Raw genomic sequence first — 144,179 nt, forward strand, 5'->3', positions numbered from 1 at the left:
CGGAGCTAGCCACGTCTGTCGAGGGTGGAGGCAGAGCCTAGCATGCTGCATCACGTGCGTGCATGCAGCCATGAACCCAAGGAGCTTCATGCCCGACCTGGCTGTGGTCATGGGAGAGGTCCGCAAATGAAGGATGGATTCTTTGATGGTTAGGAACCAATCTTTAGGCAAGAAAGCTGTCGAGTCCAGCAGAGCGCTCACAAACTATTATCTGTGTGGGGACCAGGGTGGATTTGGCCTTGTTCTAAAGGAGGCCCTGGTTGAACTATAACCCCCAAACTGGGAGATGGCACGGAAGGCAGTGGTGTCCTCTAGTGAGGCCTGGGTGCCAATTCCAATGTCCCCAGTGCCGAGAGTTCGGTGCGGGGAGTACAAGAGCCCCGGGTTCTCCCGGTGCCAGCCGGGGATGACGAGCTCAAAGATCTCCCTCGCAGCCTCAAATGTGTCTGGAGTCGAAGGGCCCACCTCCACAAGGTCCTCATCTGGGCTGGGGTCACGGCATGGGCTCAGCCGGTGACCTACACGCTGTGGCTGCAGAGGCCGGGTGCCCCGACTGCGGGCGCCCTTTTGGCGCATGCCTTGACGGAGATGTGCCCCTGCTAGGTCTCCGCTTCTTCTGCAGCACAGGGGCCTGGGAGCAGCGCCACGCAGCACGCTGCGGTGCCGGAGAGGTGTGTGTGAACGTCTCAGTGCCTCCTACAGCAAAGCCTGGGTGCTTTGAGTGGCTGGCGCTGGATGAAGAGCCACCTCCGTAAGAAGTAACTTCAAGCGGGACTCTCCCGCTTTGTTCAGGGTTTGAAGCTCCAGCAAATCTTGCAATTATCCATAAGATGGGCCTCACCCAAGCACTTGAGGCAAGCTCCGTGGGGGTCCCCCCAGGGCATCGGCTTCAAGCTCTTCATGCAGGGCTTGAAGCCGTGGGACCCAGGCATGCCCCGCATAGAGTGTTCAGGGACGCAAACATGAACCCCTAACTATCTACAGCAGAACTATTTCTAACAACTGTAACAACACTAAAATAAGCTAAGTTTGAACAAGGAAAAAACTGGAAGAAACAACTTGCTGAGCAAGCAGAGCACGTTCCAAGACCATCACGGGTGGTAAGGAGGAACTGAGGGGGTGGAGAGCCAGTGACAGTGCCAAGAGGCCCCCTTTTCCGGTGCCGTTCCCAGAATCAAAGGAGGTGAGCTCCACACAGAAGCACTTGGTGCCAGATCTTGTATCTAAGGTCACAGAGCGGATTCCATGAGGGTTTGCTTCAAGTGAAAGTCCCACTCCTTTCTAGTACATGGTTTGAAAACCTTACAGATTTTGCACTTGTCAATCTGGTGGCTTCCCCCCAAGCACAGGACGAGCCAGAGAGGTCACCGATAGGCACAGTCTTAAGACAAGACCTGCGGGGTTGGGAGTCCTGGGACTTTGGCATGCCCCACGCCCCAAAGGGAACATGGGCAGGAAGGGGAAAACCCCCTTCACATAAGAACGGCCGTACTGGGTCAGACCAAAGGTCCATCTAGCCCAGTAATCTGTCTGCTGTCAGTGGCCAATGCCAGGTGCCACAGAGGGGGTGGTCCGAAGACAATGATCAAGCAATTTGTCTCCTGCCATCCCTCTCCAGCCTCTGACTAACAGAGGCCAAGGACACCATTTCTATCCCCTGGCTAATAGCCTTTTATGGACCTAACCTCCATGAAATTATCTAGCTTTGCCTCCCACTACTAACTCTAACACTAACTACTAATCTAGTTACACAACAAAGAGCCGGATATGAGACACAAGGTGGGTGAAGAAATATTTTTATTGGATTTCTGATGGTGCCACTGATGAGCTTTCAAACTTCACGGAGCAAATATGAAGTTTCCACTCACAATTTGCCTATAATGCACCTCTACATCAGTGTTTCTGAAAGTGCGCCGCAAAACCACTTTGGGAAACACATTCTTTGCTGCCAAGCAGAGCCGCGGGAAGCAGTGGCCCAGCCCACGCAGCTTCCCGCGGCTCCCCTTCGCTGTAAAGGACGAAACGGAGCCAATGGGAGCTATGAGGCTCCATGGCCGCGGCGCCAGTAAATAAACAAATCAGGGTGGCCCATTAATGTTTTTCAAAGTGGTTTCGCGGAGCACTTTCAGAAACAGTGCTCTACATTAACTTACCTGCAAAAGTCCTCTAGTGTTAAGAGGAGAAAAAGACACTGCCACTAAGAGCAATTTCGCACAGCCCACGTGTCAAACCATACCAGAGCTTTGGCGCAGGGACCATCTCTTTGTCCTCTGTTTGAAAAGCACCAAACACAATGGGAGCCTGATAAATAATGATCATAAAGAACACCTGAGGAAATATCCCACCCCAAAAGGAGCCGCCGTGGGTATGATGCAAGGATCGGGAAGGAGGCTATGGAGACTTGGCTTTCTCTTGCCTATTACATACTGGAAGATCTGTGTGGGGTAAGAAAACAGCAAATGTAAAATGAATTCAAATTAAACCAGCTAGTGTTATGTTACCAGCTGATTACACAGTATAAAAATTCTAATTTGAAAACAAATGTAAGATATTACAGCAAATCTGTTTGCACCAAAGATTATAACTATTCTTCCCCTAAAAGCAGCAATCTTCTGTAAACATTCATCTAAATACAAGATCAAGCCTCTGATTAAAGTAAGCTAAAATAGTAGTTGTGTCCCTGCATTTCTTTGCTCACTTACTTTGTGGCATTATAATCCTGGAATCAATAATGTGATTTATACACTGGACAGTTACTGGGCAACACACATCATGAAATGTTCAATTGAACATCCTCTGTCATTCACGTCCAATTGAATCTAGCATCAAGTGGCTCTTTTCAGTCTTGGTGGCTATTAGCTTTGCATGGCTTTGGTGAACCAGCTTAAGTTTTTCCTGTTTGCTACAGATGTTTTCTGCAAAACAAGTGTTAAGAAGTAGTAGTGTGTTTACATTATGGCAGTTTATTCTTGCAGAGGAAAAATATTATTTTAAATGAAACCTTAGTGTTTGCATAATTTAGAATGCAACAAAAAATGTGGAGACCTTAACATTGTGGGATACGCACTTCCTTCTTTCATTTCTGCAGTTTTTTCCCCCATCTCTTAAGGTGTCAGATTGAGGGGATGATTTTGCTGCATGCATTCCCGTAGCTTTATTCTTCCGTGTATGAATTGCAAGACCTGTCTTGTCCCTGTCTGGCCTCTTGGCCTGGATTAGACTTGCCTGAGAAAATATGGAGTGATTTTATAAATGGGCCGAGGCCTTCATTAAAGGAACACTTTCAAAATCATAAGCCATGTCTTCCATTTCCACCAATTCAGGATGAGCCCCTATGAACAGTTAACAAGCCAGATCTTTACTAATAATGTTCTTGATTATTTAAAATACTTAAAAAGAAAGATTCATTTGTACTAGGTAAATATGGTGTCAGGGTGTACAGCACTTTTGCAATATGTGGGTGCTTGCAAACCCTTTAAGATCGGATTTTCAAAAGCACTTGTCATTCATCTATTTTAGTTGAAGTCAGCAGGAATTTTACCATTGGTATTTACCAAAGCCAATGCTAAGCATTTTTGAAAAGTCACTCAATTTAGAAATAATGTTTCTAATGTGGTTTTGCAGTAGGCAGGAAGGAAGCTGATTAGTCTGTCTCACTCAAATTTCTACCAGTCCAGTTCAATGTCCCACATTTTGCATCATTCCACTTACTCCTTAGTAGGCTGCCAACCAGTGTTGGTACCTGGCATGCTAGGAATTAATACGTATCAAGCTAGTGATATGCATCAATATACAGCAGTAATGCTCCTGAGCTTGTTGTTTATTTCATCCTGGGGCCTCAAAATGCTTTACCAGCGGCACACAACTGAACTGAAGTGGGAGAAATAAAATGCAGCTACCTTTGAAATGTGTTGTCACTTCCATATACATACCAGCACAAACCACAGAACAGCAGCTATTTTTATCCTCCTCCCCTTTACTTATTTTTTCCCCAAGAGGATTCATCTGGTAGGAGATAGGTGAAAAAAGTTTTATTGTTCTCAGTCTAATCGTTCAAGGCCAGAACTGAGTCTGGTGCCTTAGAAATACTATAGATAGGTTAGATGAGAGGATTTTTTTTTTTTTGGGACACATTTCATTAGAAAAGTTTCAAACTGTGATGGATAGGAAGAGTGCTGGCCTTTTCTGAACATCCCAGCATTCAGTAACCAAAGGATTAAACTCAAGTAGCAAGGAAGTGTTTGCAGGGAGCCAGGAGAGCCAATAGGGAAGGTGTTGAGATTGGAAATGAAAGAAACCCTGTTTGCTTTTTCTTCTTTTGTGTGAGTTTTAAGCCAGGAGTTGGGGGAACAAGATGAATTACACTAGGCAGAATTACCATGCCTACAAAGAATACTGGGCATTAAAGTGGACTGGACCTTGAAGCACGAATCTGAGAGTAGATAGGGGATGTCCATTTAGATGCAACCAGGTTATTTTCTTTGTTTTATTGTTTGGTTAAGCTTCTCTGTGCTAAGTCCATGTCCCTCCCATACACTGTACTTTAAACTATATCCCAGGGATGGAATTTTGTTCTTTTCTCAGTTGCTTTAAAACACCTAGTAACCAAGTATGTTTTATCGAGTATATCTTTTTGTTTTGTTAATAAAAATCATTTTTTTTAAGGTGATGATTTGATTTTTGTGTCCTGGAAGTCTGTGTATGCATGCCTAAGACTGAGAGGTCAGCTATTAAAGATTGCAGTTTGGTTTCTCTCTCTTTTTTTTTAATGTTCTCTTATATTAAAAGAGCTTGGGGTATCCCTCTGGAAGAAGTTCCAAGTGTTTCTTCCTGGAATCAAAAAGAAATAGGTTTTTTACGTGGTGGTGGCAGGAAGCTTTTAAACAGAAGCCCATAGTGGCAAGGTATTTTAAGGTCTCTTGCAGCCCCCCACCTTCTGCACTTGGGAGTGCCAGTTGGGGGAATAGCCTTGACACATTATTCTTGAAGTGTATTTTATAACACAGAGATGATATGGCCTAATGTGAAATAGCTCTAACTAAGCAAACAAGTGCGCTGCTGAGCCATCTCACAATGGGACACATCACACTCCTTTTAGGACATGCTAGTTTGGTGCTATAATCTACGTGTACAGGAGGGGACATGTTCTTTGAGACTGGGTTTGGGGCACATTTGACACTGGAAAAAAGATTCAGCAAGAAACATCATGTCAGACTTTGCTGTCTCAATGCTCCAAATCCATCAACAACCAATGGACTGACAGGAGTTACGCAGCCCACAACAGCTTTAAGCGACAAATCCGGACATTTTATTTAAATATCCACTCTGCTTCTGGTAATAAGAACACATCCCAAATTAGTTAACCAAGCTGCCAAAGCCCAAGTATGTTGTTACAGGTTATTGAAATGCTGACGTTGGCAATGCCAAAGCACCCACTTTTTGGAAACCACTTACAGCTGTAAGTTGAACGTACATCCCAGTCACATTGCACTACTCGTTTTTGCAACAAGAAAAAAGGGAAGGGAAGAATTACCCAATAGTTATTTTTTCTAATCTGTAAACAGAAATGCAAAAGAAATGATGAGTGTGACGGGAAGAAGCATGTGGCTTATTGGAGTGTCCTCATAATACCTCTTGCAGCAGACACGATGAAGAACTGACGGATTTACTGAAACCCAATTTAGGGAGAGTCTATTTTACTTAAGACAGCGTTTAAATGCACAGAACCAAGTTAATCTTTGGTGTCAGTTCATGTATAATACTAGGGAACAGAGATAGGACCACCCCTGAGCATTCCAAACTACAGGAGTGGGTTTTGCCCACAAAAAACTCACGATACTGTATCTACATGTATTTGTTAGTCTTTAACCTCTAGTCTACCCTACAGGATAAGTTTGAATTAAGATACGCAACTTCTGCTACATTAATTGCGTACTTAAGTCAAAGAATCTTAACTCGAATTTTGATGCCATCCACATTGCAGGAAGTCAAAGGGAGCACACTCTCTCTTTGACTGCCCTTGCTTCTCATAGAAGCAGGACTATAGGCATCGATGGGAACACAATCTCAGTTTGAATTAGCATGTCTTCACTAGACCCGATAATTTGAACCCTGGAGGACTGACTGTTGCTGCTTTGATCTTATCTGTAGTGCAGACATGGCCTAAGGTGATACAGGACTACTCGTTTTTAAAGTTACAGACTAGCATGGCTAGTCCCTCTGAGGCAATGGAGACACATTTTTCTTCACCTAATGGAGGTCTATTAAAATTTTCATTGCTAATTCACTGAGACTAAATATGATAAACTTCAGTCAAATGTTATTCCACAAAAGAACCTTCTTATTTGAACACCTTTGTAATTTGGGGCATAAATAAACTCTACAGTATTTTTTTTTTACTACATCTTGTTTAAAGATCGTGGCTATTTCACACCCTAGACATAGGGTTGATTATTACTGGTATGTAAAGGACAGTGAAAGAAAACAATGTGGACAATTCCAATATTCTGAGGAACACAGATGCTATTTTATGGGCAGGAATGTTCAAATTAAAAAAAAAAATCATTACAGACTAACGAAAGAAGTGGCTAAAAACTGGAGAGGGGAGAAATACCAGGCTTAATTTTTGCAGTACCCTTGGCAATAAAGGACAGAGAAAATAAGACAGGGCAAGCTTTGCAAAGTACATTTCAGTAAGCCCAAGCATCATCTTCAGTGTCCTATAGTGGCCCATCTATATGGTCATTAAACAGATCTATGAACCAAGCACGGAGGCTAGGAGTGTGTGGCCAACATGAATTTGTGCCAATGGGGGAGAGCACATTTTTCCTCACTCAAAAGACAATACACAGACCTCCCAAGTCTCACTTCTCTGAATTGGAAGCTGTCTCGGTGAAGGGTTTTGCTCTGTGTTTGAATGAGGCATGTAAAATGTCACCTTTTAAAAACATTAAAAATCCCTCAATCTGAATGGCATAGATTGACAGACTTGTATAATTGTTTTATTTTGGATTGAAATGTTATGATAGAGCACGAACTTGGAAGGCCTAAGAAAATATTCCTTAGTAGGATGATCAGGGTATGTTATTTATAGCACAAATATTTTGCTGGCGTACATGTTTTGAAATGCAATAATATGCCCGGTATTCAGATATATTTTTGACGGTGTTCAATTTAATCTGATCTTTAGGATGACTTAGTACTATAACTCCCATTTGAAGTAAATGGCTCTCAGCCTGTCGTAGGCTCAAACCTCAGGTGTTGCACTTCTAAAACATTTCTTTAAGATGGAACTTCAAAGTAAGTAAGTAGGTGACTAGATATGCACCTATTAAAACACATCAGCCATTAAAAGCCACCAAACAATTTTGATTTTGCGATCACTTCAGCATGATGTTTGCATTCTTACAGACTAATATAGGGTTTTTTAAGATTACTGCATAAAAATTGCAGCAGTCGTAGCTTTTCAGCAAGAAGCATCTCTGACCAAGCCATTGAGGGCACAAGACAGATATATGTTCTAATTGCAATGATTTGCCTTTGCAGAAAATTGCCGTACTGAGTCACAAACAACACTTTTCAATGCCATCAACTGTGAAATTTGATGGCGATCTTGCTACAAGTTACTGTGGCAACCAAAATAACCGCAAAAGCAGATGCCAAATAAACAAACACTCAAGGGTTCAGCAAAGATGGGTAAAGCTATACTTTAATTGTGAAAACTATAGTAACTATTACCCATTTTGTCAATACTTCATTTTGTACAGCATCTTTCTGACATAATGCATGAGAAAACAACTTTCAGGGTCACATGCAATGGGATGGTTGAGCAAAGAAAAGCAAAAAAACCTCTCTCAGAAATAAAAGCTCAATTGACCAAAGAGATATTTTCTTCAGCTGGGATTTGAAGAGGGGTGGAAGAGAGGCAGAGGTAGATCACTTCAAATGACAGAAGTCACAGCAAAGATTCTCACACCAATACCAAGAAGAAGATAGTCACCCTTTTTTAACCCAATATTAGCCAATAATCAGAGCCATGCTGGGATGTTCCCGTTAGGAAGAGAAATTAATCATATGAAACAGGAATTTCCTTGGTGCAATCCTGTTAAGAATGTACACAAAGTCCTGTTTCCCTGAACACTAATTGAACAAACAGCAGACAGTTTTCTTGGTCTTAATTTCCAAAGCTGCTTTTTCAGACAGTTAACTATTCCCCCAGGACTTTGTCTCTGCTCTCTCATACAGGCTGACAAATACTACTCTGGCTTTCTGCCTCTAACACCAGCATTTGCAATCAATGACAGGGAAAAAGAGTTTATCTGTTCCGTACCTGCTGTTTTTCGAGAGGTGTTGATCATGTCCATTCCAAGTTAGTGCATGTGGCGAGCACACATTCCTGGTGCAGGAAGTTTTTCCCTTATCAGGATCCATAGAGGACCAGCTCCAGTGCCCTTCCGGTGCAATATATAGGGTGCTGCAGACTCCCTCCACCCTCAATTCCTTCTTGATGGAAACTCCGACAGTGCCTCTTTCCCTCCCCCAATATTTATTCCACCCCAGGCCACACCTCTTCCTGCCCTTATTCTACCCCTCCATGCTTCCCCACTATTCCTCTTCCCCAAAGCAACATTGCCTGGAGGACTAGCAAGGAGCCTGCTGCCAGCAGCAGGGTCACACCCCCCTGCACACAGCAGTGTGTGTGTGGGGGGGAGGGAAGCAGAGTGACCCAGCTGCAGCCTCCTTCGCTTCAATGGTTCCCCACCATGTTGCTCTGCTTCCTACCAGCAATGAACGAGGGGGAGCAATCCCTGTTGCTAGCACCAGGCCCCCTCTAGTCCCTACTGCCTTGGACAGTGGCTTCTAGTATTTCAGCCACCTCATTCCATCAAGAAACTCAATTACTTCTTCCATTAAACCCAAGAGAAGGACGACTAGCTCAAGATCTATGCTTGCCAGCATGACAAAGCCATGCTTATTTGTAGCCATAAACACCTTCTAGCATTCAGGGGGTAGCCAAGTTAGTCTGTAACAGGATAAACTTAAAAAACAAACAACAGTCTGGTAGCAATTTAAAGCCTAACAAAACATGTAGATGGTATTCTGAGCTTTTGTGGGCACAGCCCACTTCTTCAGATGACCAGAGTGTTGGATGTCCAGAGCTAAAATAAATAGGGGAGAAGGGAGGGGGATGGAGGAAAGAAGGAAAAAAATGGGAAAGAGGGACGACGACAAGAAGAGGTAGTGGGTATAAAAATATCAAGGGGAAAGCTGAGCTGGAATATAACAGGAAAAACAAAATCTATAAGCACCTAAAGACTGGACAGTCGAAAGAGGCAGAAAAGAACCATTAGTAGGCAAGAGAAGAGCATACACAGGGAAAGCACCAGAGAGGCAGACTGAGGCTACGTCTAGACTACATCCCTTTTTCGCAAAAGGGATGTAAATTAGACGTATTGCAATTGCTAATGAAGTGGGGATTTAAATCTCCCCCGCTTCATTTGCATAAAAATGGCTGCTGCTTTTTTTCGGCATGGAGCTTTGCCGGAGAAAAGCACCAGTCAGAAGCCAGTTACCTACTATGAATTGCAAGTCTACTTTCTAATGCAAAAATTGAAAAGGAGACTTCCACCAACATAAACACAGAGATGGTCATATTTTATTTTGAACAAATATTACATACAAAACCCACAAATTCTAAAGTTAAGAATGTTTTAGAGGCCATATCCCGGGAGAGAACCAGGGTCAGGGGGAGGAACGAACGTGAACACACACGCACACACAATGACTTAAACCTGTCCTCTGTATGCCCACTGTTCCCCATACAGTTTTGGTACATAGCTTGACCCCCTGAACTAAATTTGGCTGCTGGAGCTCAATGACTGGAAAAGGTCGTACGTTTTGAAACTGCATCCAAAGATCAGTATGGTACAGCAGCATGTTTGTCTCTACCTCTGGCCATAGTTTCTTTTCCTTGCTATGTTGACAGGAGGAAGAACAAGTGACATAAAAGCCCCTACTTTGGCTTTATACCATCACAAAATCATCCTTAAACTCTGCAGATCCTCCCCAGGCTGTCTAACTGCCAATAGGGTCAAATATCTCATGAGGTTTGGCACACTATGGCCACGTGGTACCATAAAATCTGGCCCCATATCAGGAAAATAATCAATGAATTATGACTATTTCTATCTACTGTACATACTTTGTATAAAAACTTATTTGCACTGAAGTTCTCAGAGGTGCTGCATCATTTCCACAAAGAACACTTTGTAAAGGAATGTTTAGGACAAAACACTCACTCCTTTAGCAAGTGCACTTTGAGAAATTTGCCCACATACTGAATACAGGAGAAACTAGGGTCTCTGACAAGAAAACAGTGGGAAGTTACCAATTTTGTTTTAGCTCTGCTTGAATGCAAAGGCTGACAATTTGATATTTGTAGAGGGCTCTAACAACTTCTGTTTTTTGGACAAACTGGAGTCCTTTGATTTTTCTTCCTGTCTCTCTGTCCCTTCATTCTTTGCATCAGCCAGGCGCTTCCGCTTCTTTGCTTCAGCTGAATTACCAGCCGCTCCTCCTTTGGCTTTCTCTGTCCAGACCTTAAAAAAACAGGTTCATGTTACAAACTAAAATCAAAACGTAATATAGTGAATTCCACTGCCCTACACACAGGTGCCCACTTTGAAAAATGCCGGGGGGTGTTTGACCCCCCAGATCTGCCCCAGGATCCTCCCCCACTCCACCCCTTCTCTCAAAGCCCTATTCCCATCCTGATTCTTCCTGCCCCTGACCCGCCCCCACCCCGCCTCTTCCTGCCCAGTTTTGCCCCCTTCCTGAACATGCTGTATCATCAATCCTCCCCTGTCCCCACCCCAGTCCCAAATGCCACAAAATAGCTCATTGGGGTAGGCAGGAGGATCACTGAGGGAGACAATGATTCAGAAGAAGAAATAAACAATTTATAAAGATCTGGCTGATAATTAAAGCATACATTTTGGGGTTTGGCATGGTATAGTATTTTGAATACAGATGGAAAACACCAGTGTTTAAGGAAATTTCAAAACAGGAGTTTCCACAGGATTCAGTGGTAAAAGAGAAACAATTCTATAAAAGATAATGTAACAGAGCTTTCTTACCATCCTTTCATCAGCTGTCAGCACTCTAAATCGACTCATGCCTTCTTTTATTATGTCTGCTTCCTCCAAATCAGGATTATCTGCCAAAATGCTCTCTCTGTTTTCTTCTAGCCACATTTGGAATCCTGTCTTTGGTCTAAAATAGTTACAAAAATAATATCCAGTGTATGAAGCCTATAGAACAATTTTACAAAAATAGCATTTGCAACAAGAACCGATTGGAGTGTTTTTCATTGTTACAAAGTTCCTTTCTAGAAAAGCAAGTCTGCAGTTCCCATTATCTATTCAGCCCCGTGCACCAGCATGCTGCAGCAACAGGTCAAGTCAGTACGCTTTCAAAAATAGAAGTCTTTACTTAAAAATGACTGATGGTTCTCTGCTATAAAGTTCTCTTTTCAAATTGAACACTTCCATGTAAGTTGCCTATGAATCTGGAACCTCTGATGAAGCTTTTAGGTTTTGATTTTAGATGCCAGGGAATGTATCAAATATAAATACTTCTAATATTTTGATCTAGCATAGCCACATGGCTTAATCTATTGTTCAACAATCCATATAAGATGCATAAAGAATAACTACACAGAAATCATGACTTAGGGCCTAAAACTTACATTACACACCGTACAGACTATTGCCACCTAGGAATGCACCTATCTCAGAATAACACAATATTTGAGTTGAATGAATTTTCTATAACTATTGGGAGACATGCAATATTCTGTGCTTTCATTGTAATTTCCTAACAATCAAGACACATTTTATGTAGAGACAATTTTGACAACACACTTAATATACATAGTAACCAGCTAAGATCCGGAAGGTGACTTCACAACTATAAAAACTTAATTCCAGTGTATGAAGTCTATAGAAAAGCTTCTTATTGTGATTTTATAGAGCTTTGCCTCATTCCAATGCCAGGAGAAATCACTCATTCCTACAAACTTTATATGTAAAGACTCTCTCTAGAGGTGAGGCCACTAAGAAGATGAATACAATGGATATGGTGACACATCAGTTGTATTCCGCATGTTCCAGAAATGTTCAAACCAAATTTTAGAAAAAGATGACATTTCTAGGGTATGCCAACATTGTATCATGGGGTATGAATGGCAGCTCATGCAGGGATACCTGTGCTAGCTTTCATCTAGCTAACTCGTTAAAAAGAGAAACAAGGACATTGCAGCACAGGCTTGAGTATGGGCGAAAAGTCACCAGGCTTTGCCTGGTATGTCCTCACTTGTGCTGCTGAAGCCCATTGCCACAGCATCTTCACTCTTCTTTTCAGCAAACTACCTAGAGTACAGCTAGCATGGGTACAGGTCTACTTTCACACCGCCAGTTGTAATGAGGACATACCCACCGATGAGCCAGAGAGCTAAAGCATTAAAAACACTATTGCACAGGTGATGAAAATGAAGTAGAGACAGTTAATGAGTCAGATATTAGAAATGCAGACATTTCTGAAACTATGTCAAATGTATACATCAAAATTAAAATTGATTTAAGTGAAAAACAAAATCCCTTGTATTCCCCCACCTTCTGTTTTCAGTGTTTTCAGCAGCAGCAGCTTGGCTTTCAGGCAACACATTTTCAGCTTTTTCTTCTTTCTCTTCTACTGTTTTGTCACCAGAGTTGGGTGGACGGGCCTGGAAAAATGTGGCTGCTAAAGCCTATAAAAATTATAAAGATTTAGAAAAATCCATTACTGATATTTACACATCGTGAATACATGTCTACATCTGACAATACAAACCACATCATCCCAAAGAAAAGCATTTTACAGAGGGTTTATATTGTTAAACTGACAGTTTAAAATCTTGAGAGTGTTATGTATATTTTATTAATAATCTTATTAAACAGAAAATAAAAATATTAAATACATACTGAAGTCACTGCATGAATATGCTTTCTATAGATTTTTAGTCTGCACATAGCATAATTCAGGAGTTGGTAACCTGCAGTTCTTTGTCTGCCTCCTATAGCTCTTTGGGGATTCTCCCAGTTGATCACCATCTCCTACCCCAGCTCCACACTGCTCCCTGAAGCGGCCCACACAGTTCCATATGGCAGGAGGTGTTCTCCGCATGTTGGTCCTACCTGCCAGCACTCCCCCCGCAGCTCCAGTTGGGCAGGAACGAGGAACTGAGGGAGTGGTACTGGCAGACAGGGGAAGTGCAAGGAGACACATGCCCTCCGCTACTCTACCGAGCCACAGCGGCGCAGTGGCCCCTTCTGGGAGCAGCATGGGGCCAGGGGAGGCTGGAAGCCTTGCTGCCAAATGGTAGCCACGGCTGGTAAGTGGCACCTGATGGGACTCTGCACCCTAACCCCCAGCTCCTTCCTGGAGCAACACCTCATGCCCCCTCCTGCACCTCAAGTCCCAGCCCTGAACCCCCCCTCAGAGCCAGCACCCCATGCTCCTCCTGAACCCCAACTCCCAGCCCTGAACCCACCCCCTCAGAGCCAGCACCCCATGCTCCTCCTGAACCCCAACTCCCAGCCCTGAACCCACCCCCTCAGAGCCAGCACCCCATGCTCCTCCTGCACCCCAAATCCCAGCCCTGAACCCACCCTCTCAGAGCCAGCACCCCATGCTCCTCCTGCACCCCAGTACTCTGCCCCATCGACGAGGCCCACTCCTGCCCCCAAACTCCATCTCAGAGCCTGCACCCTCACCACCTCTTGCACTCTAACTCCTTGTCTTGAACCCCCTTCCCAGAGCAACCTTCTAAAGATGTCCCACAGCAGAAGTCACATTAAAAGTATGGGGAGTAGTCGTAACTTTAATATAGTCAACTATTAATGGTTGATACGTTTTAACTTTATTCAAACCAGTTTTAAGCATAATTTAACACAGAAAACAAGCAATTACAGATGTGAAATCCTAATATCGAGCTAGGCTGGAGCACACCTGCCACCTCCCCCCCCACACACCCAGCCACCATGGGCAGTGGCTGCTCTGGCTGGGATAGAGTGTATCTGCCCACGGTGCTTCTGGACCAGGCCTGCTGAAGATGGGAGCTGCTCCAGCCAGGCTGGAGTGCCTCCCACTGACAGTGGGTCCCATGGGGCTGAAGCAATTTTTTGTTCATAGGGGGCTGCTCCAGCCCCCATTGATTAACCATAATCAGTAAGCCTCACTCATTAAAGGGGTGGTTAACCATTCACCATCCTATAAGCAATCCATTAAATATGACCATGTCTTATGCTTATAAGAAGCACATGGGATCTTTTTAAAGTAAAAGGCAATATGTGCAGCATTTATTACAAATGGGTCACAATATAATGTCTTGGCAGCAACAAATGTACAATCAAACTATACTGTTAATGAATAACCTAGGGCAAAACTCCCTCTAAACAGTGTAGCTGCATGACTGTGCAGCTATTTTCGGAGCCCCGCTCAGAGGTTCAAAAGGTCCCTGTGGAGGCAGGGAGCTCAGATGACCAGCAGGGGGCAGGGCACCTGTAAATAGCAGCGGAATGCTGTCACATGCTGAACTGAAGAGCTCCCAGAGCAGAAAAGCAGCCCAGATAAGCAGCCAAGGTAAGGAAACAATAAGTGTTGTGGGGGAAAGTCAGAGGGGAGGGGAGTTTGGAGAGTCCTGTCTGCTGGAAGAGAGAGAGGCAGAAACCCAGCAACCCCCTATGGACAAGAAGCTGCTTCAGCCCCATGGGACCCACCACTGGTGGGAGGCACTCCAGCCTGGCTAGAGCAACCCCCATCCACAGCAGGCCTGGCCCAGAAGTACCGTGGGCGGGTACAGCCACTGCCCATGGTGAGTGGGGCAGGGGAGGTATGTGTGTGGGGGGGTGCTCCAGTCTGGATAGAGTTTAGGATTTCCCTAATTGCTTGAGAAGGGGGAAGTAAGGGGATGACTGCATGGAATAGATGGGGGGAAAAAAAAGGGGTGGGGGGCTGGTATCTGTGCAGTGGGGTGGAGGTAGGGGGCAGTTTGTTTGGGGTGTCCTGACTCACTTGCTACAGTCGTCTCTGTTAGGCTGGGGGGGAGAGAAGGCTGGAGTGGGTGAGGTGTGTGTGTGCATGTGCGCGCAACACTAGGAGGACATTTGCATTTCATTTCAAACAGCGTTTACATAGGTGTTAATGGCTTAAGACAAGAAGAAAAAAGATTCTTTTAGCAGAATATTTTTTGGAGTGTTGCAGATATTAAACTCTCAGGTTCTTGATGTTTTTTTTTAATCCTGTGTTACTAATACATACATAGTAAATTGTATTGCATTAAGGCCAGATCTTTGCTATGGGGTAGAGTTCTGGCTCTTAAGAGTCAGAAGTAGCAAGTACTAGGTAGGATGCTAGTTTTGTAGGATGGAACACTGAACAAGAGGGAAAAAACTTAATAGACACAGTTTATACCATCAGCTCTTTTGTTTATTTAAATCAAAATTCATTTGTCATCTGCTATCTTTGTGTATGTGGACAAGTTGTTTTGCATGTGATGGTCCTCAAAATATTTAAGTCAAAGACAAAAAACAAACAAACAAACAAAAAGGCTTTTCTACTTTGAAAGGCTGCTAACCTCTGATATAGTTTTACACATTTTTGTACTTTGCTTGGACAGAGTTTATTGTTTCGGTTCTTTAAGTCATTCAACATTGTTTTATATACATAATAAGAACAGGTAAAATTCAATATTACATTTGGCTCACTGAACTAGTTGAAATATTACCTGCTTAGACTTGGGCTTGGAGATCAGAGGCTTTATAACTGGAGACTTCTGTTTATTTGCAACCCGGCTGTTTGGTGCTGGGGTGTTCTTGGAGAACTTGCTCATATTATCTAGAATGTTACCCGAGTGAGCTGGTGAGTCTCTTTGGTTAGCGGATACCTAAAGTAACAAAAAGTTAGGAGCATTTTATTTTTTTCCACAATAGGGGGTCTTTTTTTCCCCAAAGAATTTATGTTGTATGACAATCTGACAAAAAAAAAAAAATCAGATGAAGCAAAATTCTTACCTTGAAGGGATTGACTCGTCCTTGGCTGCTACATGTAATTACAGCTTTTGTTATGGGAAAGGGAAAAATATAACATATGAAAATCTGTAAAATATTGTATATGGTAAGATTAAATTGAACATTTTTCATTTTATATCTTTATTTCAAAAAATTAAAGTATTCCAGCCTGTTAAATCAAAACTGAAAATTCTGCACTTTTAATTGAATGTTAGGAAAGAGGAGGAGAGACACATGAATAGATTCTGACAACAAACAACAATACTTTCTCGTTGGAATAAAATGAGATTTACTCACCAGATTTAGGAGTAGACATTTCAGATGATGATGCTACAATTTTGCTGAATGGATTTTGTCCTTCAAAATAAAAAAAAAATGCATTTTAAACTCAGAACAAAATCCTATTGAACTCATTTGTAACTTTCATCATTACTTTATATTTTAGTATTGATATAAGTGCTTTAACAGACACATTTAATTTGTCTTATCCCTGCCTGGGATTCTCTTTTTTAAGAAAAAGGAAAGAGCTGTATATTACATTTACTTTGCTAAGCTAAGTTTTACTTTGCCAGTTTTATGGATAACCCTCACTTAGACCATCTTTTTGATCAGAAGCAACAGTATTTAAAAGAAGTCCCAAGAAGAAGTGTGCAACCGGACTTCCCTTTTCTGGGGGGGGGAGGGTGGAAGAGTCCCCAGAGGAGGCACGTGCTGGGACTCCCTGTCCCCTGACCGTTGTCCCCACTGGCACCCCGGCCCCTGGCGCAGAATCCTGTCCCCTGCCACAGAACCCACTGGCACCCTGTCCCCTCCCCAAGCACCCAACCCCAGTACCATGTCCTCTGCTCCCACCACCACAGTTGGGGCCACATTAGTGAGGTTGGGGGAGGCAGGGATGGAGGAGTATTTTTTTGCATCTCACTTGTGTGGCCCCAACTGACTTTTCTGTGGGTCAGTGACCCAACTCAAAATAGGTTCCCCGCCCTTCTCATAAATAAAGACAATGTTGAAACTTTTTGTGTTTGACATAATATTTTATTTAAAAATGAAGCCTAGCCAACAAACCCCTGATTGGGGCTAAGCCCCCATCTGGCCGCAGCATTATAACGCTCCTGTACCCCCCCACCTCCTGAGCCTTAGATCTGAGCCTATCATAAACTGGAACCCCCTGTCCTAAACCTCTCACATCCCCAAACTCCTGCAGCCCCTCAGTCTTCTGCCACAACACTCCTGCACCATCCACACACTGTCCATCTTACTCCCAACCTCCCTGCCTTGAACCCCTCGCATACTCCAACCCAAACTCCTGCACCTTCACATCCACAAGCATGTGGCTTGCTCAGTACCCCAACACTTCCATCCTGGAGCCCTCTCCCCGAGCCAGAATTCCCTTCTCCACCTCCTCCTGCATCCAAATACCCTCCCAGACCTTGCACCTCTCATCCCTTCCCACACCCAAATCCCTCATTCCCATCCCAGAGCCCACATCCTGTCTCAACCCAGTGAGGGTATGGCTAGACTGCAGGAGTTTTTCCGGGATTCCAGACGTATTCCAGAAAAACTCTTGTGTCCGGGGATGCGTTTGTTCTTCCACTTTTTTTAGCAGAACAGTAAATATGCTCTTTCGGTATCCCCTGTATTCCTCATTCCATGAAGAATAAGGGGGCTACCGAAAGAAGGATTTTTTCTGACATTTGGCCCTGTCTAGACAGAATTTTTAAAAAAAGCGGCAGTGTAGCCATATCCTGAGAGTGTATAAGGGTTGGGGATAGCAAGTGATGGAGATGAGGAGAACAGAGCATGGGGCTTCAAGGAGGGGGTGGGGTTTTGGGGGAAGGATGCGGTGGTAGATCTTGGCTGGCTTGTTCTGACATTTAAAAAGTGATCTTGGATGTAAAAAGGTTGGAGACCACTGTGCTAGACTGTAATTCAGTGATTATTTTCCCTCCATCGTAGAGTCCAAAACATTTATATTACTAAATATGTACTAAACACACAGAAGGCAGGACATAGAAACATCAGAAGGAGATATGGGCTAGAAAGTCTGCCTGTAGGTAACAGCAAAATTACAAGCTATCACAAGCTCCCTATAAACTTTTTTTTCTTTGGGTGACCCAGAAATTGGACATTATCATCCAGAGAGAAGGCACAGCAGAGTATGCCTGCACTCTGTTAATTCACAACGAATAGTTCTGCAGCACTTTAGAGATTAACAAATAATGTAGCTTTATTTATTTATTTATTTGATTAATGTATAAATGTATTTATTTAATGTATAAATAGTTTCATTTACAAATTTGACACGTGTAATCAAGGTTTGAACAAAGATCTGGCACGGAGGGCTTTTACATCCCCAATCCTAACATAAAACGCTAAGCACTAATAAGCACTAAGTACTAATAGAATACTTACAGCCCACTCTATTAGTCTCGTATAGCACGGATACTCTAATTGACAATATTTTTTCCTTCTCTTTCCCTCCCCATTCCTTCTCTTTCTCTGCTCTTTATTTGTACCCTGGACCCCTTACTCCATTTATCTGAAGTGGGTTGTGCCTCATGATACCCTCTACATTTTTTGTTAGTCTCTAAAGTGCTGCAAAACTGTCAATTGTTTTTTAGGTTTTTTTCAGTTACAAACATGGCTCCCCCTCTGAGTCTGTCAATTAAGTAAAAGCTGAATTGAAAACAACAAACAACAACAAAACATTTATCAGATGAGCCAGAAGTCAGTGAGTGCCATTGTTAAAAATGAAACTATAAAAAAAAAAGCAAGTATGCTCTAAATATCCATGCCACTAGCCATAACCTACAGCCCCTAGCGAAAATCTCTTCTACACATCATCAAGGATCCTATCATAGACAATGGCCGCTCCGACCTTAGGAGGCAGGCCAGTCCTTTCTTATAGACAGTCCCCCAACTTGAGATAAATACTGACCAACAAGTTCACACCCCATAAGAGAAACACTAATCCAGGAATCTATTCCTGCAACAAACCCCATGGTCAGCACTGTCCTCACATCTACCCTAGTGACACCATCAAAGGACTTAACTTCATCAGCTATACCATCAAAGGCTCATTCACGTGCACATCTATACTGCAATATATGACACCATGTGTCAACAATACCCTTCTGCAATGTACACTGGACAAAACGGACAGTCTCTAATAAATGGACACAAATCAGACTAAGAACGGCAACATATAAAAACCCGCGGAAGAGCGCTTTAAACTCCATGGACACACAATTTCAGACTTGCAAGATGCCATTCTCTAGCAAAAAAACTTCCAAAACAGACTGCAACAGGAAGCTGCTGAGCTGGAATTCATATGCAAATTTGACACCCTAAACCAAGATTTAAATTGAGTGGTTCTGCCATTACAATAGGTAATTTTCTAATCAGGTACTCTCACCTTCTCATTGCTGTTGGAGATAAATCCACTCTGAGTTAATTAGCAATGTCATCACACTGCCTTCTTTGTTATCCTTTTTTTTACCTTTTTTTCTTCACCATCTGATGAAGTGAGTTGTAACTCACAGACGCTTATTCTCTAATACCTTAATAAATTCATTAAAGTGCCACCAGATTCCTTGTTCCTTTTGCTGAAACTGAGTAACTCTGCTACCTCTCTGAAGCATTTTAATATTTGCATCTGTTGGATGCAGATATCCATGGACCATCTTTGTGGATCGCAAACGGATGAAGATTCAAATTATATATCTAAAGCCCTTCAAATCTGATATCTGCAGATCATTTTAGGGGATTGCAGCTCAGATGCGTATCTATGCAGGGCTTTTCTATGTCTGACCTGCCGTGTCACACAACATCTGTGCCTAATTTTCCCTAAGATGGAGATGATGCTTACCTGGCTCACATTGGTGTCATGAAAATCAATGTTTTGAAAACACTAAATCAACAGTTTATGTATTGTTTATCATCCAATCCATTTTATAAGCTGAGGGGAATTTCCACCATAACAATTAATTCTAATTGAATCTGTAAAATAAAGATTTATGTCAACTTCCCAACCTGCCCCAAGTGTTTCTTACTAAATTTTTGCATTTCTTCCACTTCCTCAACTGCATCTGCTTCCTTGCTGTCTTCCATATCTTGTTCATGCAGAAGATTTCTCACTCGAGGCTGGCTCCACTCTGTGGCAGAACTGCTATAACTATGTGGAAATAATTAATCTTAATGAGGATACGCATGACATTGCAGCTCATCCAAAAGGGAAAAGAGCAGAAAGGAATAAAATGAGACTTATTTACATTTCTGAATTTATTTTATAACACAAAAGCAATCTGGACTTTTTAAAATATGCTGTTGATTATTCTGTGATATGACAGTCAAAACAAATCAAGGGTTTAATAAGGTAAAATAGCTATTGCAGTGCAACTAACACAAAAAGTACACTTACCACCGCCACCACTACTACAGTACTCGCATAGCACTAAGAAGGATCACATAAGCCTGTGTGTTCTCTTGAAGTCTACAACACTGAATTAGAACAACTACACTGACCTCCAATGAACAAAGAAATCAAAGCATCTAAGACAGATCATATGACTTTGATTTATTCCCCAAGATGGGCGAACATAAGGTGGACTCTGAATAAGAAGCTTGCAGCCATTTTTGGAGGAAGTGTTAAGGAAAAAGATGCTAACTATTGATAAAAGGGATAAAACATTTGCAATCTCCTGCTACATAGTCTTGACAATCCACAAAAATATAAATAAGCCAAGTTCAAGACTAATCATTTAAATATGCACACGTCAATTATTGCACTAACTACTCATTTGGTTACACAGCCAAGATGCATATATTTTCAAAACGTAATTTGGGCAGCAAGCTTTGAAAATATGATCTGGTATTTTATTGAAATCCTATTAAACTATCAAATACATTGTCTATATTTTTCTCTTAATCTTTGCTGATTACTAAAATGTGTGGCTATAAACAAAAAAAAACTCTTTTTCCAACCAGACTCTCACAGCAATGAATGAATCTGGCAATAAAAACAATCTAGTTTACTTGATATAATCCAATCCTCAAAGAGACGGAAGTCACCAGCATTGGATTGTGGCTTCCATTCGTGAACCAGGAAAGTGGAGCAGGCTACTTGGAAGCTATCATTCTGACTGCAGCGCATATTCAGAAGTAAACCTGCGGACATTTTTACTATGGGCCTTGAACTTTTTGCAAAATTAAACATCTTAGTTTTTCTATCACTGATACCATTTAATACCAGCTCTAATTCTCTATCTACTCCTAGGGGACAAGTGCTATGAAGAACCTCCACTTTGGCAGAAAATCTCAACTAAGCACTATTCGACCATCTTCTTGCACTGTAATAACTAAGTTGGTCTTAAGTCACAATTTGTATTATTTTGGTGCAAGTCTGTATGTGGACACTAATAACAAAATGTGTGCGTTAAAACTAGCCTAGTTGTTTCAGGATCAGTTTGTGTGTAAACCTGCTTTAAGCCCCTGCGCTGCCAACTCAGACTAGGATCTCAAGAAATTCATTTGAGTTCCTTCAGCCTCTTGTGTCACCAACAATAGTCAGAACTTAGTTTTATTCTATTCTGCATAGGTTTATATATCACCCTCATTACCGTGGTATCTGAGCGACTTAAAAATTCAGCCAATAGTGCATAAGCAGGAAATGAACCAAACCACTCTCTCTAGCTGCGTTGGCTCTCGGGGCTTAATACAATTAGCTATTGGACAACACAGCTCTACTATTATATAGACCATTTGTAAAGTAGCATCACACGGGTACTAGAGCCAATTGTCATACACTGACAAATGTATTGCAAATTATAGCACTGGACAACACAATTATATTGACTGCACCATGATTTTGAATAGATCAGTATTAGACCTTGCATTGATTCCTGGAGGATCCCACTAACTACACCTTTACTGTTTGACAGAGGACTGTTGAGAACTACTCTTTGAATACGGTCTTTCAACTAGTTGTGTACACACCTTATAGTAATTTCATCTAGAGCACGTTTCCTTAGTTTGCTTATGATACAGTCCCACATGACATTCTCACAAGTCTTACTGAAATCAAGATCTCTCATGTCTACTGCTTCCCTCCATTCAGGAAACCAGTAAGATTGTCAAAGAAATTAGGTTGGTTTAGAATGATTTGTTTTTGATAAATCCACGATGGCTATGCTTTATAGCTCTCCTAGAAAATTTACCCGGCATTGCTCGGGTCCTTCAGACCAGGGGGCTGGTGGTGTGGACAGTGCAGAAGTCAGGACAGGGCAGTGGGGGTGGAGGCTCAGGGTAGAGGTGCAGGAGTCAGGACAGGGGGCTAGGAAGTATGGGGGGCTCAGAGTAGGAGGTGGCCACTCCGCAATGTAACTGTCCCCTGCACTTGCTGCCCCATTAGTCATTTTGGAGCACAGATGTTCCTGCTCTCAGCTTCCTTTCTTTCTGTGTTATGGAAACAATCAAGTTCCAAGCACATCGCATTTTTCCTGGGTCAACCAACCCCTGACCTAGCTTAAAGTTAGGATAAGAGGAAGCTGCATATCAAATCTGGTGGTCCTAGCCCTGACCATTTAGGAGAGTTCTCGATCAAACAAACTCAAACGGACAGACACTCAAACTCTCTAAAAATATATATTGACTTTAAAAAACCATCCATGTTTCCTTATCATATATAAATTCTTTTTACCCAGCGTTCAGGTGGTTTCGGAAATCCTCTTCCTCCTCCTCCTCTTCCTCAGGTACTGCCAACTCTGTGGCTCTCTCTACTGCCATCTCACTAAGCCGCTGGGCTAATATTAGTCTTCGAGAGCGAGACGCATACTTGATAGCTAAATTGACCGCATTTTGGCTCATGAGGTCAGCAAGTTCCACACAACGGAATTCACGTTCCAGTTTACAAGAAAGCTAACAAAAGAAAAATAATCCTTTAGTTATATACTCCACAGGCAAGCTTCCAAGAATAGCCCAAATAGAATAATTAATCACAGCAAAGGCACTAGTCACCACCAATTTAATATTTCATACAGGACACACCAGACACCCATATATACATACACCTTATAGCATTTGCAAAAATAGTAACCTTTTTTTAGCACATACAGGGTTCCTCTCTTAGTCAATGAAGACCTATTAGTCAATAATTTTTTATATATAGATATACTAGAAGACTTACCTGGCGTTGCCTAGGTCCTTCTGGGCAGGGGGCTGGTGGCGTGTGGGTGCAGAACTCAGGGCAGGGCTTTGGGATGTGGAGGGTGGGGGGGTCAAGGCAGGAGCCTGAGGGTGTGGAGGGGGTATGAGAGAGTGTTGGAGGTAAGGAGAGGCTCAGGGCAGGGGGTAACATCCAGTGGAGCCATATCTCCTTGCCCCTTGCCCCCAATCAGCAGGGCCTTCTCTCCCTCCCAGCCTACAGGGACCTTGTGTCATCCCCCCAGGCTCTCCCGGACACTAGGGGCCTTTTCTCCCCTGCCCAAGCACTGTGGTCAAGGGCCAGGGGGGAAGGTGGTGTGGTAGGGGGCTACTTACCCACTCTGGTTGCAAACAAGATGGAGGAGTTCCAGACTTGCTGGCTGCTCTCTTGGTGGCATGACTATCCCCAGTGGTCACTCTGCACTCTAGCTCTTTCCTGTGGACTTGCTGCCCCTAGTGGTCACGCTCAATAATCGCATCTCTCCTCTCTGTGCCCCTCCCTTTCCATGTTATGGAAAACAGTCCCATTCCCAGCACTTCCCATTTTCCTGGCACCACCAAACCCTGACCTTGCTTTAAGTTAGGATAAGAGGAAGCTGCCTACCAAATTTGGCGGTCCTAGCTCTTGCAATTTAGGAGGCGCTTTTAAGCAAATGAACTCTCAGACAGGCAGATGCACAAATTTCTTACCTCCAATACTCTCTCATAACCCCTAAAAACGAAGCCTGGAAATTCGAAACTGACTTTAATACAAAGCATGCATGGATATGCAAGCCCATCAATGATTATTAAAATAATGCTGGAAATTTAGTAATCGTGACAGTAAAAATTTAACAACACTGCCTAGAATAGCGTTCCTCAAAGTGGACCACGGGCCTGCTTTGGGAAAGCTGCAAGCTGGCCACTCCACTTTGTTTACCTAAAGGCTCTGTAGCCACAGAGCCTTGTGGCTGCTTTTGACTACAGTTCACTGTTTCCAACCAAGGGGTGCCGCAGAGCGTCTGTGGTGGGCCTGGCCTGCTCCCCTGCTGCAGGTTACATGGTGGCTCCCAGGGAAGCAGCTGCAGAGCCCACAGAGAAGTCTCCCTGGGAGCAGAGCCAGCAGCCCTTGCCAACTTCACTCCCTGGGTGGCCCACTCCCCAGGAGTGACCATCACTGTGTCAGCGAAGCCTCACAGAGTGGAGCTGGCAGCCCTTGCTAGCCCTGCTCCCAGGAGTGGCCCAAGGCCAGCTGCAGCAGCTGGCGTCCTAGGCGGGGCGGCGCAATCAGCGCCCCTGCCTGCACGGCCGTCAATGGCCGTGACATCATCAAGGGGTGCCGGGGCGCCCCGTGACGTCATCATCAGGCGCCCGGGCCAGCGGCGCCCTAGGCAGCTGCCTAGCTCGCCTAGGCTCACGGGCCGCCCCTGCCTGCTCCTGAGCAGGCAGCTTCACTGCAGCAGCAAAGTCTCCTGCCAGGGAAGCAGCTTCACTAAGGCAGTGAAACCTCCTCTCCTCAAAAATGGGGCCCCAGGGAGGTGGCTTTGCTGCAGCAGCAAAGCCTTCTCCCAAGGAGCAGGGCCGGCAGCCCTTACCAGCTGCGCTCCTGGGGAAGAGGCTTTGCTGAAGGCTCTGCAGTATACAGCTTGCTTAAGCTCTATACTGCAGAACCTAGAGCATGTAACTGTGTAACCACTAAGACTTCTAGTGGTTACATGGTACATTTTTAAATGACTTTTTACATCCCAATTTCTAACTCTGCAACATTTATGGTAGTCTGGTGCCAGGCTTCTTATGCAGAGACTGCCAATTACACCTAATGGTACAGCAAAAAAAGCAGTTGTCTCTGTACGATATCTATTCCACAACTGAGAAAGCTAAATGCACACCGAGTCTTACATGAATAACTGTACACACAGAAGAAATTGACAACATAGCTATCCATAATTAAAGTGAAACCGACATCAAATACTATCTACTGAAAATGAATGCTAAACAGTAAGCTTTAATTGCTTTCACATTTAAATTTTACTTACAGCAAACAATTTCATTAAAAGTTCCTGCTGTTCTTTTGCAGCCTCATTTTTAGCATTTTCATCATATTCATATCCATTTTTTGATAAATAATCCACATGGTTGTGAAACAAAATTGAACGCCAAAACTGTTCCTGAATAAGAGTAAAAAAGCATAAAGAAGGCCAGAATAAAAGGTATTTAGTACTTTCCACCAACTCGTATCAAATTATTTTCTAATGTTCCTAATGTCCCACATCCTATTTGGGCAAGTGATACATAGAAGAGTGTTCTTTATCTCAGGACCTTTACTTAAGCCTCTATCTGAAAAAAAGAAATATACCACACAAAGAACTTTGTGGCATGCTTGTAAAACACATCATGGCCACACACATACGTACTCCATATAGTGTTGCTGATTTTGGTTGTATGTATGTATTTCTGGAGGTTTCATTGCATGACATAATCTTTAACTGAAAATTAAATTCCAGGAGATTCCCAGATAATCCTGGAGCTCCAAACATCTTATATGCAAGGTTAACACCATTTGTATTATACTTGTTCTCAGCTGGACTGAATACTGGTCTAATCTGAACCATCTGAGCCTGCACCAATTTATTGTAGTGAAATGGTATGAAACAGCACTAGCTGGATCTTGGCCAAAACTAGTGTTTTGCAACACAAACAAACAGGGCTAGCAAACTAAACTAAACTATTTGTGTTTAAACTAGTCCACGTTCATTGCCTCGACTGGGAATGATTCTGTTCTGTAGTGTAGAGACTACTTAAATACAAGCTCTCTCTGTCTAAATTAACATTTCATGAAGTCCTTCAATTGTTTGGCAAGGACAACGTTGTTAGTACTTTTGCAAAATGGAGGAAAACCAATCATAGAATCATAGAATAATAGGACTGGAAGGGACCTCAAGAGGTCATCGAGTCCAGCCCCCCGCCCTCAAGGCAGGATCAAGCTCCGTCTACACCATCCCTGACAGATGTCTATCTAACCTGTTCTTAAATATCTCCAGAGAGGGAGATTCCACCACCTCCCTTGGCAATTTATTCCAATATTTGACCACCCTGACAGTTAGGAATTTTTTCCTAATGTCCAATCTAAACCTCCCCTGCTGCACTTTAAGCCCATTACTCCTTGTCCTGTCCTCAGAAACCAAGAGGAACAAATTTTCGCCTTCCTCCTTGTGACACCCTTTTAGATATTTGAAAACCGCTATCATGTCCCCCCTTAATCTTCTTTTTTCCAAACTAAACAAGCCCAGTTCATGAAGCCTGGCTTCATAGGTCATGTTCTCTAAACCTTTAATCATTCTTGTCGCTCTTCTCTGTACCCTTTCCAATTTCTCCACATCTTTCTTGAAATGTGGCGCCCAGAACTGGACACAGTACTCCAGCTGAGGCCTAACTAGTGCAGAGTAGAGCGGCAGAATGACTTCACGAGTTTTGCTTACAACACACCTGTTGATACAACCTAGAATCATATTTGCTTTTTTTGCAACAGCATCACACTGTTGACTCATATTCAACTTGTGGTCCACTATGACCCCTAGATCCCTTTCCGCCATGCTCCTTCCTAGACAGTCGCTTCCCATCTTGTATGTATGGAACTGATTGTTCCTTCCTAAGTGGAGCACTTTGCATTTCTCTTTATTAAACCTCATCCTGTTTACCTCTGACCATTTATCTAACTTGCTAAGGTCATTTTGAATTATGTCCCTATCCTCCAAAGAAGTTGCAACCCCACCCAGTTTGGTATCATCTGCAAACTTAATAAGCGTACTCTCTATCCCAATATCTACATCATTGATGAAGATATTGAACAGTACGGGTCCCAAAACAGACCCTTGAGGAACTCCACTTGCTATCCCTTTCCAGCAGGATTTAGAACCGTTAACAACAACGGTGAATAGTTCATAAAAGAATAGGCTTTTTTTTTAACTGAAGCTTCTTCTGTATACATAGATCAGTGAGCATGGATTTCAAAACACATGAAATTGCCATATGAAATGGTGGTTAAAAATCAATGCCACTTTACATAATGTGAATGCCAAATGAAAACAGGTGTAAATGAGGTTTAAATGAAAACAGAATATGGAGCAAAGTAGACCTTTTGCAGAAATACTGAAGAATCTTCTGCATGTACATCTTTTTAACTAGTCTATTTTAAGAGACAAATTAAACCTGAAGACCAATATTTTCAGAATGGCTACTAATTTTGGGTATTTAAGAATATACTTAAAGGAGTCAGATTTTCAAAATTTGTATGGATCAGCATTGCCTCAAAATCAAGCCCTTTTAAGGGCTTTTAAGTTGGGTCCCAAACACTAAGGCAGCCAAAAATATTAATTATTTTTGAAAAGCAGACAGATTAGATTTTGTTGGTAAGTTAGCATTTCTTAATACTTAGACTCTATCAACTGTATTTATTTATTTTCCTTGGTACATACAATTATTTCAAACAAACAAACAAAAAACCTGTGTAAGCTACCAACCCTGAATAAACTCCACATATCTTTCACAGATTCTACAATGCTTCTCTGTATTACAGTTCCCAAAATGTTTACTGGGGTTAAATATTTTACAATAAATTTAGTGATGCCAGACTGACAGCCCTGGTAACTGAAGACCCCTATTCATGTACAGATGGACAGAATGGGTTGCAGCTTCCCTATACTACCCTACTAATGTGTCTCAAACTTGACGCAAGAGCAAAAACACTAGAAGAGTACTATCATGGATTCAATAATTTGACTCTCTGATGCTCACTGCAGTTGTAGTTTTAAAGATGTGGACCCCATTCATTAGAACACTTAAGATTACCAACAAATTGGGATGCGATTAAGTCTACATACCTCCATCTGTCCTTTTTCTGTGGTAATTTGACAGTAAGGAAGTTTAAAAGATAAAATTGCTACAGCAGGACGTGGGAGTGTAGGAGGGAATCGAGCTCCTTTACAAGGAATGCATCTGTACCAGGGAAACAAAACACATACAAATCATTCAAAATCTACAATAAAGCCAGTTCACCTAACTGCAAGCCAGGTCTCCCAATTATCTAGTTGGAACAAGATATTTTAACAGGATTTATTATTTACAAAAGTAATATATTCCTAACACTTAAATCAATATTGCAGTGATGGGATTGCATATATTTTTACATCTGAAACAAATAAAAGCTTATGAAAAGGCAAGACTATTTTCTCCACAATGTCAGTTACACCAAAGTTCCTATTCCATTCTCTTGTTTACTCCAGATATGTTAAATACAGCAATAAAACATCATAAATTTCTAACACACGATTTAACATATACTAGAAACCATACATCCAAATGTATTCAAATTATGGGCCACTGAAAAATGGAAGATAATTGCAAAATTTGAGCTTATCACTTGTTTTATTTCTGAAAAGCAGAGTGTGTGATGGAAAGGGCTACACACTCACTCACTCACTCTCTTAAGACAGTTTAATACCACTTTATGCTTTTTGACATCACAGATACAGTCCTGAATTAAGTTACTCAAATATTACTGTGGTATTATAATGGCATTGAAGCCAGTAAACTCTTAGAAGGTTCAGCTGTCTGTAGAGCAGTCTCACTCAAGTAATAACATTTCTGTTTAAGAGTTTGGGATGGTGTTTCAAGCAGTGCATAAAAAAAAAGGAAACATTACTGATCTGGCTATGTGTTTTAATTACTGCATAAGGTTTGATAAATGAAACACCAAACAATGGCCTTCCCCTGATTTCTTATCTTTAGCAGTTCTTGTGGCTTTGATTAAAACATTCTTTATAATTCATAGAAGATCACCCTTTTTATTAGAGGAAAAGGAGGAAAAAACTCATGATGACTCGGACTCAGTCATCCCACTAGTTTGATATACGTTTTAATGAGTTTCCTGTAAACCAGGGTTATTTAAAGATCTGGAAGTGGAAGTGGGCAATGCCGTGACGTTTGCAAATGACACAAAATACTTTCAATTTAAAAAAAACTATGGAGGAGTGTAAGAAGCTCTACTTTGAATTAAATTTTTTTCTAAATTCTTCTGCCACCAGCCTTTAGGATGGTGTACCATTGACAAAAGATAATCTCAATTTCCCATGTGAGCTGATGGGTTCTGAACTGCGGGATCCTCTCGGGGGGGGGGGGGGGAAGGATATAGGAGTCACAGATGGATGAATAAAAGACCAACCTAGTGTGGATCAGCAATTAAACAGATAGGATGCTTGGGTGCATTAAAAAGGGATTTAAAAAAATATCAATTACTTAAACCATGTTATTGTCATACACCGTTCTATACAATGGTGGCTCATTCTCAGCTTCTTACAGTCATAGATTAAGTATTTTTGCAAAAGTAAACTGTTATGACTGAATCCACACAGGACAATATCCACCCATGTGGATTTCATTACACGATCTGGCCATTACTAAAGGCATACGAGGGGGAAAGATATACCAAATGATCAAGGCATTTATAAAAAGCAATGTACGATTGGACCAAATGGAATTGGGAGCTTATGATACTGTTTTAGGAACTCCATAATCAGAAGAAATCTTATGAGCTTATTGGCTTTAGAAAATTGTAATTTTAGTAAGGTTTGTAATTCAGTACCAAGAGGTCATGAATTTACGATGCACGATAAAATGCAAGATGCCTACTAGCCAAGTTAGAAATGTAAAATTAGTCAGTCACACGCTAGAAATGTGTTAATCAAATTGTTAATGATAATTTTATTCAAGGTGAACTTAGTAATTAAAAGTATATTTTAAAACTTTATATATATAAAATTAGATCACTTTGGGGGCACGTGTATTAGCTACTTAATCTTTTAAAAAAATCACACTTGTAAAAGTTTTTTTTCTAGTTTATATTATAATAAAGGGGAAATGTGACATATATACCATGATCAAGATAAATCAAGAAAGTAATTCCCTTTGCAATATCCCACCTCAGCTGCTGGGGGTTTTCATGGATACCAACTACCCAATAATGATCTGATTTTCCTTTGCAGTGCTCTCTTGTGTCACACACAGGAATCCATGTGTTCCCAAGTCCTCTATTCAACATCTTCACGATTCCCTCAGAATCCACATAACATGGGGTACCTATTTGTAACAAACACACGCATTGTTCTGTAAGACAACTTGGTTTAAGGTTGCAATATGACTAAGGATTTATGGGAAGATGCTGCTAGGCAGCAGTACATGATTAGGATACCCAAATATTAAGTAATGCCCTCCTGCCAAAGAGTACAAACTGTTTGGGAGAAGCTACTATTTGCTTAGAAAGCTGCACCACCTGCTGGTCAGATTATTCAAACTGAAATGTAAATGTGGAAATACATAATAGATTGGAATTCCTGAAAGATTTGCTAGAAAGTAAGTTACTTGAGGGAAAACACCAGCTTTGGTAACACGCACTTTTTCCTGCTATAAGTTTCAGAAGTAACCAAGTCAACCGAAAGGAAATTTCTCTTTTCAGTCATGGGCCCAGCAGTATTTGCAATTTATTCTTCTACTCAAGGCAGGTAGTTCCCAAATTAAACTACTTAGCAGCTGTAATTGTCTTTGACATTTGATTCAGATGGTGTAGTCTTTCTACTTTCTCACTATGCAGCTAAAATTCGGGCCTGCATGAAGGTTGGATGGTGGAGTACCAAACCACAAAAGAAAGAGGTCATACTTGTGAATACAGAAAACATTCAGAAGAGGTGCAAGTGCTGATATCTGTCTTTAGACTAGCGAGTGTTTGCTAGATCCCCAGTATTTATTAGCCCTCCAATTGCATTAATAGCCAAGAAAAGTTATTCTCGTCCATGTATGACTAGCAGATTGGAACCTCTCCTTTTGGAAGCAGAACTGCCCATTTATCTGGTCTTTGTCACCTCAAACTGCAATTATTATTGGACACAAAGCTGCCAGTGGAGACCACTAACATTTCAGCTAGTGCAGAATGCAGTTCCTGAAGTGGTGCTTCTCACAGGAAGAATGACGCATGTAGTTCACAGCATGCTCTGGTTTCTAATTTGTGTCCAGGTACAAGTCAAGGTATTGGCTGCAACTTAAATATTTTTTAATAATATTGTTCCTGATTATTGCAGAGAACACTTCTCATGCTGTAACACAGCATTTGAGATCAGCTGAAGAACATGACTTAAAAGACCTCACAAGGACTCACAAGGGGGAGTAGGGTTTGGGGGCATGTTCCCAGCTGTGGGACCTCAGTTCTAGAACTCACTCCAAATATAGATCTGACAGAGGAGACATTGCTGATCTTCACAGAATGCAACATGGCTCATCTATTTTTCTCACAGGCTTTTCCCTAAGTGGAAGTTTGGGATAGAATTCAAGCTTTTTCTGTTTTGGTAGAATGGCAGAGATGTGGCTGGGGGGCGGGGGGGAGGGCAGGAGGAGGAAATGCAAAACGGGAAGCTGACTGGCTCAAGGTTTTTTAGTAAGATTTTTATGTGTTTTGGTTAATATCATAAATGCACTAAGATTTCTGATTACCACATTTTAAATCAGAGAACGAAGGACTGGTCAGTGTTCAAGACCGTTTAAAAACAAACTGGAGTTACAGGAAAATCTCATTTTTTGAAGGTTAGGTGTACTCTCTGCAAAATTCTCCATCTAAAAGGGAACTAACATTTCTAATTGGAATGTCAATCATATAACTGCATTAGCTTACCTTCTGCTGAAAATCCTACCCACATCAGGTAGGATTTCCTCGTAAGAGGAAGTGGATCTCCATGCAAAACCAGCCTCTTTTTTTTCCCTAACTCTATTAGCTGCACTCCAAGGCACTGGTCCCCATCAAAGCCAGTACCTAGTAAGAAAAGAAAGTCAAAACAATGACTATATAGCATAACAATGTAATTGCATACTTTCTTTGACAGCATCCGATATAGGTTGCACCTCCCTAAACCGTGATTCTATGGTCTGGCAAGATCCAGATCATGGATGTTCCTGGACCTGAGCCGCAGGGGGGGGAGCCAAGTGGCAGGAGAGCCTGGTGGCAAGGGGGCTGGTGTCTTGCAGCCCAGGTGGGGCCACATCAGGGAGCAGGGCCAGGTCTGGCATCTGGTAGGAGGGCCAGAGCTGCTGTCGATGGTAGCGGGCTGAGACCTGAAGCGGTGCCAGTGGTGGGGAAGGAAACGGGCTGGCCGGGAGGGGAGGGGGGGTCTGGCATGGTACCTCCCCTGGTTCAGCAAATTCCCAAAGATGCCAAACCAGGGAGGTCTAACCTGTAGTAAAATGCATATTCTTCTCTGAGCTAATTTTTAATATGTTTTTAATTGAACAGTTACCTCAGTAATTCTAATTCAGGTTATCAAACTCCTCAGTCAAATAACTGAGAGACCAATTCTGATCTCAGATATGCGGGTACATATTGTGTGTATCTTGTAAGCTCTTACAAACACATACGTAATAACTGTTTTTACAAACTACAGTGGCAGTTTGCTCCTGTGTTTCAAATCTAAGCAGGATAATGGCTCTCTTACAGTTACAATCCTCTCCCCCAAACTTAGCCAATTATCAAAGCATTTTCTTTATTCCTGCCAAGCAATTAAATGTCTATAGTATATTATAATCTAATATAAGGTCTATAGTTTATTCAGAATTCACGTCGTCATAAGTGACAGATATGCATCAATATACAACAAAGGCAACATTTGCAAACTTGAGTGTTTAAAAATTTAAGCAAAAAATTGTTGCTGTTTCTCAAGTGTTGAACACATACAATTCCTACATAAGTCAGTGGATGCTGCGCATCCTTGGCCCCTCTCACAATCAGGTTACTTATTTTTAAGTGACTAATTTAAGGCACTTGAGTTTGAATATGTAGGTTTTATTATTCAATGACAGTTGTGGGGTTGCTGCAATAAAAGGAATAACGAGTGGAGGAAAAGAGGGAAAGCACAGAGTGAGGAAAAGAATTGGTAACAATGTACAACAGACCATTACCTGAAACCACTAACAAAAGGTAATAGGAATGGATGGGAAGTTGTGGAATCTCCAACACTGGAGATATTTAAGAGAAGGCTGGATATACATCTATCAGAGATGATATATATGGTGCTTAGTCCTGCTGTGAGGTCAGGGGAATGAACTTGAGGACCTCTTGAGGTCCCTTCCAGTTCTAGTATTCTATGATTTAAAACAAACCAAAAAAAAGAGCACACAAAGAAGAATACCTCTGTGATAAATAACCACAAGCTGTTCTCCATGTCCTGCCATTGACACCACTGGACCAGGGAGACTGAAGATCTCTTTCTGAACTCCACCAATTGTAAATACACGAATTAGCATGGCACCAGTGGCACATGCAGCCCAGCCCTGACCCAGACAAATAGCTTCAATATCTTCATCCTTTGGCATATCTACTGTCCATTCCTTGTTTGAATCCCAAGAGCTAAAATGGATGCAATGAAGCTTGCTAAAAAAATTAGAATAAAAGAAAAACTTTTAAATTTGAAATACACAGCATGATTTAAAATATACTGTCCACTTACCTCTTCTTTGTAAACTTTTACAGACTGGATACTGCCTACAATCTGCAACTATCAGAGAAGTGAAATGACACGATAATTACAAATTATAAATTGTAATTCTATTGCTCAGTGATTGATCATCCAATTCAATTTGCAGCTTTGGAGAAATAGAGATTCTTCAAAAGCATGATGTGGAATCTGGTTAGGTGCCCATGGGTGGGATTCTTAAGATGAGCTGAGCAACTCCAATTCTAATTAAAATTAATGGGAGCTGAGGGTGCTAAACATTCCTGATAATCAGGCCCTTACAAAACTTGTCACACTTTCCTGATAAATTATTTTGGTTATTTTTTATTAAAAATTTTAAGTTTTTTAAATTTAAGCTTTGAGAGACAAACAAATTGATTAAAAATTCAATTTGACAAGAGTCTATTTGCATGAATAGTTCTATTAAGTGCTGCAAGGATTTAAAAAATAAAAAAGGACAGACAACTCTCACAGATATCTGTCAGCGGTAAATAAGATCCAGGAAGAGAGCTACATGTTTAGAGCTTAATCCCTGTGTCCATTGATCATTACTGTCTATTACATTCCCATTTGTCATTTAATAGTGGAACTCCAATGCAACATCTTTCACATGGCAAACTTAAAAATACAACTACTATAGAGTCTTGTTACATTACATTGAAACACTAGAAGGCCAAAAAGGCTGACTCTTAAATACCCCAAGTGTCTGACATACTTTTGAAAAGCTTTCAAAAGCCTACAAGTGTTTCAGCACTCCTCTAACTAGTAGATGCTGGTCACATTTTATAAATTAAGGGCTACATTTTGGCTAGTTGTACAGAGATGAGCTGGGTGAGGAAATTAGTGGAAGATCCTTCTATCTTCAGAATCCTCACTGAAGAATCAGGCAGGATGCTACTGTAAAAGGGAACATTCTGCTGTTGGAGAGCATGTATTTCACCCTTCATCAGCAGATATAAGGAGCACGATGCAATACACAACTTAAGTCATTCTGTCAGTGTGTGCCCTGCAGCCAAAATGCATCTATACACCTAAGCTCAGACAAAATATCTTGTCTATTGTCACTCCCAGTACTGAAGAGAGAAGTAAGGGGACACACTGGCCAACATTATGGACTTGAGGGGACTGAAATTCTGTCACTCGTACGTACAGTTTCTCTTACAACATCAATGCATTAAAACCAAACAGAAGAACTTTAAACAAGAAACAAAGAAAAGTTACCTGCACAACATAAAGTATTAGGATACTCTTTAAATCTATATAGTGGAAGGATGTGAAAATCTATCACCAAAATTGCTTGGGTTTTTTTTTTAATTAAGGTCAAGAAGCATAAAACAAAGAGCTCCATGTTATCAAACGTGCTGACTTTAATTCCACAATACAGGTCTCATGCAGAAGTGCTACAGTTTACCTTGCAAGTTCCTCTGTGCTCTCACATGCCAACAAGATAGCTTCACTAGAGAGATCAGCCATTGTGTAATTTAGAGAATTCGGTAAGTGTGTTGCATGATGTATAGAGGTATCATGAAATTCCACATCTATAGCATTGTCTTGCTCATCATTATAACACCGGATAATACCAATAGAGTTCCATACCTATAAGAAAAAGGTGAATATTAGCAATTCCAAATAAGCCAGTTAAATTATTTACACCTATGAACAGTTACAAAGGGTTTAAAAAAAAAATCAAATTCATAGCTCCTGAATAAATTCAGCAGTATAAATTTAACCAGATTTCATCTGTAGACACCATAATGGATTACAAAAGCAAGTTATAATCACTGTGTGTGTATTGTTTAATCTCTCTCCTTGTGAAATGAAGGATAGGTTAGTCACGGATGTAAACTATAGGGATGTAAAATCCCAGTTAACCAATTAAATGTTATGTGTAACCAGTTAACCGATTAAACAGGGCCAGACAAGGACTACTCTGACTGTGGCAGAGCACCCACGCCCGCGGAAGGACCCACTGGGCTGAACAGGCCCAGCGGGCTGCTTCAGCCCCCACTGGGTAACCATCACTCGATAAGGGTGATGCTTACTGATTAATCAGTTACCTATTCACATCCCTAATAAAGAAAGAAATAATGGAAGAAGTTTACAGAAGATCATAAAATAAAAATTAGTCTTAAAAGTACAAAACTGGTGAATAAAACTCATAGTTAAGGACAGCATTTAGTCACAGAGGTAAAGGATTCTGTGAATCTAGCAGACCTTAATGACTTCTTCATCTTCAGCCCCTGCCTCAGCGACTGCAATGGATGGATCAGCAAGTGGGGCCATGGCTGTCAGCAGCCAGAGTTTTCAGCCCCCAGGGCTGGAGCTGTCAGTGACTAGAGTAGTCACCTTCCTTCCAAACCCCTCAGTCACATCCCCCAGCAGCCATGGCCAGAGCTGCCAGCCGCAAGGGCCAGTGCTGTGCTGGCCCCAGAGCTGTCCTCCTTGCTCGTAGTGGACACAGCCAGGTCTGTCAGCTGCCATGACCAGAACTGTTCCACTTCCCTACTCTAACCACCCCTGCAGCACAAGGTGTCTCTTGACATCAGCCACAGGGGCCAGAGCTATCCCCCCAACACCATGCAGATGTAGCAATCCCCTCCCACACCCTCTCCCCCCACAACTGGAGCTGTCAGTGGCTAGGATTAGAGCTGGAGCTATACCCACTCTAGTAAGATGAAGGCCTAAAACAAAAGCCTATGTAGCACAGGCCTGATTTGAGGCCTGAGGCCTAGCTAGCAAAGGACAACACTTGGCTAATATAAAGCAAAACTAAGCTGTGAGCAAGAGGCAGGCCCCTTGCTCACAGAACTTAGCATGAACAGGGCTAAGAGTGAAAAACGCTACTTGGTAATAGGCCCTGGTGTAGAACAGTAATTGGTATTGGTCATAAGGTGAAAGCACATTCCAAAAGGATGGTAACACCATCTCATTAAAAAGATCTTAGTACCCACTCCCCCCACAGATACCAACACAGGTTCAAGAAAGGGTCTAAAACAACAGCATGATGGATACAGCTGATCTAATTACACCACGAGGTACAGGGTGATATCTAAGTAGCGTCAGAGGGTGGCAACCTGATGTGTCAGGAGTGATGTATAACTTGTTTGTACCTGTATATAAAGTGGTGTCTTGGGGGGATGGTCTTTGACTGACCAGGAAGACAGTGGAGGTCTCCCACTGATTTAGTCAGTCCACTGTTCGGTGGTCTACTAACAACTATTACTGTACTTTGCTTAACAATAAACCAGACTGGGCGCCTTTGATCCTCATCTGATTTGTGATCTTTGGGGGCTCTCTTGAAGTCTGCTGTGTTAACTAACTGTGCAAGTCAACATGGCAAACATCATTGAGACACAGGCAAGCAGCCTTCTGGTTATTAACACTGACAGAGCAGGAACCCATCAGGACGACCCTGCCAAACCGACAACAGTCCCACCCCTTCACAGCAGCAGTGGGGACTGTCAATCCCTACTTCCTCCCCCGCTCCCTATGATGGGACTTGGGCTGTCAGAATGTAATCACACAGGTACAAAATGTCATTTTAATTTTTCCTTAAATATTCTATATCAAATAAAAAATAGAAACTTCAAATTTGTGTGTGATTTAGGCAAGTTACTTAATTTCTCTGCAGCCAAGTTTCTTCATGTGTAAATGAGGCTACGTATACAATGCTTAGCAATCCTTGTAAAAGTACTTTCAGATTTAGACCCAAAAGGTGCTAAGTATACCATTAAGAGTTCTTGGTATTAACAGAATACTACTTTTATTATTTAGCTTCACAGTTATGTCAAACTTTAAAATTTTCCAAGATAACAGTCTAAAAAATTTGATCTTAGTCTTAGACAACTCAAACCAGAAGAAGTGTCAGTAATTATGGAAGATATTATAATACCCGCATCCATAGATAAAATTAGACTTACCATGAAGCGGTGCATGAGATGCAAAGGGGTAGAACCAGACTGGAATGGCTTTTGCTGTGGGGTTGGCATTGGTCCATCATAGAAAGGTCTTTGGGTGGTTGACGCTGGTAGAACCGGTATGCTGCCATCTTGGTCATCATCATCATCTTTTTCAAGATTGGAATTAACTTTCATTAGCGCAGTATCTAGAAAGTAAAACTTCAATATCAGAGAATTACTGTGGCATATGAGAGAGAAAACAATTAAAGAAACACCAAAGAGCTGTGCAATGTGGTAAGACATAGGACATATTTGACCAGAGGATGTAGGAAAGACACAATAAGACATTATTAAACCCCCCCAAAATACTATAAGAGTTGTAGAACCCAGTTCATACTGTACCTAGTGAGTTATCATCCTCTATTATTGCCCCTCGGTGCCTAGGATGGCCTGAAGCTAGCATGAGGTCATCATCATCATCTTCTTCCTCATTAGATATGACCTTTGGAGACGACCGTGGCTCAGTCAGGTTTGCGTTTAAAAAGTCATCATCTTCATCAAAAAGATCATCATAGTCCTTTGTCACTGCCCTGGAAATCTGAAGTGAAGTAAAAGTCCTCAGAGAGCATTTTTCTGATCCTTGCATTCATAAGGTGAATTAACTAATAACCAGACCAACCCATACAGGGGCTCAGTTGGCTAGATCTTTGAGTTTTTAAATAAGCATGACTGCATAACACACACATAAGGATTCATATTTTTATTACCTTGCCACTTGATTTATTTCCAGCTCTATTACAAACATTCTCAAGGAGTCCCAGATTTCCTTCGGTGTCTGTATAAGCTATTTGCCCTCCTTTGGGGTGCCATGCCAGCCCACAAATTGTGTAACTTTTCTCATGTTTCATCCTAAATACACAAAAATGGTTTTTAAGATTCTTAAGGCTAGTCCTTTCATAAGTGCATTCTGCAATGTTCTCATGCTCCTTGGTGCTATAAAGCAACATATAGATAAATGTAGCAAAAAAATTAAGAGGTACAGAAAAGGGCTACTTTGATAATCAGAGAAATGGAGAAACTGCCTTATGACTAGAGACTTAAGGAGTTTGGTTTGTTTAGCCTAAAAACCAAAGGCTGAGGAAAGACATGATTGTTCTCTACAAATACAGGAAGGGAAAAGAGTTATTTAATATAAGGGCCACTGTTGGCATAAGAATATATAAAATCATACTATCACAGAATACTAGAATTGGAAGGGATCCAGAGAGGTTATCAAGTCCAACCCCCTGCCCTCAGGACCAAGCACAACCTAGATCATCCATGATAGGCATCTCTCTCAACCAGTGGTTGTAACTGGTTTTTCTCAACCAGCGGTACAGTACCCTTAGGGGTACCCGAGAGAAGTCTGGGGGGGTATGTCAACATAACTGAAATTTGGAGAAAACTGAATTTTGGTTATAAGTTTTACAGTGCTTTATTATTTTTGTATTTTTTACACCCAAAAATTTCATCGCCTGCCTGGCTACGATTAAGTTGTTTAAATAAATGTGTTGCAATGGTAGAAATAAAATTGTGTCTGAAAACTGTAGGTACTGGGGGTACTTATAATTTTTAAAAGGGGTACTTTATACAAAAAGGTTGAGAAACACTGGCCTATCTAACCAGCTCTTAAATATATCTAGTGATGGAGATTCCACAACCACCCAAGGCAATTTATTCCAGTGTTTAACCACCTTGACAGTTAGGAAGTTTTTCCTAAATGTCCAACCTAAACCTCCCTTGCAGCAATTTAAGCCCACTGCTTCTTGCCCTATTATCAGAGGTCAAGGAGAACAATTTTTTCCCCTCCTCCTTGTGACACCCTCTTAGGTACTTGAAAACTACAATTATGTCCCTTCTCGGTCTTCTCTTTTCCAAACTAAACAAACCAAATTCTTTCAGTCTTCCTTCATAGCTCCAAACAATTTACCACTTAAGACAGTCTGGTGAATAATTCAGTGAAATGTATAAAAGAAAGGCCAAACATGAAGTAAAGCCCTTCTTTTTCCCAGTCAAGGATCATTTCTGGAGATCTTTTATCTTCTAAAAAATGACCTCTCTTGTGGAGTAGGGTTGTATTGGTATCAAGCACAAAAATTATTCCTAGAAAATTTCATCAACTTAATAGCTAACAAACAGCATTTTGTCCACTACAAGAGACATATATTTGGCATTTTTTAAATCAGGAAGGAGTGCTCCTCATAAATTACCTCCAACTTTTACGCTGCTGTGGAATCAAACAAGGAATTTGCTTCTCATGATTTACATTGTCATCTTTGTTTTTATCTCTGGCAAAAAGCTCCTCCAGCATTTCCAACAGCACTCCTTCACAAGCTTAGCATATAGGAAAAGACCATTTCTTTTTAGCTACAGCCCAGCACTATCTGAAGAGGCAGCTATTGCTTTTTCCTGTAAAGTTGCTGATGTTGAGAGAATGACAGCTGAAGTGTGATATGCCTTTTTCAGGTTTTCAATTTTGTCACAACTTGCAATGCTGCCAGGAGACGAAGCTGCACTGAAGTTACTGTGCTTTGCTTCAAAGTGGCGCCTCACACTGACAACCTTACAGATGGATACAGGGGTTTGGCATCTTAAAATGAAAACGAGGCAGCATAATAAAAAGAAAATCTGCTCTTCAGTTTTGGTTAAAAGCTGTTTTTCCTGCTAATTTTGCCAATTCACATTCATTTTTCCATCATTCATGAAAAAATGGACATGCTAAATTGCAAGAACTTAAAATCCAATAAGTCATACTTAATTTGTGCGAGCATCTCTTGGCTGTCAGCCAGCAACTGCCATTCTCCAACCACCCAGCTTTGAAGGCAGTGCCACCATCAGCAGCAGCACAGACATAAGAGTGGCATTACCATACCATGCAACTCTTACCACTGCCCGGCTGCAGGTGGCAGCGCTGCCATCAGTGCCGGGTATCCAACAACTCTTCAGCCACCCAGGCAATGTTTATTTTGTGCTGGGACTTGCTGGAACTGAGTCCTGGCACCTTTTTCATTTACAAATTAAGCACTGCCAGTGAATGACTTACTAAGTCAGTCAAAAGCTTCAGAGGGGTAGCCGAGTTAGTCTGTAACTTGAAAAACTAGAAATAATAGGCAGAATAATATTTTTTTAAGGTGAGCTAGCAGGTCATATGGAAGTCTTGTTGGGCTCACAGGCTCCCACCCATTGTGGGGCCATATAAAGGCCATGAGTGGACTGCCACTCTATTGCTCTCAGCTGAGAGAGCAGGAGAGTGGGATTTTTTTTTAAATCTAAGTATATCTTTTTCTGAGTTTTCTAAAAGCAAATTATGTATCTATTTATATGGTGAAAGTCTAAAAATAAATGATAGGATAAAACTCCTCTTTGTCAAAACAATAGACAAACATTTATGTATTGTATGGGAAAGCAATGAATACCTTTCCATGCACTCCTGAGTTTTCACATTCCAAATGACTATGCATCCATCAACACTTCCAGCTGCTACATACTGTCCGCAAGGAGACCAGGTAACAATATTCAGAGTCTAGGGTAAGTAGAATAGACATTGCTATTAGGTGAGCATTGACAATATTCTTGGCTCTGTATAGTAAAAATCACATATATGAAAATTTTGAAAACTTCTAGGAAACTTTCTTATAAGAGACACATTAAAAATAAGGATGTTTTTTATTACTTTTCATTCAGAGTGCTTATTTTCAGTCACTGCATGCTGTAGAGAAATGCAACAAAATCCGAGGTTTTCAAATATCCTGCAACATGTGGACAGCAGCACAATGCATTTTGCAAGTATAGAAAGCAACTATTTTAGGTGGAGTTATGTACAGTGTAAATGACTATGTTTTATATTTTAATATTTGAAAGACTATTAATATCTGTTCCACTGGCAATATACCCAGTGATTACACACATACCGAATACACATATCTAAATTACTACACAGGTAAATTTGCATTCTCCTACACAGCAATCTCCAAAGACATATTATAAGACAGGGAACAGCAAAGTTGCTAATTCCCTGCTATGTAAGCAGATTTCAGTTAATCAAAATATAGAGTAGATAAATGAAATCTCTACTACACAAAATCAAGAAATATTCCTCTTTATATGATTCAATATAGGATTATAACAAGATTACAAAAGAGAGGGAAGATCACCTAGAAGGCATATGGTCACTAAACAATTTCTAAGAGCCTCCTTATGGAAAAGTTTGCCAATCTGGGTTTTAGGGCACTCACCTGAGTGATGAAATTATCTGAAAGATCATATTGATTATCCCAAGTTTCTCTTCTGTACAGTTTAACAATTCTCTCAACTGGAACTGCTAGTAACTATTCAGCAGGACAAATCAAAAATTTTCTTAAACAATTTAATTTTTATTTCAAACTTCCCTTCCCTTTCAAATAACATTAATTATAGCAGCAAACAAGCAGTATAGTTCCGTTATTCAGAACTGATATTATAGTTGCGACTACCACAATGTGTCACAGTATTTAATGAACACTTTTAATAGCATTCCAATTTAATTGGTTGATAAAGACATAGAACATTGCAAATTACACTGGAAATCGCAAGAAACACAAAGCAAGCACATTTGAGCACACCAATTTCTATTTTAAATCTGCATTTATTTCTGGGAGAAGGGTGAAGAAGCTAACAGCTGCCCCTGAAAATTACAGAAATTCTTTGGAACAACTAGCAAAATTTATAAATAGATTTCAGCTGCTTATAAATAAGACTTCCCCCAATGGATGCCCCAAAGTAGATGTCTATTAAACTGCTTGATTAGATTTATTAATATGTATATATTATCTAATAATATAAGTATACATCTTTGAATATTTAATTCTTAAAAAAGATCATTTCACCTAATTCAAAGTGTAGAAAAAAACCATGAAAAAAGTTGTCAGACACCCTAGAAACCACTACACTTCAAAGCACTTCTTATATGAGGGCTAAATAAGAAAAATAATAAAAAGAAAAAGAAAAAAATACATGTTTAAATTTCAGAATGTGTGTGCAATAGTGATTTTAGAACATAACTGTATACTTGAAAAACAAAATGCAAATCTAATGGACTGCAGGTGACATTCAGCCTGGCACAAAAGGATGATACATGGTCTTCTACACCACTTAACCCTCCTGGTATCAGCACTAGGTGGAGATGGGCAGAGAGACTCGACATAAAGCCTCAGAACAAGATGGCCTGAAGTGGATTATTTAAGGCAAGCTTTGGGAGAGGACAATGAAAATGCACGTATGCAGTTCCAGGGGACGAGAACCTCACATAGGGTGTAAAAGTTGTAACCATTGTTTCAGATCATAAACTGAAAGAGGGGTTTTTCCAGTTTCCCACTTAGTTTCCAGTCCAAAGCCTCTTTACTATGGCTGCATATATGGCAGGGCAGAATTTCACTTTACTGACCATGTAACTATCAGCATGTCTTCACTGACACTAAAATTAATTTTATTCTCTGTTGAAAATGCAATAATTAATTATTTAAATGCATATTTATTTATTTATACAGTAGAAATTATTCACAGGACAAAATTTACTCACATTAAAGAAAGACTGAATCACTTTGATACCTAGTAATGAACAAAGAACCCCAACAGGATTCCTTCCTGTTGAGCATACCTTGAACGTATACTACTCTATCAGGCAGAGACCTAGAGTACATTCAGCCTCATTTTGGTACTCATGCTACAGTTTTTAACAAGTATCCATTTCCAAGGTTTGTTTATTTTTAAAAGGAATTTCATCAAAATATTTTTCTTATTTTTTCATGCTGGGATATGAATTGACCTGGCTTAAATTCAATTGTTAGCAATCAGTGTGCCAAGTACTCCCCCAGAGAGAAGACTAAAATACAGACTGAAAAACAATGTGTCACTTACCTTCCCATTTTTAGGCTGCCAGGCAAGCCTACACATGGATTTAGCATTTATCACATCGTTACACTTCTGAAGCAGTGGCCAACTTGTCACGCATGTCTGAAAACAGAATACTTAGATACTAGGTTCTCTAGAATTGCAAAAATCTCTCTGTATTGCGAATAAAAAAGATTTAAAAGTGAAGCGTAGTGAAAAGACGTAATTAGACTAGAATTGTGGAAATGATGTAATATCTCTCACCCAATATTATACAGAGTCTATCTTATTATTACAGGCAGTCCCCGGGTTACGTACAAGATAGGGACTGTAGGTTTGTTCTTAAGTTGAATTTGTATGTAAGTCGGAACTGGTACATATTGTAGGGGAAACTCTAGACAAACATTTCTCCAGAGCTCAGTTCTATTCTCCCACACCTCACTTCCCTCAGTCCTTTATTCTCAAGCTGAGGTGTCTGCTGAGAAAAGCTGCTCCGCGTCTCCCTGGTCTGCTATGGGGGGCGCTAGCTTCGCATCTCCCTGGTCTGCTGGGGGGAAGCAGCTAGTGCGGGGTTGTCTCACCCCGTTTGTAAGTAGGAATCCGATGTAAGTCGGATCCATGTAACCCGGGGACTGCCTGTATAAAAAATCATTTCCAGGTTTTATAACTTAGTGAAAATTAGGGATGTAATTTGCTGGCTCTACATTATAAAGCCTAAAATAAGCTTTATACTGCAGAACCCATAGCGAAGCCTCAGCAAGCCACCTCCCCAGGATCACAAGATTCCAAAGTGGGAATGCTTTATGCTCAGTTCAGACTTTTCTCACCTTGAGTGGAAAAGTACAAGCTCCAAAATGGTTTCAGAATCCGGTGGCTTGGTCACATGTCTTTCTACAACCAGCCAGTTTGGGTTTACAAAAGACAAACAAGACTATTCACAGGTCATTGACTTGATCACCAAGTCATTACATGTCAGGAGCATCAGTAATGGCCCTCATTAGCACATTTAGAATTATAAACAGCTCCACACTTCATATTTCTAACTTCAAATACAAGAATGATACATGCACAAAAATAGGATATACACATTTAGCAGATTGTAACTTAAAAATTGATATGTTACATGAGGCATTTTGTCTAAAGAAGCTTCAGTTACACATATTTGTAAGTTTCAGCGGGGTAGCCAAGTTAGTTTGTAACTGGAAAAACGTAAAGAACAATGAATAGTCTTGCAGCACCTTAGAGACTAACAATCTGAAGTAGATCATGCCCACGAAAGCTCATGATACCATCTACAATTCTACATGTTTCGCTAGTCTCTAAGGTGCTGCAAGACTATTTATTGTTTTTTAAGTTTCTACATATTCATAAGACAATTTTCATAAAGCATGGGAAGGCATGACACAGCCCATGTATAGTAATTCCTATTTGGAGTCCCATCCTAGAGTTAACAGGACTCAAGCAGGGTTTTAGACACAACTATGCAAGAATGAGCTCTACCGTGTAAAATTAAATTATGAGCTTTTGTTAGCAGTAAACCTGCAAATTATTTATTTCATCTGAATTAGGATTTTTAAAATGTTCATCTTTTCCATGCATTGCCAATAAACCAATCATAACACATCAAAACAAAAAGTGCATTTTAGTTAAGAACTTTCTTTTGTAAAATACACACAGTAAAATCTAAGGTTTAACACCAAAAATTGGCATTTTACCTGATCTGAGATTTTCCATATTCTGACAGACCCATCACAGCTTGCTGATGTCTGTATACGATAGAGTATTTTTTAAAATGTCATTAACAATTCATAGTAGAAGTAGAAAAAGTCATGCTGCAATTAGAAGTATAAAAGGTGTGCAGCCAGCAATAGACATATATTATCTGAAAAGTCTTTATACTCACAATAAATGCTATGATTTATATTTTATATTAAATAATATATATATCATCGTTTGAAAATATATGAAACCCTGACTTTTTCCAAAGCTGCTGTATTTACATCTTCTTCACAATGACATACTTGAAATGAGATATAATTCTTTTAAATCAATATTTTGTTTTAAATTATGTTAGTGGATCATCTTCTTCCCTGAGTAGTAAGCACAATATTAAAAAATTCACATTGAGGATGCACACGTAGGGAAGTACAGCTAAGCTTACTGGACACAGTTTGATATTCACTTGACACTTTTGATAAGCTGTACTCAGTAGAGACAACTGAAATAAAAACAATGTCCTCTGTGCCTGTGGATCATTCTATGATTTTTAAGATCCCAAAAGAAACAAAATATAAATGGCTGGAGGAAAAAGTAATACAAAGTAGAAAGTGACAGAAAAATGTTTTACCAGAAAAGCATCTTGGGGATCAAAAGACAGACTTAAGACAGGGGCATCATGTCCTCGGAATGTTTTCTGTTGGCTGCTATCAGTCACCTCCACAACTTTGATCATAAAATCACTGCACATAAAAGCAATGTACTTAATTAACCAGATTACATTAACACTGACAGGCAGGCCTTTGTTCTCCTTTAATTGAAGTAAATGTGAGTTCTCCGTTATTGATTGGTTGGAGGATAGGTGTGATTAAAAAACACCCTATCACTGAAGATTTTATGTGAAAAGCGAAGTCTTGCCATTTACTGCAATGGGAACAGGAACAGGCCATCAAAATCAGAATGCAACAATTCCACCTCCCAAATTAAAGAGGAAATGGGATGCTTTAATAAGAAATCATATAATACATGACACATATATAATATGTTATTTTAGGCTGATATCACATAAATCTATATTTTGGCTCTTAAAAAGTAGATATTTATATGGATAGATATTTAGGTTTGGATATAGATATACTTTTTTTTAATCAGTACCACAATTAACTTATCTTGCTAAATAGCTGCTACATATGCATACTAAGCTTGTTTGATAAAAAATCTTTATGAAAACTTTAATATTTAATGTAAACAATGCATTGGCTAATTTTCAAATATTTGATTTTTTGTAATACTGTGACTCAACCTACTCCATTATTAAGAATATTATAAACTTTTAAGCCATATTAGGCCCTACAATAGGATCTTGACCCAGCACTCTCCCGTACACTTGTAAAATGTAAATAATACTTCAACTGATGTTTCAGATGTAAGAAAAAAACATAACACTAGTTATAGACATTTGAGTCTCAAATTCAGTTTGGAATACATTTTTATGGTATGAACCACTTGAAACAGGATTAGAATGCACTTCCCTAACCCACCTCAGTCCCTGGAAAAATCATGGAGCAGGTCCTCAAGGAATCCATTTTGACATACCTGGAGGCTAAGAAGGTGATCAGCAACAATGAACATGGATTCACCAAGGGCAAATCATGCCTGACCAATCTAATCAACATTTATGAGAAGATAACTGGCTCTGTGGCTATGGGGAAAGTCAAGGAAGTGATATAGCTTAACTTTAGCAAAGCTTCTTATATGGTCTCCCACAGTATTCTTGCCAGCAAATTAAAGAAATATGGCTTTAATTAATGTATTATATGGTGGACAGAAAGCTGACTTGATTGTCAAGCTCAACGGATAGTGATACATGGCTTGAGGACTATTTGGCTGGACTGTAAAGGTTTTATTCAACATAAAACCATAAAATACTTGAACTAGAAGGGAACTCCAGAGATTATCAAATCCAGTCTCCTGCCATTGCGGCAAGACCTAGCACCAACTCAGTCATCCCTGATAGATGTCTATCCAACCTGCTTTTAAATATCACCAGTGATGGAGATTCCACAACCTCCCTAGGCAATTTATTCCAGTATTTAACCACCTTGACAGTGAGGAAATTTTTTCCTGATGTCCAACCTAAACCTCCCTTGCAACAATTTAAGCCCATTGCTTCTTGTCCTATCAGAGGCCAAGGAAAATAATGTTTCTCCCTCCTCCTTGTAGATGCTTAAAACTGCTATCATGTCCCCTCTCAGTCTTCTCTCTTCTAAGTTAAACAAGCCCATTTCTTTCAGTCTTCCCTCCTGGCTCATATTTTCTAGGCCTTGAATCATTTTCATTGCTCCTCATTTTTGTTGTTCTCTTTAACATCTTCATTAATGATCTGGATGATAAGATAGACTGCGCCCCCAGCAAGTTCGTGAGTGACATTAAACTGGGAGAAGGAGGTAGATATGGAGAGTAGGAACTACGTCCATAGTGACCTAAACAAATTGGAGGACTAAGCCAAAAGATATCTGATGAGGTTCAACAAAGACAAGTGCAGATTCCTACACTTAGGGTTGAAGAATCTCATGCACTGCTATAAGCTAAGGACTGACTGGCTAAGCAGTTCTGCAGAAAAGGACCTAGTGATTCCAGTGTACAAGAAGCTGGATGTAGTCAACAGTGTGCCCTTGCAGCCAAAAAGGCTAATGGCATATTGGGCTGCATTAGTAGGTTTACTGCCAGCAGATCAAGGGAAGTGATTATTCTGTTCTATTCAGCACCGAAGAGGCCACATCTGGAGTACTGCATACAGTTTCTCTCCACCCCACCCCCACCACATAAAGGATGTGGACTAATTAGAGAGTCCAGTGGAGGGTTACAAAAATGATTAGGGGTCAGAGGTACATGAGTTATGAAAAGAGGCTTAGGGAATTGGGCTTATTTAGTCTGCAGAAAAGAAGTGGTGGGGAGGGAATTTGATAGCATCCTTCAACTACCTGAAGGGGGATCCAAAAAGGATGGAGCTAGGCTATTCTCAGTAGTGGCAAATTACATAACAAGAAGCAGTGGTCTCAAGTTGTAGCGGGAGAGGTCTAGGTTGGATATTAGGGGCAACCATTTCACTGGAATGGGTAGCCTAGGGCAAGGGTGAAATCTCCATCCTAGAGGTTTTTAAGTCCTAGTTTGACAAAGCCCTGGCTAGAACAATTTAGTTGGGGTTGATCCTGCTTTGGGCAGGGGGTTGGACTAGATGACCTCCTGAGGTCTCTTCCAATCCTAGTCTTCTATTATTACGTTGTTAATGTTCCAAATGTTGTGTAGCTATTGGTTGTCCTGAATCAAAATCAAATTACCTGGATCCAGCAGCAATCTTTGTACCATCCCTGTTAAAGACAACATGGTTTGCATTTGTGGTAAAACGAGTCAGGATGCCATCAGGAGATCCTTCCGGGAATGTATGAATCTGGACAGTGTTGTTAGAAACTGCAGTAAGCAGTCTTCCATTCTACAAATGAAAAAAATACATTCTGGAATTGGTGGATCAAAGAAAAATACTTTGGTCCAAAGAACGGAAAATCACTGTGATCTTTTTCATATTTCCACAGATAATCTTGAATGATTCCAGATAAGCTTCTGGTTTTAAAAATAAACAGCATCAGAGAAATTTTCCTTCCAACTGTATTTCTTCCTCTTCTCTCAACCACCACAAAAACAAAAAAACAAAACAAAAATTTAACAGAAACCAAGGAGAAAATCTTCAACTACCAAATTCAACTCTCCACAATTTTAATTTGATTTCGCTGTCTTCCGTAAGCCCATGGTTCTTAACCAGGAGTACGCATTCCCCTCAGGATACACAGAGGTCTTCATGAGGCACATCGATTCCTCTAGAAACGTGGTGCTCAACACATGGCTATTTGGCCAGCTGAGTGGCTTCAGAACTGGCTGGACACCACAACTCTAGACATTTGCCTAGTTTTATAACAGGCTACATAAAATGCTCTAGCAAAGTCAGTACAAACTTCAGTAATAGTGCATGATGACTCACCAGGCATTGCCCGGGTCCTTCAGGGTAAGGCATTGGGGGATGTGGGTGGAGGAGGATGTGTGTGTGCAAGAGTAAGGATTGGGGAGTGAGGAGGAGCTTGGGGAGGGTCTTATATTACTGTGTACAAATGTGGTCGCCTCATCTCAAAAAATATATATTGGCATTGGAAAAGGTTCAGAAAAGGACAACAAAAATGATGAGGGGTTTGGAACGGGTCCCATATGAAGAGAGATTAAAAAGACTGGGACTTTTCAGCTTAGAAAAGAGACTAAGGGGGGATACGATAAGAGGCCTATAAAATCATGACTGATGTGGAAAAAGTATAAGGAAAAGTTATTTACTTGTTCCCATAATATAAGAACTAGGGGTTGCTAAATGAAATTAATAAATAGCAGGTTTAAAACAAACAAAAGGAAGTTTTTCTTCACACAATGCACAGTGAACCTGTGGAACTCCTTTCCAGAGGATGTTGTGAAGACTACGACTATAACAGGGTTCAAGAAAGAGCTAGATACATTCATACATAGAGGTTAGGTCCATCAGTGGCTATTAGCCAGAATGGGTAGGAATGGCATCCCTAGCCTCTGTTTGTCTGAAAATGAATGACAGGAGAGGGATCACATGAGGATTACCTGTTGTGTTCACTCCTTCTGGGGCATCTGGCATTGGCCACTGTTGGCTGACAGGATACTGGACTAGATGGACCTTTGGTCTAATCCAGTATGGCCATTCTTATAGTCCATCAGGGCCCTCTTTTCTTTCCCCCCTCTGAAGCCCCCTCCAAGAGTCAAAGGCTTGTTCTCTTCCCCGACCACCTCCCCCCACCAGCTGCCAACAGTCTGTTTTCTTTCCTCCATCTCCTTCCCAGCCCTCCAGGGGCCTGTTTTCTCTCCCTACACCTGGACCACCCCCCTAACCCTCCAAGGGCCTGAATTATTTCCCCTGGGGCTGCCCCCAGCCTGCCAGAGGCCCTTTTTCTCTCCCACCCCTCGCCCAGCACTGCAGCCAAGGGCTGGGAGGGGAGAAAGGGTTTGGGGCAGGGGCATTACTTACTCAGTGTGCTAGCAGGCTCAATGGCAGAGTCTGAGTCCTGCTGGCCACTCCCTTGGTGGTTCAGCTGCTCCCAGTGGACATTCTGTAGGATAGCTCGCCCCTGTGGACTCATTGCTCCCAGTAGCCACTCTCATATCATATCCCTCCAAACAGCAGACCCTCCCTTTGAATGTTATGGAAAACTGTCCTTTTCTCAGGGCTTCCAGTTGTCCTGGCACAATCAGTCCCTGACCTTACTTTAAGTTAGGAGAAGAGGAAACTGCATACCAAAGACAGTGGTTCTAGCTCTTACTGTTTAGGAGTTCTTGAACAAATGAACTTGCAGACAGACGGACACACTCTAAAATACATACAAGGGAAGTGAATACAAATCAGACTCCTGAAAGGGATACAGTAGCCTCAAAAGGTTGAAAACCACTGCCGTAAAATAGCTAAACAAGTTATTCCTGTAGGACCTAATCCTGTAAAGATGCTTAAATGTATGCTCTGTGAGCAGCGCTACTGGCTTCAGTAGAACCACTCATAATGCATAGGTAAGCAAGTGAATAGGTCTTTGCAGGACTAATGCCTTACAGCTTTGTGTCTTTACTAAAATTGTGAGCATAAGTCAAGAAATGGCACTAATGAGCTCTAACGAGATCTATCCAATCCTCTGCACCTGAAAGAAGGGGATTATGGGGCCTTAACTGTGGTGAGCATGAAGCAGGAAAACAAGGAGGAATTCTAGTGTTTTGATAGAGAAGCAAGAGTTCACTTCCCACCAGAAAAAAGTGTAATCAAAATATATTTAGTTTTTATGTGCCATGTTATCATGAGAGGGCACCCTTGTCCCAAATTTCACAGATTAAATGTCATTAAGGAAAGCCTGAAGATTTTTCAGACATAGTTTAACAAATGGACAGTTTGCAGAAATAAAAAACAAAAGACCATCACATTAACCTTGCCAATATTTCCTATTCAGAATGATTCCAAATTAATATAGGATAAATTGCCATAGCAAATTTTATGGCACTCTTTTATGTTTACAGAGATAATCTATTGTTAAGGAAAAAATATATCATCACTCTTTGCGTATGTATGGCAGCAGGTTCAACAAATAATGTAAGCTATAGGTTACATAACATACATAATTACAGCTGTCATGCATATTTTCCTCCAAAAGCAGAATTACCGTATTTTCAGGCATATAAGACGACTTTTTATACTAAAAAACATCCCCCAAAAATCGGGAGGCGTCTTATACGCCGGGTATAAACATACTGTAGCTTCGGCTACATACAGAACGTCCCTATTATTACCTTTTAGGCCGCTGGATATGCGGTAATAGAGTACTGTAGCTTCGGCTACATACAGAACGTCCCTGTGCTGATACTGTATGTACCGCGCTGAGCCAATCACAGCAAGCAGTGTCATCTATTAATGCATACAAAGCCTGCTCGGATTGGCTGAGTCAGAGAGGCGGGCTATTACAACCTTTGCCAATCCGAGCAGGCTTTGTATGCATTAATAGAATACACCGCTTGCCGGGATTGGCTCAGCGCTGTACATACAGTATCAGCACAGGGACGTTCTGTATGTAGCCGAAGCTACAGTACTGTATTACCGCACATCCAGCGGCCTAAAAGATTAGGGACTTTCTGTAAGTGGGTGTACAACAAATGGCTGGTAGAAAAGACCCCATCATGGCTCCAGCAAGAAGAAGGAAATTGCCTCGGAAGGGGAGGTAGTCTTATACGGCGAGTATAGGCCAAAACCTATGTTTTAACTGGAAAATTAGGGGGTCGTCTTATACGCCCAGTCGCCTTATACGCCGGAAAATACGATACATAAAGTTTATGTTCACGAATATAAATATTACATATATATATTTATGTAACAACATTCAGACTATAATCTAATGTGTTAAAAGATATCAAGTTGTACTGTACTAATTCAGACCTACTTCAAGGGAAAACCGTTTTTATTTATGAATGAATTAAGAAAGAAATTAATTTTTAAAAACAGAATTACTGGCATTAAATCTTTGAAAATGTTTTTAACACTCATACTAACAAACAAAGATATACATCTTTGAAAACAGTGGGCTAACTAATCTGCAAAAATAAAATGAGTATTCCTCAAAATTTTCTTGTGAATTTTTCAAGTTTTTGCTATGTTCAAATATAGCCTTTTTTGAAGTACACACATCAATAATTATTTATTCATTCCCCCCAAAAAAAGTTATCAAAATTTGAAGCATGCATTTTATAACTACTATAATTGCCAAATTGTATGCCACAAACTAGGGGTGTGAACATATAACCAGTTAACCAGTAAGCATCACCCTTAACGGGTGGAAATCAGCAGTCTTACTAGACAGTTTGAGAGAAGGGGGCAAAGCAGCAGCAGGGAAGGAGGGCGTGCCTTCTGTCCTGCGTGAGGCTGCCCACATGGCCTGGGAGCTGGCAGCCTAGCCTGCCCATCCCAGCCTGGGCTTGGTGGCAAAGGGGAGCCACTCCCACCCAGTGGGCTGGAATGCCCAGCCCCGTTTAATCAGTTAACCTGTTAAACTTAACATTTAACTGGTTAACTAATTAAATGGGATTACACCCTTGTCACAAACACTGTTTCCAACTTGAAGATTAACTACAAACTCCTGGGATCATTCTCTCATCTTCAAAAGATGCTGTAAAATGAGAGAACATTTAAGATTTTATACAACAAACAAACAAACAAAAACCAAAGTATTTATATAATACTTTTTCATGTAGCATAGAATAGCTTCAAAGGAATTACTATGAAAATTCTCTCAAGACAAATGAGTTACATTTTCAAAAGCTGTATTATGATGTACAGTTGACACGTTACAAGAACAGATGTAAGACATCTTTATTTTAATTATATCCAAATAATCATTCCATCCATATTTATAAAAATGTGAACTTCCTTCATGATGGATAGATATATTAGGCACTTCAATGCCTGAGCAGATTACCAGTTTACTGGATTGCTAAAATAGGTTCTAATCGGCACTCCCACAAACTACTATCATTTGCAGTGGAATAAAGATTCAAGATTCAATTTCTATCTTAGCTTTGAAAAGGTCAGAGAATCATCTTTTGGGTAGCCAAAAATCCTTAAAGCCAGACACCCACGGGTTAACAAGGGCAAAGCTTTCAGCACTACTGGGAAATAAGTTCTGTAATGTAATTTTTGATCCAGATGGTCAATCAACCACTATAAAGTCTGAGAGTGTGAGCATCATCATTAAATTACACTGTATATCCATGGTGTCCAATCAGTTCTGAAGCAGTAGCCTCTATAGTGGCTACTGCTATAGTGAACTAGCCATGTTATTCTGAAATAATGACTAACTAACTGTTCAAGCCAACTAGCCACACTCAACCGGCCAAATAGACACATGTGGCTAATGGCTAGCGTGTTGCATACCACGGCTGTATATTAAAAATAAAAATAATTTGCTGCTTCCGTTTCTCTAAGGGAATTTAAAATCAGGATGTAAATATACCCTGATGTGAAGAAGAGATAGATATGTACATTAGAGAAACTCAGCATGAGGAAAACTTCAGTATTTCTTTAACCCACTGAATGGGGTAAAGATAAATAGTCAAATCAATAAACTCTAAAGCATTTTAAAGTTCTTGAATGATTTAGCTAAATCATAAACCAGACAGACTTGTTAGCCAATTAGAGGTTTCTAGTGACTCAACATTAATCTCTCTTTTGGGAACAGATGTCAGTAGATGTGGGGGTAAAATGATATTTAAAGTAAATTGATGTATTTTAATTGCTTTAATACCTTAGCCTAAATACATTGGTGGAGTGCAGTCACTTGCACAAACTGCAAACTACTCTAAGGTAAAGAAATAATAGAAAGAATAGTAAGACATCAATATGGCTCCATCAGGAGTTCTTTGATGACCTAAAAATCAAAAATGAATCCTATAAAAAGTGGAAACATGGATTAATTGTTAAGGAGAACAAAAGAAAAGCAAAAGCACGCAGGGGGCAAAACCAGAAAGTCTAAAGCACAAAATGAGTTACACCTACCAAAGGATACAAAAGGCAAAAGTGATTCTTCAAATACATTAGGAGCAAAAGACAGACAAAGAGAAGCATAGGTTTTCTACTTAGCCGGGAAGGAGAGCTAATAGGTGACAACATCAAGAAGGCTGAGATGTTTCATGCCTATTTTGATTCAGTCTTCACTAAAAAGATAAATGGTGACCAGATACTCAACACAATTAATGTAAATACAAAGGGGAAGGAATGCAAGCCAAAACAGGAAAATAGGTTAAAGAATAATTAGGTAAGTTAAACGTATTAAAGTCTTCAGAGCCTGATTAAATTCATCCTAGGATAACTGGGGAACTAACTGAAGTAATCTTGGAACCATTAGCAATTATCTTTGACAACTCATACAGCACAGGTGAGGTCCCACCAGACTGGAGAAGGACAAACATAACACCTATCTTTAAAAAAGGAGAACAAAGAGAATCCAGAGAATTATAGACCAGTCAGCCTAAATTTGATACCTGGAGTGATATCGGAACAAATGATTAAATAACCAATTTGTAGGCACTTGGAGAATAATAGGGTTGTAAAGCATAGCCGGCACGGATTTGTCAAAAAACAAATCATTCCAAACCAACCTAATTTCTTTGACAATCTTACTGACCTAGAATATGGAGGGAAATAGTAGACATGAGATATCTTGATTTCAGTAAGACTTATGATACAGTCCCACGTGACATTCTCCTAAGCAAACTAAGGAAATGTGCTCTAGATTAAATTACTGTAAGATGTATACACAATTGGTTGAAAGACCATATTCAAGGAGTAGTTCTCAATGGTCCTCTGTCAAACTGTGAGGGTGTATTGAGTGGGATTCTCCAGGAATCAGTACACAATCTAGTATTATTCAATATTTTCATTAATAACGTGGATGATGGAATGGAGAGGATGCTTATAAAATTTGCAGTTGAAATCCAAACTGGAATGGGTTGCAAATACACTGGAAGATAGGATTACAATCTAAAGTTATCTTGACAAGTTAGAAAATTGGTCTGAAATCAACAAGATGAAATTCAATAAAGACAAAGCAATTCACTTAGCAAAGAAAAATAAAAATGTGCAACTACATAATGGGAAGTTAACAACAAGGTAGTAGGCACCAATGAAAAGAATCTGAGAATTACTGTAGATCACAAATTGCACAACAAAGTGAAGCAAATACAAAAAAGGCTAATATTCTGCTGTTCCTTTACGAGTGTCATGTGTAAGACAGAAAGTAATTACTCTACTCAGCATAGGTGAGGACTCATCTGGAGCAGCATGTTCAATTCTGGGCATCACACTTCAAGAAAGATATGGACAAATTGAAGAGAGTCCAGAGGACAGCAACAAAAATAATAAAAGATTAACAAAATCTGATCTAAGGAAACACTAAAAAACAGGCATAGTTAGTCTTAAAAAAAAACTGAGGGGGTAACCTGGTAACAGTCTTCAAATATGCTAAGGGCTGTTAGAAAGAGAAAGGGGTATCAATTGTTCGTACCCACTGAAGGTAGGACAAGAAGTAAAGGGCTTCATCTGCAACAATAAAGATTTAGTTTAGATGTTAGGAGAAACTTTCTAATTATAAGGGTAGATAAGCTCTAGAATATGCTGCAAAGAGAGGCTGTGGAATCCCCAATCACTGCAGGTTTTTAAGAACAGATTGGACACACATCGGTCAGGGATGGTCTAGGTTTACTTGGTATTGCCACAGTGTAGGGCAGGACTGAGCAAGATGTGGCCCGAGGGACAAATCCAGCTCGCCTAACACTTTGATCCGGCCTGCAGACTGCCTCTGGCCACTTTCTATTTATACCCTGCTGCTAGTGCCAACAATTTTCCAGCAGGATCCTAAGTAAATGGCTTATGGCTCATGGTCAGGGGCTGGAGCCACAAGCCCCTTAAATAGCTGCAGCAACCACAGGTGACTTCCAGGCAACGTGGTAGTAGAGGGACTAAGAATCATTGCTGCTATATAAAGGGCTCGCAGCTCCTGACACCACCACCTGGGTTGCTGCCACTATTTAAAGGGCTCGTGGATCCAGCCCCTGCCAGAGCAGTGTTATGACCAGGAGCCCTTTAAATAGCTGCAGCATCCACAGGCGGTTCCCAGGCAACAAGGTAGAGGTGAGGCCAGGAGCTGCATGCCCTTTGCTGTTTTTACTTCAAAGTCTTTGGACAACTCTGGAGGGAGGCTAGTCCCAACCCGACCCCTTGCAGGGATAAAGCTGGCCTGTGACCAGTACCATAATTCATTAAGTGACCCCCCCCCCAGCAAAAATTATTGCCCACCCCTGGATTAGGAGTATGTTTTGATATCACAAGGTCCCTTCCTTTCCTGCATTTCTATAATAAAGACAGATCCCTTTTAATCTCATGTAAGACGTGTCTGTGAAAAAATTAAAAAAATTAGCTTTCAACAAATACACTAGCATTTATGTAAGAGAGTGCAATGAGTTATATGTGTAACATTAAATCAAGTTATTCCCGTGGTCCCCAACCTGGTGCCCACGGGCGCCTTGGCGCCCGCCGGGCCCTTTACATGCACCCGCAGAGCAATCTGGGCTGGCCCCGCCCCCGGGTGTGCGGCAGGTGCCAGCCCCGGGCGCATGGCTGGCCCCGGCCCCAGGTGCGCCGCGCGTGCCGGTGCCGACCCTGACCCTCGCCCCCGGGTGCGCCGCACCAGCCCTGGCCCCGGCGGCGCCGCGCGGAACCTGGGCAGCCCCTGCCCAGGATCGCAGCACATGCCGGTGCCAACCTCGGGCGTGCAGCGCATGCTTGGCCCCGCCCCCAGTCACGTGGCCTGTGAGCGGCCCCGCACCCATACGCACAGCGCGTGAGCAGCCCCGCCCCCAGGCGCCCGGCAGCCCCAAAACGTTGGGGACCACTGAGTTATTCATTTGCTAAATCCAATGTCATTCTATTCCCAGTTCTGTAAATATTCCAACACGTTTAACTTTATGCACAACAGCATTCCATTGAGTTCACACACATGAAGTTAAGAACCTGATGACAATTTTACAGGATCAAAGAATATCTCAGCACCTGTACTGCACACTTCATAGGAAATGTTAGACTAATACCTTTAAAGCAAATGAATATGCTTTTTCTCCCACATTAATGGATTTAGGATCATCATCATCCAGGTTTTCCCAAATCCTAACATCTCCATCACTGCCACAAGTTACAATACAGCTGTTAAGAAAATGATAAAATCATTATTAACATTTCTATATAGCGGGGTTATGATTTCCTCAGCCTAAAATAGGGAGGGAAATGTTTAAAAAATTCACATTTCTATTAAAAGAAATGCATTTTATAAATATTTATTGGTCAAATAATATGAGAAAGACTCATACAACATGAAAACCTTGCAATTCTGGTAATACAATACAATAATTTAATCTAAGTCTACTAACTAGGTATGCCTATCCCTCTTTTGTATCTGCCCTTAAATACTCATACACTCACCAGCCAGTTAATTTTCAGCATCTAGGGCAGAGTTTCCCAAATGGTGTTCTGCGGAACCCCAGGGTTCCGTGAAGTGACAATAAGGGTTCCACAAAAAAATTCCATCACAGTAACGTTTTATGATTTTTAAAATAATAATATTATGTGATTGTTGTTTTTAAATATGTACAATTAAACTAAATGTTGATCTCATGACCTTATTCAGCATTTGTTTATTATTATCCTTACTTATTTGTGGTCTACTTTTTCAGCTCCATATATTAGACTGCTGTTATTAGAGGTTCCACAAAATTCTTTCAAGTTTAAAAGGGTTCCATAGCGAAATAAAATTGGGAAACACTGATCTAGGGGAAATTTTTCAACAGCACAAAGGAAAATTAAGAGCTCAATTTGCACTGACTTTTACAAGGAGTTAGGTGTCCAACTGCCCTTTTGTGCTTTTGAAAATCTACTCCCATCTTATCAAAATGTTGACATCTGAATGTGCTAATACACACTTAACTGAAACTGAGATGTCTGTATAGGAGTGCAGGCCTTTTAAAAACTGTCCAGAGTCTGAATTCAACTCCCCTGTCTTTCATGATTTCACGTCTACAATTCTGATGCAATAAATTACCACCCAAACTTCTTCACATAGATCTGGAGCAGAAATCTGAATCTCCAATTTTCAGTGCTATATGAACAGGAATTACTTCAGGATTCCATTATCAGCAACACTCCTGCCTCTTCGTACTGTACTTGGCTCAGTCTAAGATATTTGTATTTTCTATCAGTCATACTATCTAAGTAATGGAAAGGTTTTATAACTTCTGTCAATCTTTTTTATATTTTGTTGTTTATGGTTTTGGTTCTTTTCTGTAAATCAATGTAAATCCATTCCATTTAATACCCTCTTTTAACATGCACAGACCACGTCTACACTACAAAATTAAGCGGTCATAACTTATGTCAGCATACAGTTACTGCGGTAATTATGTCACTTCTACATGTCTACACTTTGCTCAATACATTGGTGGTGCACGTCCCTCACCAAGAGTGCTTGCATCTGTTGAACTCATCCATGTAGGCACTGTAGGATGGCTTCTGAAAGCCAGCAACAGACACTATAAGCAACACAATGTATACACTGACACTTTATTGACCTAACTAGATAAACATTGATTCTACACCTCTCATGGAGTAGGGATGTTAAACTGCAAGTAATTGACTAATCGAATAGTCGATGCATTTTGCATTGACTATTCAATTAGTCAATAGGGCGCCTCCACCTTTGAAGTGCCACGGGAGGCCCAGGCAGAAGTGCCACGTGGAACCCAGGGTCAGCTGAGGACTCCTCTGCTGTTCCTGGGCGCCATGTGGCGGTGCCACTTTAAATGCCATAGGGATCCGAGAGTCAGGCTCCTCGCAGCATTTCAAAGCAGTAGCACCCCATGGAGTCCAGGATCAGCTGGGGACTCCCCCGCTGACCCTGGGCTCCATGCAGCACTGCCACTTTTTAATGCCACAGAGAGCCCAGCATCAGGCTCCACGTGGAGTTTCAAAGCGGCAGTGCCGCACGGAGCCCAGGGACAGTGGGGGAGTCCCCAGCTGATCTCAGGCTCCACGCAGCACTGCCGCTTTGAAATGCTGTATGCAGCCTGGTACACCTCAACAGGCCCCAGGGTCCATGCAGCACTGCCGCTTTGATATATGCCCTCCTCTTTCCCCTCCTTGCTGCCTTTTTCTGATAGAGCCAGCAAGGAGGGGGAGGGGGAAACAACTAGCCAACTAACCTGTCAACTATCCGATAAGCATTTGCTTATCCAATAGTCAGCTAGTTGAGTAGTCCTTCACATCCCTATCACGGAGATGAAATGATTAAGTTGGTGTAGCATGGGAGTGGTCAATGATTTCTGATGGGGGGAGAACACTCCAAGAATTTGGTAAATGATCAAAGGCCGCACTCTTCTGTGATATTAATGGAGGAGGTGCAGGATCTGGGATGGAGGTTGAGTGCAAAAGGGAGTTCAGGGTAGGAGACTGGGATGCAGGAGAAAGTGTGGGGTCTGAGTGGGAGTTTGAGTGTGGGGGGGGTGCAGAGTCCGGGAGAGGGTATGCAGGTGTAGGAGAGGATTCTGACCTAGAAGAGGGATGTGGGGGAGGGTGCAGTGTCTGGAAGGAGGTTGTGACTTGTGGCGGGGTGCAGGGATTTGGATTGTGACCTGAGGTACAGGATTGAGGTGCAGGGTCTTGGAGGGGTATGGATTAGAGTGTTTGGGTTAAGTAAGGTTGGAGTGCAGGGAGGCAGAGGGTTTGGGTTAGGTGAGGTAAGGGTGCAGGAGGGGAGGCAGAGATTTCAGTTGTGACTGGAAGCAGGTTATGGGGTGCAGGGCCTGGAAGGGGTATGAGTTCAGGAGTAGAGGTGGACAAGTTTTGGATTATAAAATCCATGGGATGGGGGAGGGCAGAGGGTTTGGGTTACATGCGGTAGAGATGTAGGAGCGGGGGACAGAGAGATGGTGGAAGGAAGGGGTTGGAATGACAGAGGCAGGCTCTGGGCAGGAGGCGCTTACCCACATGGCTCCTGGCCAGTACTCCAGTAGTCCAGTACCCTCAGGCAGACTCAATGCCTGCCTGCCTGCCCCACCCTTCACATTGCTCTGAGTGGCCAGCTGCTGAAGCCATGTGCTGCTCTGAACGCAGGAAGGTGGGAAAGGGAGGTTGTTAGCAGGGCAGCATGTGAAGCCACTCACACACACACACACACACACTCAGGCTCATGGCAGCGTTCAGAGATGCTCAGGCTCCTACAGCCAGTCATTCTAAGTGGTGGGCAGGGTAGGCAGGGAGCCTGGCTGAGGCTGCAGGCCAGATCCAGCAGCTTGGCAGGCTGCATTCAGCCCGCAGGCCATATTTTGCCCAGCCCTGGTGAAGCAGGTGAGTTTTGTCGGTGGGAGCAGAATTTTAGTGTAGATATTTACATAGTTAGATTGATGTTAGCTGCTTTGCGTCAATCTGACTCTGTAGTGTAGACCAGGGCTCAGTTGCAGCATTATCACACCACTCCTTTAAACCCAAAGAATTGATAACCACACTACAAACTAATCAACACTGAAAACTTACATCAGCATAGCTGTCTCTCAGGGTTGTGCGCTATCCTAATTAACAATAATATATAAATATGCAGTAATTTTTTAGACCTTGTTAAGATCTTGGCCTCAATGACTTCCTATGGCAGGGAGTTCTATAATTTAATTACACATTTGTGGAAAAAGCATTTCTATTTAACTTGTTTTAATTTCCCACCTTTCAATTTCATTGAACATCCCCTTATGAGACATGGATAGCAGAAGCTCTTGATCTATATTCTCTACACCGTTTATTATTTATAATACACTTGTATCATGTCCCCTATTACTCAATTCCTTTCTAAAGTAAACAATCCCAATCTTTTCACCATCTTTTTATACAAAAGTTTTGCCAAGTCCGTGAACAGTCTCTTCACTCTTCTCTGACCCTCTCTAGTTTTGCAATATCCGCAGCACTGCTTGCAGATACATGAACTGCCGAGCCCTAAATTAAATAATTTACCTTCCAGAGTCATCAAAGCAGACGTCTGTGTGGCCTTCTGTGTGTCCATAGCGCATTGGTTTTTGTGTTGAAGGCATCTTCTCTCTTATCTATATAATAAAAAAAAGTAAAGCTTCATAAAACAAATAAAAATGATTTGCCAGTGTTAATAACAGGAAAACACTACTCAAATCTCAGTAGTAAAAATATTTTGATACAGTGATATTTTGCAAGTTTTTTCCCATTAAAGAGCTTGGACAGTGCTCATAAGAATCACTACAAACAATATTGTTTTGCATTTTGAAAAGTATTATGGAAAAGTAAGATGAAGGGAAAAGAAGAAATTCTGAAAGGGAATTAGCAAATACTGCAGTATTTCCAGTTAAATAAATACAAACCAAGAGCATACACCACCACTTTACTGTATATGAGTTAAATTGTTTAAAACGTTATTAACAACTTCTAGCCTATGTCAAAAGAGTCATACAAGCGTATCCACATAAGTAGAACCTTGCACCCATGCGCCAATAAAAGGGGTCCCATGCACAAAGGTTCAACTGGGTTGATCCAACTGAAATATTGGGAGGGGTCACATAAACCTTTCTGATAAACCTATATCTTTATTATGAGGAAAATAAAAATGGATAAATAGCAGCTCCAAATACAGTAACAGTCATTTCAAAGTTTGTAGCTGGAACAGAACCCATTTTTTAAGAGCTCTCTATTCTAAAATTCTACAGATGGTCTAAGTTGTATTGGCATAAGTAGAACAGTTCAGTATTTTAAAGTCTTCATGAACTATCAATGAACAATACACACACAGCGCTACATTTTTGCTTGTGTTTTTTTAAAGTCCATGAGGATCAGAGTTAGAAAATGTTAATTAATTTAACTGTGTTAAAACACAGTGGCTCTTAAAATAAGAAAATTGCCTCCACATGTCTGCTTTTTTGAATACTTCTGTACTTTCTATTCTATTCTAACAGCAAGCCTATAAACTGGACAGAACCTCAAAACACACAATCCATATAGGTGTTATACTGATTCCCTGATATGTTTTACTTTTTACAATATATGGTAAAAAATTACTTGAGCAATCTCTCACAGAACTAGAAAGCCACTTCCTCAGTGTTGGGCCTTTAGTTAATGGTGAAACAAAATCGGGCTGCAGGACTTGGAAGTACAGCAGCTGCTTAAGACACAGCGCTGCATATTGGAGGTAGAGACTGGATATTCATTGGCAATAGAAAAAATGACCAGATATCAGATTCAAGTCATTCATTCACTATGTCGCATAGGACCAGATAACCATCAGCCCCTACTAACGAGAAAAACACCTGATGGAAAGTGCAGATCATTCCACTAGGTTAGAATGAAGTTTGCTGTATCCACACTGAAGAATGACAGGGCTTGAACCCAAGTCACAGTAGGCTCTGACCCACCCCTTTGCAGGTTCCTAGGATCAGGGTCCTGAGTGCTCAGACTGGAATCAGAATGATTTGTGTGTAGATGGCAAGGGAGGGGCTTGGGCACAAACCTGAGTTGGAATTCCTTCAGAAATTATATATTCCCTACATGGATAATGATAAGGGGTGTGATTTATACCCACACCCACTGCGTCCTGAACCTTGGGTAGAAGGCAGAGCGTGGGGTATCTGGCATCTGGAGGGAGCTGCCTCCATCTTCTGTGTTTTAACTGGGAGATCTGTACCCAGCACCTGAGGGGTGATTAGGCCCCGTGCTGAGGTCATAGTGAGACACCCCACAATCTCTCCTGCTTTACTGCAATGCCAGGTATGTGCATAGGCACAGATCCCAGAGCCGCCCTGGACACAAGGACACCAGTTACAGCCTCCTCTCAGCAGGCTCTTCGGGGCCAAAGAGCCCCCAGAATCATGTCAGAGGAGGAGCCACTTGAGCTTTAAAAGTGAAAGTCATAATCCTCATGGCCCCTGCCTGCTCCCACTGGGGAAGCACCTTGGATTCTGTGGGGCATCTCCCCAGGACAGGTGGCTTTGGGAGATGAACTGAGAAGAGGGCTGTGCCCACGAAAGCTCATGATACCATCGACATGTTTTGTTAGTCTCTCAAGTGCTACCAGACCATTTGTTGTTTAAGTTTTTTGCATGTCCGCTGTGTCTCGCAGAGTGCGAAAAAACTCCCTACACCCCACTAACCCCCCACATCCTCCAAACCCTCCTACCCCACACACCTCTCCAACCACCATGCCCTCACGTCCTTGATACCCTGCAACTTACAGCTCCTCCTCACCACTGAGCTCCCCCCACCCCAAGTACTCCCCACCCCCAGTACTCAGCCCCCCTCCTCCTGCCAGCCCCCTCCACCCCCAGTACTCAGCCTCCCTCTCCTGCCTCCCCCACCCCCAGTACTCCAGCCCCCTCTCCTCTCCTCCCCCACCCCCAGTACTCCCTCCCTCCCTCTCCTCTCCTCTCCCTCCCCCCACCCCCAGTACTCCGTACTCAGCCCCCCTCTCCTCCTCCCCCCCCCCCTACTCCTCCTCCCCCCCCCCCCAATACTCAGCCCCCCTCTCCTCCTCCCCCACCCCCAGTACTCCACCCCCCTCTCCTCCCCCGCCCCTGTACTCGCCTCCCCCCACCCCCAGTACTCAGCCCCCCCCTCCTCCTCCTCCCCCCCCCCCCGTACTCAGCCCCCCTCTCCTCCTCCCCCACCCCCAGTACTCAGCCCCCCTCTCCTCCTCCCCCACCCCCAGTACTCAGCCCCCCTCTCCTCCTCCCCCACCCCCAGTACTCCACCCCCCTCTCCTCCTCCCCCACCCCCAGTACTCAGCCCCCCTCTCCTCCTCCCCCACCCCCAGTACTCAGCCCCCCTCTCCTCCTCCCCCACCCCCAGTACTCAGCCCCCCTCTCCTCCTCCCCCCACCCCCAGTACTCCGCCCCCCTCTCCTCCTCCCCCACCCCCAGTACTCCGCCCCCCTCTCCTCCTCCCCCACCCCCAGTACTCCACCCCCTCTCCTCCTCCGCCCCTGTACTCGCCTCCCCCCACCCCCAGTACTCAGCCCCCCTCTCCTCCTCCCCCACCCCCAGTACTCAGCCCCCCTCTCCTCCTCCCCCCACCCCCAGTACTCAGCCCCCCTCTCCTCCTCCCCCACCCCCAGTACTCAGCCCCCCTCTCCTCCTCCCCCACCCCCAGTACTCAGCCCCCCTCTCCTCCTCCCCCACCCCCAGTACTCAGCCCCCCTCTCCTCCTCCCCCACCCCCAGTACTCAGCCCCCCTCTCCTCCTCCCCCCACCCCCAGTACTCCGCCCCCCTCTCCTCCTCCCCCACCCCCAGTACTCCGCCCCCCTCTCCTCCTCCCCCACCCCCAGTACTCCACCCCCTCTCCTCCCCCGCCCCTGTACTCGCCTCCCCCCACCCCCAGTACTCAGCCCCCCTCTCCTCCTCCCCCACCCCCAGTACTCAGCCCCCCTCTCCTCCTCCCCCACCCCCAGTACTCCACCCCCTCTCCTCCTCCGCCCCTGTACTCGCCTCCCCCCACCCCCAGTACTCAGCCCCCCTCTCCTCCTCCCCCACCCCCAGTACTCCACCCCCCTCTCCTCCTCCCCCACCCCCAGTACTCAGCCCCCCTCTCCTCCTCCCCCACCCCCAGTACTCAGCCCCCCTCTCCTCCTCCCCCACCCCCAGTACTCAGCCCCCCTCTCCTCCTCCCCCCACCCCCAGTACTCCGCCCCCCTCTCCTCCTCCCCCACCCCCAGTACTCCGCCCCCCTCTCCTCCTCCCCCACCCCCAGTACTCCACCCCCTCTCCTCCTCCGCCCCTGTACTCGCCTCCCCCCACCCCCAGTACTCAGCCCCCCTCTCCTCCTCCCCCACCCCCAGTACTCAGCCCCCCTCTCCTCCTCCCCCCACCCCCAGTACTCAGCCCCCCTCTCCTCCTCCCCCACCCCCAGTACTCCACCCCCTCTCCTCCTCCCCCACCCCCAGTACTCAGCCCCCCTCTCCTCCTCCCCCACCCCCAGTACTCCACCCCCCTCTCCTCCTCCCCCACCCCCAGTACTCAGCCCCCCTCTCCTCCTCCCCCACCCCCAGTACTCAGCCCCCCTCTCCTCCTCCCCCACCCCCAGTACTCAGCCCCCCTCTCCTCCTCCCCCACCCCCAGTACTCAGCCCCCCTCTCCTCCTCCCCCCACCCCCAGTACTCCGCCCCCCTCTCCTCCTCCCCCACCCCCAGTACTCCACCCCCTCTCCTCCTCCGCCCCTGTACTCGCCTCCCCCCACCCCCAGGACTCAGCCCCCCTCTCCTCCTCCCCCACCCCCAGTACTCAGCCCCCCTCTCCTCCTCCCCCCACCCCCAGTACTCAGCCCCCCTCTCCTCCTCCCCCCACCCCCAGTACTCAGCCCCCCTCTCCTCCTCCCCCCACCCCCACCCACCCCCTCTCCTCCTCCCCCACCCCCAGTACTCCGCCCCCCTCTCCTCCTCCCCCACCCCCAGCCCGCCCCCCTCTCTCCTCCCCCCCCCTCTCTCCCCCTCCAGCCCCCCCCCCTCCTCCCCCCACCCCCAGCCCCCCCCCCCCCCTGCCCCACCCCCCTCCCCCCCCTCTCCTCTCTCCCACCCCCCCCACCCCCCAGCCCCCCTCCCGGACACGCCCGCCGAGGAGCCGAGCCCCGCACGCACCGGCCCGGCCCCGCCGCCGGCCTTCCCGCGCTCGCGCCGCCCGCCCCGCGCCTGCGCGCTCGCCGCCCCCAGCCGCCAGGGCGGGGCCGGGCCGGGAGGAGGAGCCCGGGCCTGGGCAGGAGGATGGCGGCGGGCGCGGCCCACGCCGCTTCGGAGCGGCTCTGCCGAGGCAGGTGAGGGGGTCGGGGCCCGCCCCGGGGGGAGGAGGATCGCCCCGACACCGGGCGCAGCCGGCAGCTGCCCCTCTTCCTCCTGCCCCACTGCCCCCCTCTCCCTAGCTGCCCCCTCCCCCCTCCTGCCCCGCTGCCCCCCCCGCTGCCCCCCTCTCCCTAGCTGCCCCCTCCCCCTTCCCCCTGCCCCCCCCTGCCCCAGCTGCCCCCTCCCCCCCCCTGCCCCGCTGCCCCCCTCTCCCTAGCTGCCCCCTCCCCCCTTCCTCCTGCCCCCCCCCCCGCTGCCCCCCTCTCCCTAGCTGCCCCCTCCCCCTTCCTCCTGCCCCACTGCCCCCCTCTCCCTAGCTGCCCCCTCCCCCTTCCTCCTGCCCCACTGCCCCCCCGCTGCCCCCCTCTCCCTAGCTGCCCCCTCCCCCCTTCCTCCTGCCCCCCCCGCCCCCCCTCTCCCTAGCTGCCCCCTCCCCCCTTCCTCCTGCCCCACTGCCCCCCCCGCTGCCCCCCTCTCCCTAGCTGCCCCCTCCCCCCTTCCTCCTGCCCCCCCGCCGCCCCCCTCTCCCTAGCTGCCCCGTCCCCCCCTTCCTCCTGCCCCACTGTCCCCCCCGCTACCCCTCCCTCCCTAGCTGCCCCGTCCCCCCTTCCTCCTGCCCCCCCTCCTACCCTACGCGCCCCTGCCAGCCCCACCACCCATTCCTCTTGCCCCCGTGTTCCCCCTCCCCCCCTTCCTCCTGCCCCACTGCCCCCCTCTCCCTAGCTGCCCCGTCCCCCCCATGGTCCCCCTCCTCCCGCCCCCCCCGCTCCCCCCTCCTGCCCTACGCGCCCCTGCCAGCCCCACCACCCATTCCTCTTGCCCCCGTGTTCCCCCTCCCCCCCACTGCCCCAGCCTCCTCCTCCCCCGGTCCCCCCCTCCTCCTAGCAGCCTTTCCTCTGTCTCACCCCCCCAGCCTCCGCTCTGCCTGCTCAGCCCCCCCTTCCCCCTCCTCCTACCCCCGCTGCCTCCTCCGCCCACCCTCTCCCCGGCTTCTGCCCCAGCCCCTAGCCTGCTCTTCCCTTTGCCTCTTCCTCACTCTGCCCCGTCCCCGTCTTCCTTTTGCCCCACTCCTCATTCCTCCTCTGCTCTCCCCCAGGCCCCCTCCTCAGCCTGCCCCTTCCTTCTGCTCCCTGCTCTTTCACATGTCCCTTCTTCAGCCTGCCCCACGCTCCCTGCTTCTCCAACTCCAGCCTGCCTCCCTCCCCCTTTCTCCTGCCCTCGCCCCTGCCTGTCTCTCTGCCCTCCCTTTTCACCTCCCCCAGCTTGTCTCACCTCTTCCTTAGCCTCCCTCTTCTTCCTTGTGTCCCCCTCTGCCCCAGGCCTCTCCCTCCTTCCTTTCCCCTCCCTGGCCCACACTCCCATTACTCCTGCCTTTTCCATTTTTCTGCAGTCCTGTCTTCTCTTGTCTCCAGTCTCTTCTCCAACACACTCCCATATTCTTCCTCCCTCTAATCTCTTTCTCTCTCCCCACACCCCTTCTGCCATTCCCACTTCTCCTTGCTACCCATCCAGCTGTTCAGTTAATCCAGTCTATCTTTGTGTCTGATGGCAAGTGTTATCTACTGCTGCCTGGCATGAGGTCTGGCTTGGAGATTTCTATCTGCATATTCCTTTATAATAACTGTGCTGGGGAGAGCAAGTAAGTATAAGGTGGGCTGCATTTGCATTAGAACAGTGCTATTTTTTTCTTTATTTCTCATGAACAGATGAAAGAGAAGGGATCAAAGCTTTTATCAGTTCATATGTTGTAGCATGTGCCTTAAAATGGGGGGGGGGAGGAATACTGGGTTTTTAATACTGCTCAGAACAGACTAGTGATAGAAGCTAGTGTTTAGAAATAGGTATGCACAAATCTAAGCTTGATTTCAAATGTGCGTTATTTTCCAGTTATTGTCTTTCAGGGTGTTTTGTGATTTAGCTTTTAAAATAATTTTAGGCCAAACTTGTAATAGCGGAGTTGTGTCTCATTCATGGAGAGAAAGCTCTACAATATAGATAAGTACAAGTAATCGTGTGTTGCTTCTGTTATTAATTCCAGAGTCAGGTATTAAATGCCTGTGATTTCATATGCACTGGGTAGACACATAATAGTATTTTGAAGACATGTTCCCTCTTCTCATATTATTGTGTTCCTGAAGGGGAGAATAACAGGAAAAAGAACTTGTCCTCCGAAGTATTTTGGTACAGGATTGAGATAGTTGTGACGTCTATAAAAGCAGTTAAAATAAATGTTGATGTCTTATAGTCTGTGTTTGCAGAACACAAGAACATATTTTGTGTTTCATGCTGACTTACATAGTCATTTTTACTAAAATAGACTTTCTCAAAGTACATTGACATGTTTTTGTAAACACTAGTCACTGTCTTACGCTATTCTGAGTGATGCTACTGTTACAGTTTTAGCTATAATAGCTTGACTATTCAAGTCAAACCTACAGTGTTTTGATGGTAGTTTTTTTTTAAAGTTGTCCCTGCAAACATATTTGGTCCTTCAGAACTTTCATTATGTAATCCTTTTTTCAGTTGAATTAATATTCCTCGTTGTGATCTTAACTCCTCCATTCTCAGTAAAATTGTGTGTAGCTCCAGTTTAAAGAACATGCTCCTGCTGTCCTTACTCAGACATAATGTTTCCTATTGATGTTAGTGGGTATTGAAAACAGAGTTCAAGATCTGACCTGTTCTGGGATCATTCTCACAATCATGAGAGACTGATCTGTTACTGTCCTCTGACTATAGGTTTCCTACTGATATTTATAATGGATTTACTGTTGTAGTTAAATGAATAGCTACTCTAATACACAAACCACTAGGCTGAATTACTTTGAAACGCTGTATTCAGCAGTAGTTTGTCTTAAAATCACAAAATATCTGAAATAACAAAATAGATCTGTTTTCCCTTTCTAACAATATGGCCCATTTTAGTCATGCTTTCAAGAAAAAATAAACATTTTATGCCCAGTTTTGTTCTGCAGTTGCAGTATCAATCCCTGGTGGAAGGAAATTATTTTTGTATGAGAAGTGATATTGGACCCTTTGTTATAGTCACATCATTAGTGCTTTCATGTTTGATTCAGTGACAGTATTAGACTTTAGGCTTCCTTTTTTAATATTCTGTGTTCTCGTGGAACCTTGTGGAAGCTGTGCAGAGACATGGTTTTCAGTGGGGAAAAACAGATATATTTGGATCAGTCTTTTTGTGTGGGGTAATATGTGTTCTATCAAATTATTATGGTGGGAATTCCTAATCAGATGAGTGGGAAGATAGAACTACTCTCTTCAACAGACTTTCTAATAAATTCCTTATGAGGGCTGAGGGAATTTCATGTCAAATGTTGTAAAATAGTTCTTTATAGTCTTATGCATAGTGTCTTTCAGGTTCTATCTCTTTCATATTTTCACTCACTGATAATTGTTGCCTACTGTCTGATTGGGGCAGCATCTTCATTGTATAAATGCATCTGCTAGCTAGAAGATTTTGCTTTTAGTTGAGATCCGGAAATTTATGTCAAGACACAGTGTAGCAATGAGATTTTTAAAGCTATAATGACATCTGATAACCTTCAGAGTCCAGTGGCCTGATGTGAACCCTGTTTTATCCATGCATGTTGTGTTTAGGAGGAAGAGTTTCGTGTTTAAGAGTTTTGTAAGTTGTATCTGCTTTTAACATGCCTAAAGTATATCCACTTTACAAGAAAGCCGAAGTAGACAGAAGTCTCTAATCTTATGCTGCTGGTTGTCATGTCTATTCATCTTTGTAAATGTAAAGTTCTCAGAGCTGACATACATGCATAACTCCGGCATATTGGATAGCCTTATCATTTAACATTGCCCATTAAGTAAAATAATTCTCTCTCTCTCTCTCTCTCTCTGCTGCCTTTATCTTTTCTCCTCCCCCCTTTGCATTTCAGTTACTAATGGAAGTACCCCTCCATAATACTGTTTGTCTAGAGAGTCTTCAGTTTATGGATGAGATACTTAAGTGTACAATGCCTTTTCAGGGTACTTATATGATCCTCATCTCTATAATATCTGAGCACCTCACAATCTTTCAAGTAGTTATCCTCAAAATGACCTTGTGGCTTTGTTGTTAACCTAATTTTACAAGGAAAGAACTGAAGCCTTGTCTGCCCCAGAAAATTAGATCAGTTAAATTACATTGGATGGGGTGCGAAAAATCTGCACCCCTGAACAGCATATTTAAACTGACCTAAGTCCCCATGTAGACAGAACTAGGTTGACAGAAGTATTATTTTATTGACCTGCCTCCTGGAGGAGGTTGGGGGGGGGGCAGATAACCTACACTGACAGGAAGATATTCCTCATTGATATAGATAGTGTCTACAGTGATGCACTGCAGAGGTGAAAGTGTGCCGCTGTCGTTTTCAAAGTATTGATAAGCCTGAGGTACACAGAGACCAAGGGCACGTTTATAAAGGTACTCGGGTATCTAACTTCAATTGATTTCAGTGGGACTTGGTGGCTTGCTCAAGGTCACATAGGAAGCATTTACAGAGCAGGGAAGTGAATTTGACTGTCCCGGGTCCCATTGCACCATCTTTCTGTTCTTTTATCAGGCCAAGTTCAGACCTGGTTTTGAGAGGATGCAGCTCCTCTCTTGCATAGTCATACATTTTGAGTTGCAATTGCCTCTCTAATTGGCCTGACAAAATTAGTCTCTAGCAGCAGATGAAACTGTAAACTCTTTGAGGCAGGGCAGCCTTTTCATTATGAGACAGGGGCCTGATACCTGACTGGACCTTCTAGACACTGTTGCAGTATGAATGATAATTGTTCATCATATACATATTAGGGATGTAAGTGACCAGTCGACTAGCGGGTTACCTGCTAAGCATATGCTTATTGAATAGTCAAGTAGCGACTTGACTAGCTTCCTCTATCAGAGAGAGGCAGCAAGGGGTGGGAAGCAGGAGCTGGTTCCACCCCCCAGCACCGTCTCTGGGGGAGCAAAAGAGGCAAAGGCGTAATGGGGGAGCTTCCAGGCAGCTCTTAATATGTATAAAAGCAGAGGCGCAGCAAGAGGGGCGAAGAGCAAGCCGGGAATCAGCTGTCCCGGCTTGGTCCTGTCCTGCCTCCCCCTGGCTGCACATCCAGGCCGGGAGTTAACCCTGCTGCAGCTCTGCAGTTTCCCCCTTTATCGACTAATCGAGGAGTTGATGGAATTTCCATCAACTACTTGATTAGCTGATTACCCGCAATTTAACATCCCTAATATGTGTATGGATATAAATGAAAACTGGTTCAGCGGCTCTATTAAACTTACACTTCCAGGCCTGCAGTTCCCATTCTCCTAGACTAGATGTTGTTTTTAATTATCAAAGGTGCTCTAATCAAATACTTTTCCCACACTTCTGATGCTTCCTGTGTATTTCCCTTGCTCAGTATATAAGGTATGTGGACACAGAAACTGGAAGTGAGCCTCCCAGCCTGAGTAGACAGGGTGGGGTTAGTGAGCTAAATATAGCTGTGTGGTATAGCTCTGGTTTGTCACCTGTGCTTGGACCCAGGAGGCAGGGTGGGTCTGAGCTCAGGCGGCTGGGCTGAGCCTCCTCCAGTATTGCAGTGTTCACACAACTATTTTTAGGACATTAGTGCAATGCCAGATGGCATATATCTATCTACCCAGGCTACAAAGCCCACGCTATGCCTGTGAGGAAATACTTTCAATAGGTTGAACCTCTCTAGTCCAGGACTGACTGGTGCCGCACCAGAGAATTTGCCAAACCATGGGAGGTCAGTATTGTCTAGCAGCATTACCAACACTCCCATTGCTTACTTGGCTCTTACGAGTCATTTAGGGGTAAATTAGAGCTAAATAATAGCACAGAACACTGAGAGCCAGGACTGAGGGCTGTAAACAAACTTTATGGGACCTCTGGAAACTTGGCCACACCCACATCCATCTAACTAAAATAGTGCCAGACCAGAGAGTACCTGACTAGAGAGGTTCAACAAGAAGTGCTGTGTAGTTCTATAGACGAGCCATAGGTTTAATTTATCATCTGACTCCCTTGCTCGCTCACCAGCAAAGGAGGAGGAAACTGAGCATACAGAAGCGCCAACATACTCAGCCCCTCAGGGAATGCAGAGGGAATATACTGGGTAATTATCATGATGAGAATGGATTTGATACAGAGAGGAAGCGTATGCCTTTTCTTTCCCTTCTCTATCAGTTTTTAAACATTAGAGGAGAAGTAGTATATTCTGATTTGGTATGGAAAAACCTTCTATCTCAGAGTGTGACATATCTGGAGTGCTTAGGTGCACCGTACCATGCATCTTGAAAAAATCCTACTATACTTTCAGCGATATATTCTCTCAAGTTTTTTTTCCAAGATGCCTCCCTTCACATTTTACCTCTTAAGAATAAAATAAGCCTTAGGAAGCAAACAGAGAGAGTGAACTAAAAATGTAGAAGTGTCAGGAAAATGCTCTTTAATGTCAATTTTCCTCAACAATGAGTAATAAGCAGTTCCATCTTTTATGGCCTTTTTTTCAATTGCTTTTAGTAAGGGATCTGGATTTGTTTTAATCCTTTTCAGTACGTAAAGCCCCAGATATTTCAGCCCCTTGGGAATCCAATGGGTTGTTTTTTTAAACTCCATTTAGAAAAAATAAATGAAAACAGCATTCAGAGATTGGCAGAATCTGTGATTTACTTATTTTTAATTTATTTTGTATCCTGAAAGCAACCCAGAAGTGTCATTTAAGAATAGAATCCTAGGCATCAGACTTTGCGGCTTAGTAATAAACAAGCATATCATATAGGTACAGTAGCTCCTTGTACTCTTTGACCTACTTTGTTTCTGTTCTGGCTTGCTCTTTCTTGAAACGCTGATTGGAATAGATGCAACATTTGCTCAGTAGACGACCAAAGCAATGTAACCTAATGCATGTGGTGTGCCATTTTAAAATCTACCTGACACAAAATTGTCAATCAAGTCTTTCTGCTGTAAAGCATGGTGAATGTATGCCCTAACTGATATTAATATTCATGGAGAATGGTAACTACTGGAAAATATTAATAATGGAGAAGAATTAAAAGTGTCTACATGTATGACCAAGACAGTGTATGTGAAAAATCTTCCTAATGAATTGAACTTGACTATATTATTTATATATATGCCAGCAATTATTGCCAGTACTGTCATTTATACAGTTGTATTGGTCTTGTGCTGTGACACTATTAACCTAGTTGTATTTTCTGTTTCCTTAGATACTTCCAAAAAATTCCTGAAAGAAGCTTCATGCTGTAGAAACTGTTACAGAAGAACACAACATATAGATCTGGGACTTTTGGAGTTATACTGCCAAAATGGCAGAAAATAAAGAAAGTAATAGTAAAAATATAGATGTAAGACCTAAAACCACCCGTAGTAGAAGTGCGGACAGAAAGGATGGTTACGTTTGGAGTGGAAAGAAGCTCTCATGGTCAAAAAAGAATGAGAATTGTTCTGATGGTGAAGCAGCAAGTAGTGTAGGAAAACCAGCAACTGGTTTAAGGAGCCAAGAGAGGAAGCACAGCTGTTCAGCTATTGAACTGGATTTAGATCGTTCCTGTGGCCACCGATTTTTAGGCCGATCTCTTAAACAGAAATTGCAAGATGCTGTGGGCCAGTGTTTTCCTATAAGAAATTGTAGCAGTCGGCACTCTTCAGTGCTTCCATCAAAAAGAAAAATTCATATCAGTGAATTAATGCTTGATAAGTGTCCTTTCCCACCACGATCAGAACTAGCTTTTCGATGGCATTTAATTAAAAGACACACTGCCCCCATAAGTCAAAAGGCAGAAGATTGGATAATCGCTGATTTATCCCAAAGTGAAGAGAGGGATGATCAGCTGAGAGATGGAGAGAGCATAGATGGGGGAGGAAATGCTTTCTCACAGCCGTGTGACATTACAGATAGCAACTCCTGTAAATGTGATCCTAGGACTGAATCGGTTATGAGTAAGGTGTTAATGAACAATAAAGAGGAGAGTGATATGGACTCTGATGATGAAGTTATAACACTTTGCACAAGTTCTAGAAAGAGGAACAAACCTAAATGGGAAACGGATGATGAGCTGCTGCAGATGGAAACTCCTCCCAAATATCACACCCAGATTGATTATGTCCACTGTCTTGTCCCAGACCTTCTTCGGATCAATAACAATCCGTGCTACTGGGGCGTAATGGACAAATATGCAGCTGAGGCGCTACTAGAAGGAAAGCCAGAAGGAACTTTTTTACTACGTGACTCTGCCCAAGAAGACTATTTGTTTTCTGTTAGTTTTAGACGCTACAGTCGTTCTCTTCATGCAAGAATTGAACAGTGGAATCATAACTTCAGCTTTGATGCTCATGATCCTTGTGTCTTCCATTCTCCTGACATAACTGGTCTCTTAGAGCATTATAAAGACCCAAGCTCTTGTATGTTCTTTGAACCACTTTTATCCACTCCCTTAAACAGGACTTTCCCTTTTTCCCTTCAGCATTTATGCAGAACAGTTATTTGCAACTCTACAACATATGATGGCATTGATGCTCTTCCTATTCCTCCATCTGTCAAGTTATATCTGAAGGAATATCACTATAAATCAAAAGTTAGAGTACTCAGGATCGATGTACCAGAGCAACGGAACTAGAATGTAATTTTGTGCGGGAATAGGGGTGGTCTCTTGATGATAAAGTATGTGTTCTGACCTTCTGCCCTTGAATTATTTTCCTATGGCAATTTGAATTTTTTCTGCAGATTATTTACATTTCAAACTGACCGCTCCCTGTGTCTTTCTATACAAATGTACTTTGACTCTTTCTGCCACCCCTTTTTAGTCACCTCATCAGAATCTGTGATTTTTTTGGTAATGTTCATACCCTAGGGTTTTATGGAATTTCAGGTAGGTTTTCTGGGGTTTCCACATAGGGATAGTCTTTTCTTTAGATTTAAAAATAAAAATTCATATTTGAATTTGATGTTTTTATATTGTAATTTGCATATGTTGCAGGCATGTTTGAAATGTATGCACTGTACACTAAAGACTAATCTGTATTTTCTATCTTTCAAAATGAGTGCTAATGACCTATATATAAAGTAAAATTAATCCGTTTATTTCTAACACTATTACTGTGTGAAAAATATTTAGTCTTTATCTTTTGATGGGCAGTTATTGCTATGAAGATTTTTCTACTTTCTCTAAACACTTGTGACATTGCACTGTCTTGCACTATTAATCCTGAAAAGAAGACGAATAACCTTCTTACCTCATTAGTAGCGGGAGGGCTTTTTATTTAGCTATGGTTTAGAAGAAACAGCAACAGATTGATCAAATGCTACATCTCATAAGACAAGATTGCTTGCTGCCAAATTCTGTGTGCAAGAAAATTATGCATTTTTAATGCTCCAGAAAGCTGCACCATTTTACATTATATTTTTGTGGTCATTTATAAAACTCCAGGTCTTGCTGCTTTTCAGTACAGTTATTACTCTTCTCATACTTGAATCAATGGCAAAATCCCAGTTCACCTCAGTGGGTGCAGGATAAGGCATAAAACTATTCACTGTAAATGGCAGTGGGGCCCAGGTCTGCGAGGTGTTGAGCAGCCTCTAATCTCATAGTCTGCATTGAAGGATCTCACCTCTGCTTATGGCACTGGGCCCTGATTAGCCAATCTGTCAGATGTGGTATATTGTAAAACTAAAGTGGGAGTATTGTTTTTTTCCCTTTAACCACATAGACAATTAGTGATATGCTGAATAAGCTCTTAGGCATGTAGGGCCTGATCCTTTCATATGTGATTAACTTTATTCATACATAGTCTCTTTGTCTTGATTAAGATCACTTGTCTGCATAAATGTTTGCATACTTAGAACCTAGACTAGCATTACATTGTTTCTTTGGCCATTTTGATGTTCAGTTGTCAGAAAATTATGTGAATTTGTGGCAGCAACTCTCCCCCCAAAGTTGGAGACTTAAAGTTTCCACCACAACTCCTGATACTATTCCCACCATTCCACTGAAGTGCTGCATTCCTTACCTAAAAATTCTGTTGTGACATCTTAAGGTTCAACGCAAGCTAGTATGGGGTTGTGTCATCACCTCCCTTGTATCTCTGGGTGCCTTAAATACTAGGCTACTGTGACTCACAGCCTGAATGTCAACAGGCAGTCTACAGGCATGCAGGCTACACCTGGGCTTCCTCTGGTCAGTTAATGTTTGCAGAGTGATGCCAGTGCCTGCCCAATCCCAAATTTCCTTGGCTCTTTCTATTCCGCCCTGGAGCATTCACACAAATGAAGTTTAAAGGAGTAACAAAGAGCTGTAGCTTGTTCATGAAACAGGTTTGACAAACATTCTTCTGTTACAGAACTGAATTGATTTATAGCAGGGAGGGTACCCTCCCACATGTGGCTAGAGCATCCGCTCCCCACTGCAGGAGTCAGAAAGGGAGCCCCGAGCTTTGAGGGCCAGATCACGGCAAGCCAAGCTGCCCATTGGCTTTGCCTGGCCGGGGGCAGGAAGTGGCTCTGTGTGCTGCTGTGACCCCTTCCTCTTGGCTGGAGGACCACCAGCGCAGGGAAGCGCTGCGACTGTGCTCACTTGCAGGCTCCACCCCTGTCTCTCCCATTGGCTGGGAATCTCAGCCAATGGGGGCAGTGTCTGCAAGCCCAGGGGGCAAGTAACCACCCATGCCCGCCGGGAGCTGTGCCAGATAGGTGCCTCAATCATCTGCACCCTCCTGCCCAGACCCACTATCCCCAGCCCACTCCTGCACCCTACCTTCCCCACAGACCCTGCACCCCCAGCCTACTCCCCAGCAGACCCCTCCCACACACTGAACATTTTAGACCCACCCAGAATCTCTATGTAGAGGCCGCCACATAATGTACTTGTCCCACATCCCCCAGTAGAGTTAATCCTGCCCTGGGGGGGAAGCCCTAAGCCTCAGGGCCCTGCCTCTGGGGGTATGGAGCTTGAGGAGAGTGTTCCCCCTGCAGGCCCCAATATTTTTTGATTTCAAGAGCTCTGGCCCCTTGAATCATCAAATGAATGGATCACTCAGCTGTCTTTTTGCCTCCCTACATCACTGCAAAGTTCATTGTCTCTGTTTTGAGTCAGGAAGACTTCTTGTGGGCTTTCTGTCCCCTGCTGATTTGTATGAGCTTCCATTATCTTGATTCTAGATTGCTTAATTTACACTGGAGACAACTTGTTGCTTTTCCTCCTCTCAGAGAGAGCTTTTTTTCCTCCCTGTATTTGGTCACATACTTTAAAGCAGGGCTACTCAACTTTGGAAGCCCTGGGGGCCACAATGATACTCACAGCACATGCTGAGGGCCACAACTTAAGTGTGGATGCATAGACATGCAAATAGCTTCTTTCACACTGACGGGCATGAGTACAAAGATTAAGCCTTAAGCTGCAGTGCCAGACCCGATCATGGCCAGTCAGCACCTCTCAGGCTCTGCCCACAAGGCTAAGCAGCCAGCACTTCCCACAATGCCCCAGCGATCCCGGCACCTTCTCCCTAGGGCCTAGAAATGCCAACACCCTGTATCCGTCTGTTCCAGCCAGTCTGTCTGCTTGCGTCTTTCAGTGCTCACCCCCCGCCCCCCCGGGAAACAACTCGCCGTGGTGGAGCGTATTCCCAGTGGAGGCCATGTTCAAAGCATCCTACCCGCAGGCCATGTGGTGAGTCCTGTGTAAACCCAAACCGCACTGTGGGCTGCAAATGAACAGGCGGTGGCCCACACGTGGGCCGCGTGTTGAGTAGCCCTGCTTTAAAGCATACTATCAGTGAATATCCATAATTTCTCATTGGGGGTTAATGCACACATTTCACAAGGATATTAGGCACCTGCATGTCATAGGCTTTATAAGACCCTTATTCAATATACTATTACAATACAGCAATATTGTTTACAAGGTGGCAAAGGTCCTACACTGCTGCCTCTGATACATGGGGCGGGGAGCCTGTGTGTAACCGGTCACGGTAACCAATAAGCCCAGGCTTATCTGCTAACCCTGTAAAGTGTTATCCTGTTACATCCCTAATTCAGACCCTCTCTCTTCATAGACCAATGCACTTTGGAAAGATCTTCTCAAATAAACTTTTCTCCTATGTGGAAGAGATGCTATGCAGTGTGGTGAAAACTTCATGCTGGTTCCTCCCCATGTTAGCTTGATGGCTTTGTTTCCTTATTATGTAAGAGTGCCTTCATTGTTTCTGCCTGAGGATCAGGCTGGTCAGACAAGCAAATACACATTCCTTTGTCTAAGGCAATCTGGGTTTATGCTTCTTGCCAAACACATTTCAAGAGCATAATTCTAGCACATACTCATAACTCCTTGTAAACATCCTGTATGTACGCCACTCAGTATCAGTGAGATATTAGTTTTCTAGGGAAAGATTACATGCCCCTTTTGGGGTATGTATCATGACATCAGTACGTTATGTGTAATAAGTATGTCAGACCTTGTGAGTAGATGACGGAGTAGTGAACCACTAACAGGCCTCAGCGTCATCTTCCTTTTTAGACCTCCGCCTTCTCAGCATAGAACTTGCATTGAACTAATCTGGTGACACTGTGATGTAGATACATTTCCTCTACAAACTAAAAGGAGACTATTGTGTTTGTTTCAGTTGTGGCTTAAATTGACTAGATTCAAAGTCTTCAGGGATAAAATACTAGGGCATCAATCCATGTTATTGCATGAATATATCATATGTTAATAAATACAGTATGGGGCAGATTCTCCGCTGGTGTAAACGCTCATTGTACCATTAAGTCTATCAAAAGTTTTTATCGGTTTAGCCTCTACCCATGTTTGTGCAAATGGCTATTAGTGAACTAATATCTATGACACTATTCATAGCTATCAGTGCATACGTACTTCCTTGTGCTGCTTCACTTCAATTAACTTCATTGAATAAACTGATCATCCCTTAAGGATTCATATTTTTTAAGCTAGTTCATATTAGGAAATCTATTTCTTCTAGCTGTAGATAGATATTTCTTCTAGGTCTATTTCTTCTTTCTAATTATTTATACATAACTCACAGGATTAACTCAGAAAAATGAATTGTGATTTAAAAAAATTAATCATGTTAAACAAGAATGCCAATTGTAATTCATTAAGTATTTTGGGTGTTTGTCTACATTTTCAAATAGATTTTTATTACAATACAATACAGATTGTACAGTGCTCAATATTTTTTATTACAAATATTTGCACTGTAAAAATAAGAAATAGTATTTTTCAGTTCACATACAGGTACTGTAATGCAAACTCTCATGAAAGTGCAATTTACAAATTTAGATTTTTCTTTTGTTACATAACTATACACAGAAACAAAACAATTTAAAACTTTAGAGCCTGTAAGTCCACTCAGTCCTACTTCTTGTTCTTATATCACTACACAAATAAGTTTGTTTACATTTACAGGAAATAATGCTGCCTGTTTCTTATTTAAAATGTAAACTGAAAGTGAGAACATGTTCACATGACACTTTTGTGACCTGAGTTGCAAGGTATTTATGTGCTAGATATGTTTAATGTTCCTTCATGCTTCGGACACAATTCCAGAGGACATGGACATGCTTACAAGCTGAGGATGCTCATTAAAAACTGTTAATTGAATTTGTGACTGAACTTCTAATCTGTTTTACACACATTCTGCCATATATTTCATGTGAGAGAAGTCTCAAATGACCCAGCACATGTTTGTTTTAAGAACGCTTCCACAACAGTTTGGTACCTTCTTTGCATTTTGTCAGTGCAAATGTCTAAAAATAGCTGTGGCACGTGATCCAATATTTAAGAATCTGAAGTACTGCCCAACATCTGAAAGGGGCAAGGTGTAGAGCATCCTTTCAGAAACCTTAAAGAGCAACACTTTCTGTGGAAACTACAAAACCAAACCACCAAAAAAGAAAGTCAACCTCTTGTTGGTGGTGTATAACTCAAATGCTGAAAATGAACATGTGTTGGTCCACTCTGTTTTGGATTGTTATCGAGCAGAACCAGTCATCAGCATACACATGTCTTCTGGAATAGAGGTTGAAGCATTAAGGGACTAGGGATGTGAATGGTTAACTGGTGGGATTTAGAGCAGTCCGGCAGGGCTTGTCATGAGCAGAGACATTCTAGCCTGCCCTGAGCAACCCCTCCCACCCCCATTTACTCAATTAACCCATTAAACTTAAAGTTTAACCAGTTAACTAATTGGGATTTTACTTCCCTAGAAGGGACACACGAATCTAGTGCATCTGGCATGTACATATTTTGGGACCCTGGCTACAATGATACCATACAAATGCCTGTTCTCGCTTCCAGGTGATGTAAACAAGAAGCGGGCAGTATTACCTCCTGCAAAATTTAATTAAGCTTGTATGTCTGAACGATCAGCTGACCAAGAAGTAGGATTGAATGGACTGGTAGGTTGTAAAGTTTTACATTGTTTCATTTTTAAATGCAATTTTGTACATAATTCTACACTTGTAAATTCAACTTCCATGGTAAAGAGATTGCACTACAGTCTTGTATTAGGGGAATGTTTTTCACAGTGCAAATATTTGTAATCCAATAAATAAAAAGTGAGCTCTACATACTTTGTATTCTATGTTCTATTTGGAATCAATATATTTGAAAATGTAGAAAGCATCCAAAATGCTTAAATAAATTGTATCTCTTTTTTAACAGTGCAATGAAATATGATTTTTTTTAGTCACTTGACAGCCCTAATTTCTTCATTCTCTACCACTGCTGTAATCACATAAGACAGGCTGAAAGGTGGGAATCATCTTTCATTCCATGTGTGCATAGCATCAAGCATAGCGGAGTATTAAATAAGTCCAAACTTAAATTTATCCAAAATTTGCTGAGGCACTTTGCTTAATCAAACTGGTCTTCTTCAGAAACTCCAATGTAAGCCAATCTCTTCATAACTAAAGGATTGCTTAAGTGGAATTGATCATCATGTTTGCCACAACACAGTAGAAAAAACTACATTGCAACTCATAAAGATGATCTTTAAGTCCTTCCACTGAACACAAGGAAGGTAGATGAGTGCTTTCATGAAAGCTAACAATGCAAAGACTATCTTCATTTGCAACAACAAAAATTGTCCCTTCATAATAAAAGGCTATGAGACAAATGTGCATTGGGTGGAATTTTACAGCCTGCTGTATTTTTCAGCTTTGTCCATTTATTTTTTGCAGCCTTTATAATTGTGGCATCTGTTGCCATAACACTGAAACAAAACAATAGCTTGGTTATTCCAGATTTCTTTACAATTTTGGGAGACTAAATAGTTCAGAGAGAGACAGAGACACTCACACAGAGAGAGAGAGTGTGTGTGTGTGTAAAAACAGAGCCATTCAACGACTGGGTAAATAATTCATAAAGTAACTAGATAGGAACAAAATCGCTGAACAAGTTTTTGTGAAAAATTGTGCAGGTTTTTGTTTTGCCAATTCATTTATTGTGATTTTTTGCATCTGACTCAGGACGTAATTGTTCAAGACACTTTTTTTTTTATGAAACATATGAAAACGCAAGTCCATCTTTTGCTCAAAAATTCAAACTGATCAGTTTTTACAAAAGAACCCTGTTAGAGGCTATCTGTTCCAAACAGCTGGTGGTTCCCTCTAAGCTCCATGCACCTCTGGCAGGGTGCAGGAGGGGAGCATGTGAAGTCTCTTGCTTCCTCCTCCCCAGGAGCCGGTAGTGCCTAGAAAGAAAAGCCCCTTTCTGCCTGAGGCCCTGCCCCATTGGGGGTGCCCTGCTACAACTGCCAAAATTTTGAAGTGCCCCCTCCCCATAAAAATTATTGCCCATCACTGCCTCAGCTTTTGCTATAGATGAATGGTTTTCAAATTACATAGTGTGATCCAGTACCAGGTTGTGGAATATCAGGCACTGGGTCTTGTTGCTACAGAGGGATCAGGTGACCAGTGTAGGTGCTAAGGCAGTTCCCTGCCTGTCCTGGCACTGCAAACCGCACTGCGCCCTAGAAGTGGCCAGCAACAGGCCTCACTTCTAGATGTGAGGGGCAGAGTGCACCGGGCTCCGTGCACTGCCCCTGCCCCGAGCACTAGCTCCGCACTCCCATTGGCTGGGAGCCTGCTGCCGGCTGCTTCTAGGGCACAGCATGGTCTGTGGTGCCAGGAGAGACAGGAAGCTGCCTTAGTGCCCCCGCTGCACAGCTGACCGGGAGCCCCTCAAGCTCCTCCTGCCTCAGCTGTGACACCCTGTGATATAGTGGGGTGTGCAGTACACTCTGGGCATTCACTGGACGCTATGCTTGGGCTGTGGGTGACCCCTACTGGCCTGCATCTATAAGCACTGCCCAGAGGGAAGGGGTCACCCTGAGGGCCCTCATGTCACGTAGACCATGGCCCAGCCGGTTCTCACCTGACCAGGGAAGGGGTTTGAACAAAGGAAGGATGTGGCTTGGCTGGGGAAACATGAAGAGAACAGACCGAGCCGAGTGCTGGGGGTTCAGGGGCCTATGTCCCCCTGTCCCAAGGGGTCTAAGGCTGCCTGGCCCTGATTCCTATGTCCACACCGTGCCTAGGCTGTGCTGTATCCTGGAGAAGCAATAAACCCTCTCTATTCTACTAGCTGGTGGAGTCTCATCTTGCTGCAGACAGGGTGCAGGGTTGGGGGGTCCCCGACGTGCCATCACACTCCCCAAAACTCCTCCTATACCCCAATGCTCTCATTCTCAGCCCCGTCCCACACACTAGCCACATTATGTTGGCTCGTGGGCATCAAAAATGTTCATGTGGTTTGTAATGGAGAGGAGTGCTGACCAGTACCCGGTGACTAAAGGGTTAAACTCAGGTCGCTAGAAAAGGTGTTGGCCAGGCCTCCAGGAGAGCCAATTGAGACAGAGGGTTGAAATTTGATTGGGATATAGATTCCTTGCCTGCTTACTTTGTGTGGGAGAGAAAAACCAGGAGTTGAGAGAGACAGAATGATTTAAACCCAGGCAGGACTACCATGTCGCCAAGGAATTTGAGGCAGGGGAATGAACTGAACAAAGAAAAAAAAATGGAAGAGAGTAGAGGGAAAAGTGAATCTAGTTGCATTCAGGGTAATTTTTCTTTATTTTGTGGTTTGGTTTGAACTACTCTGTGTAAACCTATGGCCCCGGGGCGGATGAGAGTGCCACGGGGCCCCAGGTAGCACAATTTTGTGCCCCCCCCCCCCCTTGACACGGCACATACACGGGGCTTCTGCAAGCGCGAGGCCCGGGGCAGCCACCCCGCTCGCCCTGCCCCAAATCCGCCGCTGCCTATGCCTCCCTTCCCCATTTATCATCTAGCACTGTGCTCAGAGACTGTTTCTGTGTTTTAATTTGTTTTCCTTAGTTGCTCTGTAACATCTAGCAACCAAGCATGCTTGATCAAGTTTACCTTTTGTAATAAAAAAATCACTTTTTTTAAGGTGATGATTTGATTCTTGTGTCCCGGAAGGTCTGTTTATCTGTGTATATTTGCATGCCTCAGACTGAGAGCTCAGCTACCAGAAACTGCAGCTTGTTTTTCCTCTCTTCTTTTTTCAAGCTCTTTTAGGGCAAAAGGGTTTGGGGTACCCCTGGGGGTGGGTTCCAGTGTTCACCCTGTTTTAGGGATAAAATCACTTGATGGTAAAATCACTTGATTTCTCAGAGCCAGGAAATCTGTGAGCCTGGGAAGTTTTGGTAACCAGTGCCTGTAGAGGCAAGGTTTTTAATCTCTCTTGTGTTTCCTCTCCTTCTGCACTCAGGGCATGTCTACACTACAGCACTAATTCGAACTAACTTAATTCGAATTAGTGAATTCGAACTAAGCTAATTCGAACTAGTGCATCTAGACCTAAAAACTAATTCAAATTAGCATTTTGCTAATTCGAAGTAGCATATCCACACTGAGTGGACCCTGAACCGAAGTTAAGGCTGGCCGGAACAGGTGCCGGCAGGGCATCAGGACTTAGAGCGTGGAGCTGCTGCCTCAGGCTAGCCGAGGGCTGTGCTTAAATGGACCCAACCCCCACCCCGAACAGACAGTTCTCAGGGTTCCCCGCTTGCTTGTCTACCTCGAAGAGAGACAGCAAAGCAGTCCTGTCTTGGAGTGCCCTGAGTACCCACACTCGGCACATCACAGCACTCGGCCATCAGCCCAGCTGAACTTGCTGCAGGCTGCCATCCGGGGAGGTCGATTGGGGGGCTGTCAGGACCCAGGAGAGCTTCCACCCTGAGGAGCCCGCAGAGCCACCCCAGTCCTCCCCATTGGAGGCTCGTGCCCCATTCCTCCCTCACCTCCTTCCACTTACCCCTCCCTAGCCCCCCTTCCTGATGTACAAAATAAAGGACAAGTGTGTTCAAAAACAGAAACTCTCTTTATTTAACAAAACTGGGGGAGGGGGGGATAAACCTCTGAGGAGACTGGGAAAAGGAGGTGGGAGAGGAGAAGAGAAAGGGTGGGAGAGAAGAGGGGGAAACCTGGGAGGAAGGAGCTGGAAGGGGGAAGCAAGGGGAAGAAGGAGAAGGGGAAGTATAAAACTATGGTACGCCATATCTTCAGTACTGTGTACAGACATGGTCTCCTCACCTCAAAAGAGATGTTTTGGAAAGGGTTCAGAAAAGGGCAACTACAATGATTAGGGGTTTGGAACAGGTCCCATGTGAAGAGAGGCTAAAGAGACTGGGACTTTTCAGCTTAGAAAAGAGGAGACTGAGGGGAGATATGATAGAGGTCTATAAAATCATGAGTGGTGTGGAGAGGGTGCATCAAGAAAAGTTCTTCATTAGTTCCCATAATATAAGGACTAGAGGACACCAAATGAAATGAATGGGTAGCAGGCTTCAAACTAATAAAAGAAAGTTCTTCTTCACAAAGCAAATAGTCAACCTGTGGAACTCCTTGCCAGAGGAGGCTGTGAAGGCTAGAACTATAACAGAGTTTAAAGAGAAGTTAGATAAATTCATGGAGGTTGGGACCATGGAGTGCTATTAGCCAGGAGGTAGGAACGGTGTCCCTGGCCTCTGTCTGTGGAAGGCTGGCACGAGACAAATGGCATGAGCCAAATGGCTCGAGACAAATGGCTTGGTCATGTCTTCGGTCCATCGCCTCCGGGGTAGCTGGTGTTGACCGCTGTCGGCAGACAGGCTACTGGGCTAGATGGACCTTTGGTCTGACCCAGTATGGCCATTCTTATGTTCTTATGTTCTAAGCTCAGGGCTCAGGGTTGGGGGGGTCTCACTGGACCACCTTGATTTTTATGCAAACCTGCTCCTGGGTTTGCATGTGGCCTTTGGTGGCCAGGCTGGCAGCCCTAGACGGCCACTTTCCTGTGCCTAGTGTGGAGGTCGTGGATGTTGGAGGCCTCTCCCCCCAAACCTGGATGAGGTCCACGATCTCCGCACTAGACCAGGTGGGCGCCCACTTCTTGCGGCCCCAGTCAGGTTCCAGGGAGCCACCAGCCTGGTTCCAGGAAGAGGCGGAGGGCTGGGTGGCAGTGGGTGGCTGGCTCATGCTGTGCCAGGTGCAGGATCTGCTGGCTGGGTGCTGGCAGGCTTGCACCTGGCACAAGCACCGTAGCCAGACCGTGCCCCTTTAAGGGCTCCGGGGCCGGGAGGGGGGCAGACGAGTTTCCCTGGTTTGGCCCAGAGTGGCCACCAGGGCAAGCTGGGAAGGGCTAGCCTCCCACTAGTTAGAATTAAGTGGCTACACAGCCCTTAATTCAAACTACTTAATTTGAACTAGGCATTAGTCCTTGTAGAATGAGGTTTACCTAGTTCGAATTAAGCGCTCCGCTAGTTCGAATTAAGTTAGAAATAGCAGTTTGTATGTGTAGCACCTATGAAAGTTAAATCGAACTAACAGCTGTTAGTTCAAATTAACTTTGTAGTGTAGACATACCCTATGGGTACGTCTAGACTACACGGTTTTGTAGACAGAAGTTTTGTCGACAGATACTGTCAACAAAGCTTCTGTTGACAAAGAGCGTCTAGACTACATCCAGTTCTGTCGACAAAGCAAGCCGCTTTGTCGACATAACAGTGTGGACACAAAGAGCAGTGTAGATGCAATAACACCTTCTATCGACAGAACTCTGTCAACAAAAGGCATTATTCCTTGTAGAATGAGGTTTACATACGTCGACAAAACTGCTGAGTTTTGTTGACGTTATGTTGACATAACTCAAAGGCAGTGTGGACGCAGGTATAGTTTTGTCGACAAAAGTCCACTTTTGTCAACAAAACCCTGTAGTCTAGACACACCCTCAGGCTGTGTCTACATTGGCACCCTTTTCCAGAAAAGGGATGCTAATGAGACCAGTCGGAATTGCAAATGCCCCGGGGATTTAAATTTTCCCTGCAGTATTTGCATGAACATGGCTGCCGCTTTTTTCCAGCTCGGGGCTTTGCCGGAAAAAAGCGCCAGTCTAGACTGGTATCTTGCGGAAAATAAACCCTTTTCCGGAAGATCCCTTATTCCTGATTTTAAGTAGGAATAAGGGATCTTCCGTAAAAGGGTTTATTTTCCGCAAGATACCTATCTAGACTGGCGCTTTTTTCCGGCAAAGCCCCGAGCCGGAAAAAAGCAGCAGCCATGTTCATGCAAATACCGCAGGGAAAATTTAAATCCCCAGGGCATTTGCAATTCCGACTGGTCTCATTAGCATCCCTTTTCCGGAAAAGGGTGCCAATGTAGACACAGCCTCAGAGTGCCAGAGTGGGGAACAAGTATCAGAGGAGTAGCCCTGTTAGTCTGGATCTGCAAAAGCAACAAGGAGTCCTTTGGCATCTTATAGACTAACAGATGTATTGGAGCATAAGCTTTCGTGGGCAAATGCATGCAGAGTGGGGAACAGCTCTGACACATGAGTCATGAGAAAAAAGTTTGAAAACCATTGACCTAGATCACACACTGTACTCAGTGTTTGGAAAATCCACATGTACAGCTGAGTACAGCTGTAGGACTGACACTACAATTCCTATTCCTGACCCAGGCCTCCTCACCCAAAGCTGACCTAATGGATAAACTCATGCCGATGTCAGTCGTTTGATAACTGGCCCACATGTTTGTCATGAGACAAAATGTTCTTTCCCATCTATGCTTCCCCAAGCCAACAAACGAGTTCCAGTAAATTGTTTGTATTCCAACAACATTGATAGATCACAATCAAGACTGGGGTCCCATTGTGTAATGTACTGTACCTACACATAGTAAGAAAGTGTTATCTATTTAAGCCGCAGGCGCTAAGCAGGGGAGGAAAGGGAGGTACAGAGATGTGAAGCAATTGACAGCTTGTTTATACAGCAGATCAGTGGCTAAACTGACAATACAACCCAACTCTCCTAAGACCTTACCACTGGGCCATGCTGCCATAAGGAGAATGACTGTGGGGGGAGGATGCCATGTTGAAGTGCTTTCTTTACCCCTTTTTTAGAAACAGGTCTATCTGATTGCAATATACATTTGAAATGCTTATTTGCTCCTTAGGTCTCCCATCTGGTAAGGAAAAGAAAAGCCTGCCTACCCTGGTCTTCAGCAAAATCGTTCTTTGGTAAGAACGTGTCAGAAGGAAAGTCAGGCCCAGTGAGGAACAGTGGACAAACTTCAGATGGAAACTTTTCCTACAAGTTTTGGTTGTTACTTTTTACTTTGGATTTTGCTCCCACTGAGTTTATATAGCTCTCTGTATAAACTCAGAGTCCTTGGGCTCGTCTACATTGGCCCCTTTTCTGAAAGGGGCATGTTAATTTCAGAGATCGTAATAGGGAAATCCGCGGGGGATTTAAATATCCCCCGCGGCATTTAAATAAAAATGTCCGCCGCTTTTTTCTGGCTTTTAGAAAAGCCGGAAAAGAGCGTCTACACTGGCCCCGATCCTCCGGAAAAAGCGCCCTTCAAAGTAGGAATAAGATCCTCCAGAAAAGGGCGCTTTTTCCGGAGGATCGGGGCCAGTGTAGACGCTCTTTTCCTGCTTTTCTAAAAGCCGGAAAAAAGCGGCGGACATTTTTATTTAAATGCCGCGGGGGATATTTAAATATCCCCCGCGGATTTCCCTATTACGATCTCTGAAATTAACATGCCCCTTTCGGAAAAGGGGCCAATGTAGACGTAGCTTGTGACTCTCATTAGAGTGAGTGAAGGTTTTGGGTGCTCAGCATGTCTGATAATCAGGGGCGTATATTTCTGTCAGTTTTACTACTCTTCTCAGCAGCTTCAAGCCAATGAAATCGACAGAGCAGTTGTTTGTTCTAAGCTATGTATCTCTTCAGGGGCACATCCAGCTGCAAAGAGGGGTCATAATTTATATGCTGTTTCTTTAAAGAAGCTGCCCCATGTTTCCAATATAAAAAAGAACCTTTGTATGATGCTGTCACACGTGGCCTTACTGTAAAACTGACATGCTCTTAAATAATTAAAAACGGAGTACTTTAATTTTGAAAAAAGACCCCATAGGAAGGAGGTTGAAGGAAGCTTTTAGTCAGCTTTGAGGTTAGATTTATTGATCTGGTGATCAATCCCATCTTCTTTCCTGAATTTAAAGCTAATGGGAGATTGCGGTCAAAGATGAGTGGCTTTTAGTTAAGGTTTTTGACTCTTATAAATAATACAACAAATGTCTTAGTAAGTAATAAGGAATAAGGTATTCACTCATTCTTTTAAATAGAACAAATGTGGCAAACAAGACTCAACTGTAATTTCTGAAGTCATTTATTAGACAAATTGCTCTTCCCTACTTTTTTACAAGAGAGAGACATAAACCATTATATTATTTATTCATGAATCATAGCCATTAAGATGGTAAATCAAATTATCAGCTTCCTCTCTCTTTTCAGTTTTAATCATTTTTTATAGTTCATGTAATATAAAGACAGCTTCCTTCCTATGAAACAAGAGACCTTCAGAGACCTATTTATTGTAAACGTACATTTCCTTCCCATTTTTAAGTATATCCTAGTGATTTTCTCTGTCAATTTTAGCTCTAATAAAAATCCAATAAAGACCTTGTACATTGGTCCAGTGTAGCAAAATTAACTGTGAAGAAAGTGGGTTTTTTTTAATCACTGAAATACATTATATTAGAAAATTCTGTTGAGGTTGGTTTGTTTGCTTTTGGTTTTTTATGTGTATGCGATGTGATAAGTTGATGGCATGATGGCATAATGAAACAAAAATCTTGACCACCGCTCATATACTCCTGATAGCAGCTTTCTCTGATGGGTTGGGTTTTTAGATCTATAAAGTATTTTCACTTTCTTTGATACTGAAAGCCATTCTCTTTCTCGGTCCCTGCACTGCAATCATGTATCTGTTATAGTCTGCCTCTGGGCAGGATGCACAAAAGCTAATGTCACTGCAAGGCTAGGAACTAGCTAGTACTGGAGAATGATTCAAACACCCTTTCAAATATCCTCTCATTGCTCTTCATCTGCATCAGCCTCTGTTTGCTTCACTAACTTTTGATTTTAAGCTGTAGATTGTGATATTGTGTAGAGTCATCTTGACAGCTATCTATTTGACATCACTAGACTAGAATCGGGTGGGAATCACAGTCTATTTTGCTCTATGTGAGAGCTGACCTCCTGTGTACATTGATTTCCATTTGAAACAGCAGCTGTAGCTGTTAACTGATTTTTAAACTTGATTGTCCCTATTAAATGCTGCTGTCAGGAAGCAAGGGTGAGGGCATAGTTACCAAGAGTGTCGTGAAAGCCTTCAGATTGGTGGAAATTGCATCTTGTGCTATAGTATAAAAATCTATACAGGTTTACTCCACTCTGCATGATTTGATGGGGCTGCATATAACATCAATAGCACATGCATGGGGAGAATTGTAATAACTTCACCTCCGTCCTCATCATAATGAGTGCTTCAATGAGTGTAGCTCATGCATTATCTAAATGGTTTCCTCATCTAACAATCAGGTCAAAGTGCTAAGGAGTGCATGCATTTTTAAAGGGGTTGCACCTCTAAAGATTCTGGTAAAGTTCCAGATCTACTCTTATGGATGCTCAAAGGGAGTTTTGTATATGACCTCTTGCTCAGATTGTCTGCTGGAAATGAACTAAGGAGATCTGCAACTACCAGCACGAACCTCTACAGTTAGAGCTTCAGGGGATAACCGAGTTAGTCTGTTACAGAAAAAACAACAAATGGTCTGGTAGCACTTTAGACTAACAAAACATGTAGATGGTATCATGAGCTGTCGTGGGCACAGCCCACTTCTTCAGATGACTGGAGTTATGAGTAGGGGACATGAAAACTCAAAATAAATAGGAGAGGGGAAGGAGAGGGGGGAGAAAAAGGAAAAAAAAGGAAGGGGTGTGTGAGACAGGGCATCATTAAGTATCTGGAGAATGGGTACTTAAACCTAAGCACATCGAAGTAAACAGATAGATGCTAAGACAGGAAGGATACCACTCATAGAGCTGTTAGCACCTTCAGTGGTTATGAAGTAGGTAGTGTCCTAGCCAGCCCATATCTCGATTGAGTCCATTAGCATGTGAATTGAATTTGTGGATGAAGTGAGATTCCAGTCCTTCCCTATGTATTTGGCTTGTGGAGCTGGCCTGTGACAAGACAGCCACCTGCAGATCTGTTAAAGTATGATTAGGTAAGCAGAAATGTTCAGCAACAGATTTGTGTGTGTTCCCTTTACGTCTATCCGATTTGTGTCCATTGATTCTTTCCCACAGAGACCGTCCAGTTTGTCCAATATGTATAACAGTGGGGCACTGCTGGCATTTGATGGCATAGGTCAAATTACTAGATGTGCAGTCAAAAGACCCTCTAAAGAACCAGCTCCATTGCATGAAGGCAGTAGCAGGCTTGGGTAGTGTGTTCCACCATCGGCTTTAAAGGAAGCTGAATCGGGCCTTGAGACAGATGCAATCATTTTCCTTTCTCTATCCACCCTGCCCCCGCCCACCCATCCACACACAATAATGCTTGGCAAACTCCCTGCTCTTTTGCCACATATTCTAAGAATGGCAGTTCCCTTACATCCTTATGAAAACTACTTTGCTCACTTTATTTCCATTATGCAGGAAAGTGCCTACCTCCAGTGGATGTTGGAATTCAGACCCATAATAAAGCCCGAGGGCTTCTTTATTTTCATTAATTCTCCTGTGGGAACAGAGTGCCAGATTCCGTTCCCTGAGTTGTCAGGGGAAAAGTTTACACTGACCTTAATGTATCTGTTAAAGAAGCCAAGATTTGTAGAGTCCCAGGCCACCTTTTCCCAACTTGGTGGTCATGAGACAGATTTAGGGTTGTCTCTCAGGCAGGGCTGTGGTTATGGGGTAGAAGGTAGATAGCATAGCAATTGGCTGGGGACCCAAGCTATAGAGGGCCCTGCAAAACTAATGTATATGTTTCAGACCCATGGGGCTAGAGCCCTGTGTCCTGTGAGGCTGAAACCCCAAGCTTACACAGGAGAGAGTCATAATTTTTTTCTAGTGGGGGGGAAGCGGGTCATGATTTTTTTTTAATTCCAGAGGGGGTTACCCGCACAAAAGGATTGAGAAACTCTGATCTAATCTGACCTCCATAGAACCTTCTCCCCAAAATATTCCTGGTAACAGGAGCATGTATTTTAGAATAACGTGCAGTCTTGATCTTTCCGACAGTTTCTTGATTGATCTGCTAGTCTACCTATGGAGTTTTTATTGTCCTCATTGATAATAGCCCTGGCTGGAAGAACCGAAACCCTCTCTGTATCCACGGATCTGCGGCAATGCTGACTGTGGCATGGGATGCTTCCTGGTCAATGTGACTCAACCTAGTGCAGCAACGGGCAACCTACCTAATGTGTGTGCCACATGGGTGGCCCTTCTTCATCTCAGTGGGCTGCAAGATTGTTATTACCAAGGTGGAATAGGGTAGTTTTGCTCACTACACTTGTGTACCTAGAATTTGCAGGGGGTGCCGACTGAACCGTAGCAGAGGTTTGATTGGCTGCAGAGGGAGCGCGTGGTTCTTAGAGCCCGTGTTGTGAGCAATCAGTAACACACCTCACGTCATGTGCCCTCACTTTCTGTGCGTGACACTTTAGTAACTCTGCTAGGAAAAAAACGACGTAGATGGACATCAGTGCATCTGACAACCCTACACGTGGGCAATGATGAACAAAATACCCGATGGGCTACGGGTGCCCACCATTGATCCTAGTGTCACCGAACACTTGGAAGCGGGTGAACACATCAGCCTTTTAGTCCATTTGGCTTTTCTGATATCATAGACAAGAAGGGGACCAGCTGTACTTTTGCTTGTTGTGTATGGAAATGGAGCCCCAAAGCCACCACGCTTATTTTACACAGTCTTCTCCATGACGGAAGAGCAACCAATGCATCAATTTGATAACGACTGCTGGAAATTGCTAACCTAATCAGGATTTGAGTGAGTAACCCAGAGATGTACAGCTTTGTATTGGCAGCCTAATCCATCTCATCCTGCTTTAATTCTTTTTCTAAGAAATTATTCTTATTTACCTCTTTACTCTGTATATTTAGGCTATTTATTTAAGTGTCGTGGTGAGCCAACCGCTAGAAAAAGCTCTGGGTTGGTCTCAGTTCAATAGATCCTTTTTTTTAACAGTGTTTTTAAAAATATGTGTTAACCAGTCCCAGCTGCAACCTATTACTTGCACTAACAATGTGATTTTTAAAGGAACAGACTGCAGTTTGTCCTCCTGAAGCAGCTGTGAAGTTATATTCCCAGGCCAGGCTTTTATACATGGAAAAGTTACAAGATGGCCAGAAAGCCATGTAAACATCTCTTAATTTTTAATGCCAATCTGACTAGAAAGTGGCCCTATCAAATTTTGTTTCTAATTAAAAAAAACTGGATTAGCTCTTGGGCTGAGACCTGCTATGTCATTTTTAGTCTGTAAGTAATGAACCTCTGAAAATAGAGCTGTATAATGTAAATATGGTGATTGGTGCTGCTGGGATGGTCAGGGAAATACATTAGCAGATCAAACAGGGTAATAAATCTTCTGCCACAACCTCCCTCATAAACTAGATAAATTGAAATTGTCTCTGGGGTATTAAACAGTTCATTATTTTGCAGGGGAATAACATGCAAGACAAATGAACAGGGTTCTTTTAATTGATATTCAGACCCTGACAAATTGATCAAGTAAACCTGAGTGAAAAATTAATCTGAACTATTGCAGTGTTACTGTATCATTTGTACAAAGACACCCAGAACTCATTGTCTCATTGGTTATGGGGTTTTCCCCCTAGAAAATACATTTTCTTTAGCAAAATAAGCACACAAAAATGGTTAACAGTGTCTCAAAGCCCAACCCGGAGAGCTGATAGCCTTGCCAGCCCCCTGGACAAGGTGGCGGGGCTGGCTCCATGTTCTCAGAGGAGCAGGGCTGGGGCAACCAGCAGGGTTGCCAGATGGTTTAACCAAAAATACCGAACACCGCTCCCCCCCAAAAAAAAACCACCGGGGAAAAAATTCTGTTGAGGAAAAAAAGGGGGAGACCAAAGTTGTTGAGCAAAAAAAAAAAATTTTTTTTAAAGTGTGGCCCCTTTAAGCAATGCTTTTGAGGCTTTTTGGCCCTAACATGTTTCCTTAAAAAATGAGGAAGAAAGCCTCTTGCGCAAAAACGGCTGCTAATTAATTATGCAAGCCACAGTCCCTGCAAGTCCCTGCAAAACCACGCCAGGATCTGGGGTAGAGGCATCCATGCTCAGGCGCTCAGAGGAGAGAGAAGCAGTGCTGGCACAGATGTTGCGGGTCTTCCTGACCATTGTAGGCCTCCCTCTGTCAAACTCCCTCTCAAACTCCCCTGTCCGCAGCCCCCTGTCCACTTTCGCTCCCTGGTCTCTCTGCTTCTGGCTTTTAAAGCCTACTTGCCCAAGCCAGGCCTGCCCCCTCGTGAATCACTCAGGGGAAGGCTGACCAAATGCAATCAAGAGAGCAATTGAGGGAACAAAGGGTCAGGCATTCAGTCCCAACCGCCACAGCAGCTGAAACTGAAACTGCAGTCACCTGAAAACAGAATCAGAATTCAACGAACAACAAACAAAATTCAAACAGTCGAGCAAACTCACTCACACCAAAAACGAGTACTCTCACTCTCACCAGGTAGCCTGTTCAGTGGTGGGATCTCTTCCGGTCCCTCTCAAACTCCCCTGTCTGCAGCCCCCTGTCCGCTTTGACCCAGTGTTCAGTCGGGTGGGGCAAGTGTGATGGTGAATAGGAGATTAAGGGTACGTCTACACTGCAATGCTATTTCAGGATACCATTTAAGGTGCTGATGATGATACTGACAGATTGAGATCGCAGATAGAAGAACATCTAGCGGATGAGCAAGCAGGATTCAGGAAAGATAGAAGTACCATAAAGCAGATATTGCCACTAAAATTGATAATGGAGAAAGCTCGGCGAAAGAACAAGAACATCTATAGTTGCTTCATCGATTTTAACAGTATAAATCAGAAAGTGACTTGGGTGGTGTTGTAGTCATACGAAGTGGATAGCAGACTGATATGGTTGTTGAAGGAGATCAACAATAATGCAGAGGCAGCAGTGAGAATGTGCGGAGAGTTGGGAAGTTGGTTTAGAATGAGTAGAGGTACTAGACAAGGAGATCCGATATTGCAGAGTAACTTCATCACACAACTAGAGAGAGCGATGCACAAGATCAAGGAAGAGGTAGAAGGGATATCAGTGCATAGGATGAGAATTAACAACTTGAGTTTTGAGGATGATATAGTTATCATCAAGGAAGATGAAGAGAAGTTAGCGAGAATGGTGCAAGTGCTAAATGAGGAAAGGAAGCGGTATGGACTGATTATGAATATCGATAAAACAAAGACAATGGTATTTGGAGATAAGAGAATAGGAAGGAAGATCAGTATAGATGGGATCGAACTAGAGAACATAGAGAAGTTCATGTATTTGGGGAGCAATATGACATGATCTAGACTGTAAGAAGGAAATAGTGACTAGAATAGCGAAAGCAAGAGCGAGTTTGAAGGCAGTGGATAAGATCTGGAAAAGTAAAGTGATTAACTTAGGAACAAAGCTGAGCATCTTGAAAATGTGTGTATTTAGCAGTATGTTGTACGGATGTGAGACATGGGTGATAACGAAAGATTCAAAGAGAAGGATATTGGCATTTGAGAGGAGTTGTTATAGAAAGATCCTGAGAATAGGATGGATGCAGAAGGTCACCAACATGGAATTATATAGAAAGATACAGCCGAAAGAGAACATACTGCAGAAGGTTATACAACAGAAGTTACAGCTATCCTGGCATATCTACAGAATAAATGACAAGCGAAAAGTTAAGACCCTGGGATTCAGCATAGTGGATGGTCTGAATAGGAGAGGCAGACCCCACAGAGAATGGGTAGGTGATATAGTAGATTGGTGCAGAGCTAGTCTACAGAAATTAAGCCACTCCACACTGGACAGGGAAAGATGGAAGGAAATAGGGAGGTATTAAACACCAACGGGCGTTGAGTCCATGGCTGTTGATGATGATGATGATTTAATATAAACCTCAGTGGAAAGGAACAGGGACTCCTTAAGGACACAAGGTGCATTCCCTTGGTAGAACTTAGATGTGTAGGTAGCAAATTCATGGCTGGACAAAGACAGGCTGATGAAATAGGGTCAAGGCCATGCAGTCACTACTTTTATATTTTTCTTCGTTTAATGACAGAATCAGGAAATAAACTACCAGATTCTTGTACCCAACATACTCATTTCTTTGGCATCAAAGTAGCCAGGAATAGTTGGGGGTGGATTTTGAGGGGGGAGGGGCAAAGCACATGACTCATCCATTTCCAACCACTCATCAAGCCAACAACGGTGCTTCCACCCCCAAAACTGCATCCTTAAGTAATTAAACTCCTACACAGATATGACCAAATAGCATTCCAGAAAGCATCTTCTAGAGCTCAGCCTTTCAATACTTTCCAAAGTGGCAATAATACATGATACCCTAGAAACTGGTGTAACACTTTGTGGTCCAAGAAAGAAGCATACCCAATGTCACACAAATAGCATATTGTACTAGCAAACAGAAATTACATTTTAGTGGCAGTCAAGATTGCGACCGGCCACACCCATAATTCATCTATCCATGACCTTCAAAACATTAAAATAAGAAGTTAAGGGAGAAGACTTGTGCTTTCCTTTCCATCGTCCTCTGGCCTTCAGCCCTATCGATAATATTCCCAAGCTTCCCATAAGCCTTCATCTTCTGTTTCCAACAGATACCCCAATACAGAAGCCCCAGCTTCCTCAAACTTATACAGGTTAGATCTCTATAATCTGGAGTTCCCCTGTCCAGCAACATCTGTGGTCCGGCGTCCCTGTGGGTGCTCCTGGGCTGGAGCACTAGTGGGGAAAAGCAGAAACTCAGAAACTTCTCCCCTGTTCTCCCAGTGCTTCTAAAGCACTGCAAATAGCTCGTCTGCGGCATTCCAGCTCAGGGATGGAGGGAGAGGAGCGGGAAAAGGAAGGACACTCAGGGGAAGAGGCAAGGTGGCTGCACAGCCCCACAGCTGTGGGGCTTGGCGTGTTCCCACAGGGCTACAATCCTGGCCACCGGCCACAGGACTCCGCTGCCATGCTGCCTCTTCCCCCAATCCCTCTCTTTCCTCCCATTCCCAGCCCCTCTGCTGCAGCTGGAGCAGAGCCCCACAGCTGGAGAAAGCAAAGGGCCGGCATTGACCTCCCCTGGTTCATATTGATGTAGAAAACAGGTTGTACCTCCCTGATCTGGTAAATTCCCTGGTTAATGGCGAGGTACAATTTATATTCTAATAATGAAAAACCTCAACCGTGACCTCATCTGGTTTGGTATCACCTCTCTGGTAGACATTCAGAAAGGACATTTGTATAGAAGTGGTGTCCTTCATGTAACATATAGATTTAAATGGAAGTTAGGTGCCTAAATACCTTTTGGCTACGTCTACACTGGCCCCTTCTTCGCAAGGGGCATGCTAATTTTGAAAGTGGGAAAAGGGAAATCCGCGGGGGATTTAAATATCCCCCGCGGGATTTAAATAAACATGTCCGCCGCTTTTTTTCCGGCTTGGGGAAAAGCGTCTAGACTTTGAAGTAGGAATAAGAGATCCTCCGGAATAGGGCTTTATTCTGGAGGATCGGGCCAGTCTAGACGCTTTTTTCCGGCTTTTCCCCAAGCCGGAAAAATAGCGGCGGACATATTTATTTAAATCCCGCGGGGGATATTTAAATCCCCCGCGGATTTCCCTATTCCCACTTTCAAAATTAGCATGCCCCTTCCGAAGAAGGGGCCAGTGTAGACGTAGCCTTTGAGTATGTCTACACTACAGCGTTCATAGAATCATAGAATCATAGAATAATAGGACTGGAAGGGACCTTGAGTGGTCATCGAGTCCAGCCCCCCGCCCTCAAGGCAGGATCAAGCTCCGTCTACACCATCCCTGACAGATGTCTATCTAACCTGTTCTTAAATATCTCCAGAGAGGGAGATTCCACCACCTCCCTTGGCAATTTATTCCAATATTTGACCACCCTGACAGTTAGGAATTTTTTCCTAATGTCCAATCTAAACCTCCCCTGCTGCACTTTAAGCCCATTACTCCTTGTCCTGTCCTCAGAAACCAAGAGGAACAAATTTTCGCCTTCCTCCTTGTGACACCTTGTGCGTTAATTCAAGTTAACTTAATTCGAAATAGTTAATTCGAATTAAGCTAATTCAAGAACGCATCTATACACAAAACCTATTTTGAAATAGCGTTTTGCTATTTCGAAATAGTGCGTCCACACTGAGTGGACCCTGAACTGAAGTTAAGGCTGGCAGGAACCAGTGCCGGCAGGGCATCAGGTTAGGACTTAGTGTGTGGGGCTGCTGCCTGAGGCTATGTGAGCTCCGTGCTTAAAGGGACCCTACCCCCACCCCGGACAGACAGTTCTCAGGGTTCCCCGCTTGCTTGTCTACCTCGATGAGGGACAGCAAAGCAGTTCTGTCTTGGAGTGCCCTGAGTGCCCACACTCAGGACACCACAGCACTCGGCCATATGGAGCCTGAGCTGCCCTTGGGCACGCCGGTGCATCTCGTGGGGTCATTGCCATCAGCCTGGCTGCACTTGCTGCAGGCTGCCATGTGTGGGGGTCCATCGGAGGGCTGTCAGGATCCAGGAGACCCTGCAGGAGAGCGTCCACCCCGAGGAGCCCTCAGAGCCACCCTGGTCCTCCCCACCGGGGGCTCGTGCCCCATTCCTCCCTCACGTCCTTCCACTTACCCTTCCCTAACCCCCCTTCCTGATCTCAAAGAAAAGACACGTATGTTCAAAAATAGAAACGGGGTTTATTGAACAAAACTGGGGAGGGATGTATAAATAGCAGTTTCCATGTATAGACACTATTAAAGTCAAATCAAAATAATGGCTGTTATTTTGAATTAACTTTGCAGTGTAGACATACCCTTAGGGATCTAGACCATATAGCCTAGGGGTCCCAACTAGGAATCAGGACTCTGTGGCTATGTCTACACTACGAGTTTTCTTGTCAAAAAATATGCTAATGATGGACTCTTTTGCATGAGTCATGATCTCATTTGCATATTTTCTGTTGATCCATTTTTGCACTGGGGTTTTTGCGCAAAAACAAGCAGTGTGGACATTTTCTTTTTAAGCAAAAAACCCTTTTTCCACAAGATTGGTAAACCTTTTTTGAGGCATAAGGATCTTGCAGGAAAAGGGAGTTTTGTGCAAAAAAGAAATGTCCACAGTGCTTGTTTTTGCACAAAAACCCCACCGCAAAAACGGAGGTGCAGAAAATATGTAAATGAGATCCCTCATTAGCATATTTTTGCGGAGAAAACTCGTAGTATAGACGTAGCCTAAGGGTATGTCTAGATTGCAGGCTTCTTTCAGAAGAAGCTTTTCTGGAAGAGTTCTTCTGAAAGAGAGTGTCCACACTGCCAAAGCGCACCGAAAAAGTGATCTGCACACTGAATGGACACTTAAATCTCGCATTTAAGCTGTGATTACTATGGACAGAGTAATCTTTTGGAAGAGGCGTTCTTCCTCATAGAATGAAGCTTACCAATGTCGGGAAAAAGCCTGCGTTCTTTTGATATTCTTTCGAAAGAACGCAATAGAAGTGGGAACGTAAGTGAAGTTTTTTTGGAAAAACAGCTTTTTTTCTGAAAAAACCCTGTAGTCTAGATGCACCTTAAGTTGCTAGGTGCAGGACAAACAGACAGCCAAAAAATGGTGTTTTCCTCCAAAGATGGATACAAACAGACGGGTGGAGCACAAGGTAAAAATGAGATAATTATGGACAGCCAAATAAGCAGTAGTCACAACACTAGTGCACAATCTACTAACCAATAGTCATTTAGTAGAACTAAGCTCTGGGCATGCTACATAAAATTATTTTTGCACTTCACAGAGTCACCTGCTCTAATGTAGTTTTAGGGATTATCAATAACCTGGACTAGGAATGTTTCATTTGTGTAGATAGCACGGGTAAGTGCAGGAAGACAGTAAATCTCATGTCCTTTGGTATTAATTTCCTTTCATAAAGTTTCTGATTTTGCTAAGTGTGGGGGTGCTAACCCCCGAAATCCTATTGTTGGGGCGCAACCCCTCTTATAGTCCAGTCTGCGGCGGCAAAGGTTTACCCCCTCGCCCCCTTTGCCAGGGCCTTGTATGGCCGACACCGTCGCTTGGGAGTGTAATGCGCTTGCTCTCGCAGCTGCCACGCCCTCGGTGCTTGGTGGTCGCTCCTCAGCCGAGGGAGGGAGTAGGGGGGCCCGGGCCCACCCTCACTCTCGGGCCCCAGCCCAGGGCCCTAAGAGCAGGTCCCACCAGACCCACTCAGCCGGCGTGGGATTCTAACCCCGAAACCCTCCGGCTCGCCGGGCTTACGCCAGCCCCTGCCCTGGGCTGCTTCCTACTCCCTATCTGCTCCGCGCCTCTCCCACTGGCTCTCCACCCTCTCTCCTCCCCCGGGGCTTTGCTCCTTCCATTTTAAAACTCCCCGCCCCGGGTGCGCCCCTGACATCATCTCCCCGTCGTCACCATGCCGGACGTCGGGGCAGCTCCTGCGCTTGGTGGTGTGCTGCCCAGCCGTGGCCGTGCAAGCCGCACAGACCGGCTGCAGCTTCCCGGCGGCACTGAGAAGCGCAAACGCCACAGCTGGCTCAGTGCGGGGTGGGTTCGCCTCGGCAGGGCAGAGGAGACCCGCCCAGTCACACTAAGCTTATGAACTCTCTCTTTCCTATTAGCAGTACATTTTCTTCAGCCACAAACCTGCAGTAAATATATTTGCATTGTGGGGGTGTAATATGGCTCATTGAGACCCCAACATATTTCATTAGCTTTTGTTCAAATACCATAAAGAGCAAGGGAAATACTGGATCCTTGTAGTTAATAATGATTTAAAATGTTCCAACCCACTATAGCATGGTTTAATTAAAAACTGAATCTGCAAAACTGAATTCTCTTCCTACATCCTGATTCAGCAGAGCCCTTCTGAACTTTAAGCACATACATAAGTCCAATGAGACCCAAGCATGTCCTTAAAGTTAAGCTTGTGCCTAAATGCTGTGCAGATTGGAGGCCCTAATGTATAGGATTTGGTTTCTTGTCCTGCAACCTTTATTTGCGTAAAAAAACCTGAAAAACAACGAATGATTCTGCAGCACCTTATAGATTAACAAAAAATGTAGATGGTATCATGAGCTTTCGTGGGTTCAGCCCACTTTCATCTACAGAAGGTGTTGCGCACGCAAAAGCTCATGATACTATCTACATTTTTTGTTAGGCTCTAAGGTGCTGCAGGACCGTTTGTTGTTTTTCAAGTTTTTTCAGTTACAGACTAACATGGCTACCCCTCTGACACTTTATTTACACAGTCATCTTTCTCTGAAGTTAGTCTTCTGACTTGAGTAAAGATTCCTCATAGTATTGCGCCCTTTGCTCTTAACTCACTGTTATTTGATTGAAACAGCCACATAAATAGTAACATCACAAAATCTTGGGTTACTCTTTGGAGGCACTAAAAATACTTGCTTCTGAAGGGAGGAGGGTACTTTGAAGCAGTGGAGGAGTTAGGGGAAGGTCTCCCCCCATTTAGGGAGTTGGTCCTTTCTAGATATTTTGGCAGCAAATCTTGTTTTCTCAGAATGTATTTAACAAGGATAATGACGGGGAAAGGACAGTGATCTCTTTGAACTGTTCCAGAATGTGACTGGTTTTCTCAGGTCAGCAACCAGCCCTGATGTTCTGTTTTCCTGCAAGAGATCTCCTTTCAGGGCAATACTACACAGAGAAGACTTGGTAGACAGCTGAGTGTATAATTTTTATTACTTATTTGTACTGAGATAGATGCACTTAGAGGATGGGGGCAGACAACTGGAGGCTCAGGGTGGCTGAAACCACACCCCCAAAATGTAGGGATTGCACTAATACAGAAAGAAAACGCAGAGCTTGGAGTTTAAGGTAATTTATTTCACTTTATTGAAAAGTGGACACATTTAGTCATGGTACAAAGCCACTCATTACAATGATATTTGATAACTATTCATTTATTATTTCTTAACTTTATTCTTCCCTCTCCCCATTAAAAGTTGTCTATGCCTCTATAAGTGCTGGAGTCCCAGGCTACGTCTACACTATGGACTTAATAGCTCTAAATAGCCCGCAATAGCTGTTCCACGTCTTTAAAGCAGCTGGTTATTTTGAAATAGATTTCAAAATAACGGGTGCACTATTCCGGCATCCCTGTAACCCTGCTTCCACAAGGGTTAAGGGACATTTCGGAATTGTGCTTTATTTTGAGGTAAAGGTGCAATGTAGACACACCCCCGTTGTTCTAAGCACTGGACACTCTAATAAGATGGTGTCTGTCCCGGAGAGCTTATAATCCAAGTACAGTGGCGCTGGAACAATTTTTAGGGGGAGGGTGCTGAGTTATGGCCCCTTCCTTACACCTATTTGTGCCCCTCCAATGACTGACAAGTCTCCCAGACTGGACTGACCGGACACCATTCGCGACAAGGTGTCCAATCCATCAGGCCTGCAACCCCAGTCCCTCACCACCCGAGGGTGGGGCTGCAACTGGAGGCAGCTGTTGAGCCCTGGGCTGAGGCCAGGAGCAGAGCCGTGGGCTGGCGGGGGGACCCTGGATGGCAATGCAGCCTCCGTGGGTGCTGCCCAGAGGCCAGAAAAGCTGGTGAAGCTGGTAGCAGGTTGCTGGCAGGGCCAGCCTTTGAGTGCAGAAAAGCTGGGTGCAAAACGTGGGGGTGCTGCAGCACTCTCCAAACCTCTCCTAATTGGGCCTATGTCTGAGTAACATTCGAGGGAGAGAAGCTGGCTCTACAAACAGCCAGGGGAGCACAAGGGGAACAGTGAGGCAGTTGCTAGGCTAGTATAATTCTGGACTGTACTAAAAGGAGCGTTGCAACCCAAACACAGGAGAGAAGTGTCCTGCTCTGCTCGATGTCAGTGATGTGCAGGGGTGCTGGAACCCGGGGCTAGCCAAGGGGACCATGGCCCCTCCTTTTATAACTTGGGCATAGTTTGGGGGGTAGGGACAGGAGCAGGAATGCTCCTCTAATTGGCAAGCTAGGTGCTGAGCAGTGCTGGCAGGGGCTACGCTTCACGGCGGGGGAGCTGATCACTTCCTGGTGGGGAGGTACTCAGGTGGGACTTAGCACCCCCCTGCCATGAGGTCCCCCCTTGCTCCTCTTTTCCCCCTGAAGCCTCACCTTGTGGTCCAGCCAGAAGCTAAAGCCAGGACATGGTTAGAGCAGCCCAGAGAGCCTGGGCCATTGTGGGGAGATCTGGACCCTCCACCTGCCCTCGGCGACGTGCCTTGGGAGGTGGGGACATAGGCCCGGGGCTCCTCTTAGGCTCCTCTAGCCCATGACAGTACAACTTCTGTCTGGCCATGGGGCATAGCCTTAGCAGGAAGAGGAGTGGGGCCCTGGAGAGGGATGGTGGCCTTGTGCCATCCCCCCCCCCCACACACACACTTCTCCAGAGGTTCCAGTGCACCTGGTTCTGCATCCAATTTGTGGTGCCTTGCTTTAAGAAAGAAGTGAAAAAACTGGGCAAAGTCCCGGGAAGAGCTATAAAAACGACAACAAGGGCTAGAAAACCTGACCGTGACAAGGTGCTTTCTGAGGCTAAGTCTACACTGCAAGGTTTTTGTGGAAAAAGCTACGCATAATGCACTCCACATTTTGTGCAGCTTTTTCAGATGCTTTTTTTTATTTATTTATTTTTTGGAAGAGGCTTTGGCCCCATCTAGCCTCTGTCGGCAGAGCCCTTCTGCCTTGTGAAATAAGGTATATAGGGCTCCCTGAAAGAGCGTGTTTGCTCTTCAGCGAAAAAAAGCGTCTGTACCTCCTGTATCCCGCAAAAACCCAGCAGTCTAGACGTAGCCTGAGGGAACAGAGTGATGGGCACTGCCAGAGGGCAGTGTCCTGGAGCGGATACTGTGGTTCAAAGGAGCGAGACAGGGCCAGAAACACACGGTGGAGACAGCAGAGCAGACAATGGGCAGGGCACCAGCTGAAGGTGACACACTCCAGCTACACAGAGCTAATTCTCAAACTGGCCAGCAGGAGGCATTGGCTGGTGAATTACAGGCTGTTAAAAAGAAGACAGGGATCAATTGTACTCCCTGGCCAATGAAGGTAGGACAAGAAGTAATGGGATTAATCTGCAAGGTAGATTTATGTTAGACATTAGGAAGAACTTTCTAGCCATAAGGATAGCAAAGATCCGGAACAGACTTCCAAGGCAGATTGTAAATTCCCTGTCACTGGAGATTTCTAATAAAAAGTTTGACAAATGTCTGTCAGGGATGGTCGCTGTTTCCTGCCACTCCGGCCTCAACACAAGGGGCTGGAGGAGATGATCTCTTGAGGTCCTTTCCAGCTCAACATTTCTATGATTCTCTCATTACATCCTCTGCTTCCTGTGAAATAGTGATGGAGTCAAAACAAACGTGTTTGCAGTGGGCTGTCAGAATCTTCTATTGTCTTCTTTCCTAAAATGCTTACTACTCATATTTATATTAGTCTGTTAGTCTGTAACTTTAAAAACAAGTAGTCCCGTAGCACCTTAGGGCATGTCTACCCAGCAGGGGTAAAGCCGAAATAAGCTATGCAACCTGAGCAACGTCAGTTGCATGGCGCAAGTCGAAATAGCTTATTTTGGCTTTTGGTGCTGTCTACATAGCAGAAAGTGTGAGGAAGAGCACTTTTCCTCCAACTTCCCTTACTCCTCCTAAAATGAGGGTTACAGGAGTCAGAGTATGAAGTCCCTCCCCCAGCTCAACTTTATTTTGATGTTTTGTTGAAATAAAAAAATCTGATTTTAGTGTAGACGCAGATTATGTTATTTCAGAATAATGGGCAGATGGGGCAGCAAATTCTGCGCACCCCCACCACTACCACAGGGAGGGCAGCTAGACACATGGCCTCAGGCTCCCTGGCCCCCAGAGCATGGGGAGGGTGGATACTTGGGGGCAGCAACACTCGTCCCCCAGTACACCTATAGTAGGCGTTCTGAGGGCGGAGTGCGGACAGGATGCCTTCCCCCACCTAGCATACCAGCCACCCATGCTCAGAGGGGTAGCCATGTTAGTCTATTTTTGTTATTTCTAAGGGAGTATCTACACTGCACTCAATAAGGTACACAATTTGAGCTATGAAAATTGTGATGCTATTTTAAAATGGCTTAATTCGTCATTTGGCACTGTCTACAGTGCTATTCCAAAACGTCCCTTACTCCTCGTAGAAAGACATTTACAGGGAATAGCAAGCCTGAAATAACAGGCTTGAATTAACATTTCCAGTATCCCGAAATACCATTGCAGTGTAGATGTACCCTAAGATGCCACAGTACTACTTTTTGTTTATAAAAGCAGGATCTTCCTAACAGGTCTCAAGTATCAGAGGGGTAGCCGTGTTAGTCTGAATCTGCAAAAGCGACGAGGAGTCCTGTGGCACCTTATAGACTAACTGAAGTGCAGGAGCATAAGCTTTCGTGGGCAAAGACCCACTTCGTCAGATGCATGTAGTGGAAATTTCCAGAGGCAGGAATAAATATGCAGGCCTGCATATTTATTCCTGCCTCTGGAAATTTCCACTACATGCATCTGACGAAGTGGGTCTTTGCCCACGAAAGCTTATGCTCCTGCACTTCAGTTAGTCTATAAGGTGCCACAGGACTCCTCGTCGCCCTAACAGGTCTGTATCTGAGAGCAGAACATAAAAATCAAGTTAAAAAAGGAGGCACAGACACGATGACAGAAACCTCTCTATTTGTACAAAAAAAGCAGAGTCCTAAAAAGAAGATTGTTAGAACAAACTGACCCTTGGCTATACTCTAGAAGAAAACTGAGATTAATATGACATATGAATGCAGTGATGCTGAAGGAGATTAATCGAGTGGCGTGGCAAGATCTGCTGTCGAAATGGACTGAGTGCAGAGTTTGCAATCTGGCTCTTCAGACCAAGGTTGGATTAACATTTCCGTAACGCTCACTGTGAAACCCAAGTACTTACAAGCTCTGCCTCTAGGGAGATCTATTCCTCATGGGTCTTATCCAGAATCCTGAGATCAATGTAAAGATTATCAGTAACTTCAGTGGGATTTGGATCCGGTCTATTAAGAACAATTCGATTATCTCTCTTTTAATGTATACTGAAATGTCTAACCCCAGGGACGCAAGCGAGGGTTTAACATGTTCCTACTCTGCATAATTTCTTCCTCTTTCATAAGAAGAAAGAGGAATTTTATGCTAATTGCCTCAAGTTGGAAGAACAGAGGTTTTTCTGGAATTTGTTTGAATGTATTATCCTTTCTATATTTTATTTACTTATTTAAATATTTTTACCCCGCCTTTCTATCTAAAATATGTAGTTGACTAAAGAGACCGCAAAGATTAAAATATGTTCAGGGTTTTATTATAGGTCTTTTGGCTTAAACCAAGGGTGGGGAACCTAAGGCCCAGGTTCAGATGCAGTCCCCGGCTTGCCTGGATCTGGCCCCCAAGCCTCAGGGCTTCCATCCCAGGCTGCTCTTCTGCTCTCCCTCCTGCTCAGAGCCCACACTCCAAGCCTGCTTCCCAGCAGCCCTTTCCCGCATACTGAACCCCTTGTTTTTGGCCATTGATTGGTCAAATCCATTTGACCTAAAATGCCTCTCTGAATAAGTATCACCATGTTGTTTTTATTAGTTGAGAAGAAAAGCCTTTCCCAAGCTAACCTCTCTTCTTGCCGAGCTTTTCCTGAGGGCTGATGCAAAAATAAACCCCAGCTATGGAAGCGCTCACGTGGATTTTCAGAGCACTGTTGTGAGAATGCTTCCCCCTCTCCCTCCCGCCCCTTCAGCATTTTCACGTGGATTGAAGGGGCAGGTTGGTATTATCAGCCATAAGGCATGGGCTCCTCAAAATGCTTATGCGATTTACTCAAGCAATGCTTTAAATCTGAAAAGGGGAACCAAGGAAGCACAATGTGGTTATTATTTTTCCAGGTTGGTTTGAATGGTTGAATGGCCTTTAACTTTAGCTGCTGTGATAAGAAACGTCCTTCTTTGTGTTGATTTAATGAGCTTTGAGAGCTGTGTGACTGTTCTTACAATATGCTCTCGAAGGGTCAGAAACCAATAGAGCATAGTGGCTGAGATACTGGCATTGCTGCGGAGTTGGCACCTGAATTACTGGCAGCATTGCAGTGCAGCCATCGAGTTGCAAGCCAAAGCGGGGAGGCTACAGCTAAGCATCTCAATTTTGCTCCCATCATACACTCTTCCTCTGTCCCATACTATAACCCAAAGAAATCCCATAGGCGTAGTCCGAAGTCACTGTCTCTCCTGGCTGCATAATACTTGTGTTCCCAAAACTACAGCCAGCTCCACACAACAAAAGATTTGCCAGTATAGCAATCCCAGCAAACTCTACTAGTACAGACCGGCTACGTCTACACTGGCATGATTTTCCGGAAATGCTTAAAACGGAAAAGTTTTCCGTTGTAAGCATTTTTGGAAAAAGCGCGTCTACATTGGCAGGATGCTTTTCCGGAAAAGCACTTTTTGCGGAAAAGTGCCTCTGCCAATGTAGACGCGCTTTTCCGCAAAAAAGCCCCAATCGTCATTTTCGCAATCGGGGCTTTTTTGCAGAAAAGAAATCTGGGCTGTCTACACTGGCCCTTTTCCGGAACAGTTTTCCGGAAAAGTACTTTTGCCTGAACGGGAGCAGCATAGTTTTTCCGGAAAAGCACTGGTGATTTTACAGTAGATCATCAGTGCTTTTCTGGAAATTCAAGGGGCCAGTGTAGACAGCTGGCAAGTTATTCCGGAAAAGCGGCTTATTTTCCAGAATAAGTGGCCAGTGTAGACACAGCCATCCAGTTTATACCAGCAAAAAAGTGCCTTTGATGGTATAGATTATACTGGTTGAGTGAGCTATACAGTACTGGCAAAAGCTATACGGTAAGCTATACTGTACTGGCAAAAGCACTCTTTGCCTGTATAACTGAGTGAGCACTGGGGCTTTTGCCAGTACAGAAATGTCTGGTCTGGTCTAGTCTGTCTGTCTTTCATGACCCTCCTCCTCTCCCCAATTGACATTATAAACCAGGTAAAAGATGCTAGTATAGGCCTGGCCTGTCTGTAGTCTAGGTTTGGCCACTAACCTAGCCTCACTGCTAACTCTTCTTTTCTGCTGCTGCTGTTGCTCTGAAACACAAAGGAGCCTCCAAAAGGTTCTCCTAAAACAAAATGTCCACAGGACTCAACTCCTGCAAAAGTTCCCACCTGGACAAAGGGACATCTTAACCCCCCTCCTTTGTCCAGGTGAGGTTGCTGTGTCTAGCTCTTGGGCTAGCGTCTATGCCCAGCCCTTTCTACAGCCTGCTTCAGACTGAGTGCTTATAGCTGTAACCTATGACATGACTGTCATTAGCATCTTTGCCAAAAGAGTAACTCACAAATCCCTGACAAGTCCAGATGATCCATATATGCTTCATTCCAACCATTAATACAAGCTACTTGACTGCAAATGTGTTCTCTGGCACCAATCAGTGGACCATTAACCTTACCCATATGTGTGTCATCAGAATACATTTTAACTAGATAAATAAGACCTTTATATGTCACAGGGGTAGCTGTGTTAGCCTGTTCCAGCAAAAACAATGAGGAGACCTGTGCCACCTTAAAGACTAACAAATGTGTTTGGGCACAAGCTTTGCTGGGCTGGAACCCATTTTGTCAGATGTTCATGGGTCTAATAAAGTGGTTTCAGCTCCTGAAAGCTCATGCCCCAATAAAATTCTTAAACCTTGTATTGTGAAAAAATATCCCATGCAGAAATACATGTTTTTATGGCCGTGCAAAGTTAGATCTCAAAGGAACTAACAGGGATTGATAAAGGAAATGCAGTTTGCTTGACAAAGAGAAAAAAGTGTAATGCATTTTTAGCTTTAGGCAGATGGGTGGATCCTAGCAATGTTGCACAGAAAGATAAAGTGAGACCCAGATGCATGCACAAGCTGACTCACAAATAAGCAGTCAAATGGCAAACGACTGATCGATGTAGCCATGTTGCAAAGTCTCTGAAATTACTGCCATTGATATAATGTGCTATGGATGCAGACATGAATCCTTTTTTGTGTCCTATGATGATATGCTGCAATACATTCTCTTCTCAGGGCTACTCACATGGCCACAGAAGCAATTGCTGGACATTCTGCTTATAGAAAATGCTGTTCTTGCTGTGGACACATATTTTTAGGCTATCGGAGAATGTGAATTGCTTTAGTGCGGTTCAAAACAGCATGCCAAATAAGAGTAGCTGCAAAAAAAAAATTCATTATGACCACAGCCCCCAGTCCTAAACATATTTAGACACCCTACTTCCATTGATATCAGTGGAAACTGGAAACCTAAATATCTTTGAGGATCTGGGTGAAAAGGCATATACATTTTGACCAGTCACACATGTACCTAAGGAGCTGCACTGTCAGAGATACAGGAGTACAACATTCTGTGGAGATGAAAAGTAGTACCAGGCACCATAATGGACAACTTATTCTCAATTAGAGGCCCAGGGTAGTGTTCCCCGTAGCCACCCAGGAGAGATTCAGGTGCTGCCCACCTGATTAGCAGAGTGCCCACCACCACCAGCATGTGTTTCTACTACTGATTGGGGGCAACTGGGGACTTTGATTCCACAGCACTGGTGAGCCCGAGCATTCAAGAAGCATGAGTCAAACTCCCCCAAAATAATGAGATTAGCTTTAAAATCCTGAGGTTTTAAAATATATATATAAACTTGGGGAGGTTATTTTCCTTCTGCTTTGCAAACCCTGCAAAGTCATAGTTTCATGCTTTTTTCCACAACCGCGAAGGCTAGAGACAATTACTTTTTAATGCAAGTGTAATATGCTAACAGGCGGAACTGAACCTTGGACCTCTGGAGCATGAGGCATGAGCTAAAAGCCAGCTGCTTCTTAGCTAAGGCTATAGAGGAAACTCTCTGTAAGTAGGGCCAAGTACCACTACACGGGACAGTGCACCACACCCAGTAGATGTGTGGGTGACACAAGCACAAATTCTGATTCATTCACTTGATTCCAGAACTGGAGCTTTAAGCAAGGCAGCTGAAATTGTGAGACTTGACAGTTGGCAATACCGAGCAAAGATCCAAAATATGTGGTTGTGCAGACTTGGGGTGGGTGGGGGTATTGCTCCAATGGTTAGTATTTTTTAAAACGTTTTTTCCCTTTTTAGAAAATGGGAAGTTATATGAGCAGCTCTAGTCAGGCCCAGTTTCTGGGTGTCAACACGTTCTGGAATACCCAATTCCTACTCACTGAACATCAATGGGAAGCAAACAGCTTTCTTTGTAGATGGAGTTGTCCTGGCTGCTGCTAAATACATTCAGATGGCCACCTCTATGAGGCTTGAAAAAAGCTCAAACAGTAGATTGATACACAACCAGGGCCCATATATGTTCCCCAGTCCCACAGGTCTAGAATTTGCTGCAGAATTCCCCCTTTGCCACAGAGCTGTGTTCCAGAGTCTAATTCTCAGTGTCGTAACAGTCCACCTGTACATCATTCCGGAAGAATCAATGGTTCTACTCTTGTAGCACGACTTCCTTTGCAGTTAAACCCAGTTTAATCCCATTTTCTCAACAGGATGCATTTTCCATTTCATTGCACATTGAACCAGCTTTCTGATTTTTATCTTCAAGGCAGAAAGGACCTGCCTAGAGAAAGAGCAATTATTAACTAGAAGACAGCATCTTTTTCAATGTGATTTATTTTATGAGGGTTTCTGAAATAATTTATGAGTCTGTGATTGGCCATAGGGGAGAAGCACATAAAAGCTTACCACATACATTGAACATGCCATCTGGTATCCTTTACAAACTAGATTCAGGGTGGGTCGGCTAATGTGCGTGATGTACTCGGCACACAATGATGGATATAAAAATGGAAGTAACTCAAGAAGAACCAGCTCTGTGTAACTGCAGGTTAATTTCACAATTTCTTTGTTTTACCTGCAACTAATTTTGTATTCCAGAGCTTTTATTGGTTAAAAAAAATAAAAATCCTTTTAGTAGGCTGAGCTTAAAAGATGACTTTTTTTTCCATTCTGTAATGGATTTCTTGGATCTGAGTAGATGGATTCACACAGCTGGTGCAAAAAAAGATTGTTATTGTTCCACTGGATAGCTTGTTTGTGGTATGCACAGCCCGGAGGGTGTGATTGGATTTCCTGACTCGGATGTTTGTCATCTCCACATCTCTGCTGTTGTCCCTGAAAAAGATTAAATCTGAGTCTGTAGGAACAATGAAAACTCAATTCCTGTGAAATATAATAGAACAGGGGTGTCCAAACTTTTTTCAAAGAGGGCCAGATTTGAAGAAGTGAACATGCGTGAGGGCCGTCCCTGCACTCTCAGCCCCAAGGCGGAGGGCCCACGGGGTCGGAGGCGGGCGGAGAGTGCAGGGCACGCCGGCCTCACGGCGGCCCGGGGGCAGGGCGAACCCGCAGCCGAGCGGGGGAGCGGGGCTGCGGACGTGCCCTACAGGGCAGGCTCTAGGACCGCGGAGGCCACGGGCGGCGGCGGCGCGGCCGGAAGCGGCGCGCTGGGTGCGCCAGTTCAAAAGAGCACTGGGGAGCCAGGAGAGGGGGAGGAAGCGGGGGCCGTATTAAACCGGAACACGTGCCGCAATTGGCCCGCGGGCCAGACTTTGGACATGCCTGTAATAGAAGATACAATATGCAGATTCCACCCTTGTTTTTCACTCCTGCAACCCCAAGGAAGCCACAGACAATGCAAGTACTAATGGTTTTCACATGGAATAACATTGCTGAGATGTCATTCATATTTAAATTCTAGATTAAGTATTGCCTAAGGATCTTTCCCATATCCCAATCTACAATGAGTAGCTAAGGATGACAACTTTGCCACTCAAGAAAAATGCAAGCTACCCTAGCAGCCCTTTACAATTTTTTTCTCATGACTCAGTTGAAGAAAATTGTTGGTACCTGCGACCCAACATAACCTGTCTAAAGTGTAGACTCCGGGGTAGGGCTGAGGAGAAGAGCTTTGAGGTGTAGGAGGGGACTCTAACTTTGTGGGGGGGCCAGAGCTGGCGCAGGAGGGGCTTACTTTGAGCGGATTCCAGTCAGCGGTGCAGCAGGGGGGCTAAGGCAGCTTCTTGCCTCTCCTGGCACCACAGACCATGCTGCCCCCAGAAGCTGTCAGCAGGTTCCCAGCCAGTGGGAGTGCAGAGCTGGTGCTCAGGGAAGGGGCAGTGTACAGAGACCAGTACTCTCTCCTCCCCACAACCCCACCTAGAAGCTGGGCCTGCTGCCAGCCACTTCTAGGGCACAACATAGTCAGGTAGCCTGCCTTAGCACCTCTACTGGTCACTTGATCCCACTGCAGCAACAAGCCCCAGCACCTGACATTCCACAGCCCAGTACTGGGTGGCGATCCCTTGTCTGAAAACCACTGCTATAGAGTATACTTGTAGTGTGGTACTATGTTTAATCATTGACTTCATAGAATCATAGGACTGGAAGGGACCTCGAGAGGTCATCGAGTCCAGCCCCCCGCCCTCAAGGCAGGACCAAGCTCCGTCTACACCATCCCTGACAGATGTCTATCTAACCTGTTCTTAAATATCTCCAGAGAGGGAGATTCCACCACCTCCCTTGGCAATTTATTCCAATATTTGACCACCCTGACAGTTAGGAATTTTTTCCTAATGTCCAATCTAAACCTCCCTTGCTGCACTTTAAGCCCATTACTCCTTGTCCTGTCCTCAGAAACCAACAGGAACAAATTTTCTCCTTCCTCCTTGTGACACCCTTTTAGATATTTGAAAACCGCTATCATGTCCCCCCTTAATCTTCTTTTTTCCAAACTAAACAAGCCCAGTTCATGAAGCCTGGCTTCATAGGTCACTTGTGTATGGTTACACATAACATCCTTTCTACGATCATCATTCACATGATACATTCCCAATTCCCCCAAATTAATCACACAAAGTAATGTAAAATAGTTTTCAGAATGAACAAATAGTATTGACTGGTAGATACTGTCTGAACTGTGAGGACTCCTGAATTGTTCAGCTACCTCTTACATACCGTTGCGTGGCCTTGGGCAAATCACAACCAAGGCTACATTCTTCCAGCCTTCATGCCTTGTACACCTACAGCATATGTATTTGCATACATACACAAAATATGCATTTGCACAAAGGAATGGAAGACTGTATGTACAAATAGGTAGCGTTGGTAAAATCCTTTCTTCCCTGGCGGAAGAAGGAGGGCAATACATTTCAGATTTCTTTCTTCACATTTGCAGACTATCCCCCTTCCTGGAGTCTGGTTTGTCTTGCATACACAGCATGTCTCTTAAAAACTTCATGCTTACAATATCAGACGTAACCCACAAAAGTGTCACAGTGCACTATTACTGAAAAAATAGCTTATTTTCTCATTTGTCTATATGAAATTTCACTGTTTACTGACTTTGCTGGGTGCTTTTTATGTAGCCTGCCTTAAAATTAGGCAAATGAGTGGGTGTATCCCCAGAAGACTGCCAGGCTGTGTCTAGACTGCATCCCTTTTCCGTAAAAGGGATGCAAATTAGACACATCTCAATTGCAAATGAAGCGGGGATTTAAATCCCCCCGCTTCATTTGCATAAACATGGCTGCCGCTTTTTTCCGGCTCAGAGCTTTGCCGGAAAAAAGCGCCAGTCTAGACGGGGATCTTTCGGAAAATAAGGGATCTTTAGGAAAAGGCTTTATTTTCCAAAAGATCCCCATCTAGACTGGCGCTTTTTTCCGGCAAAGCTCCAAGCCGGAAAAAAGCGGCAGCCATGCTTATGCAAATGAAGCAGGGAGGATTTAAATCCCTGCTTCATTTGCAATTGCGATGTGTCTAATTTGCATCCCTTTTACGGAAAAGGGACGCAGTCCAGACAGAGCCCCATTGTACCTCCAGGTGCACACATATCCCTGATAAAAAAAACCACTGATCTAGGGCAGCTTTAGGTCAATATTTAAGTGACTGTAACCTTCATTAGCTGCACACATGCTCTTTGATTAAGATTCCTGGCTCTGAGGTACAGTATAGGGCAAACATGCTATCTGAACTCCAGCTACCACTGCAGTGTTCACCCTAGGCATGGAAAGTAGAGACATGGACAGTGCTGAATTTAAGCTCAGGATAAGTAAACTACATTTTAGGGCTTCAGATTACGAGGTGCCTCTAAATACAAAAAAATGACTAGTTTTTAGTTGCATCCTTGGCAATGTACCAGTTAATAGGCAAATCAAAAACTTTATTATTTCTACTTTCATTGTCCTTTCTGTTAGAACAATACGTTTTTGGTAATGCTATGGGGCTTCTTAAAGGAAGACATATTTTAAGGCCTCAGTATGTCTTAATCCAGCCCTGCGTGTGGGCTTGCTGCAGCACCCCCACGTTTTACACTGGGCTTCCCTGAGCCTTGGGGTTAACCCCGCAGCTGACTCACCATCATCTCTGCCAGCCCCAGGTCCCAGCTTCTAGATGGCCCCTCTGGGGTCCTCCCCCCAGGGTCCTGCAACCCCCACAGGCTCTGCAGCCCACCATTCCCAGGGTCCAGACCACCAGCCGTGGTGGCTCCACTGCCACTTGGGGTCCTGTTGCCAGCCCGGGACTCAGCTCCTGGCCTCAGTCTGGGACTCTTCAGCCACCTCCAGCTAGGTTGCCAACTCTCCTGGACCAGATGTACTGGATGTAATTTGCAGCAATGGCAGCTGGTCCGGGAGAGCTGGCACCCCTAGGTGTGACCCTAGCTGGGACTAGCAGTGAGGACAAACAGGTGTGGGCCCAGCTCAGCACCCCCAACCTAAAATTAGGTCCAACATCACTGGTTTTCAGGTCTGAGACACTTAGTCCGGGACACTGGGAAGCTGCTGTATTTGGACTCCTTAATCTGGAGCATGCTATTAAATGAACCATTGTGAATGGCACACTGTTGGAAAGCAGGTACATTTTACTGTTGTATTATTTCCTCATTTTTCCAGTTTGGTCAGAGCCGTTCTGAAACAATCATCGGTGGTGATGATACTGGCCAGACAATCTCAAAAAGCCAAAGATAAAATTACGGTAATAAAGAATAGCCAAAGGTGGCCTAAATGATTCATTGTATTTCATTAAATGCTGAGTGAGCTGATTAGCAAAGACACTATTAAATCAACATTTGCCTCTTAAAAGGACTGAGGCTGTAGTTATAGTTTGGCTTAGACGATAATAATTTATGTAAATAAATTGCATTAGCAAAGCGATTGCATTCCCATTTCAGCTATGGTAACATTTGGGGCCTGTCCCTGGTCCTGCGGCAGAGAGTGGAACGATGGCTACAAGGAGTCCTGTAGCACTTTATAGACTAACATATGTATTGTTAGTCTATAAGGGTATGTCTACACTACAGCACTAATTCGAACTAACTTAATTCGAATTAGTTAATTCAAACTAAGATAATTCAAATTAGTGTATCTAGACCTAAAAACTCATTTGAATTAGCGTTTTGCTAATTCGAAATAGCATGTCCACATTGAGTGGACCCTGAACCGAAGTTAAGGCTAGCCGGAACCAGTGCCAGCAGGGTATCAGGTTAGGACTTAGAGTGAGGAGCTGCTGCCTCAGGCTAGCCGAGGGCTGTGCTTAAAGGGATCCAACCTCCACCCCGGACAGACAGTTCTCAGGGTTCCCAGCTTGCTTGTCTAACTCGATGAGGGACAGCAAAGCAGTCCTGTTTTGGAGTGCCCTGAGTGCCCTCACTTGGCACATCACAGCACTCGGCCATCAGCCCAGCTGAACTTGCCGCAGGCTGCCATCCGGGGAGGTCAGTCGGGGGGCTGTCAGGATCCAGGAGGCCCTGCAGAAGAGCTTCCACCCCGAGGAGCCCGCAGAACCATCCCAGTCCTCCCCATTGGGGGCTCGTGCCCCATTCTTCCCTCACCTCCTTCCACTTACCCGTCCCTAGCCCCCCTTCCTGAGGTAAAAAATAAAGGACACGTGTGTTCAAAATTAGAAACTCTCTTTATTTAACAAAACTGGGGGGGGTGATTAACTTCTGGGGAGACTGGGAAAAGGACGTGGGAGAGGGGAAGAGAGAGGGTGGAAGAGGGGAGGGAGAAACCTGGGAGGAGGGAGCTGGAAAGGGGAAGCCAGGGGAAGAAGGAGGAGGGGAAGTATAAAACTATGGTAAGCCATATCTTAAGTGCTGTGTACAGATGTGGTCTCCTCACCTCAAAAAAGATATTTTGGCCTTGGAAAGGGTTCAGAAAAGGGCAACTAAAATGATGAGGGGTTTGGAACAGGTCCTATATGAAGAGAGGCTAAAGCGACTGGGACTTTTCAGCATAGAAAAGAGGAAACTGAGGGGGGATATGATAGAGGTCTATAAAAGCATGAGTGGTGTGGAGAGGGTGAATAAAGAAAATTTCTTAATTAGTTCCCATAATAGAAGGACTAGAGGACACCAAATGAAATGAATGGATAGCAGGTTTAAAACTAATAAGCGAAAGTTCTTCTTCACACAGCACATAGTTAACCTGTGGAACTCCTTGCCACAGGAGGCTGTGAAGGCTAGAACTATAACAGAGTTTAAAGAGAAGTTAGATAAATTCATGGAGGTTGGGTCCATGGAGTGCTATTAGCCAGGGGGTAGGAACGGTGTCCCTGGCCTCTGTTTGTGGAAGGCTGGAGATGGATGGCACGAGACAAATCGCTTGGTCATTGTCTTCAGTCCATCCCCTCCGGGGTACCTGGTGTCGGCCGCTGTTGGCAGACAGGCTACTGGGCTAGATGGACCTTTGGTCTGACCCAGTACGGCCATTCTTATGTTCTTATGTTCTAGGCTCAGGGCTCAGGGTCGGGGGTCTCACTGGACCAACTTGATTTTCATGCAAACATGCTCCTGGGTTCGCGTGTGGCCTTTGGTGGCCAGGCTCGCAGCTATCCTGCCCTAGACGGCCGCATTCCTGTGCCTAGTGCGGAGATCATTGACATTGGAGGCCTCCCCCCAAACCTGGATGAGGTCCACAATCTCTGCACTAGACCAGGCAAACATCCACCGCTTGCGGCCCCGGGCAGGCTCCTGGGAGCCGCCAGCCTGGTCCTGGGAAGAGGCGGAGGGCTGGGTGGCAGCGGGTGGCTGGCTCGTGCTGTGCCAGGTGAAGGGTCTGCTGGCTGGGTGCTGGCAGGCTTGCAACTGGCACGAGCACCATTGCCAGACCGGGCCCCCTTAAAGGCTTCAGGGATGGGACGGGGGCAGAAGAGTTTCCCTGGTTGTGCCCAAAGTGGCCACCAGGGCAAGCTGGGAAGGGCTAGCCTCCAACTAGTTCGAATTAAGTGGCTACACAGCCCTTAATTCGAACTATTTAATTTGAACTAGGCGTTAGTCCTCGTAGAATGAGATTTACCTAGTTCAAATTAAGCGCTCCACTAGTTCGAATTAAATTTGAACGAGCGGTTTGCATGTATAGACGCTATGAAAGTTAATTCAAACTAACTGCTGTTAGTTCGAATTAACTTTGTAGTGTAGACATACCCTAAGGTACTACAGGACTCCTTGTCGCTTTTGCAGATCCAGACTAACACGGCTACCCCTCTGATACTTGACCTTTTGCTAGTGATTTCAGAGGAGAGCAGGACCTTGGAAAATGGTGAGAGGCATATTTATGACAACTGTAAAATTCATAGAACGAGGGGCCCAGTTCTTCAGACGTGTGTGTACATATCACATGAGTACATATCACTGAATTACTCAGATACAAAAATGTTTGCAGAACCAGTACTACAGATTGGAGGGATGGGCAGGAGAATGTCCTCCTACCTAAATGTATCTCCAACATTGTGATATAATTTTGAATAGCACATGTCTGGATTTACGCTCATTAAGATAGCAAGAGCTATGTGAATAGCATAGTTCCAGCTACAATATATGGCACACGTAATCAGATTAATAAATTCCATGCCCAAAATGGCCCATCCTAATCATCTAGCTGGACTGCCCGTATTATCAAGCAATAGAACTTCTTCAAAATAATTCCTAGAGCTGATCTTTTTCAAAAACACCCAATCTTCACTGAAAAATTGTCTATGATGGAGAATCCACCATGACCCTTGGTAAATTGTTACAGTGGTTAATTAATCTGTTAAAAATTTACACCTTATTTCCAGTCAGACGTTCAACTAGCTTCAACTGCCAGTCTAGCTTCAACTGCCAATCATGGCTCATGCTATCCCTTGCTCTGCTAGACTGAAGAGCCCATTATTAAATATTTAATCCCCATGTAGGTACTTATAGACTGTAACCAAGTAATACATTAATCGTCTTCCTTGTTAAGATACATAGATTGAGCTTCATGAGCCCTAGATGGATAATGACAGTAGGAATGTAAAGGGATAACCTCAGAGGGGTAGCTGTGTTAGTCTGTAACTTTAAAAAAACGATAGTCCTGTAGCACCTTTTATATATCTATCATGAGCTTTCGTGAGCAAAACCCACTTCCTTAGACAAGTAGCCCCCTGTGCCTAGCTGGGCCCCTCCCCCCCCCATCGTGCTGCAGGCAGGGTCTATGCCACGGTTAATTGGTTAAACATAGTGTTTAACCTAGGCCTGGGCAAAATACAGCCCGCAGGCTGAATCCAGCCTGCCAAGCCACTGGATCCAACCTGCGGACTCAGCAGGAAGCCCCAGGCAGGTTCCCCTGCTTGCCCCGCAGCTCCGCACACCACTCAGAAAAACGGCTGCAGGACTGTTTCTCTTTCAAAACTGTGATCCTGGAGGAGAGGGGGGAAGGCTTCGGGCGCTGCCCCCGCCCCCAGTACAGTCCCATTGGCCGGTTTCTGGCCAGAAACTGGCCAATGGGAGCTGCCTATTTGAATAACAGGCAGCACATGAAGCACCATACCCCCTTCCCCTCCGGCTCAGTTATTCACACAAGCACATGGCCCTGCAGCCTGTGAAGGCATGGGACAGGCAGGCAGGCAGGCAGGCTGGTTGGCTGGCTGAGAAATGTTTTAAGCTCCGCAAGCATTTAGCTCTGCAGGCAGGCATGCTGGGAGGGCTTCTGGCTGGTAAGTCTCCTGGCCAGAGCCTGTCTCTGGCACCCCAGTCCCTCCCTTTCCCAACCTTCTGCCCTCCCCCCCCACTCAACATACCCAAATCCTCTGCCCCCTCCTGCACCCATACTCCCTCCCATATCTGGCACTCCAATCCCCTGTCCCAGATCATAATCCCCTTCTACTCTAGGTCACAACCCAAACTCCAGCACCCCAGACTCCTGCCCTAAGTCATAACTGCCTCCTCCACCCAAATTCCCTCCCAGACTCCACTCTCTCTCCTGCACCCTAATCCCTTACTCCAAACTCCCTTCTGCACTCAACCTCCATCCCAGACCCGGCATCTTCTCCATTAATATCATGGAAGAGTGCAGCCCACAACCACTTTCCAAAATCTTGGAGTGGCCTCCCATCAAAAATTATTGCCCACCCCTGGATTAATCGGTTAACTTTTTAAACAGCAGTTTGCATCTCTAAATGACACTTACCCCCTTTGTAAAAGAGTAAGGTCTTTGGCTGGCGGATAATGTGATCTTATCTATTTATATTGTTCCTTGACATTTTTCTGATAAATTTTTAAATAAAACACACCGTTTCACTAAAAAATGATGCATTATATGAAAACAATATTTTTGACTAAATGATTCACATTTTCTTCAAGCTACTAACTTCCACCTCAATTGTATTTTTCTTTCACTACCCAAATCCCCAGCATTTGGGGAGTTAAATCAGAATGTTCTATTTCTGGTTACTTGGCGCTTGGGTTGTGTGTTTTCCTTCCTTGGCTGTTGCAGGTTCATCGGCTTTTTCACATTATATGTGTATCAGTCATCTGACTGATTTCACTCTAGCAGATTTACCTGGCATCTGTAATTTAGCAATTCCATCAAATATATTTTGTTTCTTCATCCCTACAAATGCTTATCATTTGCTATGTTTTCACAAAAAAGGGCTATAGTCTATTTGGTTTCTAATAATATTGTCTTCTTGTTTTCAAATCTTAAGCATTGATTTGGGTGTGCCAAAATAGAGCACTACTTTAAATTTCTCCATTTCATCTCTTTCCTATAAAGTTTATTGAGAACAGGATGTAACCAATTAGCCAATTAACTGGTAAGAATCACTCTTATCAGCTGATGCTTACCGGTGCCCCTGGGTCCCAGTTAAGTGGTTAACCAGTTAAACATAACACTTAACTGTTTAACCCAGATTTTACATCCCTAATTAAGAAGCAATCCTACTGCAGCCTCATGCTATGTTTCTGGCTCATCTTGGTTCACTCTCTTTCAGCATTGGCTCAGTTTTGAGGACGGTTCTTGATTTGGTGCTTTTGGTCTCGTTTCTGGCACCACCAAATCCTCAGGCTGCTTTAAGCCATGCTAAAAAGAAGCTGCATGCCGAATGCGGTGGTCCGAACTCTCGCTGTTTAAGAAGGATTTCCTGAATAAACGGGCAAACTCTTGAAAGCAGATAAACAAGGAGGAAGCCTGTGGCACCTTGTAGACTAACCGATTTATTTGGTTCAGAGGGGTAGCCGTATTAGTCTTAAAAAACAAGGAATGAACTGGTAGCACCCCAGACCACTTGTTTCTTAAGTTTATTCTGTACAGATTAACTCAGCTACCCCCGAAGCATCACAGGTGTGTTAGTCTTTGGTGCTACTAGTCTATGTAAGTTAAGTTTAAACGTGTCGATGGAATCATGAGCTTTCCTGGGCACAACCCACTTCTGGGGCACAAGCTGTGGGGGGGGGGGTGGGAACCCCACAGGGGCTCAGACCCTTTTGTTGCAATTTTATGTGTGTCTGGGCTTGTGGCAAGGGCTTTCCATGTCACGTGTGGGGAGCCACGTCCTGCTGGCCCCAGCCTGGGACTCTCTGGCCTCCTGCCTGGCCCTGCAGAGCCCCGCCCCTCCCAGCAGCACTTCCCCCCGCGTTCCACTAGGGGCCGCTGCGGCGCCCGCTCGCACCGGCACCAACGGCAGGAGGCGGGAAGGCGTCACGTGAGCCATCCTCGCGGCGGGAAATCTGGGCCCGCCTCTCGGGCCAAGGGGGCGGGGCCCGTGAGCGCCTTTTGTCGGGAAGGGGCGGGGCCTGCCGGCGTTGACCTTCCTGTGCGGGAGGGCGGAGGCGCGCTTCCGCTTCCGCGTGCCAGCCTGGGTCGCGCTGCTGCTGCCGGGCCGGCTCCCTCCCTGCTGCCCTCTGTGTGCGCCGAGCGCCTCCCCCCCGCAGGTAGGGCGGTTGCTGGGCCCGCGCCGAGCGCGCCTTGGGGGGGCTTCCGCCGGGAGAGGCCTGGAGCCGCCCAGCGGGCTGAGGGCCTGGGGGGGGGTAAGTGGCGACCCCGGGGCTGGTCCTCCCCCGTCCTAGCGGCGGCCTCTGTGAGGGGCTGAGGCTGGGGTGGCGCCTCGGGGTCCCTCCGGCGGGTCGTGCCCGGGAGGCGGGATCCGGCGCCGCAGTGACGTGGGCCCGGGTCGGTAACGCAGCGGGTGGCCCCGCAGGGGTGGACTCGCGTCACGCCCTCCCTGGGCGCCTCTCGCCGCGGGGCCGGGCCCGGCCTCTTCCCCGGGGCCGTTTGTCCCACTCACGCGGCTGTTTAAAAAAAAAAAAAAAAAAAAAAGAAGCAGGTGCCCGCGCGCGCGGCCATCGTGTCCCGCAGCCCCACGCCCGCTGCTCGTCGTGGGGCCCGGGCGCGCGGCTGTGGGCCCCTCTCCCGCAACACGGCACAAAGGGATTCGGCGAGTGCGGCAGCGCCGCTGCATGACCTCAGGGGCCACTTCGGGAGGGAGCCCGTGGATCTGTTGCCTAGTAGCCGCTCCTAAAAATAGCATTGCTCCTAGTCGGTGCTGGGGTCTGACACGTGAAAAGCAAATAGGCCCCGTCCCAAATGTGTTGCGCTGGGGATGGAGTAATAGCACCACAATCCGGAGGTTTTTGTCCGGGGAAAAAGAGCATTTTGGCCTTTGCACTCAAAATGTTCGTTTAAATGTGTGTTAAATTGGGCGCAAGGACACCTTGAAGAAAGCCTTTGGCAAGTCTGTTTCCTTCCAAAGGACAGGACTAGGTAGCACTTTAAAGACTAACAAGATAGTTTATTAAATGATGAGCTTTTGTGGGCCAGGCTCATTCCTCAGCTCAAATAGATCTGAGGAAGTGGGTCTGGCCCACCAAAGCTCATCATCTAATTAAACCATCTTGTTAGTCTTTAAAGTGCTACATAGTCTGGTGTAGCTGAAACAATACAGGACTAACACAGCTACATTTCTATCACTGTTTCCTTCCAGTGTGACTTTAGTGCTGATCCCGTGAGAGGTAATACTTTTATAACCTGTTTGACTTCGTATACCCTGACGTTCTGATTTTAGAATAAACACTGCATGATATTATCTACACATGAAATAGTCTGAAGTATGAATTAACCAGTTACATTTGTCAGTGAGGGTTCTTCATCATAGATGAGTGGGTTTTGCTGGGTTTGGGCCTGGCACTGCATCATTTCTATCAGTGATCTGGATGTGTCACTGGTAAAATTTGCAGATTGATAGAGTGGTAAATAATGAAGATAGAGAACGCCTACAATGTGATTTGTGTCACTTGGCAGCTTGGGCTTGTTAAAAAAAAAAAAAAAAAAAAAAAGGATTTCAGTAGAACTCTGCATATAGATGCATATGTAGGAATGTAGGCCATACTTATAGAATGGGGGGAAGGGGAGGAACTGAAGTATGGAAACCAGTGACTTCAAAAAGGATTAAGGGGTCACAGTGGACAAGCACTTGTGTATGAGCTCCCAGTGCAGTGGTGTGGCAAAAAGGGCTAATCCTTCCATGTATAAATAAAGGGATAGTGAGATGGCGTATGGAGGTTATTTCTGTATACACTGTTATCTTCCATGTGTTAATCCCATCATATGGGGCTGGTACTTAAAATCTTCCTCCAGATCTCTGATACCATAATCCTCTGTCACACCACATGCTAACATGTCTGTTTATGATGCCCCACCATTTCTTTTTGGCCTGGTCTCTTTTCCTTCACTCTTTATCTGTTGGACTTTTAACCATAGAGTTATCATTACTGTGCTTTACGTTGCTAAAAACCATCTAAGCCTGTATCTCCATCTTTTTATTTATGGGTGTGTTAAGTTTGTCTAATGCACATGTTCCTTACATGGTCTTTTTTGTTTACACTAAGAACATAAGAACGGCCGTACTGGGTCAGACCAAAGGTCCATCTAGCCCAGTATCCTGTCTACCGACAGTGGCCAATACCAGGTGCCCCAGAGAGGGTGGACCAAAGACAATGATCAAGCGATTTGTCTCCTGCCATCCCTCTCCAGCCTCTGACAAACAGAGGCCAAGGACACCATTTTATCCCCTGGCTAACAGCCTTTTATGGACCTAACCTTCATGAATTTATCCAGCTTCTCTTTAAACTCTATTATAGTCCTAGCCTTCACAGCCTCTTCTGGCAAGGAGTTCCACAGGTTGACTACGCGCTGTGTGACGAAGAACTTTCTTTTATTAGTTTTAAACCTGCTACCCATGAATTTCATTTGGTGTCCTCTAGTTCTTCTGTTATGGGAACTAATAAATAACTTTTCTTTATCAGCCCTCTCCACACCACTCATGATTTTATAGACCTCTATCATATCCCCCCTCAGTCTCCTCTTTTCTAAACTGAAAAGTCCCAGTCGCTTTAACCTCTCCTCATATGGGACCCGTTCCAAACCCCTAATCATTTTAGTTGCTCTTTTCTGAACCCTTTCCAAGGGCAAAATACCTTTTTTGAGGTGAGGAGACCACATCTGTACACAGTATTCAAGATGTGGGCGTACCATAGTTTTATACAGGGGCAGTAAGATATTCTGGGTCTTATTTTCTATCCCTTTCCTAATAATTCCTAGCATCCTATTTGCCTTTTTGACCGCTGCTGCACTCTGTGTGGAAGTTTTCAGAGAACTGTCCACGATAACTCCAAGATCTTTTTCCTGTTCATTCACTATTCATTCATCTCAACATTTGCTTTTCTGTGGGACATGTTCCCCTTTGTTGCCTATCACTCAGGTCTTGCCTACACTAGAAAATTAGGTTGGTATAGCAATGTCAATCAAATCTGGAAAAAAACCACACCTTTGAGTGGTGGTGGTAAGATGACTTAAGTCTTTGTGTACAGACCATTAGGTTGATGGAGGAATTCTTCCATTGACCTAGCCACCGCCTCTCAGGAGGTGGATTATCTATGTTGTCAGGAGAACCATTCTTGTTAGCGAAGGGTGTTATCTATGCTGTTACACTTTAAGTATAGATGAGCCCTCGATGCCATACACTAAAACAGTGGTCCATTCAGTTTTATAGATTTTTCTCTTTAAATCTTATTGATAACTTCTTGTCAAATGCTACACCACTTTCCTCTTTCTGAGACAAGCATTAATTATCCTAACTCTAATTTCCTGTTTCTCCAATTTCCCTGATTCCCAAACCCATATATTAGAAACTTAGCACTTTTGGAAGTGTCTGCCCATCTAGTTTCAGGAATAATTTTTCAGTGTTCAGTTAATTGAAGTCACATACATACTGTCTGTCCTCTGTCTGTTCTGAGCCCATCTCTCTCCAATACATGGCTGAGTTTATCAGGAGCCTCGTCTAGCTTTTCTGCAAACAACTTGCACTAAAGTTCTATGTTGCTTGTGATTTAGCCAGGATGAGCACAGAGATGGGACTTGGTAGTATAACCCAGTGTACATTTCTGGTATCCCTATCTTAAAAGTATGTTGGAAAAATAAGAACAAGCAGGAAAGAACTACAAAACATTTTCAGGGCTGGAGAAAATGCCATACAGTGAGACTTAAACAGTTTTATCTGTTTAGATGATTGAAAAGAACATTAAAACGTTACTTGACATGAGTGTAAATTCCTTTAAGGGGAGAAAACATCAGGAACTACAGTGCTCTTTAACCTAGTGAAGAAAAGCCTAATAAGAACCAATGGCTAGATGCTGAAGCCAGAAATGCCAAGAGGAAGTGAGGGATTCTCTAACTCATGATTGTTTTTAAATCAAGTATGGGTGTGTTTTTAAATCAAGTATGGGTGTATCTCTAGAGCACCGGTTCTCAAACTTTTTGAGCTCCGGAGCCCTTTACATGCGTAAAAATTTATGCAGAGCCCTAGCGGTCCACTGATTGTATGTGTTGTATGTAGCGATGTTTCCAGTTTGTCAACCTCACGGAGCCCCTGGAGATGTCTTGTGGAGCCCCTGGGACTCTGCGGAGCACAGTTTGAGAAACACTGCTCTAGAGAATATGCTTATGCCATATCCGAATTACTAGGCTTAGTACTGGGGTAACAGTGAAAATGAATGGCTTGTGATGGACCCTTCTGTCCTTAAACCCTATGAATCTGAGAATAGAAGCTATGTAATTCTAAGAGAAAATGAAAGAATTAAAAATGTGGTGAGGCAACAAACAGGAATCCCAGCAGGAGGAAAGAATGGGGTAGAAATCTGAAAAGACGTTTTAAAAAATTGTCATGCCCATATAGTCGTCTTGTATGGGAGACACTTACTTTGATTTTTAAGATGAAGTAAACTTGATTTTTGAGGTATAAATGATACCAAGGGGCATGTGTGTTCATGGCTTGCCCTGCCATTTGCTATGCCTGTCCTGGAAGTAGTTGGCAGTTACAATTTAAAAATCCTACTATCTGCAACGAAGTCCTTTTTCCTGTCCAAGACTAGGTGGGGAGACACAGAATAGATATCAAATCTCAGTAGCTAGTTAATGACCTAATTACTAGGGCATTTCCTCCATGTGTACAAGTTAAATTTATAGTGAAGAATAATTGTCCAGGTGAAACTGAATGATATATTTAGGCATCAGGAATGGAAAAAGTGACAGAGGTTCTTATAAAGCATGAAGTATAGGAAAATAATGGCTAATAGATCACTGGCACTTCATATTAGTTTTAGCCAGGTAGTACTGGATAGGGAGAGAGCAGCAGGAGGGTTGAACATGATTGGAGTAAAGTTCATAATTCCAAAAAGTCCATGTAAATGTCACTTGTGACTTCACAAGTCTAGTTGTTGGGTTTGCTGTGGAAGAGGGGCTGATAGGTGAAACTGGAGGCTGCTGGAATCTGGTGCCTCATATCATAACTGGATGGGAGCAGTAGGAGCATCTAGCAGGCTCTGTGCTTAGCCTGGATGCTGGTGTAACAGAGTTGTGGTAACTATGCTCAGGTTCAGATTCTTTCCACAGGCCATTCTGGCAGCTCCATCTCTAGAGCCCTGCAAATCCGTGGATATCCACAGGTATGAGTGTGGATAGCTGTGGCTTGTTTTTTGCAGATACAGATGCGGATAAAAATTTTGTATACATGCTGATTTCTATCCATCTCCCTTCACCTGATTCACTGAGTCTTGACTAAGGATGTTAAGTATCAAGTAAATGACTAATCAAGTACATGATTAGTCAGTAAGGGGCCGCTGTGGCTATGCAGTTTAAATGCAGTAGGAGCCGGGTGTGCAGCAGCCCGGCTCCGACTGCATTTAAACTGCAGAGCCACAGTGGGAGTAGGTCTGTGACCTGGTGCAAGCTGCCTGACTTTTACTACATTTAAAAGGCAGAGCTGCAGTGGTCTGGGCTTTTGACCAAAATAAGTGTCTCCCAAAGAAGACTGAACTATACAGGCATGCGAGTTTCTTACTTCTCTTTTCATATTTCTACCCCATTCTTTTCCTCCCTATTGGGATTTCTGCTTGCCTCACCTCTGCAGTGAGCTGCTGTGGTCTGGACCCAGTGCTGGGTCCTACACTGAGCCTCTGCCTTATAAACGTAATAAGAGCTGGGCCACTCTTACTACATTTAAAAGGCTGTGTCACTGCTGCCCTTCCCTCTGTACCGTGGAGATGGTGCTGGGGGAAACTGACTTTTAAGTTGGCTTCCCCTAGCTCCTGCTCCTCCCTCTCTCCCCCCCCTCCCCCCCCCCCCCGCCTTTGATATAGAAGCAGCAAGGGGGTAGAATTCAAGTAGTCGACTTGACTACCTGATAAGCCTTGACTGTTCGTCTGCTCTTTTACATCCCTAGTCTTGAGCGTATGTGGAGATAAAGGCTGCTGAGATTTGGTGTCTCAAAGCTGCTGGATCTGTTGGAGCAGGGCATGGAACTAACATGGAAGGTGTTTCCAGAGATAGGGGCCTTTTGCCTTTCTCCAAAGGGAGGGAAGTGTGACTTAGGTTTTATTTCTTATAGTTCTGTAATTATCCCAACTCCCTGTCAAGCCCTTAAACCAGAATAACTCCTTATCCCCCAAAAGAAGCATTTTAAATAGAATAGTTCATCTTCCAAATTCTTGTGCAAAATTCATGTCAGTTAAATGAATTGTCTTCATTTTTGTTCTCTTAAGTGATAGCAGAGGTATAATGTTTTCCTAGGAAATGCATAGCAACGTAGCTGGTTTCAACAGGAAAATGAGATTCCATTTACTGTAAACCACTCCCTTTTCATAAAATGAAGTCAGCATCTCATTTGCTGCAAATCCATGTAATTTTGAGCCCATGGCTAGCAGTACCGGGTAACTTTAAAGTGGAATTATTGAATGTTGCTAAACAAAAGTACGTTCCACGATTGAATCGAGCTAGCTGTAGAGAGCCTAGCTGGGTGAGGTAATATCTTTTATTGAACCAACTTCTGTTGGTGAGAGACCAGCTCTTGAACCATAGCTTTTTCAGGCCTCAAAGGTACTCAGAGGATCACCACTAAATGCAAGGTGGAAAAGACTGTTTAACATAGCTAGCATGTATTCTAAAGGACCATTCAAGGAAGAGTGGTCTCTTACCAGCAGAAGATGGTGCAATAAAAATATTATCTCATCCACTAGTCTCACTAGTATCCTGGAACCAACATGGCTATAACTCCACTGCATCTAGCTAGTTATAAGCATCTATGAAGAGTATGAAGGAAAAAACACTTTAAATGAGGCACTCTCAAATTGATCTGGCTTAATTGAAACATAAGAATGGTCATACTGGGTCCATTGCCAAAGTAAAAATTGTTGTTAAAACCTCACATCAGGTTGTGTTCCTCTGTAATTTAAAGGAATAAAACAACTATGTATTGTTTTTAATGGTAACATTGTCTGTCACCACAGAAAAATATTCATTGACTATATTTGACTAATTTTACAGATGTTCAACTAACTTCTGAAATAGTTTTTGGTTAAATAGTGCAAAATAGTTGAATGTACAATTTGAAAAATACCAATGATATTTGATGAATACTGTTCAGCCAATTCTATTTATTTTGGTTTTGCTTTTGGTTATTTTTTTTCTCTTTCCAGATTCACTTCCCTTAGTCATTTCTATAATAAAACATGAGTTAGCATAAGAACATAAGAACGGCAGTACTGGGTCAGACCAAAGGTCCATCTAGCCCAGTATCCTGTCTACTGACAGTGGCCAGCACCGGGTGGACCGAAGACAATGATCAAGCGATTTGTCTCCTGCCGTCCCTCTCCTGCCTCTGACAGAGGCCAAGGACACCATTTTATCCCCTGGCTACTAGCCTTTTATGGACCTAATCTCCATGAAATTATCTAGCTTCTCTTTAAACTCTATTATAGTCCTAGCCTTCACAGCCTCCCCTGGCAAGGAGTTCCACAGGTTGACTACACGCTGTGTGAAGAACTTTCTTTTATTTGTTTTAAACCTGCTACCCATTAAGTTTGCAGATGATACCAAACTGGGTGGGGTTGCAACTTCTTTGGAGGATAGGGACATAATTCAAAATGACCTTAGCAAGTTAGATAAATGGTTAGAGGTAAACAAGATGAAGTTTAATAAAGAGAAATGCAAAGTGCTCCACTTTGGGACTGATTGTTCCTTTCTTACATACAAGATGGGAAGCGACTGTCTAGGAAGGAGCATGGCGGAAAGGGATCTAGGGGTCATAGTGGACCACAAGTTGAATATGAGTCAACAGTGTGATGCTGTTGCAAAAAAAGCAAATATGATTCTAGGTTGTATCAACAGGTGTGTTGTAAGCAAAACTCGTGAAGTCATTCTGCTGCTCTACTCTGCACTAGTTAGGCCTCAGCTGGAGTATTGTGTCCAGTTCTGGGTGCCACATTTCAAGAAAGATGTGGAGAAATTGGAAAGGGTACAGAGAAGAGCGACAAGAATGATTAAAGGTCTAGAGAACATGACCTATGAAGCCAGGCTTCATGAACTGGGCTTGTTTAGTTTGGAAAAAAGAAGATTAAGGGGGGACATGATGGCGGTTTTCAAATATCTAAAAGGGTGTCACAAGGAGGAAGGAGAAAATTTGTTCCTCTTGGCTTCTGAGGACAGGACAAGGAGTAATGGGCTTAAAGTGCAGCAAGGGAGGTTTAGATTGGACATTAGGAAAAAATTCCTAACTGTCAGGGTGGTCAAATATTGGAATAAATTGCCAAGGGAGGTGGTGGAATCTCCCTCTCTGGAGATATTTAAGAACAGGTTAGATAGACATCTGTCAGGGATGGTGTAGACGGAGCTTGGTCCTGCCTTGAGGGCGAGGGGCTGGACTCGATGACCTCTCGAGGTCCCTTCCAGTCCTATGATTCTATGAATTTCATTTGGTGTCCTCTAGTTCTTCTATTTAGGGAACTAATAAATAACTTTTCTTTATCGGCCCTCTCCACATGGAGGTCTTATTTCTTTTCTTCCTTTAGGTTTTATATTGTAATTTCTCCCACAAATCTCTACTTCTCTTCAGGTCAAAATAGATAAGAAAATGCTCTTCTAGCCTCTCCAGTTCACTCCTTCCCACTTCATACCTATCTTTGCACCATAGGGTTTAAAGGTTAATTGGAGATCTACTAGCCAGAAGATTAAATCTACTAGCCAGAGATTGATACAAAGGTCAGGTTTACACTACAGACTCTTGCACCTCCACTACTTTACTCCTCCCTTAGCCTTTTGGCCACAGTGATAAAGTGGCAACTGCTAAGCGTTCTGTCCCTTGAGATTTCTGGTGGCCACACGGTATCTCCATTACTTTGCACCTCCTTTGTTTGTGAGCATCCTCCATTAGGAGCTCAAGGGCCAGCCTTTGCAGTCCTTCAATTTGCCCAAGCAGCGGACTGTAACTGTTTTGATTCATCTCACTTTTGCCCATGCTGTTCCAAATAGCAGCAGTAAAAACAGACAAGGTGGCTCGGTGTTCACCCTTCTGCAGCTTGAGAGAGTTCTGAGCAGCTGTATACAATGGAATGGTTTGTCTTTAGACACAAAGACAGCATCAGTTTGTTCATATTTTGAAGGTTGTCTTCACAAATGTAATGCTACTTAAAATGAGAGTTTAGATTCTGCAGAAACTGAGGGCACTTGCCTGTAGCAGCTTCCAACTTATCATGAGCACAGGGACTTTTTAAGCTCTGGTGATATGATCCAGTTACAGCATAGGTAGGTCCCATCTACCATGTTGTGACTGGGTCCCTGATATGCTGGAACTAACATAGACTGGGGTGGGCAATAATTTTTGATGGGGAGGCACTCCAATACTTTGATAAGTGGTCAAGGGCCACATTCTTGCATCATAATAATGGAGATGCAGGGTCTGGAAAGGAGGTTGGGTGCAGAAGGGAGCTTGGGTAGAGGATTGGGTTTCAGGAAGGGCTGTGGGGTTCAGGAGTGTGTTTGGGTGCAGGAAAGGATTCTGACCTGGAGGAGGGATGCAGGGCCTGGGAGGGGGTTGTGAAGTGGGGCAGGGCATTGGGGTGTAGAGTCTGGGAGGAGGTATGGGTGTAGGAGCACGGGTGCAGATAGGTTTTTGTTGTCATCTAGCACAGAGGGTTCAGGATCGAGGAGGGGAGCAAGGCGTTGTGGTGCCAAGTGCAGGTTCTGGCCAGGAGATGCTTTCTTAGATGGCTCCCAGCCAGCAGCCCAGCAAGACCCTCAGGCTGCCTGCTACACCTGTGTATACCACTCAGTGCAACGGGCGCTGTGTGTGTGTGTGTGTGTGTGTGTGTGTTGGGGGGCATGTGTTCTCTGCACACCATGTGCCCCTGATGTAGACAGAAGTCTTACTAACAAACTCTTCACACATGAAAGAACTGCCTTAGTTAGTCCTGGTAACAGATGGATATCTGTTCAGCTCTAAATCATAACAAAGCCATGGTTGGAGAAACACTGACCTATAGTAGAGTAGAACTGTTGTGTGCAGTGAACCCAAAGAAATAGGCAGGAATTAGCTTCCTTACAAGCTCTTGCTTGAAATACTTTGTTTCAACCAACTTTCTTTTATGTTTCAGAAAAATGTCTGGAGCTGATGACTTTTCGGTAAGTAAACAAATTTCTTTCTTAAATTGCTTAGTCAAGCAGCTTGATTCCCTGTTCCAGACAGTTATTTAAGAAAAAATGGGGGGGTATTTTTCTTGGTCCTGTAGTGAGTAGGGTAGTCCACAGAGCTAAATATACTAAACTGTGAGATGGTCTCCTTGTCAGGGTTGAGTTCATTACAATCTAATTCTAACATGCTGCCCTCAAGGTACCTATGTGGAAGATGCTTAAAGACCCTTCTCTCTGACTTTGCACGGAAACGTTTGCTTATTGCCATATATGGTAGCTCTCCTTTTGTTTTGTATTCTGACATGCTGTAGCTATAAAACCTCTTGACTTCTATTCTGAAGAGAAGCAAGGTGAAATTAAGCACCACCGTGCAAGAGCTAATGTAGCTTTACCTAACGTTGTTGTATACGGTTAGTAATGAATTGCTATGCACAGTGAGTGATTTCAATATTAGGCCGTTTGCAGTCTCATTGGTGCTTTATTTTCTAGTTGGCAGATGCTTTACCGGATCATTCACCTGCTAAAACCTCCAATGTGAGCAATGCAAAAGCTGGTCAACAACCTAGTCAACAACCACAAGGCTGGCCAGCTTCCAATCCTTGGAACAGCCCAAGTGCTCCACCGACAGGCCCATCTGGATTGCCACCAAATACATCCGCTTCCAGCGTGCCATTTGGACCGCCCCCGACAGGAATGTATCCTTCAATGCCCCCTGGACCGCCTGCTCCATTTCCACCTCCTCCTACTGGACCCTCTTGCCCTCCTCCCAGTGGTCCATATCCACCCCCATCTGTGCCAGGTCCTGTCCCACCTGGGCAATATCCTCCACCAAATATGCCCTTTCCAGAGCTTCCAAGACCATATGGTGGTCCAACAGAGCCAGCTGCACCTCCTGCTCCTGTTGGGCCATGGGGATCCATGCCCTCTGGAGCATGGGGATCAACAATGGGAGGGCAGTATCATGCACCTAGTATGCCATATCCACCCCCAGGGCCATATGCCACTCCTACCCAGACGCCAGGGGCTGCACCTACAGTGCCATGGGGTACTGTCCCACCTGGAACATGGGGACCTTCACCACCAGGTCCATTTCCACCACCCACAGGATCATATCCAGCTCCAGGACTATATCCTACACCCCCTAATCCTTTTCAAGTGCCATCTGGTCCTGCTGGTGCTCCATCAATGCCTGGTGGTCACCATGTGAGTATTTAAATTGAGCTTTGTTGAACGGTTCCAAAATTCATCACACATAAGTACTCATGTTGGGCAGTGGAAGCGCCACTTAATCAAATTGTATGGACTGTTAGGACTGCTATGTAACTTTTCCAGGCACTGGTTTAATAGGAATTTTGTAGTCATGGGGAGTTAAAAGTATTGACATACTCTGATTTGAAATGCTATGAAACCTGAGAGATATGATAGTTGTCTTTAGGGTTGTATTTTTATGGGCCTTCCAGAAATACTTCCATGTTAAGCATAGTTTTGATTTGCTTTCTAAACATGAGCATGCAGCTATATTGCCTTGCTCAAACAAGAGAATGAAATAATTATTTCTAGACAGACTAGACTCTAAGGCTATGCCTACATGAGCACTCTTGTGGGTAAAACTTATGTCACTCGGGTGGAGGAGGGGACACCTCCCACAATAAGTTTCACTGACAGTGCTGAATACACCAGTGCTTCTATGTCCACTGAAGATGCTACTGCTGCTCATTGGGAGTGGTTTAATTATGCCAAATGGAGAGCTCTTTCCCATTGGTATAGAGTGGCTACATGGGAGACATTATAGTGGCAAAGCAACATGGGTACAGCTTTGCTGCTGTAAGGTTTCTAGGGTAGATATAGTCTTAGAATGTAGAACTACCAGCTTAAAAAAAAAAACCCTATTAACAGCTGACTTGTACACTTAAATTTGTCCTTGCCTTTAGTTGAGACATTTGCTTAGTGCTGATTTGACGATGTATTGTCTTGCTTAAAGCTATACATTGACTTTGAATTTTATGTTTTAATTTTTTACAGCCTTACCGTTGAATTCATGCTGGGCAACAAAGTACTGTAGCTTTCCGCCTTCATCCACTATTTACAGAGATTTTTAAATTTTTTGTTTCAGTAACTTTTGGAGAATTGTGAAGCGCACTCGCCTCTTGTATGTACTTCTGAGGTATGAAAGAGCAATCTGCATAAATTTAACTTGCTCATATGCTGGCATCTTTTGTTTTATTAAAGTGAATTAGGATGAACAGACCAAGCCAAATCCTGTGTTTTTTACATAAGGCAGAGTTTCCTTTGGGGGAAAGAGAGAGTTGCCAAGTGAGTAAGGATTACAGGATCAGGCTTACTGAAAAGTTCAACATAAAGTGTCAGTGAATGCTTTAAGTTTTTTTTATCAGATTTGTGGTGGTCACTAAATGGATGGATAGTCATATTTTGTCTATTTTCAGGTTATTCCAGAATATTGGTAAAAACAATAGGCTTTTTTTGAGATTTCTTTGTGAAGTCTCAAGTATTTTTAAACATGCTACAGTAATTCAGCATACTAAAGAGAAATGAAGCATGTGAATTTGAAGGCATTCTCAGCATATATATAAATACACACACTCAAGCACAGTTTCTCTTGGATTCTGGGACTACAGCTGAGCAGTTAAAAGGCAGAAGTCTTAGTCTAACACGTTTGCACACCTGTCCACATTTGCGAGCAGGCATTTGTGTGCAAATCAAGTAGCTGGATGTGCAGTTCAATCAATTTAAATCCACAAATGTGAGGTTTGTACGTGAAAATGAGGGTATCATTTTGCCAGCCCAAAATTAATAGTAGTGACTGGAAGTTTTGCTTGTTCTCCCTTTAAAGATAAACTGCTTCCAACTGGGAGATAATCCTTTCTCTTAACTTGGGTTCTAGCCATCTGAAATTTGGCTTTGCTGCCAAGATGTATAAACTCAATTTGCATGTTTGAAAATTAAGCCTGAGTTCAAATTAATGTAGTCCAGTGGCTTTTGACATTCCCACATAGTCCTTTCATCTAGCTAGATCGTTAGAATACATCTCTCTTCAGCCATATTTTGGAAATGAGCTGGTTTTATGTCAGAGCTCCACTGAACATAGTAACTGGGTAGTCCCTTTGTTCATACCTAGGTGTATGTTGTACCTTACTGAATGACCTGCTCTTAGGTGGTTTTAATTGAATAACTAAGATTCTGCATTCTGTGTCTTTCATCTGGATGATCACTGTTGTCCATTTCATTCTGACAGAGAATCTTTAGGGAATTACCATGAAGATAGTTTTGCATTACCAAGACATTGTTCACTAAGACTTGGGCTCTTTTAAATTTATCATGGTACTTTGATTACCTAGACTCTTGGACCACGCAGAAGTTATTTGATCTCAGCTAGGGAAGTCTTATTTAGCCTCTGTTGGTGGAATTAAAAAACAGAATTAGTAATACATCAGCTCGTTAAGAAATCCCTTTGCATAGTGGAACTGTGAAATCAAGGTACCTTTCTCTTCCCTCCCTTCTTATGGACTCCTGCATGCTCAGAGTAGTGGACTTTTAAAAATAAACTTAGTGGCCCGATAGTGACGTTGGAAACAGGCTTAGCCTCCAGGAGCAGAATTGTACTGAATAGCACCACCTGTGAAGGAATGGTGGCCATTCCAGCATACTGACCTGAGGTCTGATAAATAGCCAAGGTAGGTATGTTTTTAAACTAGGTAGGCAATATTGGTTGATCACAAACTAAGACTTGTCCCTAATATTCAGCATAAATCATAGAATCTATGAACACTGGAAATCAGAACCAGAAGAAATATTTTTAAATAGGATCTTTCATAAATTTAATGCAGCATGCTATTCCTATAGAATGTACACTTCAAAAATTCACTGTTGAATGGGCTTAAATTTCTCCAAGACTCATGACTTTGTACACGTGACTAGCAAACCTGCTTTGACTGCATCTGCATTTGACATCTGCAGCCTTAGTCTGTACATTAAGCTATGTTTTCCTTAGCTCATTTAAATGAATTGATCCTATAGTTTCAACACCGTGGATTGAACATGTACTGGTCTAGGTCTGTTTGTAGGAGAAGGGCCAGATATAGCAAATACAAACTAGGTGTAGAAATGATTTTAAATTGGGATTATCAAAAGTAAATAAAATAGATGTCTGGGTTCTTCCCGGAATAGGCAGGATTTGTTATTGGAAAGGTTAGGCTAAAATTCAGATATATGGGACACTTTTAATGTATATTCATATTGCTTGAAGTCATGAAAACTGTTTCATATCCCCTTTGTTTTGTGAGCAAGGTTCCTTGCATAGCAGTGAAAGGGTTTTACCTGTTAATCTATTGTGTAAAAGCTCAAGTTGTCACTATGTACTGTGTAGTAACTTTATCACATGTATTGTCAAGTGTGAGCAACTTCTGGCCTGAAGCTTTTGCGATGGAATTTGTAAATTTCTATGCATCATTTAAGTTAAATTGCTGAGAAGTTTGTTTTGACTTGTGCTTTGAGATTGACATTCTGCATTTGTTTACAATATTAAATATAAGCAATCACACCTTAAAAGTATAGACTATCACCTGCTGCTGTATTTTCTTTAGATGAGACAAATATTGCTGTATGATAGTGAAAGGCTATAAAAACAGGATTTGATATTTTTTTGAAAATGCTGTCACTTTTGTATAAGATTAGACATTAAACGTATTTTCAAGACTGATGTTTTTCTGTCCTTCAGTTACTGCTTTTAGCTACTTTTGCTACGTTTCCGAGCACAAATTGATTGTGAATAGCTAAACCAGCACTTCCCTGAATGAAGAGAGTAAGGTAACGCTGAATATAAATTTGGAATTGTTTTGGCTTCTACAAAAGCTCTGTGACCCTTGGATTCAGGTTCTGTAGCAATCATGGATGTAACTAGGGATGTGAAAATGTAACTCTGTAACCACTAAAAATCTTAGCAGTTAGACGCGCTGCAGGCTCTGCAGTGTGAAGCTTAAATAAGCTTTATACTGCAGAGCCCGCAGTGAGGCCTTTCCAGAAGTGGGGTTGGCAATGGCTTCCCGCCCTGCAGCCAGTGAGCCAACGTGAAACCTGCAGCAGGGGAGGAAGGCCCCTACTGGTTAACCCGAACTGGTCAGTCTCACCCATTAAGGGTGAATCTTGCCAGTTAACCTTTTACATCCCTAGATGTAACACTGCAATACTGTCTGTAGCCATATTCACCTCTGAGGTGGAGCTTGTGTTTTAAACTGCCTTGCTAGCTAGTGGGAACTGGATGTCCTAGATATGAATGCTCACAATTCGATAGTGCTTTGGCGTTGTCTAAAATGGAGCCGGTATCATTTTATAAACCAAACACCTTTTCTCCTAGCCTAGATAAGGTCTGTACATGTGTTGTCCAGGGAGAACCATGTGCAGAGCTGACCAGTACCACTGATGACCTGAAAGGTCATGTGTCCACCCTTTGGCCAAAATAAACATTGAGGTAGAGAAAGCTTAGGAAGGAAAAATTATATCTTCTAGCTCACAAGCTAGCTGAAGCAGAGGTGATCTTTGTGTGTTCTATCATTGAAACCATGTACGCTCGCCTAATGCTGCTAGCACTGTAGTAGCTAAAGCCAGAGGGCAGTCTGACAGCATGCACCGCTCCTTTCCCAGCTGAGTGAATCCCCCCCAGTGATAGGCGCCTCTCCCTCACCTGTCTCAGGGTGGGATTTTGCAATTTTTCCACTACTTGGACCTGGGATCTGGATACTAGCTGTTTATCACTCTGAGGAGCCACCTGTGGTTCTTTCGGAAACCTACACGAAGGCTGTTTGTTAAGGAATTAATTTTAGCCAAAACAAATGTATGAGAGGGTTTTAAAACAGCTTCTCACCAATATGTAGTTACCCTATCCACCTTGTTACCCTACCCACCTTGTGCCTCCAAGGCGCACTCATATAAATCGTTTCACTACATGCCAAGTTAGAAAGGCTTTCCTCTTAATTTTATGGATATAGAATAGAACCAATTTGCCTTCTAGCAAGACCAGATCTTACAGTGTGAGGGACTCTGGTTCTTGTTGGCCAACACCAGTTTCAGGGATAATCAAGGAGAGTAGGAGGGAGCTTTTGAGACACTACGTGTGCTGGCATTTTCTTAATGATCCATTAGTGTAAGCTGTTAACTTGAAAAAGGGCCTCCTCCCTATCCCCCAGCCCCATGTCCTGGAACACAAGCACATAAACAGGTTTGGAGCTACAGGCCTTGTCTGCCCTGAAAAGGGTTTGCTGGTATAGGTATGCCAGTAGATGTAATCTGGCAGCCTTCCCAGTAATATAGCTCAAACCAGTTCTCCGAATGAAGAAAGCTGAACAGCTAAAATGACTAGTGTACATGCAGGTGCACCTGCATGTACACACAGGGCTGGCATGGCCCATGACAGTCAGGTATGTTTTCACTAAATGCTTTCTACCCAGAATGCTGTGATCAGCAGTGCCAAGATCTGGAAGTGTTTGTAGTTAACTCTAAACAAAATCTAATAGCCTGTATAGAATCCTCTTCATGTTCTCCCTTCATCAGGGTCTCTCTCCCATAACTGTGTAGAGGCCACATCTGAGGTTGTTGCAAATACATACCTCCCATATCTGATTTAAAAAGCACATGGGATTAGCTCCTGCTCTGAGGATTCCATAGTCAAAAGATGCAATATGACTCCTATTCCCCCTAAGATGCTTGGATGCACAACTGGTGTGAGGCTATTCAGTCTGTTTACATGGCTCATCAGATTGTAAGTCTTCCATAGGCTCATTTAAAGAAGTGGCAAGTTATTATTACTGTTTAGCAAGCCAGAACTCTGATCATATGACTTCGTGAGGCAGTGTTCGGAATATAGCGCATACAAATGGAAGCTATTACTTGTATTTTACTGAGCTGTTCATAAATGCGGAAGTATTCAAGCTGTGGGAATGGGACATGAGCTGCACATTTTGATCCAGGAGGGCATATTCCCTTTCTGGCCAGTCAGTTGCCAGTGTTTCTTTTTTAGTGAAACTCAGGCCAAGCGCATTGAGGTATGAGCACTGTAAATGGACCTAGATGCACAAAGAATAAATGCATGTAGCATTAATAGAAGAAAGAAGTTGGCTCATTGGAAATAGGCTGCTGTTGGAAGTGGGGTTTGTTAGCCATGATCCAGAAGAGGGAAAGAGAAAATACCAGCATAATTTTGTAATGCTGGTAGCCTCTTTGGCACAGAGATTGCTTTAAGCTTCTACCAATAGCTACTACTGCTTTACAGACACTAAGGCTGTGTCTACACTGGCCACTTATTCCGGAAAATCAGCCGCTTTTCCGGAATAACTTGCCAGCTGTCTACACTGGCCCCTTGAATTTCCGGAAAAGCACTGACGATCTACTGTAAGAAATCAGACGCTTTTCCGGAAATACTGTGCTGCTCCCGTTCGGGCAAAAGTCCTTTTTCCAGAAAACTGTTCCGGAAAAGGGCCAGTGTAGACAGCACAGTAGTGTTTTCCGCAAAAAAAAAAAAACCCCGATCGTGAAAATGACGATCGGGGCTTTTTTGTGGAAAAGCACGTCTAGATTGGCCACGGACACTTTTCTGGAAAAGCATCCTGCCAATGTAGATGTGCTTTTTCCAGAAATACTTATAACAGAAAACTGTTCCGTTTTAAGTATTTTTGGAAAAGGGTGCCAGTGTAGACGTAGCCTAAGTGTCATTTCTATGGCGCATCTTCATTTTACTTCTAGGAAAGCTGAGTGCAGATACCCAGGTAATCTGTGGTACAGATTGGGACAGCGGCCTGCCCTCATATTTAGGGATTAATACCAGGTGCCGGTGGATGGCAGCTTCTGTGCCTTAAGCAACCTTCCTCCCTTTATTATTTACTCACATTGTAGCTGTGTCCTGCATGATGTCTTGCTGGTTCTGCACAGGGCCGGTTTCAGCAACTGCTGACGCGGAACAGCTTTCCAGTTGAGTCTACAGTCAGTGAAATCTATCTCACTGTGTTCTAAATCTATACATTTTAGAAATGTCTGTCTGCCTGTGAGTCTTTGTTCGTTCAGAATTCCTAAATGGTAAGAGCGAGGACCACCAGATTTGGTAGGCAGCTTCCTCTTATCCTAACTTAAAGCGATGTCAAGGTTTGGTTGTGCCAGGAAAACAGGATGTGCCTGGAATGCAATTGTTTTCCGTTACACAGAAAGGGAGGGAGCTGATGGGAGGGACAGCTATACTGCAGAGTGACAGAAGGGTAGGTCAACAGCAAGACAATGATCAGCTGGGGCTTGCCATCTTCCTGGCCATCGGACCAGGTAAGTAATCCCCTCCCCTTCCTCGTACCTAAATACAGTGCTGCACAGGGTGGAGAGCCCCACCACCACCCCTTGCAGTCCCTTCCCTCTGGAGGAGATGCCAGGGGGTGAGCCACTCCAGGAGACTGAGGGGGAATTGAAAACTGCAGTCTAGACCTGATCCCCCTGTGAGTAAAGACCAGGGAGAGCAGGAATCACAGCTCCTCCCCTAAGGAACTGCTGGGGAGGGTGACCATGCTGGCCGGCCAGGGAAGCTAGGTGCATTTCCCCTCCCCCTCTCAGGAGCCATTAGCCTGGAGGACTGTGCAGTGCAGGCCCTTCCCCCCAGGAAGCTGGCAGCTGGGGCTAAACAGCTAAGGCCCCTGCGAGGAGACACTATGGAGGCAGGGCACTCCGGTAGGGTTGCCAGGTGTCCGGTTTTGAACCGGACAGTCCAGTATTTGACCTTTCTGTTCAGGAAACAAATTGAGAAAATGGAAGTGTTGGGTGTTTTCTAAATCAGATGTACTGTAGATTGTGATGTCATGTCAAGTGTGTCCAGTATTTTTGTTGAAACCATCTGGCAACCCTAAGTCCAGGCTTCACCCCCCTTTAGGAGCCACTGGGCAGCCTAGCCCCACCCCCCAGGAGCTGCTGGGGGGGCCCAGATGTCCCCCCTCCAGGAATTGCTGGACAGTGAAACCCCAGTCCCCTGGGAGGAGATGCCAGCCCCCACACACCTATGTCCCTGGGAGCCATCATGGCAGCACAACCCCGGCCCCTCCCCTTTGAGGAACTGCAGCTGGAGTAGCACCACCCACACACTTCTCACCACTCTGCCCTGATCCTTGCACACACCCCATATCTTCCATCCCCCGTCCTGTGTCCCCTGCCTGAGCCCTGCACTGAACCACCCCAAAAAACATCTCCCAGCCCTTTGCTCTGACTGCTGCACCCCCCTGCCCTATCCCTTACCCTGAGTCCACAAAGGACTGGAGCAATGCCTGGTAAATCCTCTAGTAATTCATATCAATTCTGTTCCAGGCTTGGTGAAACATACCGCTGAGTGCCTGGTAGGTTTGCAGCCTGTGTTTAACAGAATAGCCTGAATCTGCAGTGCTACAGTGTTTCTCTTGGGGGTTATGGATTGATTTTATTTTTTTTCTGCTAGAATTATACCAAAAACTGCAGGCATGCAGCGTCCCACTTGGGACAGCAGAGGGCACAATGGGGTAACAGCGACTCATAACTGACAAGAGCGGACACATCCCCACTGAGCCTCTCTCCCCATCAGCTGCCGTTTTCTGTTCCCTAGTGTCTCACTGAATCTAGCCACCCTTTCAGTGCGCCATACTGTACCACTGCACTAGGGCAATTTGCTGTTGTCTCCGCCTGGTGCTAGTTTCTCCTGCCCCTGTTTTTGAGGGGAGCACAAAGCCAGCATAACTCATGTGTCCACCCAGGAGTTAAAAGGGGCAGTGGCCTTGTTTGACTCACTTCAAATCCATCAGCCTGGAATTCTCATCTCTTAAACTGTAATAAAGTCTAGATTTTTAACGTGAGAGAGTCCTGTTTTTTGTTTTTAGACTTTTAACGGTGAGAGATCCCAATGGCAGCGCCAGGAGACAGGTTATTGGCCCACACAAGCCCTCTACTCCATTTCACGCTGCTGTCTCTAGTAGGGTTGCCAGATGGTTTCAGAAAAAATAACTGAACAAAAAAAGGACCCCGGAAGTTAAGCAAAAAAAAAAACCAAAATAAAAAAGTGTCCCCTTTAAGAAATGCATGGTGAGGCTTTTTGGACCTAACAGGTTGCTAGTGGCCGCCTGCCATCTTCTCTCCCTGCGCCGGGCTGGACAGCTTCCCAGTAAGCACTAGGGTTGCCAGGTTGCCTCCATATTGAGCCAGACAGCCTGGGATTTTCACCTCCTGGCTGGGAAAAACATCAGAAAGTACCGGACATTTTAGGTGTATTTTCTGAATTTTTTTACCAGACAGGAGGTGAAAATACTGGACTGTCCAGGTCAATACCGGACACCTGGCAACCCTAGTCTCTGGAGAAGGGTATTTAATTGCAAAAAGTCTCTCTCTCTAGGCCTCATCGCAGTGATAGCCACTTTGGTATTCTCATTCTGCTCAGGATCTGGTGCTTCTAATGCTGGTACATTTCCTTCCTTACAAATCAGCGTACGTTTCCAACCAGCTGCTGATGGGTGAGGCTTTAATAGTGCAGTGGACAAAGCTCTTTGGAAATAAGGAACCATTAGTGGTTCATAAAATGTTCTGCATCCTTTCAGAGATTTTTAGCAGCTTCTTCCCAAGTAGAAAGTCTCAGAGGGGTTGCTGTGTGAGTCTGTAACTTTAAAAATAACACGCCGTCCTGTGGCACCCTAGGGTATGTCTACACTACAGTGTTATTTCGAAATATCTTATTCAGATATCTTATTCGAAATATCTTATTCAAACTATTCAGAATCTACTCAGTGTGGACGCGCTATTTTGAAATAGCAAAATGCTATTTCAAAACGCATTTTGTGTGTAGATGCGTTATTTCAAAATAACTATTTTGAAATAACACGTCTACACACAAAATGCGTTTTGAAATAGCATTTTGCTATTTCGAAATAGCACGTCCACACTGAGTAGATTCTGAATCTCATTTAAGGCTGGTTGAACCAGTTCCGGCGGGGTACCAAGTCAGGACTTACTGTGTGGGGCTGCTGCCTGAGGCTGAGGGTTGAGCTTAAAGTGAACCCACCCCCCTCCTGGACAGCCAGTTCTCAGGTTTCCCTGCTTGCTTGTCTACCTCAATGAGGGACACCAAAGCATTTTGTCTCTGCGTGCTCTGGTTGCCCTCACTCGGGACACCACAGCACTGCAGCATGGAGCCAGAGCTGCCCCTGGGCACTCTAGTGCTTCTCTTGGAGATGTTGCTGTGAGCCTGGCTACACTTTCTGCAGGCTGCCATCGGGGAGGTCCAGCGGGGGGGCTGTCAATCCAGGAGGCCCTGCAGGAGAGCTTCCACCCTGAGGAGCACTAAGAGCCTCCCTGGTCTGCCCCATTGGGGGCTTGTGCCTCATTCCTCTCTCATGTCCTTCCACTTACCCCTCCCTAGCCCCCTTCCTGATGTAAAATAAAACACGTATTTTCATGAACACAAACTCTCTTTATTTAACAAAACTGGGAAAGGGGAATGAAACTCTGGTGAGACTGGGGAAAGGAGGTGGGAGATGGGAGAAGGGAGGGGAGGAGAAGGGAGGGGGAAACCTGGGAGAAGGGAGCTGGAAGGGGGAAGCAAGGGGAAGAAGGGAATGGGGAAGCTCAGGGTTCAGGGGTGTGGGTCTTGCCGGATCAACTTGATTGTCATAAAAACCTGCTCCTGGGTTCGCATGTGGCCTTTGGTGGCCAAGCTGGCAGCTATCCTGCCATAGACGGCTGCGTTCCTCCATATAGTGTGGAGATCATGAACGTTGGGGCATCCCCCCCAAACCTGAATAAGGTCCATGATCTCCACCCTGGACCAGGAAGGCACCTGCCTTCTGCAGGCCCTGGCAGGCTCCTGGGAACTAGCAGACTGCTGCTGGGGAGCAGCTCAGGGCTGGTTGCCAGTGGCTTGCTGGCTCATATTTTGGGGCCACTGGGTCAGGGGCAGTGACTGCTGGCTCTGGGCTGGCAGGCTTGGAGCTGGTACAAGCACTGTGGCCAGAGTCTACCCCTTTAAGGGCTCTGGGGAGGGGGAAGGGAGGCTGGAGTGGCCACCAGGGAGGGCTGGAGGCCCCCCTATTTCAATATAAGTGGCTACACAGCGCTTATTTCAAAATAGCTATTTTGAATTTGGCATTATGCCTTGTAGAATGAGGTTTACCAAATTTGAAATAAGTGCTCCGCTATTTTGAATTAATTTAAAAATAACAGTTTGGCTGGGTAGACGCTAGGAAAGTTATTTCGAAATAATGGCTGTTTGATGTGTAGACATACCCTTAGAGACTAACAAAAATATATAGGGTCATGAGTTTTTGTGGGTAACGCCCACTTCATCAGCTGATGATCACTTCCTCAGATGCTCGTCATCTGATGAAGTGGGCTTTCCCCTTGAAAGGTCATGATAATATATATATATATAGTTAGTCTTTAAGGTGCCACAGGACTACTTGTTCTAGAGATGTTAAATATCGGTTAATTGAATAGTCAATTAACTTCATGAATTCTTATTGGTTACTCTACTATTCTGTTCTCCCCAGGTGTGGGGCCAGCAGCCATTGTGCTCCAGCCCAACTCCCGAGGAAACCCCTGCCACTCCACGCTGCTGTGGCTGATCCACGAGGAGACCCAGTTTAAAAACCAGCTCCCCTTGTGGGCTGGCTGTCTGTTGCCCCGTACTGCTGCCTCTGATACAGAGGCAGCAGTGCAAGGTGGCAGTCGGCTCCTCGGGAGTGGGGCCGAAGCATACTGGCTCTGATACCGAGGGAGCAGCACGGGGGGAGCTGAGCTCCTGGACCTGGCATGAACCACAACTGATCTGGGCTGCCTGCCCACCTGGCTCCTAATGCACTTT

At 44.0% G+C, this 144,179-nt stretch overlaps 3 protein-coding genes across 6 annotated transcripts; 2 read left to right on the plus strand and 1 right to left on the minus strand.

The window, feature by feature from the left end:
• Positions 1 to 9,637: 9,637 nt before the first annotated feature.
• Positions 9,638 to 66,282, minus strand: WDHD1 (WD repeat and HMG-box DNA binding protein 1). Of its 2 annotated transcripts, none has more exons than XM_089778290.1 (26): positions 66,172 to 66,282; positions 61,541 to 61,629; positions 57,583 to 57,694; positions 48,696 to 48,847; positions 45,986 to 46,097; positions 45,354 to 45,404; positions 43,666 to 43,761; positions 42,006 to 42,098; positions 41,187 to 41,293; positions 38,499 to 38,640; positions 38,134 to 38,329; positions 37,753 to 37,937; positions 35,244 to 35,428; positions 33,509 to 33,750; positions 32,002 to 32,139; positions 30,263 to 30,419; positions 28,166 to 28,280; positions 25,322 to 25,453; positions 22,804 to 23,021; positions 20,159 to 20,280; positions 16,404 to 16,463; positions 16,110 to 16,153; positions 15,824 to 15,982; positions 12,672 to 12,805; positions 11,136 to 11,271; positions 9,638 to 10,598 (listed from the first exon to the last, which is right to left on the minus strand). In XM_089778290.1, exons 2-26 carry the CDS (start codon positions 61,615 to 61,617, stop codon positions 10,398 to 10,400), a joined length of 3,366 nt encoding a protein of 1,121 aa, XP_089634416.1. In that variant the 5' UTR covers positions 61,618 to 61,629; positions 66,172 to 66,282; the 3' UTR covers positions 9,638 to 10,397. The 2 variants fall into 2 exon arrangements, with proteins under 2 accessions (XP_089634416.1, XP_006120180.3); XM_006120118.5 differs by lacking the exon at positions 66,172 to 66,282 and adding an exon at positions 63,497 to 63,655.
• SOCS4 (suppressor of cytokine signaling 4) lies at positions 66,212 to 75,492 on the plus strand. Of its 3 annotated transcripts, none has more exons than XM_089778292.1 (2): positions 66,212 to 66,340; positions 73,607 to 75,492. In XM_089778292.1, the coding sequence occupies exon 2, from the start codon at positions 73,706 to 73,708 to the stop codon at positions 75,014 to 75,016; it is 1,311 nt and encodes a 436-aa protein (XP_089634418.1). In that variant the 5' UTR covers positions 66,212 to 66,340; positions 73,607 to 73,705; the 3' UTR covers positions 75,017 to 75,492. The 3 variants fall into 3 exon arrangements, with proteins under 3 accessions (XP_089634418.1, XP_089634417.1, XP_006120179.1); XM_089778291.1 differs by having other exon boundaries at positions 66,222 to 66,344; XM_006120117.5 differs by lacking the exon at positions 66,212 to 66,340 and adding an exon at positions 67,445 to 68,008.
• A 45,594-nt stretch (positions 75,493 to 121,086) lies between these two features.
• MAPK1IP1L (mitogen-activated protein kinase 1 interacting protein 1 like) lies at positions 121,087 to 136,043 on the plus strand. Its single transcript, XM_075926243.2, has 4 exons — positions 121,087 to 121,242; positions 131,290 to 131,317; positions 131,816 to 132,529; positions 133,349 to 136,043. Exons 2-4 carry the CDS (start codon positions 131,294 to 131,296, stop codon positions 133,358 to 133,360), a joined length of 750 nt encoding a protein of 249 aa, XP_075782358.1. The 5' UTR covers positions 121,087 to 121,242; positions 131,290 to 131,293; the 3' UTR covers positions 133,361 to 136,043.
• Positions 136,044 to 144,179: the final 8,136 nt, after the last annotated feature.

Source organism: Pelodiscus sinensis, chromosome 5, assembly GCF_052426305.1.
Source record: "Pelodiscus sinensis isolate ZL-2025 chromosome 5, ASM5242630v1, whole genome shotgun sequence".
NCBI classification, from domain to species: domain Eukaryota; kingdom Metazoa; phylum Chordata; order Testudines; family Trionychidae; genus Pelodiscus; species Pelodiscus sinensis.

What these genes read in the sequence shown, in the direction of transcription:
- SOCS4 (XM_089778292.1), top strand. Translation starts at nt 73,706, where the DNA reads ATGGCAGAAAATAAAGAAAGTAATAGTAAAAATATAGATGTAAGACCT.
- WDHD1 (XM_089778290.1), bottom strand. Translation starts at nt 61,617, where the DNA reads ATGCCTTCAACACAAAAACCAATGCGCTATGGACACACAGAAGGCCAC. An exon ending in TGTGGTTATTTATCACAGAG is followed by an intron (nt 32,140 to 33,508) that starts GTATTCTTCTTT and finishes TTTTCTTACTAG; the next exon opens with GTACTGGCTTTGATGGGGAC. An exon ending in TGACAGCTGATGAAAGGATG is followed by an intron (nt 10,599 to 11,135) that starts GTAAGAAAGCTC and finishes TGTTTTTTTAAG; the next exon opens with GTCTGGACAGAGAAAGCCAA.
- MAPK1IP1L (XM_075926243.2), top strand. Translation starts at nt 131,294, where the DNA reads ATGTCTGGAGCTGATGACTTTTCG. An exon ending in CTGGAGCTGATGACTTTTCG is followed by an intron (nt 131,318 to 131,815) that starts GTAAGTAAACAA and finishes TTTATTTTCTAG; the next exon opens with TTGGCAGATGCTTTACCGGA.